This window comes from Lissotriton helveticus, chromosome 2_1, assembly GCF_964261635.1.
Source record: "Lissotriton helveticus chromosome 2_1, aLisHel1.1, whole genome shotgun sequence".
NCBI classification, from domain to species: domain Eukaryota; kingdom Metazoa; phylum Chordata; class Amphibia; order Caudata; family Salamandridae; genus Lissotriton; species Lissotriton helveticus.
Window position 1 is genome coordinate 1,738,836,107 of NC_136059.1, and position 144,179 is coordinate 1,738,980,285.

Below are 144,179 nucleotides of genomic sequence, written 5' to 3' on the forward strand. Positions count from 1 at the left end.
GTGTGCCCTGTTTTTAAAGTATAGCACTGTTGTACGTTTGTGACACATAATAACAAGCTAGTTAAACAATATATTAGTAACATTACTAATATTTCACATGAGGCAAAGCTCTTGAAGAAATTGGTGGTCAGGCAACTGTTGGTTCATGGTTCAGTGTGATTGGAAGTGGAATGACAATGGTTGGTGAATGTTTTTGGTGATGTGGGTGGAGGAATGATGTGCAAAATACTAACTCTTACCATCAATATTGTATTGCGTATAATTGGTCTAATACGTTTATTTAAATACTTAGCAGTAATATGTTTTAGAAATGGGGTAAATTGTGGGTGCAAGAAAGAGGAGAGGACAGCACACAGCGAAAAGGAAAAAGGATGAGATTGAAATAGAAAAAAATAAAGCCACGTTCTTTGATGAAATGAGGGCATTGGAGATTACAGGGTGAAAGCAACAGATACTGAAACAAACAGTATGTTAAGTAGTGTAGTGTGTGATAATTTATTTCATCATAGGGTGGAACTGTAGAAGATAATTTAGAATAAATGCATAATGTGTTCGTAGTTCAATGACTGGGTCATAAATGATGTAATTGAGCTGTATTTAACAAAACCTTTTAAGTTGACATGGCCAGCACTAAAATCCACTTGCATTGGTTATATGTTGCACTTTTTAAAATGAACGTGATATCTTGTTTCCCTGTCTGTGCAGCTCAAGTTAAAATGTGTCTTTCAGCATTTTGTAAAATATTCTAAATTCAAGTCGTGTTGTGGCCATGTGTTTATTGGATGTTTAAAATGTATTCTTCGTCGTGTTTCTAATATCCTGGAGGAAGGGGCAGGGCCTGAGTAAATCTTTCAAAGGCCACATCCTCTGGTTAGCAGAGGCTGTTTGTGTATTTTTAAACATGCCTTTGTTTTCTCTAGCTTCGTACAGTACAGGAGTATTGTAGGCATTAAAGCAAAAGCCATCTTTCATGTGATGTGTTTTTGGGTTCATCATTGGATATTACAATGCATCATTTATTTCGCACCTTGCTGACAGTGGGATTTCTCTGCATGAAAACGTATATACCATGCTATTTTTCTAATGTTTCCCAATTTTTTTCCCTTTACTTAGAGTGTTGACTCCATTTTCAGTTGTTATTTGCCTCAATGCCTAGAGATTTGACAGACTTTTCTGAAACGTCTATCGAGCATATCCCCAAGACGAACTGCTCTTGGACTCTATACTTAGAATACAGTTGAATTTATTTGCATTTTAAGGTTTATAGACATGTTGATGTGCACTGGTTATTTTCACCTTCTGTACTGAAATGCTAATGGCTTGTATTGTTTAATTCGTTATGGTTTAAGTTTGATTTGACCTGGTTTATCTTTATCTGTATTTCGGGGTCATCATCCTTTGGGACCTACCTACACAAGGCCACCAATCCTGAAAATGAGTGTTTAGAATAGTAATTTAGTGTCTTTGGGAGAACAAAATTCAGCCAACAGTGGAGGCTTCAGCTTCTGAGAAAGCCGGATAATTCTCCGGTTTCAATGCCTCACTTTACGTCCTTGCAATGCTGGCACTTTCCCCAATTCACAGTGGGCAGCTTTCATTCTTTCTGCATGAGATCCTTGCAGTTCACCTCTTCTAAGCAGCGTTATCTTCAGGCAAACGCACCTTCATTGTCCTTCCACAGCTGTCAGTCAGCTCCTTACTTCAAGGCAGGCTAAAGGAAGCTCCTCTTGGCAGATTATAGAACTTCCCAAGTTTCTAGCCCTGAACCTGGGGAAGGGGAGTTGGCAGTCAATACCTCAACTCTGAAGCATAAAAAAGTTGTTGGGTCAGTTTTGCTCGGGTGCATTGGAATCTGATAGAGAAATCTTAGCACACTGACTACTAATGTCTCTTCCATATTTATGTCATTTTTCAGACACAGCTTATGGATTCCACAACTGCAGTTCTGGGATCGGTGTCAGGCAGGTCCTGCCTTTTAGGTATTGCTCTCAGTCTAGTCCACCTATGGTCTTTGTCTTGTAGTGTCAGCAGGAATGTGAACTGTATTTGCAAACCTCTTATCAGAGGAAATCCAAAATAAAAGCACAAAATAGGAAGAGCCTTCTCCACTTAACCATCACGTAACCTGGTGTAGATAACATTTCTGAAAAAGTATGAAGCAGTATTTAGACAACACTTTTCTCTGCACTATAACATTCCCCCTATCCGCCATACTTTCAAGTCTGGAGCATTTCAAAGGGTCTTAGAAGTGTTGGAGAAAAGCCCTGCAATTCCTATTGCTATTTGGGTCTCTCTCCAACCCTCCATCTAAAATTCTGATGTAGTGCAGGAAATCAGAATGGATTCTTGTGTGGCCACAGCCATAGGCAACATACAAACTTCACAAACAGCCTTCTGTGCCCACACGGTACACACAAACACACACACACAAATGTCATTCATGCCCACACATGGATGGAGCAAAGGACGCAGATGCAGGGGCTGGCACGTCAAACTAAAAACATGGAAGAGGCCGGTAGGGCACTGTAATACATTGCTGCCACCACTGGTAGACCTCTACAGAGCAGTGAGCTGATGGTAGTCATTCTTCTTAAAGGAGAGCATACACAGTGTGCCCCTCCAGACTTCATTGCCTATAAAACACATATTTTTAAGCAATATAATTGCCAAAAAGGAGGACTTGGTTTAAATTATTTATAGTTATTTATTGTCGGAGTCTCTAAGTTATGTAAGATCCTCCATGTCTTCATACAAATTCCCACCCCTATTTTAGAGGAATAAAGAGTAGACTGTTAGAGTTTCAAAGAGGTCTGTTTTGACCAGCTTTGCAAGGTAGGCTGGTTTTTCTGTGTAGAGAGTTTTGCGGGTTATGCAAGCAGTTTTGAGTATAGCTCTTGCCTCGATTGGTAGCCAGTTGAGTTTCTTGATAGTGGGAGTAATGTAGTTGAAGCGATTCTCCCCCAACAGTAGTCTAGCTGCTGTGTGGAATGTGGCTTTGAAAGGGGCAAGGTGTGTTTTTGGAGTACCAGTAATCGTTGTGTTACCATAGGCTAGCTTGGGGAGAAATAAGGATTCCACCACAGTCTTTAGGTCTTCCATAGGGATGAAAGGTTTAACTTTTTTTAGGTGTTTTAGCATGTAGAAGGGACTTTTAGCCGAGGCATTGTATGCTATTTCCTGCTCAGGTGTCTGTCAAGTGTAATCCCCAGGGATTTAACAGAGTTGGTGATGGATAGTTTGCAGTTTAATGCAGTGAGGTTGTTGGGCCAAATATCTACAGTAAAGGATTTTTCTTTGGGTTGGATAAAAATAAGTTCAGTTTTGTTGGGGTTGAGCTTAAGATGGTTGCTGGACAGCCAGGAATGAACAGTGGAGAGAGTACTAGTTAAGTGCTGGATGTTTTTGACTGACGAAGTTATCATGTACAGTTGGGTGTCATCTGCGTAGAGATGACAGGCAATTCTGGCTTGTTTCAGGATCATTGCAAGGGGTTCTAAATAGAGGTTAAATATGGCAGGAAACAGGATTGACCCTTGAGGGACTTCTTGTTAGACTGACATTGCTTTAGAGGTTCAGTTCTTTAGTTTGATTACCTGTGAGCATTGGGTCAGGAAAGAAGCAAACTATTGAACGACCGTTCCATTGATGCCTGCATGCTGCAATAGGGTGTTTAGGTGGATGTCATGGTTGACAGCATCAAAGGCAGCCAAGAGGTCCGGGAGCACTGGGAGCCAGGCCTGGCCATCATCCAGAGATATGTGTATGTCATTTATGATGTTCTGTTCTGCAGTCTCTGTACTGCAGTCTTTCCTGAACCCAGATTGAAAGGTGTTGTGCAAGTTGTATTTTTCTTTGTGGTTCTTGAGTTATGTTAGCACACATTTTTTGATGGTTTTAGCAAGTAGAGAGAAGTTGGTTATAGGTCTGTAGTTCTTAAGGTCATTCTGGTCGGCGTCTGTTTTTTTGGTGAGGGGATGACAGGCCAAGTTTGAGGGGGCTGGCATGGAGATGCTCAAAAATGAGGAGTTGATGATTTTGGTCCATAAAGGAAATATGATAAGACTGAAATTTTAAACATGCGTCACAGGGAGGGGGTCGGAGATGTGTGATGTTGGCTTCTTGCTAGTGAGTAATTTGAGGACTTCTTCTTCAGGAATGTAGTTGAATTCAGTCCAGGTTGCAATTGGTTGAGTTTGGTGAGCTGTGTTGCTGAAAGGGGAGACAGCCAGCATTTGAAGGTAGGGCTTTGGGTGGACCCTTTTCGCAAGGGGGAGCATCCTTGGTGCAGCGTTGGGAGGTGGGTGGCTCAAGTGAGAGTTTGATGTTAGATATTTTTTCAGAGAAAAAGGTTGTAAATTCATCGTAGCACTTAGTAAAGTCATGAATTGAGTGTTTGGTGAAAGAGGAGGTTTGCTGTTTGATGATGTTGAAGAGGTCTTTGGATCTGTCCTATACCATTCAATTTAGGCTTGAAAAAAGGAGGCTTTGTCTCTGGAAATGTGTTTTTTGTATTTTCGGCGTTTAGCCCGGAGGATCAAGAGATTGGTTAACAAGGGCTCTTGTCTACAATTTCTTTCAGACAGTTGGAGTTATCGCCTCTCATTGTTAAGGTCTTTATTGAACCAGGATCCCGGAGGGGATGCTTCTTGATTTCTTGAGTTTCAAAGGGGTGACTGCTTCAACGAGTTCTGCCATTTTTGTGTTGTAGTGGCCAGTGAGGTCATCAGCAGAGGAGAGGTCGGGTGGAGGTAGCATTTGGGAACTGACTAATGCTTCTAACTCTGCCTGGGGCATTTGATGTATGTACCTCACCCAGTGCCTGGGAAGGAGAGATTGGGGGTGGGCCTTTGATTGGATGGTATTGAGATAGAAAAAAACTAGATGGTGATCAGTCCAGTTGGATGGTGCAATAGAGTAGAGGGGTAGGGTGTTATGTTTAGAGATGATTGTGTTAAGAGCCCAGCCTTTATTGTGAGTTTGCTTATTGCAATGTTGGGTAAGGTTGTTCACTTCCAGGAGGGTAGCAAACATAGGATCAGCAGGGGATAGCCATAGGAATAGGGCCACACCCAGGCCAGATTGATGAGTTGCTACGTGCCCATAGCTAAGATGGCCAATGCCATTGCAGAGATGTGGTCCTTTGTCACTTTTAAAGAAGCTTCTCATGAAGCTCTCTGGTAATCTGTGCACCGGCCTGAGGCCCCCCTCCCCCAAGGTGCAGAAGTAGCGACGACATCCTGGAGTGGTGTTGCTCCCGCTGTCCCCTGATACTACCAAAAAGCTGCAGTGGGACAGAGGCAACTTGAGCATTTCAAGGCCTCACAGGCAGCATCCACAGGACCCACCAGAGTCCAGGACTACTGACAGAGCAGCCACCTGTACCAGACTGCGGAGGGGAGATATGATCCTCTACCCTCTTTGCAGCGCTGCAGTCTTGCGGGGGAGCAGATCAGAGGGCTAAGCATGAATGATGGAACTCTGTGTCGCCCCTGTATCAGTGGTGCAGGGATCTCGCCTGTGTGCAGAGCGGTGACATGGGGAGTGGGAGCTCCCTTGACTGTAGGTCGACCCTGTGCCCGGGCTGTAGATTGAGTCACGGGAGGAGATGAACTAAGATATTTTAGGTAGGGTGACACTCCTCCGCTCCAATGAGAAGCCGCCCCTGACACACGGCACTGAGATCTAATAGCATGCTTCACTGTAAACAATTAAATTAATAAACCCAAATAATATACAAGGCAACTTCGTGTGGTATCTAAAACCACTCTACACCAGGTAAACATACACTGCCACTACTCTCTGAGTCCCTTGCCTTCAAGGTTGGGGAAATCCCATTATGGCCCAGTCTGTCTATTTCTCTTTTGGGCATGGGGCCTGGGCATTTACAGTAGCAGTCACAAATGAAGTCCCACCATGGCTTTTGCCTACCCTTCTAATGTTTACTCATATAGGTTACATGGAACACAAGGCGGCACACAGCACCAACAAGAGGCCTTTGCGGTCCCTTCATTTACTGCACAAATCGCATTGCTCAATTACCAAAATCGGTTCACGTGTTGAGACATTAACAGATGAACAGAAGTGTCAGCATTCTGCCTACTCAATCAGCGAAAGTGTCTCCTCAGTAGGAAGGGGTACACTGGTCTAGCTCCTACAGTTTCATCTGTATAACAAGCACCTTGAGTCATAGGAACAGTGCCCTGCAAGATGGCTACTGAGCTGGAGCTCCCCAAGGAAGCTCCTGGGCTTGGGATCACTATTTTGTAAATATTCCTGGTTATGTACTCCGTACATCCGGCTGCATGACATCAGCTTACCGAGTAACCTTCCTGGAAAGTAACGATATGCAGTAAAGCCCTGTAGCTAAGAACATGAAAATATCCTACCTGAAGTGCTGTCCTCCGCAACGATGACGCTGCTTGAGACTGCCCCGGACTGGAGTGAGGAGCGGAACCTCCCAAATCTTGTTGGAAGCTAATGTCCTCTTTCCTGCTGAAGTCGCTCTCCTGCTGGAGTCTTATTCCTGCTTCACACTGAATCTGCACTGCATATTGTTGTGGTGAGGATCTTTTTGTCTTTGTAAGGAGCTCACATCCCCCTCCCTATCCCAGCGGTCGAGATCCTGGAGGTGACGTTACTCCGATCCCGCTTCGTCCCATATCCCTGCTTGAACTAAGCCCGTGCCCTGTGTGAACTCACCAAGTGCAGCTGCGCTCCAAGGGCTGAGGGGATTTCCTCAGGGCAAAATAAGGAACCCATCACACCGCCCCCTTCTCCGCGACAACAGAGATCCTGTAGACGCCGTGTACCCGAGGGGCTACAGTCCCTGAGCCGATCCACCCTGCTGCCTGGGGTGAAAATGCCGGCTGTCGCACCAGGAGTTGTGGACTGTTAATCATACGCTGACTCCTGAGGTGCTCCCGGTGATGCTGTATGCCCATGGGCCTAATCTCCTCATGCACTCGATCCGCCCTGCTGCCGTGGTTGTAATGCCGGCCTCCGCACCAGGATCTTTGGCCTGTGACGCTTGTGCTATCTCAGGGGGTGCTCCTGGAAAGATCACTACGGAGGTAGAAAGTCCGACGTATGCCTCCTGATGCTCCTGGGCCCTGTTACACCAGTGATTCTGCCTCACTGCGGATGTCGGGCGCCAGTGGGTCTGCTGATGAGACATGGTGGAGCCGCCGAGGGTAGTGCAGGATGGTTCAAATGAGTTGATTGAACAGCAGGTTGGTTGGTATCGACAACCACCGTATTGTGCACTGCGCTTCTGAGTGGTGCTATATGGTCCGAGCAGCTAGTTGGTTCTAAGTACTAAGTTGTGTTCCCAGAGTGTCTCGTGAATCAGACTGTGGCGCTGGATGAAGGTTGAGCGTAATGCGTTCATGGGATTGATCTACGGTCCAGTTTGACCCCCCCCCCCTGCCTGTCCCTTTGTTTTGCAAGTAACAAGTAAGGGATCACTGGCATTTGGTTTAATGACTCTCACATTTTGGGGACGTGTTATAACATGTGAGCCAGAATGGGTCTATTGTTTCCTGTTGGGCTGTCCTGGCTCCCTCGTTGACCCATGAGATGAGTGATTCACATAATGGGTGCCCATTTTGTTCTCCTCTAATAGTGCTCTTGGTTGAGCTTTGGTGTCCATTTTAACCTCCTCCCTGGGGAGCTGAAGAATGTCTGTACCTATCACTGTGATCCTCTAGGTGACTCCCATTTCCATGCTGATTTCCATACTTGGAGGTCCTAATCCCTAGTGGTAGGGGTTGCCCCGTTATGATCCCACACCCTCTCCGCCACTGGAGGAAAGCTAGCCTTCTATCCCACTGGTATGATATTTTATAAGGGAGTTAGACTAGAGTACCTGGCCCTGCATTTCTAGTCGCCTCCTGACCACAACCTTATTAGATTATCCTCACTCGACTTCCGGAATATGCACCCTCCTCTTATTATTATTCTTCTTTGCACTATCACTACCCTAGTGGCCCCTCTTCTCCCTATCATGGCTTCCACTCGAATTAAGTCAGGAGTTAACTGCTTCAAAGTCATGTATCCCCCTAATCTGTCCAAAGCAGCAGCAAAAAGGTTCAAGCACAACACCATTGAACAATTCCCTGATTCCCTCTTTGTTGATCAATTCCATAATGAGCACCTAGGGAAGCTAAAGAATGACTTCTTTTTTTTCACTCGCGATATCCCTTCCTGGTCCACCAGTTTCTTCAATTCCTTCAACGTCTCCTCTTCCTCATCTATCCCGCATGGACAGCGGCTAAAAATGTCCCCCTCAGCTAGCTTTAATGGCTCTTACACCATTACACTCTACAATAATTGCACTGTCATGATTCAAGCTACAGACTCCTGTCTCTCTCTCTTCGACCATCTCTTCCACTCCCTTCGTCCAACACATACAACTATGATCTCCCTCAACTCTTCTTTGAGCTCCTCTCCTTTCTCCCTTTCTCCCCCCTTGACCCTCCAATACTGCAGCAGGCCCCTCTTCCTGGAGACACAGGCCTACCCTTTGTTCACCCCTGCCTTTGCTCTCTCCTCTTCCACTCTTCCCCTTCCCAAAATGTTCCTCCCCCTATCTTGTCTACCTTGCCTCCAGCCTACACCTTCCCTCCCCACCCAGCATCTGTCCGATTCTCCAATGTTTACGCCTCCCCCCAATCCCCCTAATCCAACCCACCTCCCCCCTTCTTATTCCACCTTTCTTACAACCTGGTCTACTGATCAACTTTCCTTAACTTCCCTCTCCCTCCCCCTCCCCCTTTAACCGCATCCCTTTCCGCTCTTCCCCGTACCCTAAATTATTCTCCTCCACCTCCCATCTCTCTTCAAACCCACCTTCCTCATCCCTTGCTTCCTAACCATGTGTCACTCCTCGACAATTCATTCCTCGTTTCTCCCTCTGACCTTGCAGTACCTTACTCCTCCCTCAGTTTCCATCTAGCCCAATCCCCCCACTCCACCTGTTTCCTGTCCCCCTACATTCACCTTTCATAGCCTACAGTTCAGGGCCAGTCCTGGGATTTGTGGGGCTCCGGGCAGGATAGAAACAAGCGAGCCCCCTCTAATTTGCCTAAGATGTAATGTCACAGTAAGTGACTTCATGGGACGTGCCAACTGACCATTCATTTTCTGGCACTGTTAAAGCAGCTTTGCAAGAAGCCCTAATACAATAAGTGAGAACATTTTAAAGCTCTAATCTGTGGAAATACAACATGTCAAACTGGGCTGAAAAGCTAGGCCTATATCTTTCCAAAACTGACGTTTCCAGATTAGTGCATGAATAAAATTGTAAAATAGATTGCCTCATAGATATTCAGTGGGTCTTCAGGTGACTCCCCTGTACTCCAGTTGCACCAGCGAAGTTCATGGTTAAGGCATTTGGTTTTAACAGGCATGGGCATCAACACAAAGCTTTACATGCTACCTTCACTGCTCATCTCTCCCCAGCCTCATAACTTTTTTCACTGGTTCTGCCCCATTTACATCTTCTCTCCATTTTCATCCTTCTGAAGACTAATCTTTTCACACTGATTTTGTGCCTCTTACACCACCTATTTCCATTCATACTCTACTCTTATTCTCGTCGCTTCTTCAAACCATATTTTGTGGATTTCGCCCCTCTTGAATAAATCTCTCCGCAATCCCCAGCTTTGTCGCTTCTCTTTCTCGTTATGTCCCTCTTATATCCACCTTTTTCCTCCATGCTGTATGCCTCATCTCTTCCAAACTCAGGATAAGCTGACTGTATATCAGACGGACGGACTGCCAGGAGAGAAAGGAGCAGGGAGGCCGATTCTAAGGCTCTGGAGCATGAAAACGGACCGAATTTAAAACGGACCCTTGCACTGAACCTGAATCCGTACTCAAACACCCAAATCATAAAGGGAAAGAGACAGCAACCAGTAATCTGAAAACGGTGGCTCCTCCTGGTAGTCAAAGATACGGCAAACTTAATAACGAAACCAGAAATATACGTGCTGAGTGGAAGAATGGAGGGGAAAACCAACTACTTCATGGAATTTTGAGTAAATCTCCCCTACTATAGAGGAACAGTATAATCTTACCTGGTGCAACACGGTCTATGATCCCGAAACCCACAATTGTTACATGGGAAGGCAATATGACCATTGATTGAAGGAATAACATCTTCAATGAATAAGAATCAGTCCTGAGGAAGGTCTACCATCAAAAATTACCGAAACGCCGCGTCGACTGTTTTGATTCTTTGTTTTTATAAAAAGATGAATTTTTTAAATGTGTGATCATGTGATTTTAACATTGTAAAATTGTAAAATAAATGTGATGTAATAAAGTGCAAATATATATTTTTACAAGACATAGTGTGGAAAATACATCTCTCTCTTCTTTGAATTTATGCATGTGTTTTTTTTGATATACAAAGTTTTTCCTCTAGTCTTTTAGAAATTGAACTCTATTAGTTTGAAGTTCACTTTTAAATGTGTATTAGACTATTACAAGCAATGTGAGTGTGTTCCTAGGGATCTGTAAAAACGTTGAATCTCCCACAAGATGTTGAAGATACAACATTGTAACTTTACCTTTTCCGCCCAATTGATGGCATGCTGTGTTAAAAACAAAAATTACTAGATTCCACTTGGGTGATGACTCTTGTCACTGGACGTTGATCATCGGTCCATTCTTTGTGGGGACACCTTTATGTCCTTTTAAACGTTGTTTTCCCCCCCAGTCCCCTACAAGTCTGAGCGGGGTCCTCCTTTACTTTATGACGTCATCTCTCCCCATGCCTCTTACTTTTCTCATTGATTCTGGCATTCTACATCCACCTCTCACCATCACCTCCCTCTTCTCTATGTAAGTTGTCTTGATTGTTCCGTCTTTCTTACATTTACCTGCCCCATCCATGTACTGCCCTTCACCTCTCATTTCTTCCTCCACCCTCCTAATGCTTTTTTGCTGGTCTGTCCCCTTAACACCCACCTCTCCGCTTTCAACCCCCTGCCTTTTATATTGTCTCACTGTTTCTTCCTCTCTTACATCCGCATCTTCCATCCATACTCTACACTTCACCTTATCTCTGGTACAGTCTCTTACCTTTCTCACTAACTCTGCCTCTATTACGGCCACCTCTTATCTACCTGTGGAACCCTTCATCTATTCACAGCCTCTGACCTTCTCTCACTGGTTCTACCTCTCTATAATATACCTCTCCCCTGCCTCTTTCCCACAGCCTCTTACTTGCTCTTTGTTGTCCTACCGTCTTACATCCATCACTCACCATTCCCTCTCCATGACACTTAAGTTCTCCTGATGGTCTTCTTCTCTTATATCTACCTCTCCTATCCAAGCACTGCCTTTTCACCGTTCATCTTTCACTCCATCCTCAACTATGCTCACTGGTTCTGTCCCGTTTATGTCCGACTCTCCCCTCCATGCTCTACTCTTCATGTTTTATCTCTCTCTCACCTCTACCCTCAATTCTCTGTTTCTGCCCCTGTAGCTTCCACTTCCCCCCCTACATGCGCAGCTATTCACCTGCTGCTTACCTTGCTTCACCTCTTGTGCTAGGACACAGTACAGGCCCCTGCAGCACAGATGGGCCCACAACACTTCAGGGGGCCCCCAACCCATCAGGGGGCTCCCATTCAGCCCAGGGCCAAATGAATATTTGTGAAATGTGGGAGTCTCAGGGTCCCATTATCACATTCTGCAGAGCAGGGCCCCATCGTTTTGTGATACACCTCTGCTCATATTACTTTACATCATTCTCCCCCCTCCCATCCTCCCACTCTCCCACTCTCCCAAAGCATCTTACCTTTAATTTTTGCATGCTATTCCTTGTACCTAACCAAGACTCTTCCCTTCTTCCATGGATTCTGCCATTGCATACACATCACTCCTTTCCCATCTCCCTTTCCTTAAGCGTCTTGTTCTTTAAAGCTGTTTTGCCCCTTATGTTCAGCTCTCCCCTCTCTGCTGTAGTCTATCATCTCCTCCACCTCTTCCCTTCTTTTATTTATCTTACTTCTTGTAGATATGCCTCTCCTTCGATACTTCTATTAAAAGTAAAAGAGAACACCAGAACTACAGATGCACCCAGGAACATGGGAATTAAGGATTTCAGATGCGAACAAACATGATGCCAGGGAGTAATGTAACCTTTTTCAGAAGTATAAAACAAGGCATGGTGTGTGGGTGGCTTGAGGGGTTACATAACTTGGGTGTATGTTGTTGGGTTCATTCACTCCAGGTGGTAAGGATTGATGTGGGGTCACCCCTCTGTCCTTTCCCCATCTGAATGTTATCATCTCTATTCTTTTACACACCCAATTGTTCATTCTTCCTTTGTTTCATGTGAAGTACATGAAAGTAAAAATCAACAAGCGCTTATACTCAACTGGAGTTACTACTTATGTTTAACTCTTTTTATATATTTCTTTTGAATGTACATGCTTGTTTGGAGACAAAAAAACAATAAAACGAAACTGTTAAAAAAAGAAAAATTATAACCTTTTTCTCCGTGCTCTGCTCTTCTCCATTTCCCTTTATTGGAAGTGAGCAGCGCCCATCGTGACCTAAGGTCACTTTGTTTTTGTGTTGTGAGCCCTGCAGGATTCTCTCTACTTTACATTCATGCAGGAGCAGGGCACACTTCACACCTCAAGCCAAAAGCATCCGCCGTTATCATGCAGATGTAGCGATTAGGATTAGAGAAAGAGGTACCAGCAAAGGACGGCCAGATACCAAGCCCTGTCCAGTCTGCGGCAGCAGAAAGGGTGCAGGAGTCACATTACCATTTCAGCCCAGGACAGCAGGGCACAGGTGAGGGGGGCTCACCTTGGGACTTGCACGCTGTACGATGGCTGCAAACGCCAATGGAGTGGGCTGTTCGTCTGGAATTCGTACAATGGCACATTTTTAAAAGGATGATGGACTCGTGGGGGGCCCATCACAGTTAGAAGGTCACGGGGCCCTGTGCAGCTGCCCATACTGCCCATGCCTAGCGGCGGCCCTGCTACAGTTCCTGTCCAGCTCCATCCTCTCTTTTCTCCCCATACCTCTGGACTTCCTTGGACCCCCCGCTCTACCCGGTACAGCCCCTTCTCCTCTCTTCGCCACATACCTTTGGTCTTCATTTGACCCTCTGCCCTCCCCTCCCTGTTCAGCCTCTTCTCCTCTCGTCTCCCTTTACCTCTGGCCTTCATTTGATCCCCCTCCTACTCCTCAACTTTCTCCTCCTATTTATGATCTCTACTCTTCCCCTCTGTTCAACTCTAGTAAATATATTTCTCTTCCCACCACTGTTTCACCACCCACTCCTATCGTCCACCATCTTTCCCCACCTTCTACCCTTGCTCCCCAACTCCCCACCCATTCCCACACCCCTCCCCTCCCTCCCACACCCTCTGCACTCCCTCCCTTATCCTGTTCCCCCACCCCACCCCGTCCTCACTCACTTTCTGCACTCCCTCCTGTATCCCGCTCATCCATCACTCACCGTCCTCCCTCACCCTCTGCACCGCCTCCCTTAACCCGTTCCCCCACCCCTCCCCTTCCTCCTTTATCTGTTGAGCCACCCAACACTCCGTACTCAGCTCTCCTCTCCCTGGAAAATAAACTTGATTCTCTCATCTCTTCCATTTCCCAGCTTGCAGTGCCCATTTCACTTTTAAGCGCCAGGATGTCCCTCTTCCCTAACAACCTCCTGAGGAGTTCCTTGCTCCCGTGCCCCAATAAAGCCAACCACAGACTGTCCTCTGCAGACATCACCAACTTACTGGCCAGCTACAATTCCACCAACGTCACTTCCCCTCCACCTTCCTCTCCTAATAATTCTACGCAGTTCACTTTTCAGACCATCTCCTCTGTCAGAACTTATCATCCTCCCTCTTACAGGGCACCCTCTTTCAAGAATCTTATCTCTATCTCCATTAACAACCCTAACACCCCCATCATCAAAACATCTGTGTCAGAGCTGCACTGCTTGCTCCACAACTGCAGATCTGCAATCAAACAGAAATTGGAAATCTCTGACACTATCATCCACCAGAATCTTGGCATGTTCTTCCTCACTGAGACCTGGTTTAACGACTCCTGTAATACTTTGTTTGATCTTCTGGTACCCACTGACTACTCTATCCTCAGAAATGACAGAACAGACAAAATTGGGGGCGATGTCGCTATTATCTTCAGGAACTCCCTTCAAATGAAAGCCTTCTCTACCACCCTTTTCCGTACATTCGAATGCCTATCCCTAGAACTTCAAATACATCACGGCTCACCCTTTAGATTCCATGCCATCTACCACCCGCCCGGTAACTGCTCTTCCTTTGTGGAGGAACTCACTGACTTAATCAGTGACCAATTTTCTCAAAGTGACAGACAGATCTTCCTGGGTGACTTTAATCTCCACTGGGGCTCTTTGGAAGACTCTGCTGCCAACAAGCTTGCCACCTTTCTCTCAGCCAAGGATCTCCTCCAACATTGCTCGGAAACCACACATTCCAAGGGCTCAATTCTGGAACTTGTGATATTCAAAGCAGACCTGCTGACTACTGCTCCCCCATCCATGTTGACTGGTCTGACCACTTCCTCATTCCCTTCTGTTTCCACATATCGCACGTTATAACTCTCGGCCAACCTAAAAGAGCTACTACCTGGTTCTGTAACACTAAAAACATTGATCTTGACACTTTTTGTGATTCTGCCATGCGGGCACTTCCTAGACTAGATCCTAATGTGGATGTCAACATTCTCACTTCTCAGTGCCTCTCAGTACTAGCAGTTGAAATCGACAATGTCGCTCCACTCCAAAGCAAAATGAAAAGACCCACCCCCTCAGCACCTTGGTTCAATAAAGCTCTCTACGATGAAAGGAAAAACCTTAGAATCCTGGAGAAACATTGGAGAAAATCTCCTTCCACCTCCAATCTCTCTCTTTTACGTTCAGCAAGATCCAAATACCACAACCACATCTTCCTTGAAAAAGCAACACATTTCAGATTCCTACTTGACTCAGCCAAACACAGACCCAAAAAACTCTTTTACCTCATCAAAAACCCAAACTGTTCTCTCCTGGCCATTAAACCTGAGGATTCCACAAAGAAAGCAGTAGATTTCGCTATATTCTTTGATGAAAAGGTCAAAGCACTGGTGGATCAGGTCACCCACCCCCATTGAGGAGCAGAAATCCTTAGTTATCTGGCAGAACTTTGACGTCATCTCGGAAGATGACCTCCTCAAATGCATCCTCAAAACTAAACCCTTCACCCATTCTTCTGAACCCATCCCTAGCGTAATCGCCATAGATTTCTACACCTATACTCTCTCTTACTGGACCAGGCTAGTCAATCTCTTCCTCGGTCAAGGCTCCCTCCCTGTTGCCCTCAAATCAGGACAGGTTACCCCTCTTCTAAAAAAAGCCTCCGCCGATGCAAACTACTTCAACAACTTCCGCCCTATCACCAACCTCCCTTTTCCTTCGAAAATCACCGAAAAATGTCTTGCGAAACAACTTTCCTTACATATTACAGACAATAATCTCCTCGGTGTTTTCCAGTATGGCTTCATCCAAAATTGCAGCACTAAAACAGCCTTGCTGCAAGTGATTGATGATGCGCTGCATATACTGGACTCTGGGGAATCGTGTCTTCTGATTCTTCTAGACCTCTCTGCAGCCTTTGACACTGTCAATCATAGCACTCTCCTCAACACTCTTCAACAGAGAATGGGATTGGATGGCAGAGTGCTTAAATGGTTTGCCTCTTTCCTCTCGGACAGATCCCAAGTGATCAAGATAGCGAACAGTCTTTCATCTCCATTGGCTATAGGTCAAGGAGTCCCTCAAGGTTCTATCCTGGCACCCACTTTGTTTAATCTCTACCTGGAACCATTAGGGAACCTCCTAAGAAAATCTGGGATCCATTACCATCTTTATGCGGATGACACTCAAATCTACCTCAAAGTGTCTTCCGCACATGATCTCTCACTTCTCAACTCTACTCTCAACTCTATTCACAACTGGATGTTCGCTCTCAAACTCAGTCTAAATCCCACCAAAACTGAATTCCTCCTCCTTTCTACTTCTCTCTCACCTCCTCCTGTTCAATCTTGGATGGATCAGCTGAACCTACTCAAAACAAACCTATCATTGTCGGCTGCGCTAAATCCCTATTTGTGATTCTTGACAATAAAACTCAACCTAATCTCCCACATCAACTCTATTGCTAAGAACGCACGTTATCAGTTGCGCCTTATATGGGGGATCCATCGGTTCTTCCCGGTGAAAGGCTTAAAAACCATGGTACAATCTCTGGTTCTCTCAAGACTGGATTATTGCAATTCTCTTCTGACGGGCCTACCCAAATCCCACCTCTCCCCACTCAAATCCATCCTCCAATCAGCAGCTCGCTTCATTTCAGGGTCTAAACGAAGCGACCACGTCGCTCCTATCCTGTCCTCTCTTCGATGGCTTACGATCGAGGCAAGATCTATTTACAAAACTGCCTGCATCACACATAAAGCCTTACACTCGCCCTCCCCTTGTTACCTGGCTAATAAATTGAAATTGTCCGGTGGCTCTCGACCTTCTCGCAATGCGGAAAAGCTTCTGCTTGAGCCCCCCCCCGTCTTCAAAAGGGAAAGATCGATGGTGCAATCCTTCTCAGGCAATGCGGTGAGAATCTGGAACTTGCTTCCCTCATTGCTCCGTGCCACCTCCTCTACCCGGATCTTCAAAACTGACCTCAAATCTCTTCTCTTCCAAAGACACTTTCAGAACTAATACTTTCATTCTCAGGTCCCTCTAGGAAGTTCGCTCTTCATTGTAAATTTGTACTTTTTCCTGTACATTCCTCACCCGTGCGTGCTGTGTTGGATTTTGTGTTTCTGTACCCTTCATTTTAAGTCTCCTGTTTATCTTTGTAATGTTCTGTTATGTAGCACTTTTCTCTTGTAACGTAACTGGCTCTATTGTACAGCGCTCTGACACCTTCGGGTAATGTCCCCGCTTTATAAAAATGCAGCAAATAAATAACTAATAGTGGCAGCTGCACATCTTACAGAATTGTATGATTCTTGGCAGATCACTTTAACATGCTGAACAGTATTTCTGCTAGCTGTTAAAATTGGAAGTTAATAAAGGCTATGAAAACGGCTATTCACCTGTAGTAAAGGAGTGCCAGTGTAGTTTAAAATCCGACATAAGCCCACTTGACATAATGTCTGTCTGCCCTTTACGGTCTTCAGCGTTCTTCTTTCCAGGAAACAGATGGAAATGAGCAACTTTCTGGCCGACGGAGGTATTTTTCTGCGGTTCATGTATTTCCAGCTTGGCAGAAAATGAAAGGACCGTGTTTCTCTTGTCCAAGGAAACTTAGCATCTCTGCACAGCAGGTCTGGGTGTCGGAGGTCACGGGGTCGGCACCTCAGGTCAGTGAAAACTGAATCTAAACAAACAGGCCCGACGATAACACAGAGCAGGGCTCCCTTCTGCACGTCCAATTAGAGGCATTCGAAGGAATGTGTGACGCACTGACAGTCTTTGTTTTGTTTCGTTTGAGATGGACGACAGGTTAAGAATGTGTTGTAAACATCAAATTCAGTCATGACTAACCAACCGGAGCAGAAGAGACATTTGCGAACTTTCCGCCCACTCCTCCAAGTTCACCTTAAATGTTCGAAAACAGAAAAAAAAATATCTGTTGCGAAAATATGTTTATTCCTTCTGGTTGGCTGAGGATCAGCTCTGTGGCTAACCATGCTAATGTTTCAGCCTTGTTTCGTGTCATATGCCTTTGATGTAATGTGTTTATATATATTTTTTTGTCTTTGGCTTAAAAGATGCTGTGATGTCTGAAGCAACAGGAGCTCTTGGTATGCGCTGTTAGTACTTCATAACTATAAATCACAGAACCAAAACGACGTTTGATACTCTTGGCTACTGTGCGAGAGCTAGTGAGATTTGCCAAGAAATCTAGCACACTTTGCGGGCATCATTAACCCCATTTTTAGGTCGAAGGCCTAAAAGGCTGCGCTTGCGCAGTCTTAGGCCGGAGATTTAATGACTCTCAGTAGCGCAGAAGGTCCCGCCTCCCTGCCCTGTCTCTCCTTCATTGGCTGGCTTCCTAAACGGAGGCCAGCCATTGGAGGAGAGAGACATCCCTCCAAAGAAGCCCCGTCTTTTTCGGATTTGGGGGCGTGATTTTTTGCATTCTTTAGCCCTGTGACGTTGTCCGTCACTCAGGACAGCAAAACCACGCCCCCAAATCCTCAAAATCCGGAAGCTTGTGTCCGCCATTTTCTATCCTTCGCAGTGAAGGTAAGATCGTGTCTGTTTCCCTCCGGGCCTTCTTCCCCCTGTCTGTTTCCCGCCCCCCTTCCGCTCTCCGTGTATTTTTGCTGTTCGTTTGTGCCTTCTTTCCCCTGTCTGTTTCGGTGGGCGTCTCTGCGTCTCCCCTTGTCTGTTTCCCGCCCCCCTCCCGCCCCCCTAAATGCGGCATATCTATAATTATGCGAACGTCGCGCAAGCACATAAAGCCAGTGGCCCTGACTATTATATGTTGGACAATCACAGCAAGATATTAGCCACAGTTTCACACAGTTTTCATCAAAAATAATGATTGGTTCTTCCAAGTGAATGCCGTGGCGCCGCTTCTAATGCGTCCGATGGATGATTAAAGCTCTCACTAGTGGTTACCCGTCCTGCGTGTGCCTTGGTTGATTATTCGTCCCTTCTTTCTGTTTCTGGTGGGTGCTGTGGCGCAGGATTGTTTAGTAATTTTTAATGGGGGAAACTGCTGTGAAGGGGCAGGTCAGCAACAAAACTAGGAATACCGCATACCCCTGCTAGTCTTTCTTCTATTCTGTTTAGGGCATCAGTTCTCACTTCCAAAACTTTCCGGATCCCGCCTTCCTTACATTGCGCTGATTGCTCACATTCTCTTTGAGGAAGTGCCAGCCTGCCCAACGATTGGCTGGCTGTTTCCGTATATGGGAGCATTGCGCGGGTTTTTTTGAAAGTGGGCATTTGTGCAAGTTGGAAAGGAGAAAAATCTGCTCCCTGAGTCCATCGCTGCGCCTGTAGCTTGCAATCAAAGGAGCGCGCTTAGCCGAGTCCGCCACTTCAAGAGAGCTGATCAGATTCCGGCCAATCTGAGAAAAGCGCACTGAGAGGTTTAGGATGAACTGCCTTAACATGCCCGAGGTGACCCCCGGCTCCCCCAGCAAGGTCAGAGGACAGATCCAGGTACTGGTAGAGCGGGAGCTGGCATACGTCCCAGAAAAGGGATGAGTTTAGAAGAGGAAAGGGCATTGATCAGAAAAATGGAGCTGGGATGGAGTGGTCGCCCGTGAGGGATAGTAGTCTGGCTGCTTGTAAAATACTTGGTTGAGGGTGGTCCGTTACCTTTAGCTCACTTTGCCACACTGGGTGATCTAAAATTCTTGCTGCCACTGGATTATGTTTTGAAATCTGCAATAAATCGAAATCAAAGCGAAGGTTTTAATTCATTTCTCACACTGTTTGTTGTTGTAATTTAATGCAAAACTCCCTTGATTAACGCTATTGTTTTTTTGTAATGGAGTAGTACTGATATAATTGCCGATCAGAAGGAATTGCGATGTTGGTGTGAAAATCTTTCATTTTCAATAATCTCTGTATTCAGGCTACACTATGGTACCAAGGAAATTCTGACTAGCAGGTGTAGTCTGTGCAAGGGCTGTGTTAGGGCGGGAAGGACGATTAAGTAGATGCTAGACGCTCTGCTGGTGCGGTCCTGCTTAGCATTGCCATTTACAAAAATCGAAAAGGCGCACAGACTGTAAATGGTGGATTTGCATATAATTCAGAGGGTGGTTGGGCTTAGTTTGCACCGGCACTTCTGATAACACGAATGTTAACCAAAATGATTGTCCTTCTTTTACAGGTGATTTTTGGACCCATGTTCTCTGGCAAGAGGTGAGTGGCTTGCTTCCAGTTCAGCCTCCTTGCATGGTTTCTGTTGAAAATACCCGCCATTTGTATAAGGTCATTGAGAAGCCATGCATTATGTGGCTGTGCCTCATTTGTATTACTTGGGAACTATAAAACCGTTTTTTCTTGCCTATGGTCGATGGGATGGGCCAGTTACCCCATCTGGGGAGGGTGAACATCTTGCATGCACTTCCTGTTTATGGTAGCCCCCTCTGAGCGATAGAAACCATCGTTGTGTTTATCTTCCGCCGGATGGACAGACGATGTTGAGTTTTATTTTCTAACTCCACCTACTCGAGCCGTGTATGCCATGACTGTCTTATTGCTGGCCCTATGGTTGCTGCTGGGGATAGAAATACCCCTATCTCTCCCGATTGGCACTTTTGGTCGTGCCACCTAGACAGCACTTCGGAAGGCTACCACCATTGCACAAGTGGGATGTAGCATGGCATATGTTATGGCAAGGCATACCGTCTGAGAAACTTGATAAATAGAACGCTTATTTTGCTGCCGAAGCCATGAACATCTTTTTAACGTGATTTCACTACCTCACCTGTTTCAGTACAGAGCTGATGCGCAGAGTCCGCCGCTTTCAGATTGCACAGTACAAGTGCCTGGTCGTGAAGTATGACAAGGATGTTCGCTATTCTGCGAATGGATTAGCTACGCATGACAGGTGAGTGTCATTTGTTCATGATTAAAGACCAGATTGTTTTGTGCTGTATAATGAATACCAGCAGTTTTACCCAACGGAACATGCGTCACAACATACTCTCCCCCCCCCCTTTTATGTGTATCCAACGATAAGGGTACTTCCACCAGTACACAATTTCTCATTTGTTTGCGTATGTGCTCTTCCTTGGTACTGTATGGGTACATTTAACCGTAACATTATTGATATGCCTGCATTTTGTTCAGACTTCTGTCCTGTCAAAGTTGAGAGATGGGAAATTGATCAAATCATCTACACTGGATGGATCGATAAACACTACTTACACTGCAGCTTTTTTTGGATCAGGTGCCTGTAACAACATGTCATCTTAAAATGGGTGTTTAAGAAACAATGGGGCTAGGGAGGAACCAGGTTTTACTGGTAGATCCAAGGTGAAGATTGAGGTCCCCATATGCGTTTACTTAGGGCTGACGTTCCTTTGCTGGAGTTGTCGTTTAATGGACCTTGATGCACAGTGCTCACTAATTTGTCAACACGGTGGTTGAAATTTCTACTTGTAAAAGCTTTTTGGGGCAGAAAAGAATGCATGTGCAATGAGAATTGTTCCTGTTTGCAGTAAGGGTCTAATAAATCGTATGTACGCTATTAAGAACACGGTTCAGCCCTTGTGAGAGCACTCTAGCGTCTGCCAGGGCTCAGACTAAAGTGACTAGAAATCTCACATCTAGTGGTTCAGGCATACCAGCTGTGTGGGCTGTGAGAGCTGTGTGGGCTGTGAGAGCTGTGTGGGCTGTGAGAGCTGTGTGGGCTGTGAGAGCTGTGTGGGCTGTGAGGGCTGTGAGAGCTGTGTGGGCTGTGAGAGCTGTGTGGGCTGTGAGAGCTGTGTGGGCTGTGAGAGCTGTGTGGGCTGTTAGAGCTGTGTGGGCTGTGAGAGCTGTGTGGGCTGTGAGAGCTGTGTGGGCTGTGAAAGCTGTTTGGGCTGTGAAAGCTGTGTGGGCTGTGAAAGCTGTGTGGGCTGTGAAAGCTGTGTGGGCTGTGAAAGCTGTGTGTGCATGGGTGGCTCTGTGTGTGCGTGGGTGGCTCTGTGTGTGCGTGGGTGGCTCTGTGTGTGCGTGGGTGGCTCTGTGTGGGTGGCTCTGTGTGTGTGTGCACATTTATTGTTTAGCTGTTTTTTTAATTGATTCCTCAGGACAAAAGTGTTTAGGAGATAGTAATGTTTTGCATTTAATATGACTGTGTGTGCACATTTTACATTTCAATTCCATGTAGCGATATCTTTAGTTGACTCTAGACTTCATCGTCTGTGCTGCGAACTACAGGTCAGGGTAAATTGTTTTATATTTCAAGTTCTTTAGACGGGTATGTATGTTGTTGTTTTCGTTCAGAGGTAAGCCATTTTGGGTTTTTTTCTAATCTTATGTTTATTCTCTCTTTTCTAGGTTCAACATGGCCCGTGGTGATTCCCTTTAGCCATGTGCACCGCTGTGCACGGAGTTGTTCAGACAGGTATGTATGTTGATTTTAGTTTATGTTAGAGGTAAGGCATATTTTTATTTTTACACTGCACTGTCCTTTTACTGCTGCACTCTCTCCTCAGCCTCTCCCTGCGCCATCGCTTCACTGCTCCACTCTCTGCTCAGCGCCCCCCCCCATCCAGACTGCAGCCCTCACTCCTCCACTGCACCATCACTCACTGCTGCACTCTCTCCTCAGCCTCTCACGGTACCATCGCTTCACTGATGCACTCTCCTCAGCCTCTTACTGCACCTTCCCTTCACTCTCTCCTCAGCTCCACTATACCGTCTCTTCACTGTTGCACTCTCCTTAGTCTCTCACTGCACCATCCTTTCACTGCTGCACTCTCTCCTCAGCCTCTCCCTGCACCGTCCCTTCACTGATGCACTCTCTGCTCAGCCCCCCATTGCATCGTCCCTTCACTGCTGCACTCTCCTCAGCCTCTCCCTGCACCGTCCCTTCACTGATGCACTCTCTGTTCAGCCCCCCATTGCATCGTCCCTTCACTGCTGCACTTTCCTCAGCCTCTCACTGCACCATCCCTTCACTGATGCACTCTCCTCAACCTATCACTGCACCATCCCTTCACTGCAGCACTCTCTCCTCAGCCTCTCCCTGCACCATCCCTTCACTGACGCACTCTCTGCTCAGCCCCCCATTGCATCGTCCCTTCATTGCTGCACTCTCTGCTCAGCCCCCCCCCATCCAGGCTGCATCCCTCACTCCTCCACTGCACCATCACTCACTGCTGCACTCTCTCCTCAGCCTCTTACCGTACCGTCCCTTCACTGTTGCACTCTGCACCCTCCCTTCACTGCTGCACTCTCTGCTCAGCCTCTCCCTGCACCGTCCATTCACTGATGCACTCTCTGCTCAGCCTCCCATTGCATCGTCCCTTCACTGCTGCACTCTCCTCAGCCTCTCCCTGCACTGTCCCTTCACTCATGCACTCTCTGCTCAGCCCCCCATTGCATCGTCCCTTCACTGCTGCACTCTCCTCAGCCTCTCCCTGCACCGTCCCTTCACTAGTGCACTCTCCTCAGTCTCTCACTACACCATCCCTTCACTGCTGCACTCTCTCCTCAGCCTCTCCCTGCACCATCCCTTCACTGATGCACTCTCTCCTCAGCCTCTCCCTGCACCGGCCCTTCACTGATGCACTCTCTCCTCAGCCTCTCCCTGCACCGTCCCTTTATTGCTGCACTCTCTCCTTAGCCTCTCCTTGCACCGTCCCTTCACTGCTGCACTCTCCTCAGCCTCTCACTGCACCGTCACTTCGCTGCTGCACTCACTCCTCATCCCCACTGCACCGTCCCTTCACTGCTGCACTCTCCTCAGCCTCTCACTGCACCATCCCTTCACTCTCTCCTCAGCTCCACTATACCGTCCCTTCGAACTCTCTCTCTCACTACCTCACTCTCTCTCACTACCTCACTCTCTCTTTCACTAACTCAGTATCTCTCTCACTACCTCACTATCTCTCACACTACTACACTATCTCTCATTCACTCTCTCTCTACCTCAATCTCTACCTCACTACTCAACTCTCTTTCTCACAGCATCACAATATCTCTACCACAGTAACTATCTCTCTAACACACTACTTCACAACTTCACTCTCTCTACATCACTACCTCACTCTATCTATTACTATCTCACTATCTCACTCTCACTGCCTCACTATATCACGACACATTCTCTCAAAAATTCACTACAACACTCTCACTACCTCACAACTTCACTCTCTCTAACTCACTGCTTCACTCTCTCTCTATCTCACTACCTCACACTCTCTCTATATACTACCTCACTCTATTTCTATCTCACTATCTCTCTCTCACTATATCACGACACACTCTCTCTAAAATTCACTACATCACTCTCTCACTACCACACAACTTCACTCTCTCTCTAACTCACTACTTCACTCTCTCTCTATCTCACTACCGCACTCTCTCTCTCTCAAATACACTAACTTTCACTCTCTCATACACTACCTCACTCTCTCTCTAGCTCACTACTTCACAACATCGCTCTGTTTCTATCTCAATACAGCACAACAACTCTCACCCTCACTACCTCATTCTTTCACTACCTCACTCTCTCTATCTCTCACTACCTCACTCTATATCTACTTCACTCTCCCACAAAACAAAAATAACTACATCACTACTCAAATTATATCTATAACACTATCTCACTCTCTCTCACTAACTCTCTCCATAACATCACTCTATTTCGATATCACTCTCACTACCTAACTATAACACAAGTCACTCACTCAAAAAATAACTACAACGCTCTCTCGCTGACTCACTCTCTATCTCACTAGCTCACAAGTTCACTCTCTCTCTCCAACTCACTACGTCACTCTCTATCTCACTAACTCTCTCTTTCTATCTCACTAACTCACTTTCACTCTCTCTTACACTACCTCAATCCTTCTCTATCTCACTACGTCACAACATCACTCATTGTTTCTATCTCACTACCACCAAAAATCACTTTCCATCACTAACGCACTCTTTCACTACCTCACTCTGTCTCACTACCTCACTCTATCTACCTCACTCTCTCTCTCACTAACTCACTCTCTCTTTCTATCTCACTAAGTCACTTTCACTCTTTCACTACCTCACTCTCTCTATCTCACTACCTCACAAACTCACTCACTGTTTGTATCTCACTACCTCAGAACATCCCTCTACCTCATTCTTTCACTACCTCACTTTCTCTGTCTCTCACTACCTCACTCTCTATCTACCTATCTCTCACTACATAACTCTCTACCTCACTACTCCACTCTATCTCACTACCTCACTATCTCACAATTTCTCTCTCTCAAAACATCACTACCTCACTCTCTCACTACCTCACTCTCTAGCTCACAACCTCACAACTTCACTCTTTTTCTCTAACTCACTACCTCACTCTTTCTGTCTCACTAACTCACTTTCACTCTCTTTCACGACCTCTTTCTCTATCTCACTACATCACAACATCACTCTATGCTTATATCTCAATAAATACATCACAACATCCCTCTCCCTCACTACCTCACTCTTTACTACCTCACTCTCTATCTCACTACCTCACTCTCTATCTACCTCACTCTCTCCACTACCTCACTCTCTCTCTATTTCAATACCTCACTCGCTCTCTCTATCTCACTACCTCACTCTCTCTGCTAATGCAATAGTTATCACATATGCAAAAAAGAAAGCTAATGCCAATACAAATGACAATGCCATTTATTTAGGGATACAAAAAAGATACAAAAATAATGAGCAATACCAATAGCTCTACCTATAATATTGCCGAGACCATTGCATTGTAAATGCTTGTTTACGTCGAGCCTGGGCAGCGTATGCGCTGCTCTGCAAGCCATGTTGTATTGGAGTACGTACTTGAAGCACTGCCCACTCGCCGCCCATATTTGTCATTGGCTTGTGTTAATGCTACCTTCTGATTCGCTATTAGGCTTGTCTTCTTTTGTAACATCCCATGAGAACTGGCCCTTTTACTTCAGTTGTTACACAATAGTCTTCTTTAGTCTGTAGGCACTATTGTCTTTAATGAGTTTCTATTACTGCAGGAGGGCAGGAGGGTCTCCCGTGCGCAGTTGTGACCACCGGCTTGTTTATTTAACTCGTAGCAGACGGGGAGCTCCTCAGGGGCCATGGGAGGCAGAAGGGGGCAACTCGGCGATGCCCTCAAGCATTTGGAATGCAATAGGTTTCGCATTTATGAGAGTTTAAACTATTGATATTGTAAATGACAATGCCTTTTATTTATGTTTTAAAAACCAAAACATAAATAAAAGGCATTGTCATTTTCAATGCCAATTGCTCAAAATCGCGTAAATTTGAGACCTATTGCATTGCAGATGCTTATTGTTTGTTTGCCATTTTATATGGCGCAAACTGAAACCGAAGGTATTGGAGTACTTTAAAATGGGCACCAATTACATTACACAAGGGCTCAGTCATTTTTGTAGGCACAGGAGATTAAGGGCCGGATTTCTGAAGCATTTCTGAGGTCGCAGAAGAACCGTTTCACAGAATCGTGCTATTTCCCAGCGCAAAAATTTTTTTTTTTTATTTCCAAACACCAAACTGCAATTCTACAGAATTGCAATTTGGGTTTTTGAAATGTGATATTTGGAAGGGGGAATACCGAATTGTAGTGGTATGTGTGGAGGTCGTGAGACGGAAATGCGGTCGCAAAACATTCATATTTTAACAACACCCTAAATAAGGTGGCAACCCTTTCACAAAGGGGACAGGGTCTATTAGGGGACCCTTTCTCCTTTGTGAATCTTGCTAAAACATTTTTTAAGAGTAGTCAGTGGTCCTATGGTTTTCATTTTTTAAAACTCTTCCTGTTTTCCTTTAAGGAATACTTGTTGCATTTAAAAAAAGAAAAAAAACCAATTGCTTTATATGAAAGCAATCACAGACATGGTGGTCGGCTGGCCTCGACAGGCCACACCATCCCTGTGGTGACTGTGATTCCGAATGGGTCTCAAATTACAACGTACCTCATTAATATTGATGAGATAGGTCGATTTGCGACCCAGTAGGAATCGGTAATTAAAAAGTAACAGTTTCATATATTAAGGATAGCGATTACCAAATAGCTATTTGGAAAAAAAGACTATTTGGAAATCGCATTGTTATTGCTCGTATGTCTAGCCTTTAGTGATTTTCCCAGAACAACAGGATGTTGGGTCAATGCTGAGACTCAGTCTTAGTTTCTTATTCCAAAGTCAGCAGCTCTGATCATAACCCCAAATCCTCTCCCCAAATGGGTCAATATTTTAGTATTTGGAACACTATATTTATTTCAGATGACATTCTATGATATTCAAGTACCACATTTTACCCAACTCATCTAGTATGGATATATTCTGTATCGGGCAGGAGACAGGAGCTCACATTTCCCAGACCTCTGGTCCAGCTTATCCTCTTTAGTTCCTCCTTTTCTGCGAGCACTACCTCTATGACAGAATACTAAATCGAGATAGCAGTGGTGTGTGTTCAGTCCTGAGTCCCAAGGAACAGAGGATTACCTTACTATGTAAATCATTGAGGGCTGGGAGTGTGGGACCTTCAATAGAGTGAGAGGTATGACAAGGGATGATGTCAAATTCTGGGTCTAGGTACAATAAAGAAATACAGATAGAGGACCCTTCTGCAACCATGTCAGGAAGAAATCCTTCTTGGCTATTTTCAGCAAAAAGTTGAGTTTAAGGGGGAGAGGACACATATATATTTCTTCTATGGATAGTGATATTTGTTTTATTTCTCTTTGCATACAACTATCACACACATACTGGTGATTCAGTGGGCTCTTAGACCACAGTGATTGAAATGTGGAAAGTGATTCATTTAAACTGTTAAGTTTGTGTGCTTAGAGTAAAATGTGGGTCCTTAGGAGTTTTCTGAACTTTCCAAAGTCATTCTCTGAAGAGGCAAAGCATGCTAATCCAAATGGATGAGCCCTATCTTTACAATGATCTAACCTAAACCACGTGTATCTCTTTGTGAGAAGAGATGTTGCTTTGACAGGCTGGGTTTGGGCTTCTTGCTGAGTGGTGGTTTATTGACTAGCCAGCAGCACTGGCCCCACGTATAGGCATATAGTTTTTAGTTCTACTCTCACTTTTGCTTGCGCCCAGAGGAATGACGCTAAGGGAGAGAAGTGTAATTTGGAATTTCCAGTCCAAGAATAAATATGGCATCATTGTTGTGGACATTTTTCATCCTTTTGATTGGGCGACGTCCTTAGACACTATTGCATGATGTGTATTGATTACTACAGTGATGACCGGGCTTAAAAGTGCTTGAAGGACACTGGTGTAGGTAAAAGCATGGTACCACCATGTTGTCTCTGGCACAAAGTAACACAATACCACCCTTTAAACAAATCACTGAAAGATGGATGAGGCTAGAGAAGATTTGATCAGGGGACAGCCAGCCCTGGGTAGCTCTCATACTAGGAACCCCGAGGACTCAAATTGGTCCTTCTCGCATCACATGCGAGGATCCTGGCCTGTCCCTGTTGGGGAACAACTACCCACATATCTAGGTGCACACATTTCCAGAAGGTATAATTGTACCTTTCTTTTTCACCACGCATTAGGACCACTGTTGGATCCTGACTTGAGGGGACGTGACTCTTTACTCCCTTTGACTACAGCACTTGCCGCCCCCTCAGAGTAGATGAGGATAAATAGGTCCTGAAGAAATGCCTAGTTCCTTAAGGAGTGAATAAGGCGTGAGACATGTCGACCCCTTGCACATCTCACTTAAACCTTAGAACTGAGACCGGTTTAATCCTCCCTCCTCAGTCCACGGCTCCTTAGTCTGTTTTTATTTATGGCCCAAATTAGGACAATCACACAGAAGGGGGCCCCTGAACTGATACTTAGGCAGGGAAACAGGGGAAAACTACAAATGTCAAAAGAAACAAACCCTACTGCCTGCAAGTGATATGAGAATAGGCTATTCATCAAGGATACAAAACGAGGGGACTACATACTCCTGTCCCCAGTGTACATAGAAACAGTGTGCATAGGGGAAGACAGTAGGACACTAAACAGCTAATGAAAATAAGACCATAATGATAGGGCATATATTTCAAATTTATTTAAACCGTATTTTTCCTGTGTATCAAAATATCACCACTACCATAAATAAGTTTGAATTTACGAAGGACCTGTTCTCAATCTTCCGTAGAATTAGATTGAAATTTTTTTGCATGATGAGAGAAAACATCACTGAGCATAATTCCTCAGGACTCAAACCTCCATCTGATTTTGCCCCCAGTCTAGATCAATTAGGACCGGAAGTTAAGATCTTTGAGAAATCAGTTATGTCAAAGGTCCAACAGGTCACCGGCTTTGTCCCTAGACCCCCCCTTTCAATATGTCAAAAGAGGAGAACACAGCATTAAAAGAATTTAAAGATAACAACAAAGTTGCTATCATGCCTTGTGACAAAGGGGGTGGTATTGTGATTTTTTGACACAGAACAATATAATAGCAAAATGAAGGAGATGCTGGGGTCTCAGAGGAACTATAAAAGGATTAAAAAGAATCCCCAATCCATTCTCAAAAGAAGGATTGCTAATCTTGTGGAACAAGCGGCCACAAGTGGCACCATTTGTGAAAAAAGGTGGAATTTCTCACCCCCATACATACACGCATTCTTATTTTTAAATGTTTTTTTATTACATTTCATACAATAACATTAACAATCTCCATCAATGTTTGGCTTGCACATGTCATACATCACGGTAAACACATCAATTGCATTATATCTTAACAGAATACAGTACATCATTGCCAGCACCTATCTACATCGTCTTTCAACCATACCCTGTCAGTGTTCACGGGCTGGTTTCAGGGGTTGAGTCATTTTGCGGAGGTTCGCATATATTCCCCCTGATTTCGTTGCACTTTCCCCAGATTCTAGACCATTTCTTAGGGCATCCTCTATGGGTGTATACCGCCTTTTCAGCCACCATACCGACATTCATGTCTCCTGCCCATTGCTGGTATGTGGGGAGCACTCCAGAGCCCGAGTTCCTGACTATGTTTCTTTTTGCAATTGTCATCCCAAGCGTGCCCCAGTTCTGTAGTGCCAAGTTTTAATCTGTAGGCTCCCAAGCGTTCAGGAGGCATCTCTTGGGATCCAGCGGAACCCCCCCATACCTCCGAGATCACATTCATCACAGGTTCCCAGTAGGATTGTATATGTGGACAGTCCCATATTATGTGGTAAAATGTTCCCGTGCGTCCACAGTCTCTCAGACATAATGAGTCAGGCGCGTTCCCAAGGTTATGGAGTGTAGTGCGTTAATAATATATGCGGTGAAGCACCTTGAGTTGAATTAGTTTGAGCCTAGATGGGATCGCTGCTTCTCGGGCCGACGCTAGCGCGTCCTGCTAGTCTGAATCTTCCATGTCTCCCAAGTCTGCCTGCCACCGCTCCCTCAATGTTATCGTGGGGTCTAGTTGGTTGTTTACTAACTTACCATACGTCTGGGAAATGGCCTTTTTTTCCATATAATCAGTGAGAAATCTGTACTCCAAGGGCGAGGCCTCTGCCAGTTGGGTGTCTGGGGGGATAGCACTTTTGAGCGTGTGTCTGATTTGTATATAGCGGCAGAGTTCTGTCTCTGCCATTCCGTACGTGTCTCGCAATTTTGCGAAGGGCAGGACCTCCCCTTTTACCCATAGATCTCCTATTTTGGAAATACCAATGAGGTCCTATTGCCTGAATCCCTTGATGTTGGTCAAGGTGCCCAAACGTCGGGTCTCCCAGAGGGTGGTGTCCTGTGTCAGCACTCCCTCCCAACCCAACACCCTTTGCGCTGTGTGCCATATTTTAATTGTGTGAGCAGTCGGTCCTGTGAGTGTGCTCCGTCTTTTATTGGTGTATACATGCATTCTTATCATTTATGGCATCCCCAAAACTCATATGGATGAGTTGAACCCCCCCCCATTGAGGCCAATTGTTTATACCATCAGGGAGTCAACTGAACCCCTATCCAAATACGTTGACATATTCCTCAAACCCTTCAGAGATAGATTACCATCGTACATTAAAGATACTGGACATTTCATCTCCAAAATTGGGGATCTACCCTTCAATGATCAGTATAAATTCGTGGTCACTATGGATCTTGAGGCCCTCTATACTAACATCCGGCAGAATGAAGTGATGAGGGCCTTACAGGAGATCCTGCAAAGGGAAGAAAATTGTAACAACTGTAATTTTATTCTTGACTGCTTAGAGATTGTTCTCAATGAAAACTTTTTTTTAATTCAATGGGGACCTCTACCAACAGATCCAGGAGGTCAGCATGGGGGCAGCATGTGTCCTGAGCGTCGCATGCCTGTATAAGGGGAATTTTGAGTCCCATCACATCTACAATGAAGTAGCACCTTTTTTTTTTTAAACGTCTCCACTGGGCACGTTTTATTGATGATATTTTCCTTCATCTGGAGGGGCAATGAGGAAACCCTTGCAGAATTCCATGGTTGCAAGTCTTTTATTCAATTCCTTTGGAACTGGCATCAGTTCAGGTAGTTTATACTTCCCTCACCACTCTTTGGGTATGAATGTGCTTGGGCATTGCAGGTGTATCTATTTCTATTTTTTATTTACTCTCTTGTTTTACACATTTTCTATGATAAATTTTGTCACAGATTCTGGTATCTAAGGCCTATCTGTTCTCTCCGATGCACGACCCTGGTTTATTTATGTCCTCTGGAATTCTCTCTTCCTGCCCCCTAGGGCTCCAGTGTACAGTCTCCTTACTAGTGGGGGAGACATTTTAAATTAGATTATTTTGTTGTATTGTAGGTTTCCCAGGCGCCTACAGCCTCCTGTTCACCCTGTTCACCCACCCCAGGGTCATTCACCGAAACGCGCATCTGCGCTTTGGCTCCACTGACCACTACGTCTCCTTTTGATATTATCATGTATTTGTGCCAGTTCTCCCTGAGGCTCCATAGAAGATTCACAAGAATATGTAACAATGAGGCATCTGACACACATGTTATAAATGTAGATATCCGAGTAGGAGGAATAACCATAATGCAATTGATGTTTAATCCATGTAAAAAACCTTTACGATCGTTCTAGAAGATCACTGCATCTGATGCACTGGACTGCCATTGAACAATGTGTTGTGTGAGTGAGTTAGTATGATTCTGTTGCGAGTATGTATAGGGTAATTGCTTGATTTTTACGCCTGGGCACCACTGATATATATTATCTGTGAATATGGTACTATATTCATTGTCGTATTTATTAAATGTTTCTTAATTATATTGTTGATAATTTGATACACAGGAAAAATAAGGGTTAAATACATTTTAAATATATGCCATATCATTATGGTCTTATTAGCAGTTTAGTGTCCTACTTTCTACCCCCTATGCACACTGTTTCTAAGTACCCTGGGGACTGGAGTATGTAGTTTCCTTGTTTTGTACCCTTGACTAATAACGTATTCTTATATCCCTTGCAGGCAGTGGGTTTTGTTTCTTTTGACATTTATTCATGGCCCAGGTACTCCTTGAATAAACTGTATCTGGAGAATCCAGGAGCCATTTTTAAACCACACGCACACAATCCCTTTTCTACTCACTACACATAGGTACCCTCTAATTACATCATTTAGCTTCACGAAGGCAAACCGAGAAAACCTCTGGTAAAGAGCCACCCTGTGGGGCCCATTGGGCATTGCAGTGCCGGCCCAGCGAGGAGCTGCCCTATGATGAAGCATGACACCCCTCTGGGTGTGTGAGGGCCCTTGCTCCTTATTGGAGCTTTCCCCAGACACACTATCTTGTCCTATCTAGTGCCTGTCTGCAACTGACATTTTTGATGTGACCTGCCTCACTTCTCATCCCGCCCCCCCTGTCCCCCGAGCCCCTCCAAGAACAGCATACACTTTTCTATGTATTAGTATCCATGGGGCCTGTATGCTGGACCTACCAAGCCCATCAAACCTTCCTATGAGACTCTAGCTAGAGCAGATTTGACATTACAACACAAAAGCCCTTGGTGCCATTCACACCAATATTTCTCATAGAAGAGCATTTAAATTACAACACCCCAGCAATTATCATATATAGGGCACAGTCATGCTGCAGTAAAACTCAGAGGCAGACCTTTTCCTTTTGTTATGCCAGTTTGATGTCCCTTATTAGTAAATAGTCAGATGTAGAATAAGAACCGGGAGCCGACTACTAACCATTTATCTTCATAGCTCTTAGTTCTAATTTTAGAAACAAAGTGCATGATTCACAAAGGTAACTTAAAGGTTTGAGTAATTTACACTTTTGAGTAAGTTTTGTAATTTTTAGCTATTCCCAAAATCTGAGTGTATTTTAGTCCAAAAGTGTAACATATGTCTCAACCAAATAAAAGGGACGGGGGGCGGTACACTTTTGAGTAATTTAAACTTTTGAGTATGTTTACTTTTTTGGATATTCACAAAATCCAAGTGTATGTTACGCTTTCGGAGTAAATTTACACTCAGATTTTGTGACTAACCAAAAACTAGTAGACACATTCAAAAGTGGGCATTATTTAAAAGTGCATAGCCCCCAATCATTTCAAATTGGTGGAAACATGATTTACACTTTTGGAATACATTTACACACGTATTTTGAGACTGGTCTAAAAGTAGTAAAAACAAAGACTGCCATAAGTAATTGACACATTATCAGAAAGGGAAAGAGAAGACTCCACTTGTATAGGCCAGCAGATCATTCAAAATAAGAAAAGCTCAGGTATGTTGCTGCCACAATTTTGAATTTGATTTACTAGGTAAACATGAGCAGCTTCTGGCCAAATTGTTCTATCAGTCCTGACTAACTCTGCGGTCCGTGCCAAGGGTCTCCGGATTAGCTGGCTCTAATGTTCTGTTTTCCATCATTAACATAGCCGTGTCTTTGTTGATTCGGGTGAATTCAGGTCAGTGGACTTTAAAACTACAGGAAAACATATGGCCACAACCACGCAGGCAAGATTTATTCCAGTGACACTGAACTGGCACAGTCGTTTTGTTTAAAAAAAAAACACGATCCCAAAGTGTCTGCTTGTCTGCTTTCTTCTTTGCTTCTTTCATTTAGATGCGCATACCCAGGACTTATGTTTGTGCTTTGATACTGTGGCAAAATCCTGCGATGAAGGCAGGACTGATGTTTGTGCTTTGATACCGTGGCAAAATCCTGCGATGAAGGCCAAAAGGCTGTAGAACAGACTCACACATATATGTGTATGAGTACATTTTTCATACACAATAGCCTAGTTGACTGAAAAAACAATTTTCGAAAATCCCAAAATGTAGTCTTGCAATCGTAAAAAGAGTTACTCACACAAAAATGTTCATGTAAGTAGATGTACTCCCAGAGACGTAAAGGAAGGGTTCCAGCTGGAATGCCATGTAAGTTTGCACCCTCTCTTTGCTGATCTCTTCTTATAATGGAAAATGTCGGGAATGAACTCCTAAAATCATTTTTCAAAATAGGAAGGGGAACACTTCTAAAATTGTTGGGGATGTGGGGGAATCAGTTCCTCCATTGTCTTTGGAGGAAAAAAAACCTGAAAAAAGTGTAATTGACCAAAGGTGATGGCACTTCGCCATGCATATTTTACAGCATATACAAATGTTTCTGCATTGTCAGAAATAGGGATCAATAGCTTTGAATCTTTACCCACACAAGGCGGTAGAAGTAGCTAACAACTTACTTTTGCAGTCGGTCCCTCTATGTCTTCAGATTCATGTACTGTTTTCCCTCTGTTCTGCATTCATTTTACACACTTTTTCACACCAACTGCTAACTCTTTCCGACTACTGTGATCATGTATTCCCATCTCTCTTCACTGCTACTCACATTGGCTGCTAAGTTTCTCAACTTTGTTTTCTTCTTTGCCTTCTTCTCATGGGCTTGACTATCTCTCTAACCCCTTTAAATTCTATCATCGTAGACTACTTGCCACCACCTTTATGTGTAATTCAGAATTGAGTTGCGAAATACAATGACTATTTATTTATTTGTAGTCAGTGGTGTGAAAACTGCTATGGATGTGACACCAGGAGCCTGACTGCAAAACATTTTTGACTGGTGCTGTTTTTATGTCCTTGGTGGTAAGTGAAGGCAGTGCTTCCTGCAACCACCATTTAAAACTGTATTATGAAAACAAGTCATTTTGTTCTGGTGGTGATGGGTTTTGTAGGTTCTTGCTCTTCTGTATTTTGTGCTGCATTATTGTAATGTGATGTTATGTTGCACTGTGGCTGTTGTGTTGTGTTCTATTTTGACTCCTGTTCTGTTGTGCCCTTTTATGTTGTAGTTGTGTTGTTATGTTGCTTTGTGTATGTAATGTTGTTATGCTTTGTTGTTCGTTATCATAATCTGCTACATGTCCAGCCAAAATGAGCATCTCCCTTTGAAGTTCCCATTGAAAAAAGAACCACGCACCAATGTCTAAGGGGTATATTATCAAGAACGGCGTTAAAAATGATCGCAGGTTTAGCGGCAGAAAACTGACGCTAAAGCGGCAATAATGGGCTTGATAATATGTCTTGTGAATTCCCATAGAAGTCCATGTTCTGATGTGAACATGGGCTTCTATTGGAATTCTCCAGGGCATATTATCAAGCCCATTATCGCCGCTTTGGCTGCAGTTGTCTGCCGCTAAATCAGCAGTAATTTTAACGCCGTTCTTGATAATATGCCCCTTTGTTCACAAAATAGCAGTGCTCCAGCTCTTCAAATGCTCAGGGCACAAGCGAGCCCAAAACAGTGAAAAAGACTCCCCCTGGGGAAGATTTAAATTATGCCAGCACTATTTACCTAATTTTGGGGAATTTTGTGTTATGCTTGTTATGCACAATTCTTTAAATTATGCCATTTCACCACTTTGCGTATTTATGTGTCATTTGCAGTAAAGATTTATCATACATGGCACTATTTGCTGTAAAAAATGTCTGCAAACCCTCATGAATAATAGAGCGCAAGCAGCTATTGTTCACTTAACTTTTGTTTAAATGCATCTTTCCGCCAAAAATTGATGGGAGGATGCATTTCACATTACAATATGCCACAAAATGATGAATTGTCATTTTTCATAACTTTGCTGAAACTTTGCTTCATTACACATAAGTTTCTGTTGTCATGTTATGTGATATGGTCCCTGCTATCTTATTTGGAAACGAATTTGGGCATAAGAATATCTGTGAATAGAACACTTAATTGTTTTGCTATTTGTACGGGAATAGAAAGCTAGGAGTTTAATTAATTCTCTAATGAGCATGTAGGGGAGTAGGTGTAAGATTGTTCAAGAGCTTACATACATGCCCTAAGGGCATGTATGTCTGCAACATGGCAGCGTTTGAAAAGCAAAAAAAATGCTTTTTCAAGGCTTTTCATTATTGTTGGTGGTAAATAACGAATTCTTAAAGCCCTGTAGCACTGATTACAGTGCTACCTACATCTCATAATACAGATTCGGTAATATTACAGAATCGGTAATTTTACCGAATCTGTAAATTTACCGAATCTGTATTTTAGGTGGCCCTACATCTCATTTTCCAAATACCGGTCGGTAACGGCCGAAATTACCGAATTTCGGCCGTTTCCGATCGGTATTTGCCTACCTACATCGGGCCCATAGTATCTAATAATAGTCCCGAAAGGCAGAGTTTAATTTGTTTTGTGAGGTAACTGTGATCCCGTCTATTGCAGTGATTTTGTGAATGGGGGATGGATTCAGGGCATTTAGTATTATATGTGCCAGATTTGTCAGCTTCAGTGTGAATTTTCTGTGTGTAGGAATGATAATCTATTGTGCAAAGGCGCTCAAGTAATTCATCAAAGGTTATGCATGCTTCTTTTAATTTTGTTGCATTATTGGGATCATTTAATGCTGCCTGTTCTAATGTTCCCAGCTCGGTTTCTACTTCTTTCAGGTCCTTATGCTCAGTTTGATGTGTTCCTACTGTTGAGCTAATAGATATACCCTGTACAGCTATCTTGAATGCTTCCCGCTCTGTTAGACATGGGGGGGGGGTGGTCTCGACATTTTCAGTAAAATTGTTTTTTAATAGTGTTAGGTATAGTGTTTCGGAACACTACATCCTCCAGGATCTGGGGACGTAGTCTCCAAGTGGGAACAAGTGTAAGGATCCTTCCCCACGACAAAGTGAGTTCTAGGGGTTTATGATCTGTTAGTGTCTTTCCTAGATAGGTAGTAGGTGTGACTTAGGTTATGAGGTTAGTGGAGCAAAACTCCTGATCGAGTCTAGAATGTAACATATGTGATGGTGAGTAAAATGAGCATTCACGGAGGCCTTTGTTTTTAATACGCCAAGCGTCAGATAAGATCCAACCTTGCGCTCAAGCTCAAAGTGCTTTAGCTTTAGGTTCTCGGCCAACCTCAAGCAAATGAAACTTGAGGTACGTCAATGGGAACGTATCTGGAGACGGGATTATTCCTTGTCTTCCAGACAGCTGTTTGTTACTGCTCGGAGGGAATATAAATTGGCTATCTTATCAGCCAAATCGGAGCATATTTCCAACAGAATCCTCACTGCTACCAACAAATCTCATGAGGTGTTCAGGATTATGAACGAACTGACCACGGACGATAGGACTCTTCCAGTTCAAACCCCTTCTAAAGAGACCTGTGATGCTCTTAACCTCTTTTTTTCTGAAAAAATCATTAAAATAAAAAATTCTATCATCTTTACTCCTCGGCCGTCACTATTTCTGGACACCCCCCCCGGGCAATTTATCTTCTTGCACTTCAATTCCCATTCTGGACCCCCTCTCCCTGGCGAAGCTAGCCAATCGTGTAAAATCGGGCTCGCCGGAGGATCATTGTCCGCCCGCGGTACTGCGTGAGGTTTGCTTAAAATTGCCGGAGTGTGTACTTCCCTTTCTGAATGCCTCGCTCACTTCTGGCACAGTCCCTGGAACCTTCAAGGAGGCTATTCTCTTGCCTCTCCTGAAGAAGCCAGGGGCTGATGCGACCGAACTTTCCAACTATCGCCCAATATCGTTGCTGCCCTACCTGTCAAAACTCCTTGAGGCCCATGTCACCGAGTGTCTCTCTATTTTCATCGAGAGCTCGGGCTTCCTTGAGCCCAACCAGGCCGGCTTTAGGCCGGCCCATTCCACGGAAGCAGTCATCCTGGCAGTCATGGATACCTTGAGAGAGAACGCAGATGCCAAGAGACCGCAGGCTCTGGTTCTCTTGGACTTGTCTGCCGCGTTCGACACGGTGGATCATGACATCCTTCTCCACCGTGTCCAACAAGCTGGCATCCGGGGCATGGCTCTCAAGTGGGTGGAGTCATTCCTGACTGGAAGATCACAAGCCGTGCGCCTTGGTCCCTTCACCGCAACCAAATCCCCCATCACTTGCGGTGTTCCCCAGGGTTCCTCACTCTCCCCGTTATTATTTAATCTTTATTTGCGTCCTTTAATTTCTTCCCTTCACAACTGGGACGTCAGCGTCTTTAATTATGCTGACGATTTGCAGCTCGTCTTTCCACTTGACTCTCTTCAGGCGACTAACAACTTCCACGCCGCTATGATCCATATCCATCAATGGATGAATGAGAATCAATTGAAACTCAATCCTGGAAAGACTGAGCTACTCCTTCCTGGTGCCAGTGCCGCCTTTTGGGGCCCGCAGTTTTGGCCTCCTGACTTGGGCTCCCCCCCGACACCCCTCAAATCCGTCAGGAGTCTGGGGGTGACAATCGATGCCGAACTGTCACTTAAGGCCCAAGTGGGTGCCACGATTTCTTCGTGCATGTTCCAACTCCGAAAAATCCGGAAGATCAGGCACCTACTTCCACACGCGGCCTTGTGTCAGGTCATCTTGTCCCTTGTCATATCGCGCCTGGATTTTTCTAATTCCCTTTATCATGCACTCCCACGTTTTCTTTTACACCGTCTTCAGGTGGTCCAAAACCAGGCAGCCCGCCTCATATTCAAGATCCCTAAGTGGCAATCGGCAAGGCCCCTGCTTCGCAGGCTCCATTGGTTGCCAGTGAAGGAGAGAGCGGCCTTCAAGATGGGCTGCCTGGCATTTAAATCCCTTCACTGTCCTTGTCCTGCTTTTCTGAAATCTCGGATCACCCTGTATCAACCTGTCCGTTTCCTTCGTTCAGCTTCCCATCACTTGGTTGTCATCCCCAAATTTAAACTTCTTAAATTTGGAGGCCGTCGTTTTGCTTTTCTTGCCCCCAGTTTTTGGAACTCCCTTCCTCTGACTATTAAATCCAGCAACTCCCTTTTTCAGTTCAGGAAACTCCTTAAGACTTTTCTGTTCACCCTTCCTGAATAAATTCTTTTCTGCTCATTCACCTGTCTCTCCAGTCAGCGCCAAGAAACCTTCGGGTGTTAGTGCGCTCAATAAGCCCCAATTAACATAACATAACTTAGCTTGCTGGGTTGCTGCTGCACCTTGTAGCAGTGGATGTGAACGGTCTGCATCAATGTCCAGCACTGCATTGTAGTCACCCCCCAGCACCAAAGGGTATCCCCCCCATTATGCTAGTGTAGTGTTTAGGTTTTCTAAAAACTTGTCTTGGGCGTAATTTGGAGCATATATGCTACCTAGGACCACATGTATCCCGTCTAATGTGCCATGTAAAATCACATATCTGCCATTGGTGTCTATGCAATTTTCTAATGTTATGAAAGGGAGACCATTTTTGATCCATATTGTGGCCCTGCATGCAAGTGCTCAGTATGATGTGTTGAAGATTTGGCCTCTCCATTTTCTCTGTAATTTGGCTACTTCGGAGTTGGTAAGATGTGTTTCTTGGAGAAAGACTATCTGTGCTTTACTCCTATTCAGTTGGGCACTTACTCTATGTCACTTGTGTACTGAACCCAGCCCCTGGACATTCCAAGTAATTATATTATAGTTCCCTAAAGTATCCATGTGTTGTATATTTATTGCTAGATTCTCAGACACGTCTCGCGGATGTGAAATCAAGGGGGGACAACAGTCCTCCATGCTGACTGGTAGCCTGAGTGGTGAGCCAAGCACACAAATTATCCCATTATTCCCCAATACTGGGTCCAACAATTTAACTATGGTGGACCAAAACAGAAACCATACAACTAACCGCTCCAATTGTGACCATTGTGCATACGCAATGGAGGACATGGTTTGCAGTGCCTTATAGCCATATATGACCTCAGGTTTCTAGCGGTGTGATAACACCAGGCGGGACCCAGGCCATTTCATTAATTAATTATGGAATGGAATGCGAGGTGGGGACAATACTAGTACATATCTACTATGTTAGTGAGACCTAGGGTCTTCTTATCTATATTGTTTAAATGGCGTAATTGCATACTTTACCAACAGCTATTGTAAGTCCGGAGTCCAGTATCTTTGTGAAATGCTAGCTGTGGATTCAGACTCATTAGGGGGTGCTGACATCATGAAAGGTATTCGAGAAGACCCCTGGTTGGTATCTAGGGTAAATGCCAAGTTGCACTCTTATCCCAAGCGATCGTTCACTAGTTGTGATGTAATAGAGGGGAATAGAGCTAAGCTATTTTCAGAGTCTGAGTAGAAGTGGTGTCTTCTGAGGACTGAAGAGGGGAGATCGTTTTCTTTAAACGTTACTGCTATTTGTAATGCTGACTTTCGGCTTTCCAGTACCTGTTCAGGTGATGGGCCTATGCCTGGCTTTTTCTGGCTTGATTTTTTGCGGCACGTTTTCTCTGTTGGTGTTAGCTGTGAATTTTGAGGGGTGCCCTGTGTTGATCTTTCGGGATTACAGGACGGAAATGTCTCTTGTATCCAGGTGCAAACTGCTCCAGGGCCATCAAAAAAGTATGTCTTTTGCTCCTGTATGATTTTGAGGCGAGCTAGTTAAAACAAGGTGTATTTAAAATTCAAGGTTCTGAGCATTGATTTTACTGCTTGGTAGGAAGCCCCCTGGCGCTGAACCATTATTGTGAAGTCTGGGTAAAGTGAAATCGCTTGTTTTGGTATGGGATAGGGGATTTTTATCTGGCGTTGCGGAGCAGTGTATTCCAATCTTTGTAATTGAGTATCCGGGCTACTACCAGTCAAGGATTGGTTTTCTCGTAGGCACTCTGTGTGCTCTTTCCATGCAAAAAAGGTCTGTCAATCCTTCTGGGGCCACCACTTCTCGCAGCAAATTTTCCACAAATTGTGTTGCATTGAGTCCATCACAGTGTTCTGGCAAACCCACAATGCGGACATTGTTCCATCTTGAGTGTCCTTTTGCATCTTCTACTCTGTCTTGCAGTATGGACCCTTGACGCTGTCGTTGAGTTATTTGGTCTGTTTGTTCTTCGTGTCGCGGACGATTTCTGTTATTAGTATTTTATTATTTTTCACTGTGTCTGCTAATTTATTGTGGTCAGCTTTCAGTAGCGTAATGTCTGTAGTCAGTGCCCCTATTTGTTGCTCAATTGCTCGCCTCAAATCTTGTATTTCCTGTAGCATGAAGTTCAGCTTATCGGGTGTTGTGGTCATGTTTGTAGGTGGTGTGCATTTTACTGTAGGTGTTAAATTGGAGCTTTCGGTTTCACCTTGTAGCGTGGTGCCGATATCTGTTGGTTCTGTTGCTCTCCCTCTTGTACAGCCCTATTCTTGATTTGTAGTGTTATGGATCTATCTTTTCGAGCCCAGAGCGGTTTCCGGGGCACAGGAGGGGGTAAGGGGGTCGGTATTTTGGTGTTTGCCTCCAGGCAGGTGATTGGGTGATCGACTCACGATGGGGTGGTGCCGGTTCTGGCGTGTCTCTTTCAGTACAGGTCCTGGTAGCAGATTGCTCTGTCTAGCTGCTCATTTTTCTGTGGTAGTAGCGTGTTGCTGCGTGCCTTTCCATGGGTTTGGTTGTTGGACTCCGTCTCTGCTTGGCTCACCTTATGGTGCGTACCAAGGACAGGCCCCTGTCACTTCTCTTCACATCCTTGTTTAGAGGGGAGAGTAGGCAATATGCATTTGTAGTGTGTGTCTTGGATTTGGCCTCAAAGCAGTTTACAGGGCCTTTGCAGGTCGGGTGTGTGCCCGGAGCTCAGGATACATGTGGCGCACCCTCAAGGCTCGTGGTTTGACACAAAGCCAATAAATAAATATCGGGGGGTTAGGAGAGGTCATTGGCACCACTCAAGGTTTGTGTGGGCCTGCTGCGGGGAGGATTCCTCAAGCAGTGGGACCCCCTCCTCTCTGCTTTCATGCGTTATTGTTTCGTGGGCACAAAGTATGCCCTAATCCAGGCTCTTTCCTGCTCGGCGTGGTGAAGGTTGATAAAGCTGCCTGGCGTGGTGTTTTATTGCTTGTGTCCTAGTATCCACTTTGCAATGCAGTAGGGATTCCCCCTGCTCCTTTCGGCTCCCTCTGATCGCCGCCCTCAGCACCTGTCATAGTTGGGGCCTCTCCACTAGTCGCGCAGAAAATGTCAGCGATTCTCTTACCGCTGACTGGGAAGATTGCATCCGGACTCCTCAGTCCGTGATCTCCGCTGGCCGGTTTTATCACGGCTTTTATCTTCATTCGTGGTCGGGGGCCGCTCCCAGGGATGCTGCAAAAACAACAGTTGATGTACAGAATGCAGAACAATGTCATACATTCACCCCAGTACAGAGATCTGGGCCTAAATCCATCGTTTTTTTTGCTCACCATTCCATTCCAGTTTGAACCCAGCCATATGCAAATCAGTCTTGACCCTGTGCCCCATGGGAACAGTCCAACACGAATTGCCAAGCCAGGTCCTCCCTGGACTGGAAACAAGCATACTAGGACCGGTTTCAGGCTTTCAGCCCTCATCAGCCAGGATAGCTTGATTCCAGTGGCATGGAGAGCATGAGACTCACGTCTGAGCATACCCGTCCCACTCGGGGTGACAAATGCGAAAACAACAGTTGATGGACAGAATGCAGAACAATGTCATACATTCACCCCAGTACAAGCATGGTTGTGAGGGTGCCGGTCGGACTGCACTGCCGATGCTTGAAGCCCTATCCTTCTTGTCTGTTCAGCTGACTCGCACCTTCACAGCTTTTTGGTTTGGCGCTTAGAAAGCTGTGATATCAGTAATTGCTAATCCTAGTATATATCTTGCAGTGGTTGTGGGCCAGAGATGTCCCTACCTCTCAGGAGAAATTACAGGATTCAACAGCACGGTCCGGGACCTCTGCTATGGCACGTCCACCATGATCAGCAGTTAGCTACACCCCAAGAGTGGGGGGCCCCATTAATGCGTAGTGGGTGGGAAATGCCAGAGACAGCTCAACTCTCAGTGGTATGTTGATTTTCTCAGTGGTATAGGGAAGACTTGATAGTATGGAATGCTGGGCAGCTGAGCAATGTTGGGCCATAGTGTGAGAGAAATCTCTTGGATAGGAGAATTTTCACTTAACTTTTAAAAGGGGATGTGGATGGGTTGCATCTAGGAAATCGTTCTTTAGGGTCCCAAAGAATATAGGACATGCCAATGTCAGATTGGAATTTGGTTTGAAAAGACAAACTTTAATAAGACAATCTGCATTTTTAAAATCTCTATACTCTTTTCTTTATTCTGACCCAGGCACACTTGCGATCCTTTGCTAGCAGGATATTAAGAGGCATGAGTATGCAAGTGGGTGGAGATCTTATTTAACGGAGAGCCTAAATAATTTTAAGTCTTAGCCCTTTGAAAATGTAGCTAGAAACAAGACGTGTTTAGACAGACATTAAATTAATCAGCTAACTTCCTATGGATTCTATTGGATAAGGAGGAGTTTACAAAAAAAAGGCATGCTTGGTCAGTTGCTAACTGATTTATCAAATTGGAGCCACAACCTTATCCTATTTCCCTTTAAAACTGATTATAAGAGATACCTTCTTGTTGTTACGGTTTGGGAGATATCCCACAAAGGATGGAATACCTTTATGGGTACAAAACTGGCGATCAAACAGTTGCAGATTATGCAGTTTTTGTAGTGAATCATTTTTGCATATTGTATCCATTTGTCCTCGATTGTTATAAGAGAGGAATGCCCTATTAAAATCCATCCTTAAAGAAAATGAGGTGAGACCAAGTCACCAAGCAATTATAACTTGTCTTTCAGGGAAATCAGCTAGTTTGATTACACAGTTTGTAAAGTTTATTCTTATTGTAGTAAAAAAGATAATTTCTGAGTATTTCACCTGATATTAAGGGTAGTTTGTGACAACTAATAATTTGTTTTTTATATTTCAATGATACTGTCAAACCTTAACATGCTAATTGTCAATTGTAACTCCATAATTTGATCTTGAAGATGTACTTACGGCTCAGAACCTGAAATTTCACAAGGTTCTTTTTGGCTGTAGTAATTAGTTATAATCCTAATAATCAACTACTTGTTTGTTCGGTGCAGGTTCATCTTTGAGAAACATTTTATACTTTTAAAAATAATAATATAGAATGTTGTTTGGTGCAAGAAAGGCACTTTCTGAAGGAATTGTATAATGGAACTTTACCTATGGCACTTTAATCTTGGCGTTTTAATCTATGAATTTAAAAAAGGGTAATGTAGTGTTGGCAGTTTTAAGAAGATTGTTTAATAATTATATATAAAGTAGCATTTTCTTTTGTTGATTCGTGTGAAACACTCAATTTAAAAAAGAAATAGAATGTTAATTCTATTAAGGTTGGAACTTTTGTAATAATAATGTATAATGGCACTTTTTCTATGGCACTTTAGCGTAGGATTTTAAAAAGTAAATAGTATTGATAGTTATATTGAAGATTCCATTAATGCACAAAAAAGTTGTTATAATAAGGAGTGACAAATGAATTGAAAAAGAAGAGGAGAGGATGTAGCCTTACGGCTAGAGCGGTCGACATCGAAGCTGGGGAACCAGGTTTGAGTCTCGGCAACGACGCTCAACAAACAACCTGCGATTCAGGGCAAATCACTTAATCTCCCCGTGCCTAACAAAAAAAATTAATGTGTCCTTCTGTCACGAAACTGGTGCTTTGTAAAGCGCTCTGATACCCGATGTGTCGGGTCTAGTTCGCGCTATATCAAACTCTATAAAAAAATATATAGAATGTATCTCCAAAACCATTTTAAAATGTGCAATGTATTGTTGTGCTTTTCTCATTGGAATAAAACACAATTGTTCGACTGAATTTATATAATTCTGTTTTTATGCACAAATTATTGTATTTTATACACCTTGTTTGTTAAGATTTTTATTAATCAACAATAAAGATTCTTCTTCTTCTCGCTTCGAGTTACCGGAGGGAGAGAGTTCCAGATTTTTGAGGCCATACTGGAGAAAGATGTTGTGTAGGTTTTCTGTTTGTAAAATTTTTGCCACTTAAGTAGTAATGAGCTGGTGCTTTGACAGGATCTTGTTCCAGAAGATAGGGTCAGTTTCTGTGTCAAGGGTGATGTGGTGTAGCACTTGATGGGTTATAGAGGCACTTTTAAGCTGTATCCTAGCCTTGTACTGTTGTGTGGCATTTTAGGCTCCGAATGAATTTTCCCGATTCATTGCCCTAATATGGGCATAGAAATCAAATCCTTATTTAGGCATAGCCCATGCTACCCAAATACAGGCATGGCTACTTCCACCCGTACCAAACGTCACAACGATTTCTTGGAAAATCGGCTTAAGCAGTCAGGTACTTCCCCTTGCTTGAATATTGATTTCTCCAAGAACTCAGTTCGTTTTGCAATGAACAACGATTCCCAAGGGGTTCATTATGATGGTTTTATGCCCAACTTTACGTCAAACTATGGCATTCCTAAACACCTTCAAGGTATAAATATACCTTCATTTGCTATAGCAGACTACGGTGGTTCGGAGCAGTTCGACTATCTACTTGCCCGACACAGCTCGCTACAGCAAGTGCCGAAGGAAGCCGACTCCCCAGCTGATGCACTGATCAGGAAGCTGTCCCTTCTCCTGCCGAGAATCCAGCTCCAGTGTTTCGGGCTCCCCTTGCGAGATGTTGGGTAATCGAGTTCCGAGACAGAGATACCAGACCTCCTCCATTCTAAACCAAGGTATGGAGCTGATTAGAACCTAGAGAAACCTTTGGTAGATTCTTGGCAAAGAAAACTAAAACCTATGCTACACATACTTACTTCTTCCCGCGTCTTCCCGCGTACTATACTTAGGTTAGGTACATTCGGGTAGGCGTATTTTAGAAGCAACCGTTGAGTATTTTAGTCTATGTTATTTATGTATGTATTTTTATATGGCTTAGAAACCATACAATGTTCTTACAGTATTTTTTCATATTACTGTTTACGCTGTACGCATTATACTTTGCAGTCTGCATAACAATTGTAGCAGTGCACTTCTCTTGCATGAGAAAGAAGACTGTTCAATAAACCCTTTTTATTGAAAATGTCTGTCTCTCTATTTCTCTGCAACTCTGTACAAACGAAGCATGCACGATTGACTGAGTGAAATACTTATCTATTGTTTCCGTGACTCTGAGAGATATATTCTTATGCTTGGGAAACAAAGTTGTCATGTTTATGCGGTTGTCAGAAACTAATCCCTTCTTGTGTATTCGAGAAAGTTTCTAGTGACCTCTGAGTTAGCTGGCACACACACAATTAAGTTTAGTATATTCGACAGAGACCTAGTTGACCTCAGTCCTATGTCTAATCTATAGGATATATTATTCCAATGTGCAGAGCCTATTGGGAATATAGGAACTACACTAGTAGCCATTTCAAAGAACGAAGGTCAGATGTGATATGGTCCTTTTTTTTTACCCATGATCAGCCTTGCTGCAGTATTCAAGGTAGCCTGTAATGGAGCGAGATTGATTTTTGGAAGGCTCAGGAGGTAGCACTGCCATAGTCTAATTTCGATATCACAAGTGTTTCAACTGCTGTTTTTAGATCAGCTGAGGGAAGGAATGGTTTAAGTTTCCTAAGTGCATGTAGTTGGTGAGTAGCTCCTCTGGTGGTGGAGCTGATGTGATTTTTTTTTATGGAGAGTGTATTGTCCAAGGTTATTCCAAAGGATTATGCTGAGTCAATCATGTGTGGAGTACAATTCAGGGAAGTAAGATGTGGATATCCAATCTTTGATACAGGGAGCGATATTGGGCGACAAGATCAGTAAAAATTCAGTTTTTGTGGCATTGAGTTTGAGATGGTTACGTGCCAGCCATTGTAGCGTTTTTGTCAAGGTATTATTAAGAGTGCTGATGTCATTGGGAGACATAATTTGCATATATAGTTGAGTAACATCCACATACATGTGGTAGGAGTGTGGGAGAGTTTGAGTATTTCAGTTAGAGGCTCCATGTAAAGGTTAAACTGCATGCGGAAGAAAGTAGAGCCTTGGGAGACCCTGAGCATCACTGGTGATTGATCAGGGAGAGTGTGGTTTATTAAAGCATGCTGAGATCTGTTTTGAGGAATGAGGAAAACTATTTCAGCATGGCACCAGAAACACCCATTCTGTGTTCTAAAAGGTTCTGCGGGGTTTCGTGACTGACCGTGTTGAAACATGACCATGTGACATTGTTTTTGAGTGTGTGGGAAGGGTGTCTCATGCATACGTCCATGTCAGATGGGGTGGGGTCTAGATGCTTTTGTCTGAGCTCTCTTCTCAATACATGAAAAAGCCTTGGCAAAGACAATAACATGCCATAAAAACAGCAAACGCATTGTCCATGTCAGTGCTTGTCTTAAAATGAAAGTGAAATTACACACTTAGGTCCACAATTACTAACAGATAGCATAAGTCCAATGGCAGCCCAAAGACACACAACATTTAGCATCAATTTATCGGGCCCAATAGGAAAACTGCATCAAAATTCAAAATATGTGTTTCTCCAAATGAGCTTGAATTGCATTGGTCAAATTCCTTATTATATGCAAAGTGGGAAATACCTGAGTCTGGACAATGCAAGGCCCTATCAACATCACTGGAACATCGCTGGAAACCAATATTACCCACTGTCTGCAAAATAATAATACCCGGCACCGGGCAAATAGATCCAAAATCTTCCACTAAATGAACACTGAAGCAAACAGTTTGGAACAATGCCAATTAAAGTAATCTACAAAAACACAACACCCTCTTTTCCAGAATAGTGACAGTCATGTTGAAATACTGCAACACACATAGCAACTCTTGAAACTGGCCAGGAACGACCAATGGAAAAGGCTGTATTTCCCAGTATGCCTCTTAGCAGATTTGGGTCATGATTATTTTTCCTCCTTTCTCCTGATGAAGTAATCTTAGCAGAATGCATTGAGATACCAAGTTGGAAACAAACGTGGCAACGGTGGAATGGTGATGATGGAATTTTACAAATTGGGCACAAGATTGTGTTCTTTGACATAATTGTGAAAAAGACTGTTTATAGTTTTGTGTTATGAAGTTGAACAGAGGTTTCTGAGGTACAAATATGTTTGAATCTTTTTTAAAGTACCATGGATACTACATAACAAATATTAAACATATGAGTTGTCTGGATTCATTTTGTGAAAAGCGTCTTTTAAAAAACAGTTTTTCGTTCGAGAATTTGGGTTAAGGAATAATCACTAGGTTTATTTATGTGATTTAATGCTGCCTTTAGTAAATGGAAGGTAAATGAGCCTTCCATTGATTTAAGTGACCGGAGAAACTCTCCTCTCAGCCCTCCAGACAACCGAAAGCTGGTAGAGGTTAGGTAGCAACAGAACGTAGGGCAGTACCTCCAAGTTCTGTTTTATAGGACTTTGACAAATGATAAGAGCCTGAAAGGAGGCACCTGTGTTTTTCCTAGCATTTGTGCCTGTGATCAAAATACTGAACCCTCAAGTTAGAGGGTATGAGATGTGTACCTGCATGTACAGCTTCATCAAATTCAGGGCCAGATATACCTAGCACTGGTCAGAAAATATTTATTAATTTATTTTTGCATTTTTATGTAGCGTGGACAATACCCAAAGGTGCTAGAGCTCTTTACAGTAAACAAGGATTGCATGGGGCGCTAGAGGGTGCACTAGCAGCATGGCCGCCATTTGGTGAGGCTCCTGCTGCCTGGCTTCATTATCCGACATTTATCCTTTCCAACTGGGCTATATTGCTATATGAAGGTGTTGGCTTGTGTATGGGGCTGACCTCCACCCTCGTTGAAAATCCTGGGCAGATCGACTGCTGCATTCCGGAGATATGAGCAACTGAAGTGCTGCCCGTGAGCATCTCTGGAGCGAAGTGTGCATAGGGGTCGGCGCTGGGCAGCAGGAAAGACCGAGGCTGACCACGAGAAGGACAGGCCACACCACGGGAATCCTCACCGGCAGGCAATACCAACGGCATGCCCCCACGGTGAGAGGCCGTAACACCAGTACAGTGGACACGCCGACCTGCCTGTATGAGCGCACTTTATGAACTATTAAGCAAATTCCGTCACCCCTGCAGAGCCTGAGCCGGCTAGGCCCCTACGGAGCTGTGTATGCTGCGCCCTAAGACAGACTCGTAGAATCGGCTTGCGGAGCTGAGCTGCCCCTGCATGATTGGGACAACACTAGGCTGAGGAGACCTACTGCATGCCCTGGGGGCACTGTGGACATATTTGCGGCAATTGATAGATCGGCATATGCGGTGGACCGGGTGGCGTCTGCATCTGCAGCGGGCGCTGCTTGACTGTGACGGCGGCGTTGGGGAGGCCGCTCATGGCCAGTAGCTGTCTCCATTGAACGCCCCCCTTGCCGGTAAAGTTTGCAAGGGCTATGGCCAGGAGTCGAGACTTGGCACGTCATGAGCCCATGGTAACACTGTGAACAGCCGCGCATTTTTGCAGGGAGGGCTTTGGAAAAACAGCGCGATCCTGCTGCGTGGCCTGGGTGCGGAGCTACACTCAGCGATCACATTGCTACTGCAGGTAGGTGGAATCGGCTAGCGGAGCTGTGCTGCCTCTCCCGCCCCTGCATGAGTGGGACAGCGCTGGGCTGCAGAAACCTACTGTATACCATGGGGGCACTGTAGATGACCTTGCGGCGAGGGATTTACCGGCATATGCGGAAGACCAGGTACCATCGGCTGCGGGCGCTAATTAATTACCTGTGATATCAGCGTGTGGGCGGCCGCTCGCAACCCTGTAACTGTCTCCATTGAGGGCCCCCTCACCGGTGGAGAGAATGCGAGGGATATGGCCAGGAGTGGCGAAGTGACACACATTAGCCCATGGTGATCCTGTGAACGGTCGAGCATTTTGGCAGGGAGGGCTTTGAAAAAACAGCGTGATCCTACTGCTGGGACTAGGTGCGGTGCTGCACTCGAAGATCCCATTGTTGCTACCGGTGAGTGGAGCAGCAGTCTGCACGCTGCCAAGAGGAAGGCAGGGTGCCGCGTTGGATGTGCGGCCCGGGGTGCGCTTTCACCCTCAGAGTCCTGTATGGTGGGGTGGACTGTGGCAACCACTTCATACCCGGACCAGTCATTATTACATTCATGTGTGCTGAGAATTAAGACATCGCCGTCCCATAAGGCCTAGACTTCCGGCACTAGTGCACGGAGCCTAAGGAGCTGGGGATTCTTTACCTGCCCTGACCAGCCACTCTTCAGGAAAAGACTTGAGTCTCCCCCAGCCCCTGCCTCGCAGACTGTGATATCGCAGCATCAATAAACACAGGAACCAGCGGGGGTACTAGCAGATAAGTGTACACTGACACTGGCCCTATACTTATCCTGAGGGACCGCTGCACCTGGACAGCCCGACTGGGCCTTCGACATCATGGGGAAGCCAGATACGCGCCAGCCCAAGCTCAACTTCGACTCTGTGGCAAAAAAGGGGCCCAAGCAGGTTTCCAATGAACATAAATTAGAGACTGCCACCAGCTCAAGCAATGGCGAGGCTTCCGCGGAACTAGATATGAGACAGATCCTACAGGAAATGCGACAAGGATATGCGACGGTAGTAGATAAGGTGGACCGCATGTCCTCCAGAATGGACGCTATTGTGCACAAAGTTGATCAGCATGAGGAGCGGTTGAAGGAGACTGAACAGCGAATATCTGCTCATGACGACGTCGCGGCTACTCACACGGCGCAAATAGCGAGGATGGATAAGTTGCTGCGCGTGATTGCCGCTAAGAATGAGGATTTGGAGGCCCGTAGCAGACGCAACAACATCCGCGTGACGGGCATTCCAGAATCCACAGATACTGGATGCATGGAGGACTATATTGAAGACCTACTTAAGGACTCCATAGGGATTGAGGCGTTTTCCACACAGCTCATCGTTGAAAGAGCGCACCACTCCCTTGGGCCGCTGCCGAAACCTGGAGCCCCCCCGAGACCCATCATTGCATGCCTCCTGAACTACCAGGATTGATATATGGCCCTCCGAGTGGCACGTGCGAAGCAGCAGTTGTTCTACAAGGGAGTGTCGTTCTCAATCTTCCCGGACTTCACTCCTATGGTAAAGGAGGAACGCCGCAAGTTTGTTGATGTTAAAAAAAAACTGCGGGCGGCGCAGATAGACTATGCACTGCTCTACCCGGCGAGATTACGTGTGACACACCAGGGTAAACAGCGTTTCTTTAAGAATCCGCAACATGTAGAGGATTACCTGCGATCGGTGAAAAGGGCACAGCGGGGTGGACCACACCAAGAGGCCGAGCAGCGGGGAGTATCGAGGGGCCGAGATGGCGAACACTAGAGGTGGTCCCTTATGATTCCTCTGGTACATTGGATTTTGCTGTGGCTGTGGCTGGAGCTACGAGGGGATTGGAACGGACTACCTTCTGCACGACCAGAAGAAATTGCAACATGTCCGGTGGTAATGTATTCCAGGCCCCACTGCCCTCCCTCAGATGGAGCCTGGAGGTTGGTACAGGTTCGGAGGCTCGAGGTGAGGGTGGTGATGATGTGGCCCTCTAGCATACCCCCCTATGGGTATTCCCCACCAGTACTTTCTATTACATGGGGACTGATTGTTCTGATGTTTGGTTGTAGGGGAGGGGGGAGGGCAGAGTATGCTGGCAAGTTGGGGGTGCTTCAGTGGGAGGGGGGAGGGTTTGTGAGACATAGGACGCTTAACAGGTATCTGACAAGGCATTTTGTTGGTAGACGGGAAGGGATGTTTAGTGATTGTTTGGGGAGGGGGACGGGGGTGAGAATGTTCACATGGTGCATTTGGAGCTTACTTTTTTGAGCAGTTACAAAGTTGAGTGGATGGGAGTGCGGTTACACATCTCTATGCAGATGCTGGAAGCGACTATGTGCTATGTCTTAGGCGATTATTTTACTTTGATATGTTCACCAACAATAATGAATGACGAAGTTGCAGGGAGGGTATCGGTGATGTCCTGGAATGTGCGGGGCTTGAATGACGCTAGAAAATGTAGAAATGTGTTGGCATATTTGGACAGGCATGGTGTGCACATAGCCATGCTACAGGAGACGCATCTACACCCACGCTCCAGTCACACTTTCGCAGCTAGATGGGCCTCGATTAGGAGGTTTTCTTCATACTCTTCATATGCCAGAGGTGGTGTTAATTAAGAACTCAGTCTATTTTCAGGTCCTTGGGGATATGTTAGATCCTGAGGGTCGGTATGTGGTGTTGTGGGGCAGACTTGGCACCGACACGATTACTATTGTTAATTGCTATGCTCCAAATGTAGATACACCTGATTTTTTCACTGCACTGTGGGGGAGGGTTGTCAGCATTGGATCGATGCATGTCCTCTGGGGGGGTGATTTTAATGTGGCGTTGAAGCCGGGCATGGACAGATCGGATAGCAATGCGCAATATAACAGGAAAGCCAGTGAGGCGTTGACTGGAATTGTAGACGAGGGTGGACTGATAGATGGCTGGCGGTTTGCGCACCCCACGCGCAAAGAAGGCACACATTTTACGACATATGCCAATACATGGGCTCGTCTTGATTACTGTCTATTGTCTCGAGGATTGGTTGTAGATTTGGGTAAAGTTGCACATCTGGCTAGAACTTATTCGGATCACTGTCCGGTTTTGCTATAGGTTGCTGTGCCTGGATATAGCAGAACACGACCCCAATGGCGGCTTATACCTACGGCACTGCTGGATCAGGTTTTTAAGACTGAGCTCGGTAAGGAGATTGAGGCATTCTTTCCCAGAAACAAGGGCTCCGTTGATAGTGTAGAAGTGATTTGGGAGGCATTTAAGGTCGTGGTGAGGGGGTACTGTATATCTAAGAGTTTTGGAGTACTGAGAGACATACAGAATACTATCAGGAAGCTGGGGATGGACCTGAGGGGGCTTGAACTACAGATGGCGCACAGCGCTGATGCAGGGTTACATAAAATGTTTAGAGATAAATTGTCACGGTATGAAGAGGAGGCTGCCAGGGAAGCAAAGTTTAGGGGTAAAAACTGGACTGCGAGAAAGTATTGTGAGGGGGGCAGGCCGGGTAAGGTATTAGCGACACTCACGAGGCACCCACGATGTGATACACACATTTTGGAGATACACACTGAAGATGGTGGGAGGTGTCAGGATACTAAAGGGATACAGGATCTTTTTCTGGCTCACTATGGCCACTTGTACACCACTCAACAAATAGGAGAGGAGAGCTACGGGGATTTCTTAGATGACATAGCATTGTGCTGGCTGAGTGATCACCACAGATCATTCCTCAGTGCCCCACTAGAAGTGGATGAGATAAGGGACGCGATCATGTCCTTAAGTAATAGTAAAGCAACCGGACTCGACGGTCTTCCTGTCGAGTTCTATAAATGCTACATTGACATCATGGCACCTGTATTGAAGGAAGTATTTGAGGAATCATTAGAGATGGGTGTGTTGCCTCGCTCAATGCGGGAGGTGGTGATAACTTCGCTTTTGAAACCTGGCAAGGACCCAGCGGAATGCGATTCCTATCGTCCGCTCTCGCTTATTAATTGTGATGCCAAAATACTGGCAAAAGTCCTTGCGACGCGCTTAACCCTTATAATGCAGAAAATTGTTTTGCCGGATCAAGACGGTTTTATCCCTGGTAGGTCCACCAACCATAACTTACGCACTCTCTTTTCCTTAGTCCACACTATAGCTCCAGAATTGCCGGTAGCTGCAATATTCCTCGACGCTACTAAAGCGTTTGACTCGGTCGAATGGAACTACCTCTTCGCCATATTACATAGGATGAGATTCCCTAAGATGTTTATAGCGTGGATAAAATTGCTTTATACTGTACCTGTGGTGTGGTTCTGAAAATTCTGGATTCATGAAATCGTTCTGGACTCGAGAATTAAAACTTCGTCGAAACATGACGAATTTGGTATCAAAAGACCGAGAATGACAAGCACATCATGTACATATATTTTCAGCATATTCGAGTGACGATTTCACCTCGAAATCGTCATTTGCGTTCTAAACCCTTGGCTTCCATTTATGTGTTGCCCTTTACATAGGCCTTAATCCAGCTGAATTCAATTCCACAAGGACACATACTCCTTAATCGACTTTTCTATGACCTGTGCAAGTTGGAACCATTGCCCCAGGCCGAACTCGATAGGTCAGTTCCCCTCCCAGTGGCCGAACAAGATAGCATCAAGGCTCAACAGGCCATAAAACCTTTCAGCGCGCACACCTGCCGTATCTTGCTCCCATCTGTCTCTACTCTTTTTGCTTCACTTACTTTATGGTGGGGAGGTGCCTGTTTTATTGGGAGTCCACCGATATCTGATGAAATGTTGGGCCCTGCCGGGTGATTTGTTGTGGGCAGCACGACGTGAAATATGTACATGTCATCATGACTCTGCTTTTCCTTTGTAAACCAAAACCTGTAAATGATATATTTCAAATTCGAAGAATGTTTGCCTGAAGCCGAATATTCTGTATAAAGAGAGAAGCCTGGCTTTGTGAATTCGAGCAGTCTCCTGAGAATATACTTCCCCGTGTGTTGTACTTCTAGGACACTTGTTACCTTGGTTGCAGCCAATAAATCGATCTTTGACTTCACCTAGAAGACTCTGAGTTTCTGTGGTCTGGATCAGGAAGAACCCGAGGTCTCTGGGTGTACCCTGACACCGCTGGGTTACCGGTTCTGTGCCGGTTCTTAAAAACCCAGTACCTCAGCTGGCGCCCAGCGTTTGGGGCGATTCCAGTGGTACCAGTCAGCCAGAGGTTTGTGAGGAGCTTCGTGTGAAAATTCCGGAGGACGGCCAACCACCTCATCGACCCCTGCATGTCGACGTGGTCCGAAGGTCTTTGCTGCGAGGTTCCCCGCTTCCCGACGGCTACAAAGGACTGCTGCCCTGGCTATCGCCATGATTTGGACCCTTGAAGTTTGGTAGAGCGAAACACTAAGACGAGTCTTCTGGTGACATCATCGATATCTCAGTTAAGTATAAGTGGAGCGTCTCCGAGTCCTTAGTTGGTCTTAATCTTGGGTATCCTTTGGGATAATTATTGGTACTTGCAAGCACCAAAACCGAAGGACTCGTGTTTTCATGAGAAAAATCGTAATCGATAATCCTTTGAAGTTTGGAACTAGACTAGAGAGCAAAGATGCCTAGTCTTAGACTTGGAAATTTGTTTTGCCTTGGTTGTAATAATAGGGACTCCCGATTGGAGGACTCATGTCCGGTTCCTCCGGTTGGAACTCCAACCTATGAGTTATATGTCAAACACTGAGTAGGCCCCATCACATACAATGAAGTGTGGATCAAATACACAAGGAAAGATGGTGTTTTAAAATGGCCCCAATATGGTAGTTTTGATACCGAAATCTTAGATAACCTTGAAGTTAAACTTTTCAAGAAGAAAGCCCGGCCGGCGATGTTTGACTCTTTCCGCCTATGGCGTAAGGAGGCCAAACAAAAGGAAATCAAATTAGCTAAGAGAAGTAAGAGAGAAGGAGGACTTTCAGTAATGCAAGCTGCTATGCAGTTTAAAGACGATGAGGAAGAGCAGATGAGTGAGCAGTTGCACAGGCAACGTAAAATGGCAATAGATAAATGTTATCCAGTTTTGCCGTCTCTTCAGCAAGAGGCAGCAAAAGAGCATGAAAAGGATCCGTTAATGTCACATTTATTAAGTTCGCCACCCCCCTATGCGCAGAATGCCACCGCACCCCCGCAACCTTTAGTTGTGCAACCTGCGCCTCCTATTCCTCCTATTCAGCACTCACCAGCTGTTCTCCAGCTGGCTCCTGTCCCTATGGTGCAGCCTCCTCAAGGCCCACCGATCACACCTGTTTCACCTGTGCTTTCTACGATTTTGCCTAGTGTACTTTCTACTTCTCATAATGCTCCCTCTACGATTTTGCCTAGTGCCCCTTCTATTTCTCCTGATGCCCCCTCTGCTGGTATCTCTGCCTCTGCCTTATCTCACCCCGTTCTTCCTTCAGTTTCACCTTCCATTCGGCAGAAAATGGCCAGCACTGTCACTAACCTTCTTTCACCTCTTTTTGGGTCGCCTACTACGACCCCTAAAATAGAACGAAGACAGTTGCGAAGTCGACTGCCTGACTATCAAGAGAGAGACTCACTGAATCGTTTAGCACGAAAATGGGTTATGGACACCGTAAAGTATGATGTAGAGTCTGTCATGGAAGTCTTCCATCAATGGGGAGCACCGACGCAGAGATATGTTTTTGAACAGATGTGTGTTTTCCTTTGTGAGGATTTGGAAGACAATGATTTAGAATGCATCCCGCAGGAATTGTGTCTTGTACGGTTCAGGTTTGGAGAGGGCATGATTGTAGGTCCCGATGTAGAGCAAGCGGTTGAAATATTGTTATCACATCGGAGTAAGGGGAGTAGTTCTGGATCACAATCTGAGCCTAGTGCGTCTAGTAGGAAAAAGGCGCGACAATACCCCATGAGAGAAGTCCCCCCGCAATGGAGAGAGGGCGACACGACTGTTAACCCGCCCATTCTGCCACACTTTCAGCGTGTATGGGTACATGTCCCATGGAAGCGAGCTGAAGTTTTAGCGCTCAAACAGACATTACCTGATCCGCGTAAAAATCCTGCAGGGTATTACAAAGAGTTATCACAAACTACTGGGTCATGTATAATGAATTTAGCCGATATCGATATGTTTTTTGGGAATGTTGTTCCACAGCCTTTATGGGGTAAAATTCGTCATACAGATCATGATCAGGAATTAGGTGACTCATGGGCTAATATTGCCGCGGCAGATGCCCGACAAGTTGGTGGTGCTAAGCCTGAGCCTTTGATAGCAGAACTCCCTGGTAGAATAGTTGATTACATGAAAACGATAATGCCTGCAATACGTGTAAATTGGGATAAGTTGTCTGCATGCAAGCAGAAGAAAGAAGAAACAGTCTCAGATTTCTTCACCAGGTTTGAAGAGACATTTGTCGACCACAGCGGTCAAGATATGACCACAGAAGGTGGTCAGAGATTGTTTGTCGATAAATTCGTGCACAATCTGCTTCCAGAATTGTGTAAAAAGTTAAAGGATTCGGAAAGTTCTTGGGCTGTGTCATCTTCAGCCCAGATATTGGCTACTGCACAATATTACGAAAATAGAGACAAGGACGAAAAAGATAGAGTAGAAAAGAAAACTAAAGAATTAAAAACGAAGGTTTTGCTACAGCAAGCATATCCGCCACGTGGTGGTGGTAATCAAAATAATAATGGTCAGAATAACTATCAGAATAATTTTCAGCACCCTCAACAGTATCAGAGGAACTCGCAAAGAGTCGAGTACACTCAGCCACGTGTCCCTGTAGGCCCCAACCAGTGTTCGTATTGCAAGGAAGATGTCATTTCAAGTATTGTTGTCCTATTTTGTTACAACATGCAAATGGTGTTTGTGGTGTAAGAGGTCGTGGTGTTCAGCAAGCGCCTAGAGGTAGAGGACGCGGAAACGTCCCCCAGAACGCACGCCCCCTTCCACCACAAAATTCTATGAATAGGTTCGATCAGCAGAACAACGCATCTGACAGGACAGCTCAATACTATGTTGATGATTACTACACAGAAAATGAATATTTGGAGGGTAATGATTGCTAGGACAGCCAAAGACAAAGAGAGGGAGTTGTTTCAGTTCCAGTAGATCAGAGTGGACCTTACGTTGAGGTGATTACATCAGGTGTGTCAGAGCCTTTTCTGTTGGATACTGGTGCTACAAAGAGTTCTATTATGCACTCCAAACTCCCTGGCGCATCTTTGTCTGGCGAAATGAACGTTTCTGTAGGTTTTTCTGGCGCCCCAGTTAGGAATCCGATTTCTGACCCTTTGTCTCTTTCTGTTGGTCCTTGCGAATTCGAAGCACCCCTCATTCTGACAGCAGGTTGTGGTGAAAACTTGCTAGGATTGGATTTGTTAAAAAGATTGTATGCGACTTTGTACTGTTCTCCTTCAGGTGTGCAACTTACTTTAGGTAAGAAAGTGGTTTCTCCCATGTATTTGTCGAGGGATAAACTTCCAGCAGAATTGTCGTTTCTTCCAGATATTCTTTGGGCTACTGGTCCTAATGATGTAGGCCTTTTAGAAATTCCACCATATGTTGTAACATTGAAAGCCAACGTTAAAATGCCACGAATTCCCCAATACAAAATCTCGAGTGAAGGTGAAAAAGCTTTGCTAGCGATCGTTTACGAATTGATTGGAAAGGATGTGATTGAAGAAACACGAGGCAACGTTTGCAATAGTCCTGTTCTGCCTGTTTTAAAACGGACTGACCCTTCTCAGCCACCTGTGTACAGATTCGTGATTGATCGTAGAGAGGTGAATAAAATAGTTGTGCCACAATTCCCAGTTGTACCCGACATTACCACATTATTGACTAGGATTCCAGCTTCTGCCTCTTGGTTTTCGGTTATTGACCTGAAGAATGCCTTCTTCAGCATCCCGATTGCTGAGGAAAGCAGGGATATTTTTTCCTTCAGTTTAGGAGGTCGCAGCTTCCGCTTTAAACGCGCTCCCCAGGGCTACTGTGAAAGTCCATCAATATACAGTCAAGCTCTAAAAACACAGCTTGATACTATTGTTTTACCTGAAAGTGCTACTCTTGTACAGTATGTGGATGATTTGCTCATTGCTGCAGACACTGAGGAAATTTGTAAAAAGGCAACGCTGTCATTATTGCGTCATCTGTGTGAACTTCATCACAAAGTGTCACTTTCCAAACTGCAATATTGCCGACAAGAAGGAACCTACCTAGGTCACCTCTTATCGAAGGAGGGAAGGAAACTGACCCCAGAAAGAATTCAGGCAATAGCGAAATTGAATGTGTCACGAACACAGAGAGAAGTGCGTGCCTTCTTGGGCATTACATCGTACTGTAGACAGTGGATTCCAAATTTTTCGTTATTGGCCAAACCTTTGGTGGCATTAACGTGCAAAATTACACCCAATCCCATTCCTTGGTCTGAAGAGTGTCAGAAAAGTTTTCTCGAATTGCGCACAGCATTGTGTTCGGCTCCTGTGTTAGGTACCCCCGACTACAGTAAGCCTTTCACAATATATGTCCACGAGAAAGAGGGCTGTGCATTGTCTGTGTTGACTCAGTTGTTTGGAGGTAGGCAGCGTCCATGTGCCTATTTTACGTCGACTTTGGATCTGGTAGCTAAAGCATTGCCAAGTTGTTTAAGAGCCACAGCAGCAGCAGCTGTTTCTATTCGACAGTCTGCTGGTCTAGCAATGAATAATACACTAGTCGTGATGGTCCCACATGCAGTAGACACGTTGTTAAATAGAACGAAGACACAGCACTTAACTAGTGCTCGACTGTCCAGTTACGAATTGACATTACTAGCGAGTCATGTGCACATAAAAAGGTGCAGCACCTTAAACTTAGCTACAGAGGAATCAGATGTTTCAGAACAGCACGATTGTTTTCTCAGAACAGAGAAAGAGACGAAAGGGATAGTAGATTTATCCGATACTCCTCTTGCTGAATGTGATGGTACATTATGGGTGGATGGTTCATGCTTTAAGCTTCCGAGTGGTGACACAACTGCAGCATATGCTGTCACGACTTTGCGCACAGTCGTTGAAGCTGCACGTATCCCACATAATTCGGCTCAAGCAGCAGAATTAATTGCACTCACGAGAGCATGTGTATTGTCCAAGGGAATGAAAGTGACTATCTACACTGATAGTCAGTATGCATTTGGAGTGGCTCACAGTTTTGGGTGATTGTGGAGAGAACGTGGATTCCTGACTTCACATGGAGCTAAGATTCCGCATGGTCAGTTGGTGAATGAGCTTCTTGAATCACTGACCTTGCCCCTGCAAATGGCGATTGTGAAATGTAGTGCTCACAAGAAGGTGACTGATGATGTTGGTCGTGGAAATGCATTTGCTGATGAGATCGCGAAAGAAACTGCAAAGAATGTAATGAGCCGAATGTATGTCGCAGGCCCTGCAAGATGGACTGGTGATGTTGGAATGTGTGAAGACACAATAGAGAGTGTGAAGTCCATTTAAGCTGAGGCCACAGAGAAAGAATTGAGCACGTGGAGAGAAAGTACGGGTAGAATGGATGCAAATGGTTGCTGGATTGAATTATCAGAGCATCAGAGATGGTTGTTACCCGATGCATATGTGCTTGCAGTGGTTACAATGGCTCATGGAATGGCTCATATCAGCGTGAAAGGGATTTGCGAGTTGTTGGCCCCCGTATGGAAGAATTCAGGGATTCCCAAATGTGCAGAGAATGTTGTCAAGAATTGCATGGTATGCCTGAAACACAATCCTGGTAGGGGAACCCCAACTCCAGCTGGTCATTTTGCACCTCCTACGTATCCGTTCGAGGTTTTGCAGCTAGATTTCATCCACATGGAGAGGTGCAACAACCTAAAATACATGCTCGTTGTTGTTTGTGCCTTCTCAAGATGGGTAGAAGCCTATCCCCTATAAGACAATACTGCCTTGTCCACAGCGAAAGCCCTTGTGAAAGAGTACTTCCCCAGGTTCGGAATGCCTAGAATGGTCTGGTCTGATAATGGAAGTGAATTTGTGGGTCGTGTGATGAAGAGAGTGTGCGAAGGGCTAGGTATCCGGCAGAAGTTCCACGCTGCAAATCACCCCCAATCAGCTGGATTAGTAGAATGTTACAATGGCACTTTAAAACTTAAACTGGCCAAAATCCAAGCGAGCACATGTCTTAAATGGCCTGACGCTCTACCCTTAGCACTCCTGTCCACTAGAATGACTGTGCATTCACGAGTGAAACTTAGTCCATATGAAATAGTTTTTGGCCGGCCAGCCAACATATGGGGAGTGCCTAGACCCACTAAGTTCAGCGAGCTTGAACACCCTATTTTGCTTAATTATCTGTATGAATTGACGGCTAAATTGCGTGTTTTGCATCAACAGGTCCACAACACCCTGCCTCCGGTTTCTGAGACTCTGGGTCACGTCATTGACCCTGGTTCCTGGGTACTTGTCAGGAACTTCCAAAGAACGAAGAACGACCAGCCCAGGTGGACCGGGCCTCATCTCGTCCTTCTGTCTACAAGGTCAGCCGTTCGGGTGGAGGGGAAGGCCAACTGGGTCCACGGGATCCATTGTAAGAAAATACCTTTCCCTCTGCCCTATGACCAGTGGGTCCAGAAGGGTGTCGCTGACCCAGAACCTGATACTGTGTCACATGCCGTCCCTTTTCATGACTTACCTGTAAAAAGAACTGACTCTGAACAAGAAAATGAGAACATTTCGCACAAGGCTGTGCCACCATCCAAGCTATTAAACACTACAGAGCCTGACCTTTTGTTCCAGGATCAGACAATACCGGGGAAACAACGATACAATTTGAGACCGAGAAAAACAAACTAATAAAACAATTTCCTTTGCAATTTGAGACTAAGATCCATGGACTAATAAAACAGATATACCCTTTTCCCCCAAGTACTATTTTTGAAAGTGCAGCTCTCCCATCTAGGAAACTTGCTTATTTTTGTTTTTCGAACCGCCATCCGGGTTCCGCTGCTAGGGCCGCGGTTGATTAAAGTCTTTGGGGTGCAGCTGACGACGTTAGGTCGGTAGTTCTGGTTGGTCCAAATGAGTTGCCCTAGACTGACAGAAGCATCCCTTAGCAGAGGCAACCTCCCACCGCGGGCAGCACTTTAGAGAGGATGGAGTTTCCCGATGTGGAGAGACCTGCCAAACGGATGAAGTTTAAGCACAAACTATGCAACGTGATGACGAGGAAAAGTTTTATAATATTGTGTATTTTTACGCTATTCAGTGTAATGATATTTTTGATCAGCTATGTTTTACTTTCTTTTCGTGTAACATTTGCACCCACTGCATCACCCATACCTCCTCCTACTGTTTCCTCTCATTCTTTCCACCCTCTGCCTGACCACGAATCCAACAGGAGATTGGAGTTCATTAATAACTCCTTTGTTCAGCTCTTGCACCAACACCAACTTGTAATGAACACAACTAACTGTTGGGTGTGCGGTCTTATGCCTCACACAACGGATAAAGGTATCCCTTATCTGGTCCTACCATTTAGTCACAATGGTTCTGTATGGGCATATAGGACAATGTTCATATATGCGCACGAAATCTACCCCCTACGTTCTGTAACAGACAATCCCACAAAAAGTGCTCTAGTCAAGGGTATAGTGGACATGATTAAGGAAGGTATTTCTTATGAGACTATCCCTCGAGATGAGACACGAGTCTACATGGGATGGAACATGACTGGATATGGAGCTACTCTGAGTGAGAAACAGCAAGCTAAGAGATCTTCCCCGATCTGGATTGTACCCCATCAGGGTCATCTGTGCCTGCAAGGTAATGGTACGAATCCCAGGTCTCAGTTAGGGAAGAGTGTCTGTACTAAAACGTATGTTTTTGGATCTCAGACCTCCCCTGCGTTTTTAGCAGCTAAGGGTACCTATTTCATCTGCCACGATAGAGCCTATACATGGTTGCCCCCTGACTTTTCGGGCTCGTGTTTTGTTTCCTTCCTGTTGCCTCCCACCTACACAGCAGCAGCAGACTACCATCGGACAAGGATAGTTAGAGGTGTTTTGAGTGAAGAAGACACTGCAGGTCAAGAATTTGGGGACTTTGCAAAGGGTTTTCTGCCGTTCTGGGGATCCATGGCTAACAGCAGGAACATTAGGCAATTGACAAGAGTAGTTGAGTCCACCGTGATTGAAACTGCTGCTGCCCTTAGTAACTTGACTGCTGAGCTCCAGTCGGATCGACTTATGACCCTTCAGAACCGGGTCGCTTTAGATGTCATGCTTGCAGACCGAGGTGGGGTATGCAGACTGATCCAATCTAGTTGCTGCATTTTTATCCCAGATAACGCTCCTACAGTGTACCAGGCCATCTCCAAACTACATCAAAAGACCGAGAATGACGAGCACATCATGTACATATATTTTCAGCATATTCGAGTGACGATTTCACCTCGAAATCGTCATTTGCGTTCTAAACCCTTGGCTTCCATTTATGTGTTGCCCTTTACATAGGCCTTAATCCAGCTGAATTCAATTCCACAGGGACACATACTCCTTAATCGACTTTTCTATGACCTGTGCAAGTTGGAACCATTGCCCCAGGCCGAACTCGATAGGTCAGATCCCCTCCCAGTGGCCGAACAAGATAGCATCAAGGCTCAACAGGCCATAAAACCATTTCAGCGCGCACACCTGCCGTATCTTGCTCCCATCTGTCTCTACTCTTTTTGCTTCACTTACTTTATGGTGGGGAGGTGCCTCTTTTATTGGGAGTCCACCGATATCTGATGAAATGTTGGGCCCTGCCGGGTGATTTGTTGTGGGCAGCACGACGTGAAATATGTACATGTCATCATGACTCTGCTTTTCCTTTGTAAACCAAAACCTGTAAATGATATATTTCAATTTCGAAGAATGTTTGCCTGAAGCCGAATATTCTGTATAAAGAGAGAAGCCTGACTTTGTGAATTCGAGCAGTCTCCTGAGAATATACTTCCCCGTGTGTTGTACTTCTAGGACACTTGTTACCTTGGTTGCAGCCAATAAATCGATCTTTGACTTCACCTAGAAGACTCTGAGTTTCTGTGGTCTGGATCAGGAAGAACCCGAGGTCTCTGGGTGTACCCTGACACCGCTGGGTTACCGGTTCTGTGCCGGTTCTTAAAAACCCAGTACCTCAGTGGCGAGGGTGGTTATTAATGGAGATTTATCTACGCAAATGCCCATCACAAAGGGCACTAGGCAGGGGTGCCCTCTATCCCCCTTGCTCTTTGCGATAGCGATTGAGCCTTTGGCGTGTCGCATTCGGCAATTACATAAGGAGAGTGCCTTTAGATGTTTTCAACGACAAATAGGAGTGTCACTATATGCGGATGATGTGACCCTGTATGTCGTGAACCCACAAACAAACCTTAACCCTATCTTGCGGGAATTTTTGGTGTTTGGGCGCCTTTCAGGTATACATATCAATTGGAAAAAATCGTTGTTCTTTCCACTCACGCCAGCGGTTACACGATTTCCGCTGGATTACCCGATTGAGTGGTGTGACTCAGACCTGCGCTACCTGGGTATTATAGTGGCTTTGGACCCGGAGGAGACTCTTCGATTGAACTATGGCACTGCTATTACCAACTTGGCAGATAATATTACACGTTGGATGACAATGCCATTGTCTATGGCGGGTAGAGCATCCCTCATCAAGATGGTCATATTGCCACGTTTTTTATATTTATTTCAAAACATTCCTTATTTCCCAGGTGCATATTTTTTTAAAAGATTGCGATCGGAACTCCTTCGCTTGTTCTGGGGTGGCAAACAGCCGTGTTTGAAATGGTCCGTCATTACGCAGCCTTATAGCAAAGGAGGGTTTGATGTCCCAGATTTTGAGATATATTATTTGAGTGCACAAACACAGTACGCTTATCACTGGATCAACCCGACGCCGTTCATGCCGCAATTAGCGGTTGAGGACTAGATAGCAAAGCCTCTTCCGCTCCATGGCCTGATTCATGGCTCTATGGATGTACTGGAGACTCCGTATACTACGGTGACTTGCACTATTGATGCCTGGAGGAGGGTGGCCAGGGTATTAAACGTTGACCTGTTGTATTCGCCACACATGCCGCTCGCCTATCACCCCCGGATAGCACTTTTGCAGGAAACAGGCTTCCGCTTATTATGCAGACGCCTCAAAATTACCACGTGGGGAGACCTGTTTTTAAATGGGCAATTTCGTACACAACAGCAGTTGTTTAAGGAGGTGCACCCTACGCCTTTAGAGGTTTTTTATTATATACGATTAAGGCAAGCACTGAAAGAGATATTGCCGCACTATCCGGATGAGCCGGAAATAGTGATGCCACTTCATACTATGTTAACGCCGACGGGCGGTAGTCATTTAGTTTCTAGACTATACAATGCTATCAGACTGGAACGAAATAGTATCGAGAACAATGTTTGCCAGTTATGGAGCGCCGATTTGGGTAGTGAAATCTCTGACGAACAGTGGACCTACTGTTGTGGCATTACTGCCAACATCTCATCTAGTTGTGGACTTAAGATAATTCATTATAAGTTCTTGCAGAGGTTTTATTACACGCCTGCCAGGAAACTACGATTCCGACTTTCAGATAATGACAGATGTGAAAGATGCCACGCAGAGGGGGCAGGTTTCTTTCACTTGGCTTGGGAGTGTCCAGGGGTATATGAATATTGGACCCAGGTACACGCTGCACTGCAAATCATGCTGGAGGGGCACTTGGATAAGGACCCCCTCATCATGCTCCTGGGTTACACTCTGCATACTCCCCGGCCCACTCGAAAATTTCTTGATATTGTTTTACTGCCTGCGAAACAAAAGATTGCATGCCGATGGGGAGGGGGAGGGCTCCGAAATTTAAGGACTGGCTGAAAGACGTTATATACTGTCAGGATCAGAATGCTGTCTATGCTGAGCTACAACCTGCTCTTAGTAGGCCCAAGGATATTTGGGGCCCGTTACAGGTTTATCTGTAGGAATGTGCCAAAGAACAAGAAAATGCTGAACTTATTAACGATTAAGAGGGGATGCATATATGGTTCCACTTGAATTGGGTCCGTCACCCAGAGGTTTTTGCATACTGTTTTCGTCTTCTTAATTGCTGTGTTTTATGTCGGGTATGGAAGGGTTACCTCGTGGGTGTATACTAGGGATTGGCCCCATTTGCTTCATGATGCTCTATGTATGATGCCTTCGAATTGTTTATTACTTTTATGATGTACAATGAATGACCACCTCCGGACTCATGTGTTGCCTCCCTGAAGTACTGTACTACATATATTATTGCAGACTTGATCATGTCGTTTCCTTCCAGGTGGATGTAATTTCTGAGACTGTACCATACATCTGTAATTGAATGATGAGAGAATGTAATGTTCATGTTTCTTATGCCATAAAAGCAATAAAGAAATAAAAAATAAAAAAACTATGATTGCTACAAAGATGCAAGATTATAAAAACATAAAATGATCCCAGGCAGTATGTACCTAAAATTACAAGTCATGTCTAAATGGTCGGAATCAAATATTCGTGAGCGGTATGTACATTAAGGAGGTAGCAGCTTAACTACTGATGCCCAAATCGAGATGAGGGAGAAATGTAATCAGTCCTATATGGTCATTGTTAAGACTATGCAAAATGCCATAGAAGGAAGAGGGCATCCAGCTACAATTCGAAGACAGCCATCAAAGTGGTGGTACGTAGGTTCAGAGGTAAGGAGTACCATACCCTGGTTGCACTTCTTGAGATGGATTGTGCCATGAGTTATTCCTTTTTAAAAGTTGGGGGTTCAAGTACAGTATGAAGATAAATGGATATATAACAACCCATACCTTGAGAAAATTCATTTCTTGAAAAGTTACATAGATGATGTACTGCTGAACTGAAGAGAAACATCAGCCTTTCGTGGTGGTCTTGTGCTCCTGGGAACCTAAGTTTGTCCACCAGGTAGTGAGGAGTGGATTAGTGTAGGGCCTTGTGTGTGACACAAGTAGTCTTGTATATGGCCTTGGTTTCAATGGGTAGCCAGCGCAGAGTAAGCAGCATTGGTTAGATCTGATCATTTCTTTTGGCCCCATAGACAAACTGTGCTTCTAAATGTAGCATAGATTTAAAAGCAGTGAGATAGGTCTTTGGAACACCAGTAAAGATAGAGTTACTATAGGCGATTCTTGGGAGCCCTAAGGAATAAACAAGAATTTTAAAATCTTGCTTTGGTAGAAAGTAGCGGATTTCCCAAAGAAAGTGTAGGTGATATTGCACTTTTTTGTTCATGGTGTTGATTTGCAATTGAAGGTTTAGGGCCAGATGTACGACCATTGGCATTAGCGACTCGCAAATTGCAAAAAATCAGTTTCAATTTGCAAGTCGCTAATGCCAATGTACAACAGTGTCAGAGACACTGTTTGCAAGTCCCAATGGGGTCGCAAATTGCATGCCTCATCAATATTCATGATGCACTCACAATTTGGGACCCCATTGGGAATGGCTGGCTAGTCTCTGCAGACCTCCATGTCTGGGACTGCTTTTAAATCAAACATTTTTTTAAATGCAGCCGTTTTCCTTAAAGGAAAACAGGATGCATTGAAAAAAAGAAAAATTAAACGTTTTCGTTCACTTTTATACGGGTAGGTAGTGGTCCCTGGGACCACTGCCAGCCTCATAAAAATATTTTCCCCTTCATTCACAAAGGGGAAGGGGTCCCCGGGGGACCCCTTCTGTTTTGCAAGTACTTTACCACTCCCTTGAAGAGCGCGCTAAACTGTGAGTGTTTTGCGACTGCAATTTGGGTCGCAAAACATTTTTACATAGGTTAGCGAGTCGCTATTAGGAAGGGACGCCCTTGGAACGCCCCTTCCTAATAGTGAGTCGCAAATCCTATTTTGCGAGTCGCAAATAAATTGTGACTCACAAAATAGGGCTTGTACATGGCCCATTGGTATTTGTGCATGCGCAAACGGGTCGCAAACCTGTTTGTGCATGCAAAAATGAGTAGTACATCTGGCCCTTAGTCTTTATTCAGGATTACTCCTAGAGATTTTGCGCTGTCAACAATGGTGGGTTTACTATTTAGGATATTGAGTGTGTCCATCCAGGATTGTACTGGAGGTGGTTGTTGTGATGAAAAACCATTTTTGTTACCAGTGCTGTATTTTGGAAACGACCTACATATTAATAGGTCAGTTTGCAGAATACCGAATCGTAGTGGGTCACAATTTGACCAATCTCATGAATATTAATGGGATATGTCGGAAATTGCAACAACTATGATTTGCTGCCATCACGGGAATGTTGACCTGCTAGGAAAGCAGATCACCATTTCTGTGATTGATTTTAAATAAAGCAGTATTTTTTTAAAAGCAACTAATTTCCCTTAAAGGAATACGGTACAAAAGGGGGTGGTGATGGACGGAGCATCAGAACCAATCAAACACTCAAACCCAGTCAAAAGATCTGAGTTTGATCCATCACCGTTCTTTAGCCCACTCTGCCACCCCAGTTCAGACATGGCTATATGCAAATCAGTCTTACCCTGTGCCTCATGGGAACAGTCCAGCCCGAACTGTCAAGCCGTGCCTTCCCTGGACCGGAAACAAGCTTCCGAGGACCGGTTTCTTTCATGCGCCATTCTCACTCTCAGATGCACATTCGATTCTAAATTTCTCTTCTGATTTCTTTTTTCTCTAATTTCACTCAATCTTTCCAATTTCTTAGACTATTGACTCTGCTCCCATTATTTTCCCTAACCAAATGACACTTCTCTTTGCTCAAGCTACAAACATACTTATTTTGTTTGGTTGTGAAATCTTTAAATATTTAGAATAAGGCACACAATTCTCAGAGTCTGTAGATATAGGAAGTTTTTCCAGCAAAGTATTAATAAATGTGCTTGCTAATGGAAAACACTAGTCACAACATTACATAATAAACTATATGAGAGAGGCAACTGGAAATACGTTGCACCTACTTTAGCTGAGGATGGAACCTATGTACACACATAATAATCTCTAACATTCATTATTTTAACGTACTCTCCTATTAGATTAGAGTATGTGTTATCTTGGGGATGCGCCATTTCTTTGCATCTTGCCGTGAGGGAAACGGTTTCTTACTCACCCTCCTGCACACCCATCACTGCCGTGAGGGAAACAGCCATCGAACCCTCGAGAAAACCTGGCGCCGCGAACAGACGACAGAAAACCTGACAGCCCTTAAGATCGCCACCCGCAAACACCACCAGCTGATCCGCACCACCAAAAAGACATTGTTCAAAGAGCGGCTAGACAACAACATACATAACAGCAAGGAACTCTTCAGCATCCTAAAAGAGCTATCCAACCCCAGCGCCAGCAGCAACGACATCACACCGTCGCAAGACCTTTGCAACTCCCTCGCTACGTTCTTTCACCGCAAGATCTCCAGCATACACGACAGCTTCGGCACCCAGACTCTGCCCCCAGCCACTGAACCAACCACCCTTAGCACTTGGACTCCCATCAGCACTGAAGACACCACCCACGTTATGAACACCATCCACTCCGGCTCTCCATTCCGACCCATGCCCTCACCACATCTTCAACAAAGTCAACACCATCATCGCACCCCACCTCCGGAACGTCATAAACAACTCCCTCACGTCCGCCACCTTCCCAGAGAGCTGGAAGCACGCAGAGATCAGCGCCCTACTGAAGAAACCCACAGCGGACCCTAAAGACCTCAAGAACTTCCGCCCCATCTCTCTTCTACCCTTCCCTGCAAAAGTAATCGAGAAGACCGTCAATAAACAGCTGACCGTATTCCTTGAGGCCAATGGCTCCCTCGACCCATCTCAGTCCGGATTTTGAGCCAACCACAGCACCGAGACCGCCCTCATCGCAGCCACCGACGACATCAGGACCCTGCTTGACAACGGGGAAACAACCGCCCTCATCCTCCTAAACCTCTAAGCCGCCTTTGACACAGTCTGCCATTGCACCCTAATAACCCGCCTCCACAACGCCGGGATCCAAGGTAATACCCTGGACTGGAGCACCTCGTTCCTCTCCGACAGAACCCAGAGAGTCCGCCTCCCTCCCTTCCGTGGCCACCGAGATCATCTGCGGCGTACCCCAAGGCTCGTCTCTCAGCCCAACCCTCTTCAATATCTACATGAGCCCCCTCGCCGCAATCGCACGCAAACACAACCTCAACATCATCTTGTATGCCGACGACACCCAGCTGATACTCTCCCTCACCAAAGACCCAGCCACTGCCAAATTCAACCTTCAGGACGGAATGAAAAACGTCGCGGAATGGATGAAACTTAGCTGTCTGAAACTGAACTCAGACAAGACGGAGTTCCTCATCCTCGGACCTTCCCCATCCGCCTGGGACGACTCCTGGTGGCCCACAGCACTGGGCACCACTCCGACACCCACGGACCACGCACGCAATCTGGGATTCATCGAGGACTCCTCTCTCACGATGACCAAGCAAGTCAACACCATCTCATCCTCATGCTTCAACACCCTGCGCATGCTCCGAAAGATCTTCCAGTGGATCCCTACCGAACTAGAAAATCGGTCACCCAGGCCCTCGTCACCAGCCGACTAGACTACGGGAAGGCCCTATACGCAGGAACCACAGTCAAACTTCAGAAAAGACTCCAGCGCATACAGAACGCATCCGCACGACTCATCCTCGACATCCCCCGCCACAGCCACATATCTGACCACCTGAGAGACCTGCACTGACTCCCCGTCAGCAAAAGGATCGCATTCAGGCTCCTCACCCACGCACACAAAGCGCTCCACAACATAGACCCCGAATACCTCAACAACCGCCTCACGTTCCACACTCCAACCCGCAAGCTTCACTCCGCCAGCCTCGTCCTCGCCACCGTTCCACGGATTCGCAGAACCTCCACCGGAGGAAGATCATTCTCCTACCTGGCTGCCAAGACGTGGAACTCCCTCCCCGCTCACCTACGAATGACCCAGGACCATCTCACCTTCATGAAACACCTCAAGACCTGGCTCTTCGAGCAGTAGCAGCACCCCCTCTCCCTCAGTGCCTTGAGCCCCTTACGGGTGAGTAGCGCTCTCTATAAATGTTTTGATTGATTGATTGATTGATCTCGCCGTGAGGGAAACGGCTTCTTACTCACCCTCCTGCACACCCATCGCCGCCGTGAGGGCAACAGCCATCGGAGCCTTGCTGCTGGTCTCGCTCCAACATCGCGAAGGACACGGCTGGGGCAAAGGACCACAACTCCCAGAAGGCCCCCGCCCGGCGCAGGTGAATCACGTCACCCGAGGGCGCCGGAGGCCCACATAACCAGCAAGGCTTCCCCGCAGTGCGGGATGAGCGCGGGCGTGCCCGGGCGCTGCCAGGGCCAAGGGCGGGCCCGTCCTTGCCCATCACTGACCGGAGGTGGCCAGGCTGGGCCATCCCTCTTGGCTTGGATTCCCGGGACAAAGGTGATTATATATGATGTCTACAGCAAATGTCCCCACTCGCATCCAGGGGAAACGTGCATGTGCGACAAAAAGGCCTTGTTTACAGACAAATAGTCCCTCACCAACTTTGCCCACAGCTATTGACTTAATGCTTCAGAAGGCGATTGGGGTAGTCACCTCAGAAATCAAACTTACTGAAAGACGATTATCTATTACCCCTGACTTTTCTCCCCTGGTATCACCTACCCCAGCAAATGATGTAAATTCCTGTGAACTTATTGTACTTGAAAGTGCCCCGTTACACGACTCTGTGCAAACTCCCGCACTTAGTATAAAAACCAGCAGAGAGGGTACTGCTGCCGTGACTAGGAAAGGTAGGAAAAGAAAGCAGGGGAATAGTAGGGGCCTCAAGGGAAAAAAGGCTGAGGGTGAGAACGCAATAGGCTTACTAAATAAACCCAGCCTAGAAATACCCTTGGGTGATAAGCATGCTTCCTTGGTAGCCCAACCTTATCCATCTTGGGCCCAAACATTGCTATCTGATCTTCTTACCCAATGTAGAATCATTGTGAAGGAAGAGGTTGCTCCTATTCTTGATTATATCCATAAGATAGCAGCTAGTGTGGGTAAAGCACAGGTAATTCCCCAACAGAATGTCATCCCTAGTATATCATCTGGTTGTCAAAATACTGTGGTAATTTAGCAATAATTAGGTTAAGCATTAGCAGAAGACATCTTGTATTTAGAGACTATCTTGTCCGTTTACAGAATCCATTTTGTATTTCTGTCGGCCATTTTGTATGCCATGTGCTCTGTCCTACCTTCCTGTCAACTGCTCTTGAAATCTGCCTAGAAAAAAGATATGTTTAGTCTCCTCTGCTTTGCACATGCTCAGTTGAGCATACAGCTGTCTCCAACTTGTAACTGTCAAGGTGTGCCCACCCGAATTAGCTGATTGTCAGCCCTTCCCACTTGTTGCTAGCACACTTTCTGTATGACCTTATATGTGTCTGAAACCAGTACTCTGTACCTTGTACCGCCTTCATTTCAGCCCCTGTGTGGGTATAAAAGGACCAAGCTCCTTCTAGTCAGTGTGCTACCTCATACTCTACCGAAGGGTGTTGTGTGAATGTAGTTCCACCTCATGAGGTTTAATAAACTCTGTTTTTTCTATTCCAGTTTCTGTGCCAACTTCTTGCTATTGGTCTAAGGAGTCTGTCTAGAGAAGGGCAAATCCCTTGCACTAGTAGGCCTGGCTGAGGCTTGCTACCACAATACGAGGCCTCAGATTCACCAGAATTCACCTGAGACCCGGCTAATCCAATCAAATACAGAAACCATCCTGCCTTTAGACCAAGCTAATTGTAATAAGGCAGTATGCAATACCATAGCTGTAGAAAAGAGGTGTCCTTATCAGTAGGGCAAGTTCAACTAGGACACCAGGATCTGATAGAATCTAACCCTTATTTAGGGAGAGTGGCCCAAATGACAAACCAGCACACAGGGGCAAACTTAATCAGTAATGATGTAATGGGCAATATACCCACTGAAGGAAGGGGAGGTGGTGGCCTCTTAACAAGAGAAACTCGAATACTGTCCCGCCCAACTATAAACTTACCCCCAGCTGCGGCCCCATATGTAATTACTTTGGCTGGAATCCCCGAACTTAAGGACGGACAGAAGGAATCACAGCTAGATCTTAGATATAAGATCTTGTTCTGAATGGCAACACATAAACAATTTTCTTACAATAGGGCTGGTGAAAATCTGATGGTTCGGAGGGTGGCCTGGGTGGGTCCTACAAAAAAAACAATACAAGGGGACTGTGTGATTGTTAATTTTAAGTACCCAGAAGTTGTACGTAGGTTAGTAACCCAACCTTTTTGCCCCCTGGAACAACAAAGGCCATCAGAGTGTTTCCCCTGGATTTCTTTTATTCCTCCTCCCATAGTGTGGGTGAAGCCCATACCGCCCTGGATTTCGGCAGATGGTGAATGGAATCTTATAAAACCCCTATAACTCATTCACACTACTCTTCCTCCTTTAATACTCCGGTCTCAAATCGATTTGGGCTTTTGCAGGATGTAGATTGACTGGGAGGGCCTGAAGTCTCTAAACATGATAAACTTGGATCATGGGCCCCTGATGTATCACCTCATTCTAGTCAGGTCTATCAACATTCCATAGTGAATAGTGGAGCGAGATTGGACCCACAAAACTGGGATATTCCTCTTTGTAAGAAGTCCAATGGATCATTTAAAATTGGTGGACTCCCCTAACGTTTTTTTACAAATCTACAGGATTACACGATGAGAATAAATTTACCAGTGTTAACGGAGGTAATAGTACTACTTTTCCCGTTGGCCAAGCCCTGTGCATTTTGTTCCACTGGGGGGGGAGTCTTTCCCGGAGAATAATCTTAAAGTTGTCACCTGGAATGTGGCAGGATTAATTAACAAATTAGCTTGCCCCGACTGGGGGCTTTTTATAGACCAGTACGATGTCTGCCTACTCCAGGAAGTGGTACAAAAGGGGGTGGTGATGGACGGAGCATCTGAACCAATCAAACACTCACACCCAGTCAACAGATCTGGGTTTAATCCATCACCGTTCTTTAGCCCACTCTGCCACCCCAGTTCAGACATGGCCATATGCAAATCAGTCTGACCCTGTGCCTCATGGGAACAGTCCAGCCCGAACTGCCAAGCCATGCCTTCCCTGTACCGGAAACAAGCCTCCGAGGACCGGTTTCTGGCATTTCAGCCGTCTTCAGCCCGGCTTGCATGAATCCAGTGGCAAAGTGAGCAAGGGACTCACGTCTGAGCATACCCTGCCAAATTATGGCAAACAAAGTGGTACAAAAGGGGGTGGTGATGGACAGAGCATCTGAACCAATCAAACACTCACACCCAGTCAACAGATCTGGGTTTAATCCATCACCGTTCTTTAGCCCACTCTGCCACCCCAGTTCAGACATGGCCATATGCAAATCAGTCTGACCCTGTGCCTCATGGGAACAGTCCAGCCCGAACTGCCAAGCCATGCCTTCCCTGGACTGGAAACAAGCCTCCGAGGACTGGTGTCTGGCATTTCAGCCGTCTTCAGCCCGGCTTGCTTGAATCCAGTGGCAAAGTGAGCAAGGGACTCACGTCTGAGCATACCCTGCCAACTTATGGCGAACAAAGTGGTACGAAAGGGGGTGGTGATGGACGGAGCATCTTTGCTTTTCACAAACTTGCCTTTCTTCTTATTGCTCACAGGTTTTCAATGTGCCTTCTTCATTTTCAGCTTGGTGACTTTCAATCAAGTGACTTCCACCTTCATTACCTTCACCAGAATCTTCTGCTCCACCCTCTAGATCCACACACTCAACCTTGACTCAGTGAATCAGTGGTTGTTATCACCACTTCTTCATCTGCAGTGTTCACTCTCTTTGTGTCAGGTGCAGGGATCCACTATAGTACACCAGCACATGTCAGAAGTGTTAGTCACAAGTATAACTTGATGTGGCCCCCTTCCACTGTGGTGTTAAGCAGTTTTTGTGGACATGTTTCTTTACAAGGACTCAAACTCCTGGTTTCAGTGTGTGGCACTGAGCATATTTTGTTGATGGTGTTGCCAAATCAACCTGATGAGAGACAGATTTCACCACATCAGCCAGACCTTTACAGTAATCCAATATAATATTGTCACTTCTTGATACAAATGCTGCTGAAGAATACACAGGATCCACATAGCCCTGCCCATAAAGATTTTTTGTGGAGAGACCAGTCTTTTTCTTTGGAGTACTTCTAATGATCCTCAGAACAAGAGGAAGAGTATCTGGCATCCCAAGGTCATTGGGGCACACACTTTTGCAAGCTTAGACTTAATGGTGCAAGTCATATTTTCATTTACGACTGACACAGCTGGTCTGATTGTAACTGCAGTGGAACATTTGCTCACCATGTAAGGCTGTACACAGTAATTTTAGGACCTCATTTTAATTTTTTAATTTTTTTAGGCGTTTATCTGCTTTTATTAAACAATCATTTCCAAATTACTGTGCAAAGAAATTAGGAGTTTGCATCGGGTCCCTTCTTCATGCTGAAGGTAGGAACACTGTTGACAAAGTGTTGGTTGTACTTCATGTGTCTCTTTACTCAGCCACATTATTAAAGTGAGTTCCTCAGTCTGTCTTAATGGAAGTAGGTATATTGAATCTCAGTACTAACTTCCTTAACATGAGTTTGGCTACAGTCATACTGTCACTTGTCTTGGTTGGATAGACCTCCACCCATTTAGAAAACTAGCAAACTGTCACAAGAATATATCTGAGCCCATTGTGAACAGGCATCTCTATGAAGTCTGCCTGAAATCTAGTAAATGCAACTTCATAGGTCTTACAGGACTCAAAGTCACCAGTGTTTGTTTTCCCTGATTAATGCTCCAACAAGTAATTCATCTTTGACATAAAACTTCTTCTCCAAGTTTGAATTGTGCATTGTACCAGTATTTAGGTCCTGACCATATTGTCTCTCCCTATGGGTGTGTGTCCACAATGAAATCTGGCCATGCCCTCCAGCATTGAATCTGGAAGAGCATACTGAGGAGCGGATCAGGATCTACCCAAAGATCATTATAATCCCTCATACAACCAGCTGTTTCCCACCTTTTTTTCATCCTCTGGGACCTCCCTTTGTTACTTTCTGAGTTCACTTAATGTTGCCCGTATTGTTTTGAATAAAAATAATTCACATTATCTGCATCATGAATTTTTATATCAGCTTCATATTGTTATGATTAATGTTCTTGCTGATTCAATTTAATAGTTACAGCGCTGTATTTTGCAACCTCATTGGCACAGTGATTATCCATTAACCTATATCATCACCAAACCTATGGGCAATGCACTTTACAACTGATATCTCCCTAGGTGTTGTATGGCTTCTAACAGATTATGTGTGTTCTGTTGCGTATTGGAGTACCAGAGAATGCCACAAAGTCCCTTTGTGATCATAACTGCCCAAAGTCATGTACCCCTTAATATCCATATTGGATGTCTGTGTAAATTGTCGCACTTAGTTCATTGGCTAGACAGCATGCTCTGGTCATGGCAATCAGTTCTGGTACTTGTGCTGAAATTATATCAGACTAGCATAATGCTTCAATAATTTCAGAAATGTAACAGGCTGCATAAATTACTCTCAGTATTCTTTATTGGTATCTCAAACACAAACCATCCACAAAGCTGGATTAGGCATTTTAAGAGGAGCATCTTTAATATCTGGTCTTTGTTTGGTACACAACTCTATTTCATTAATGCAATCATGATTGGTATCTTCATCTTTCTCGTTGTTTGGAATTGGTTGAAGCGTTGCAGGATTTAAGGTAGTACACATTCAGATTAAAATATTTTCAGCTGCCGGTATTGTTTGTTCATACTTTGTAAGGTGCCTGTTTTGTCAAACGCTGAGTCTCTGTAAGAGTCAGCAAAATCTCAATTGAATGAGGGATAAACACAATAAGTGTCTGACCCATTGGAAATACTTCAATCTGCTTAATTGCCAGGCAAACATATACTACAGACTTCAAACAACCAGGAAGGTGCTCAGATATTGGATCTAATGTAGCAGAGAAGTATGCGACAAGATGCTTTACTTCACCATGCTTTTGAATAAGAACAAACAAAGCACACCCATCTTTTTCGTGGCAATAAAGAAAAATTCTTTATGGTAATTAGACATTCCTAGAGTTGATAAGCTGCAGAGATTCAGTGAGTTCTAGAAAAGACTTTCATGCATTTGACATCAAATGTCACTGGATCCTTTACATCACTGCGAGTAAACCTGAGTAAAGACTTAGCTATCAAGAGGAAATTTGGAGACATTTGGAATCCACATATGGGTGTAGCCAACCATTCACAAGAACATCCTTACTTCCCTCTGAGTAGTTGGAGGATTCATTTTCTAGAATTGCAGAAATGCATTCTTTGGACACTTCTCTTGCCCTCTTTTCAATATGGTGGCCAAGATAAATCATGTATTTCTTACAATATTGCATCTTTGTAGGTGGAAACTTTTGGCGATTTTTTTTTCTTCATTTTTACGAACAATATTTTATTGTGAAGGTCTTTATTTTCACAATGTGCAAGGTTATCTTATCTTGCGGTCCTCTTGTAATTTTTTAAGTGGACCTCTTTTTGAGTTCCATATCTTTTTTTTGGGGGGGGGGGAATCTGGTTTTACTAACAAAAATAAAAAACAATCCAAGCATACATGAGCAGTGCATTTGTTCAAACTATTGTGGTACATAGTTGCTTGTTACATTGAATTTCTGGCGAACATTTTGACATTATACATACTTTTCACAGGTTCAACATCAATTTCAATTAAATTTGCAATTCCAGTTTGCATCTCTCAATGCCATTTACAATTGATAAACTACTGCATAGATTATCAGATTAATGCAACCTTACTGCGGCTATCAAGCCATATGTTGCTCATCTGCGTTTCGATTACATATTGCTCTGTGCATCTTTTAACTGTGGAGGCAGGTTAGAACGGAAAGGTGACAAATTAACACCAAGGGGCCGATTCCGATCTGGGTCAGAAGGACACCAAATGCGATCCGGCTGGAAAAACAATGAGCGGTACGCTTGTTTTCCGCCCGACTCGTACAGCTGTACGAGCGAGCAAGTACAATGTGATCTACATGAAATTCACCGACCGAGTCGTTTCTGGGTCCGAACCGCTCCGTACGTCTCGGCCGTAAGCTAACCGTGGCGTGCAATGGATGCGATTTACGACCGAGCCAGTACTATGCACGCGTCAGACAGTCAGTGCGAGACGGAGTGTCCGGCTTGCAAAACATCCGGGAAGTTGCATTTGGGGGTTCGCGTTGGACCCCCTGTCACCCACAGCCCTACGACTCGGACACAAGGGGAGACCCAAGGGTCTCCCCAACACAGGCATGTACGGTGCAAATGGCACCGATGCGTACCCACTGTAGGGGGCGCCCTTGTTCGAGACATACCCATTCAGTCATTGGGAGGCCATGTACGCGTCATGCGTCCGGCTCCCACTGTCTTCTATGGGAGTCCGACCGAAACGAGTCAGACAGCATACGGTCGCATCGTACTCGCTCGGTCGGACTGCAGGACTCCGGCTCGGTCGGAAAACACTCCGAATCCGGCTCGGTCGGAGAGCTTTCCGATCCAGATCGGAATCGACCCCTTAATAGGGAATGGATCTGAACGTAAGACTAGCTCTTTGTTACCCCGGTCATAACTTTCTTGGGATAGATGCAGCTGACTGGCATTTAGGCAGTGATTTTTGGCCCACTTTGGAGCGTGCAAGTGAGCTTGTTTTTGCTCTCTATCTCCCTGGCGTGGCTTTCTCTGTGTCATGCCCTTTTAGCCTTGTGTGTGTTTAAGGCGCTGCCTCTGCTGGGGTCGGGGTGGCATACTGTTGTTATGGATGAGGGTTAGAGGGGCCAAACTTGTGTCCCAATGAGTGGCGGGAGGGACCTGGCAAATCCCTAGAATGTCCTCTCGGTGGAGTGCAACACTTTCCGCTTTGGCCCAGGTAAGCATAGAGAGCCTCCACATTAGTATGCGTTTGGGATCAGGGGCTTTCCACCTTTTGGTGATCAGTCTTTTCACTACTGCCATCCCCAAGTCAACGAACCTGGAAGTGACTCTGTTGTTATGGTTTCTACGGTATAGGTGTAGTATGTATGTGTGCAATTCGGGTGAGAGGGTTTGGTTTGTGCATTTTACCTTATGGTCATTATTAGCAACAGGGTTACGCAATTGTATCAAGGTTATCTATGTACTGCACTATTACTGAGTTTCACAACAGTTGCAGACTTTCCTAATCTTTCTTTAGAATCTCACTAAAGATTGTAGGGTTCTCTGCATACCCCTATGGGTACCCCTGGATGCCATTCTGCATCCGCAGGATTCGGAAACAAAATGACTGTACAATTCTGTACCACTGAAAACATGGGTCTACAATTTAATACATTTTTCTAAGATCTTTCACTACCCTCCACTTTCAACTCAATTGTTAATGCCCATCACAGGTGAGTTTAATGGACTGCCAAACATCTCTCCTAAGATACTCTGCTCGATCATCTTTTCTAAGATGGGCATCATTCCCTCGTATGCTTCTTGTGAAAGCTTGCATTGTTGAGGTTTGAGGGTTAACTGCTTCTGGTTTGATTGTGATTCTAACTAGTTCTGCCCACTCATTAATTTGTGGTTCATTAGGTGATCTAATTGCTGGGTTATTGTTGTTGTTGTCCTATCTGTATGTTAAAGAATTGATATTTGTCAATGTGTTTGTTTTGATGTATTGAGGGCTAAATTGTATATGCATCAAGGAAGCTGTTGGTTTTCTATGTTCATTGTTGGTTTAGGTAATCAGATGAGAGAGAAGCTTTATTTCGAAATATTAATCATTTCATAAAAGCATTACAATGTAAAAACAGATGTAAAAGTGAAAACAGTTGTGCAGTTTGACCATCAAAACAGACAGATCGATAAAAACAGTATAAAATGTACAACAATTGTGGCAATCAGCCATCTAAAATGCATTTATACACACATAATGAATCATCCTTAAGGGGAGAAAAGGGACACATAAATGGATAGCTGGGGCCAGTGGAATCTGGATAGGTGACCTTACTGGAGGATCATTTTCCTCGCAGATCTTATCCTCCAAGCCCATCCCAAGAATTTTGCCAGGCCGCAAGCAAACAAGGGGTGAGGGTCTGATCTTAACATCTGTAAGGCCTCCATGTATGACCGAGTGCCCAGCCTCAAACAGAGCGGTTTCAGCCATCTGCGACGAGGAGCAGCATACGCTGGGCACTCAAACATTAGGTGGGCAATGGATTCGTCCCTATTAATACAGAAAGGGCAGGTTGCTATAGTTTGCCAGGGTGGTTTCCAATTTGCTGTCCATGTGCCAAGAGGCAAAACTCCAACCCTGAATTTAAAATACAATGCCCTATCTGTTGGATTGGAGATCACATCCAGGTAGGGTTCTCTAAAAGGGAGGTCTTTAATAACCAAAAACTCAGCAGCAGATCTACATAGATTAGAGTGGCTCACTCTCTCATTTTCCGCCCACGACCAGAATATTTTCTTTAGCAACTGTTTAGGTGGTGAAGATCTATTGGCCCATGCATCTCCCAGACCCAATTCGCAAAGGAGGCGCTTTACTTCCGAGAGCCAACCGATCTTACACCAACCCGGGGTTGAGAGGAGTTCACGTAGTGCGTCTGCGTAGCTTGAGAGTTCAGGGACATTCCATATACGGGCCCATAAAAGAAGGGGGCGTAGCTTGGCCTGCTCGGCTATGAGTCGTGTGCCTGTGTCGAGTAGGAGAGGAAGAGTGGGAGAGCTATGAGGGAGCCTCATTAGATCTTTGTGAAATTTGTTCTCAAGATGGGACAGAGTGTCAAATTTCTGGGTACCCCACAACTCTGCCCCGTACAGCGCCGCACTCACAGCTTTTGCCCTATAAATATCTAGTATCACCCCGATAGGTTTAAGGGGAGAGGCACGATGTTCTTTTAATAAAGCGCCCGTGACCCTCCTATGAGTCAGGATAATTTTTTGGTAATGCGCCTTCCAACTCATAGAGTCACAGAGTCGGATGCCTAAAGAATCGAATTCCCTTACCCTTTCTAATGGAACTGAGTCAAGGGTTGGGGGGTGAACTGTCTTCCTAGGGGGATTCAGCACCAGGAACTTGGTTTTACTGATGTTAATAGCCAAGCCCCTGGAGTCACAAAAGCCCTGGAACCTTGATAACAGCGTTTGAAGGCCCATCGGGGATTTCGAAATCAACAGGGTATCATCTGCAAACAGGAGAGTTGGTATCTTCCTGCCCGCCAGGGAAGGTGCGTCTGCTGGTAGTTGGAGAAGATGCTCCACCACTCCGTTTAGATATAATGAAAACAGAGTGGGGGCTAGCACACACCCCTGGCGGACACCCCTGTCTACAGAGATACGAGATGTTTTTTGGCCCTGCGCGCCCCATCTGACTTGGGCAAAATTGCTTTCATGGAATTTAGTGATCAGTGCCAACAGATACGGGGGCATGCCCAATCCCTCTAGGACAGCCCACAATTGGTTGCGTGGGACTAGGTCAAAGGCAGTCCGCAAATCTATAAAAGCGAGGTACAGACTGCCTTTGCCCAGTTTGACCACTTTCCAATAGTGCATTAGGAAACTAAATGTCTGCTCAATCATGCCAGTTCCTGCTCTGAAACCGGCCTGAAAGTCAGACAAGACCTGCATTTCCTCAGCCCACTGCAAAATCCTCCCTAAAACTACCTTCCCTGCTACCTTCTGGGTGGAGTCAAGCAGACTTATAGGTCGGTAGTTAGCAGGGTCGTCCCTACACCCTTTTTTAAAGACAGGGACGACTTCCGCACCCCTCCATGAATCTGGGAAGCCTCCGCCCTTCATGGCCTCATTCAGAAGTTTGGCAATGAGTAAGCTCCACACCTCCATATTTATCCGGAGCAAGTCACCAGGGACGCCATCTGGGCCTGCCGCCTTATTGGGCACAATGCACCTGATCGCTACCTCAACCTCCTTGGGTGTGAAAATGGGGTCTAGATGTGGGCTAATGTCCGATACTCTGTAACTGGGACCCCTAGTCTGGCCCAAAGCCCCTAGTGGGTTAGAATAGAGTTTGGAAAAATGAGCCAACCAGGCCTCCCCTGTGATGTTACATGTCAGCAGTGAGTCGACCGGCCTGTCCCTACCTCTAAGCAAGGCCCAGAAACCCCTTGAGTCCTTGCTGGAGCAAGCATCCATTAGGTCTCTCCAGAAGTTTGTTTCATGGGTGTCCTTTGCCACTGCTTGGGCTTTTTTATAGTTTTTCCTAGCGAGAGAAATCAGAGCGGGGTCTTTCTTGCCAACCGCCCGGATAAGTTGGCTTTTAGCTATGCGACAGGCGGGGGAGTACCATTGGTCTCTACCCCTGATCACAGCTCTCCGCTTAGCCCTGGCCCTACCCTGAGGAACTAAGAACAGATTACTAAGTGATGCGATGGTCTCCGTAAATGTCGTGAGAATGGCATTATCGGAATCCAACGCACCCAAGAGACGCTTAGCTTCCGTCATTATGGTCCCAGCTTGAGCCATTCGTGTTTCGTCCGAGGCGACTTTAGCCCATTTTAAACGCCTCCCACAATTGGATGGAACAACTTCGTGGGACGATCTCCAATTAGACCAGGGCGATACTGAATCCCCTGTCTCCCACGGGAGGGCAAGTGATAGGACCAGCGGATTATGGTCGCTATCTAATGTTTGTTGGACCTCCATGTCTTGAAAGTACTCCCAAAGGTTATGGTTTAACAGTATGTAATCTATTCTCGAGGTGTAGCCCACCCTATTAAAGGTGTGCGCACCCCTGGTATCTGATTTAGATCGGCCATTTGTGGCTCTGAGGGCGTATTCTAAACAGAGAGAATTAATATCAATAGCATTCTGTGACCATTTTTTGATGGGGTCAAGAACGAGCAAAGGGATGCCTCTCTTAGCATCGTCCTCCCAGGTGTCCAAAATGTCTTCACTGGCCAGCGGTTCAAAACAGCAATTAAAATCCCCAGCCAGGACAATGAGGGAGTCAATATTGCAACCACTAAGTTCCTCTTCGACTCCGGTTGAAGATAGGGAGGAGGAGTTCCCCCCCCCTGGCCCCCCTAAGATACAGATTGAACACTTCTAAGATCCTGCCCCCCGGACACTGTATAGTAAGTCTCATAAGATCTGGGGATTGGGTATTTATGTGTCTTATGGTGAGCCCCAGTGAGATACTGACCCAGATGAGAAGGCCACCAGAAGGGCGGCCTTTGCTGCCCTTAGATCTAAAAGCTGGTACAAAGTACGTCGTGAAACCCACCCTGTGCAAGGGCTCCAAGCACCAGGTTTCTTGGAGGAGGCAAATCCCGAAAGGCTCCACAAAGGAGTTCCAGTCTGGCTTATCGAAATTTCGAGCAAGCCCTGCCACATTCCAGCTTAGGATCTTGAGCTGGGAGTTGCCTGCAGATCTTTTGCAGGTCTGGGGGGCAGGAGCTGGGGGAGCAGCGTAAAGGCCGCCAAGCCAGGAGGACTGGGGGAGAGCTATAGGTGTCGACGGATTAAGGGCTATCTTACTCACAACAGCGGAAGTACTGGTGATACAGTCAGAGTTGGGAGGGTGTAACAGGCCCTGTACAGTGGAAACCTGTGTCATGGATTGGATCGAGGGGGTAGTACTAGTCACAACCAAGGTAGTCAACAGGGGGCAGGTCTCAGTTTCCAACGGAGAGACATTGGGTTGGATTGATGGTACCGGAGCTAGACACATTGGGAGTCAGTCAACATCCTCAAGACTGCCAAACCTGTTTGAAGTTGTAATACCGAGCCAGCCTCTAGTTGGATTATGCTCCCTGGAGGAGTACCCCCAGCTGGGCTGTTGGGGAACCATGGACCAATTGCCCCCCTGTGGATATGCAACACGTGGTGGGTAAAAGAATGACAAAGGTCTCGGGGCAATGGAAGAGCCCCCATCTTGACTCACCCAGGAGCAGATATGATTAGCCGTGAAAAGATCGTCAAACGTCACGACTATGCAGTCGCCGGGGATGAGTTTCCTTGTTGTTCCCACCCACGGTACTCTGCGTACCATTGTGACTCTACTCCTCCTACCATTAGGAATCGGTCTGTAGGTGTTGAGCCAGTGCATGACCTTGTTGTGTAAGGAGTGCTGATGTTCGTAATGGCCATTCTCTATTTCCGGGACACCCGTCAAAACCACCACGTAATCATTGGCTTCGGGAGGCAGATCAATATATCCCCCTCGGAAATTGCTCTTGGTATGAGGACCCCCAGAGGAGCGAGTAGAGATATTATTCTGGGAGACTTGGATGGGACGGAGGCTTGAGCTAATGTGATTCTGTGACCTCGGGGCAGCCAACTTAGTGCGAATGTGTGGTTGTAAGGTGGGAACGCTTGGGGTGTTAACCCTGGGCTGGGGTGCCGGGTTTGTGGTGGCGACTCTCTTAGTGCGTGGTTTAGGGATGGGCTGAGTGGGACAAGACGCAATAGGGTTAAGAGTCGGGCCAGGCAAAGCTATGGAGGGAGGGGTAGAAACCTGGGGAGCCATATTATTCTCTATCAAACCCTGGTGTTCAAGACCTCTCAGGCCAAGGGTGGCCAACGCAATGATGCTTTTCTCCATCTCTAGGAGGTTGTTCTCAATTCGAGAGAGCCTTAAATCCAGGGGGCATAAGAGACTTTTCAGGGTGTCCCAAACCACTCCTATAAATTCCCTTTCCCTCCCCTCCTGGTCATTTGGAGCAAGGTCTGCTCTTTCAGTTAATAGAATACTTTCGGATGCCACTGGAGCTAGCCCCACATTATTGTTGCACCAAGGACGCTGCAGGGAAGTGTAAAGCGTTCCGGGACTACCATCAGCTGTTGTGTTACCAGCAGTAAGCAAGTTAACCCCCTGGTTTTTGGTCTTTTTCTGTGGAGAAGTTGTACTGGGGGAGCGTTTTCTCTTGTTCGGATTGGCCGGGATGCTATCTAGTCCACCGTAGGAAGTGGATGCTACAGAAATATCTGAGGGATATGAAGTAGAAATGAGGGGATGGGGAGGGCTGTCCACAAAGATGGGCGGACCCTCAGGCAAAACTAGTGAACACAGAGGTGGTGAGGGGATAAGCAAAACTGGAGTGTCGTGGACATCAACCAACGTTGATACTCCCTGTGAATTATGTGCGCGATTTGGGGTGATAGCAGATGCTATGTGCCCTAGGGAGGATTTCTTGGAAGTAGCAAATTCGAGTGACAGCTTCCTGGCAGCTTCCAGGTCAAGGGACACTCTAGTTTGGAGTTTAGTAATTTCATGGTCTATGGCGATATTCGTGCGTGTGATGAAATCATCCATAGGCCCATTGTGGACCAGCCCCCCCTTGGCCGCCCTATTGCGAGTTACACGAGAACACATACGGGCAAACAGAAACAACCAACCAGAACAACAATGATAAGCAGTCACAGATACTAAAGAGCGAGGGAAGGGCGCAAGAGAGAGGGCCCAGACCAGACCGCTCAGACCTCGAACGGCCTCAAACGGCCCGCTCTTAGCCCGGTCTTTGCCCCAGGCTGCGTCCCGCGCTGCGGGAGATTGGGGATGTTATATGGGCGTTGCAAAAGGCGGGGGGCGGGCCGGCAGGGAGAGCGGACCGGATGCTCTTCCCCGGTCTCGCAGGGACTCCTGGATATCCGAGTCCCCGCACGCTCGCAGCCCCGCCGAGCCACTCACCCTAAACCGCCTTGAAGCCCTCGGTGACAGCTGGCGCTTGGAACAGCGCGACGCGGCACCCGCGGAGCGGGTGCGGCGAGAGGTAGGTGGTGAGGTCTGCTGGGTCCGCTGTCCAGACGCCACAAGATTCCAAAGTGCCTTCGTGCGTTAGTGCCAGTAAAGTCAAGTGTCCCAGGAAGGAAGGGTTGACGGAGCCTTAAATGACTGCAAAAGGCGGGGGGCGGGCCGGCAGGGAGAGCGGACCGGATGCTCTTCCCCGGTCTCGCAGGGACTCCTGGATATCCGAGTCCCCGCACGCTCGCAGCCCCGCCGAGCCACTCACCCTAAACCGCCTTGAAGCCCTCGGTGACAGCTGGCGCTTGGAACAGCGTGACGCGGCACCCGCGGAGCGGGTGCGGCGAGAGGTAGGTGGTGAGGTCTGCTGGGTCCGCTGTCCAGACGCCACAAGATTCCAAAGTGCCTTCGTGCGTTAGTGCCAGTAAAGTCAAGTGTCCCAGGAAGGAAGGGTTGACGGAGCCTTAAATGACTGCAAAAGGCGGGGGGCGGGCCGGCAGGGAGAGCGGACCGGATGCTCTTCCCCGGTCTCGCAGGGACTCCTGGATATCCGAGTCCCCGCACGCTCGCAGCCCCGCCGAGCCACTCACCCTAAACCGCCTTGAAGCCCTCGGTGACAGCTGGCGCTTGGAACAGCGCGACGCGGCACCCGCGGAGCGGGTGCGGCGAGAGGTAGGTGGTGAGGTCTGCTGGGTCCGCTGTCCAGACGCCACAAGATTCCAAAGTGCCTTCGTGCGTTAGTGCCAGTAAAGTCAAGTGTCCCAGGAAGGAAGGGTTGACGGAGCCTTAAATGACTGCAAAAGGCGGGGGGCGGGCCGGCAGGGAGAGTGGACCGGATGCTCTTCCCCGGTCTCGCAGGGACTCCTGCATATCCGAGTCCCCGCACGCTCGCAGCCCCGCCGAGCCACTCACCCTAAACCGCCTTGAAGCCCTCGGTGACAGCTGGCACTTGGAACAGCGCGACGCGGCACCCGCGGAGCGGGTGCGGCGAGAGGTAGGTGGTGAGGTCTGCTGGGTCCGCTGTCCAGACGCCACAAGATTCCAAAGTGCCTTCGTGCGTTAGTGCCAGTAAAGTCAAGTGTCCCAGGAAGGAAGGGTTGACGGAGCCTTAAATGACTGCAAAAGGCGGGGGGCGGGCCGGCAGGGAGAGCGGACCGGATGCTCTTCCCCGGTCTCGCAGGGACTCCTGGATATCCGAGTCCCCGCACGCTCGCAGCCCCGCCGAGCCACTCACCCTAAACCGCCTTGAAGCCCTCGGTGACAGCTGGCGCTTGGAACAGCGTGACGCGGCACCCGCGGAGCGGGTGCGGCGAAAGGTAGGTGGTGAGGTCTGCTGGGTCCGCTGTCCAGACGCCACAACATTCCAAAGTGCCTTCGTGCGTTAGTGCCAGTAAAGTCAAGTGTCTCAGGAAGGAAGGGTTGACGGAGCCTTAAATGACTGCAAAAGGCGGGGGGCGGGCCGGCAGGGAGAGCGGACCGGATGCTCTTCCCCGGTCTCGCAGGGACTCCTGGATATCCGAGTCCCCGCACGCTCGCAGCCCCGCCGAGCCACTCACCCTAAACCGCCTTGAAGCCCTCGGTGACAGCTGGCGCTTGGAACAGCGCGACGCGGCACCCGCTGAGCGGGTGCGGCGAGAGGTAGGTGGTGAGGTCTGCTGGGTCCGCTGTCCAGACGCCACAAGATTCCAAAGTGCCTTCGTGCGTTAGTGCCAGTAAAGTCAAGTGTCCCTCAGATGAGTCAGAGACCAAGATCTTGACATTTAGGGGTCGATTCCGATCCCGTAAAAAGCGCTCTGAATCGTCGTACGGAGCATTTTTATCCGTATGAATCGTACCCGTAACCGTCCCCGTACGAACAACGTAGTACGATCCACACCCAATGCAGCTATCCGTACGAATCGTACCAGGGACCGTACGAATAGAATTCCCGTACCAATCGCCCTCGGAACCCGCTGTACACGACGTTTGTACGGTTCGCGGCTGCTTTTTACGACCCGGCAAGTACGATCCGTGTCGGGTATGCTCCGTACGACCCTTTTTCTACGGGAGCTGGAAACTGTTGTAAAATCAGAGTTCGCCCCGAAACAGGTACGGAACGGCCCCCCCGGGTACGGCGCGTACACCCCATGATCGCAGGGGTACGCGCCGTACCCCTGCGATCATGGGGGGTACGTGCCGTACACCCAGCGTACATGGGGTACGGCACGTACCCCATGTACGCTGGGTGTACGCCACGTACCCCATGTACGCTGGGTGTACGGCACGTACCCCCCATGATCGCAGGGGTACGGCGCGTACCCCTGCGATCATGGGGTGTATGCGCCGTACGGTGTGTATGTGATTGTGCGCTTTTCCGTCCGAATCGCCCTTACCTGACGTGGACCGTACGACTCGTGTCTGGGTACCCCGGTCGGGATCGTAATCGTCGGGTCGTACGGCGTCCGTACGAGTCGTACGGAAACGGCTCCGGATGCGAGTCGTACGGACGGTGATTTTTAACGGATCGGAATCGACCCCTTATTGTTGAACTTGTCTGCAAGGTAGTGTGTTTTGTGAGGCGCTGCGTACACACATAGCATTTTCTATTTTGATTTCAGTATTATTAAGAATCCTGAAACTTTTAGAATGAATGTTCTTAACTTCAATTGGTGTTTATCTATTCATTGGTGCACATGAGTAAACACGATAATCAGGGTTGGACTAGCGCTAGATGGGAATCTGCCCCAGTGTGAATTTGTCATTGATAAGTGTTGTGATGGTACTGGCTCTGTTTCTATTGAATGCAATATTGTTTTTCATTTAATTTCTTGTTCTCTTCTCTTATTTAACTTGACCATATAATTCAACCTACAATTCTAAGAGTATTATTTTAATCTCGGCGGATGGGTTGCTCCGTCACAAATGTGAAAGATAACCCATTTGCCGAAATATGAATCCCATTATGTCCTACGGGATTTATATTTCGTCTATGGGATTTCTGTCACAGTTGTGATGGAGGAACCCATCCACCAAGATGTAAATCAGGTCCTAAGTCAGAAAACACACTAAAGCACATAATAATGATAAGTTTCAAAATAAAAAAGTGAGTACGTAGAGAGAATGAGTTTCCTCCAGTGAAAGTACTGAAATGTGCCATTCATTCAGTGGCAAACAGCTTAGAAAGTCTTGAAAGAGAGAGGTGTAGCCAAGACGCAGAGTAGCTGGACACACTCTGCTGCAGCTTCCTCCCAGCCAGGCTTTTTTATAGCTGAATCTGTGTTCCTTCCATTCTCCCTGGCAGTCACTTGATCTCCGACAGACTGGAAGAGATCTGGCAGAGGCGATGAGACCAGTCTGAGCCCCCTGTGTATAGTGATCAACACTGTGCAGCCTGCCGAGGAGGATCAGGGAACCGTGACTAGACCGGTAGCGTCTATTATGTTGTCAGGCCCTGATGGAGCACAGAAGGTGAGGTGGTTGCAGCGCCCCTGGCGGGCAGAACCTGTGCAGATCAGGGACATCTGCAGTTCTACTCAACTTATTTTGAGCAAAAGCCAGAAAACACACTAAAGCACATCATAATGATTTTATTTCAAAGTACAAAAGTAAGTACACAGAGAGAGTATGCTTCCTACAGTGAAAGTGCTGAAATGTGCCATTCATTTAGTCGTGGCCTGCTGAGATGGTGTGGGGCCCGAGACAAGACCCAAGGCTCCAGTGCTGTCAGAGGGGCCCTGATGGGGTACAGCGGGTGAGATGGTTGTGGCTCCCCCAGGAGGCACCACCTGAGGAGAGCAGGGACATCCATCGTTCGGGGTCCTCCACACAGCTGGTATTTAGGTGAGTGGGCATTGGCTTGGCCTAGCCTGCCAAGGGACATGAGACAGAAAGCATTGCTGGGCTAGATGCAGGTGAGCGATGTGCTGATCCTGTGGCTGCTGAACAGCTGGGCAGTAATGGATGGTGGGGACTCGGCCCAACGAACAACTGTGAGCGTGCCTCTGATGAGAGGCAGTGCTGCGGGGGAGCATTGTGTATCCCGAAGTTGAAGTTGAAGGGAAGATCAGAGGGCATGGTCCTGGAAGTCCTGCATCTGCAGACATTAGCGTATTTAGAGTCTGCATTCCCCCAATGTGCTAGCTACCTAGGGCGACTGTGGCCGATAACGGTGAGACTCTCTGAATATCTGGAGGAGCGGTTGATTGACCTCTAACTCCCACCCACATGTGAAAAAGACCTGGGCACAAGCATAGATTTAGCGGGACGACTAGATCACCATGGTGCACATGGACATTGAGAGGCATTAACAACCTTCGGTGCAACAGGGACTCACTCTTGTCCACTTTAGTACCCAGGGCTTCGTGAAAAATTGCTGCTACGCGCTATACTTGGATACAGAGGTGAGAGCGCTCCCTTAGGGACTGCTGCCATTACCAACTCTGTAGCCTAGGAAAGTCGGGGGGCTTCTCATATGGGCCCTAAAATGAAGTCTTGATGCGATGGTCTTCTGGCCTACTTAGACAAGCCTCAGCTTCGTGCAATAAGCAATTGTGACCTAGAGATAGTACATCCCTTCGAGACCCTTCTGCCACTTCCGTAACAAAATCTGACAGATAGTCTTTGTGCATTTAAGTCTGAGCTCCATGACGAGATCTGCAAAAACATTGACGTTACCGTATGCTGAATTTGAAGCAATTACCAAAAAACTTTGTGACAATTGTGTTAGCTACACACAAGCATACACATTCATTCTCTCCTTTGAATTGGGCAGAGAGCGACATAAAGTCACCGATGCTTCGCTAGCAGCCCACTTGCTGGGTACACCTCCTCCAGACAACATAGCAAACCCCCAAATGAGAATATGGCAGAGGCTTATGTGGTATCTGAGTAGCTATGTAATGATAGAATGCTATGTATGTCATGAGCCATGTCATACAGGGGGTTCCATTGAGGGTGAAGAGAGCGATAGTAGCTCAGAGAAAGCTTGGAGATGGATGGATGACATCTTCCTTATGAATAAAGAAACCTTTTGAAATTAACACCTTCATCTTATGGTGGATTATTTGAAGAGTGCTACAGGTCACCATCGCATAAAACAGATTTGACTGGTTGAAGCCACCCAAACCATTGGAGGACACTAACGGCTACAGCCCTGTACTCTCTAAAATTTTTGCCCATGTCCGAATTGCATGTGGTTGAACACTGCTATGGTATCACCTGGTGGTTCCGCAGCCTACATACAATGATGCTTCTGGGCTAAGTTGGACGCTCTGGGGACAAGATGGGATGCAGTAATTTCATTTCTGGTTTGATTTCCTGGCTGAGCGGGAGGGACAGGGTGATTACCCTTGACACTCTGGCACGCATTCGCCGGAGGTGGCGGGGGAGGGTGTTCCTGCCCCCCTTCCCCCCAAGTCAGAGATGACGGGTATAACACTCCATCCCTGTAATACTGATCGAAGGGGTGTCTCCATCTCTACACTTATTCTATATACTATAGCTGAATGATAACAGGAGAGCACTTGATAAAATTTCTGGATTTTGTTCAAAGTCAAACTTGGAAAATATATAACTAGTATGTCCATACAGAATTTCCAAGAGGAAATACTTCTTTCTAGGGTAATGTGAGATACAGATGCTGGCGCTCGTCCTCTCTGGTGGAGCAGCTGCCCAGTAAAAGGGCATGACCTTAAAGATGTGGCCAGTGCTCCTCCCATGCTGGTGGTGAGGCAAAATTGGAAGAGGGAGCAGCAACTGATGAGGCAGATTTTTAAAACAGGTGAGATCTGCCAGTGGGCCCTTGGGTTTGGAGCTTGGCATGATGTTTGAACATACAATGAGGCCGGCCAGTGTAGACGCATAGGAATACATTAGGAGTAGTCCTGGTGTGCAGGAAAAGGGTTGATTGATGAACGCCTTTGAGTGAGTGATTCATCCATTTGCACTGGGTCTTGATGAAGCAGATGTAACTGTGGGCTGACCTCATCACACCCCTTCCCAGAGGCTCATTCCAGGATCACTGCCAAATATAATAATGATAACATTACTGAAATAGAAAGATAAAATAAAGCAACAGGGATTATTGAAAAATGCAAAACAGATTGCTTTTTCTCCATGCTGCAGTGTTAAAATCAAGCTAAGGCAGTCATTCAATTACTTAAAAAAATTACACTAGAGCAACTTAAAATGGACACTGTGTCAAGAAGCAATTTGTAACTGATGCAGAGACAAAAATCTATTATGTTGAACTACTGCTATAATCATATCTGTTTAAGAACCAGATGTAGTAGCACAAAGGGTGTGTACTAAAAGCTCTCATTTAAGTTAACTCTCAGCCACAGTGTTGGCTGACAGATGGGGTAAATAGTGAAAGAACAGAGGCAGTGGTATCTTACCACCTTAGACAGTGCTAAATGGTTGTTTGTCACTGGAAACATAATCCCTTAACTGCTGGCCTCCCATCCCCTCATACCCCCCCAGTGTTGAGCCCTTTTTGCCTTTTTGGGTAGTTTGTACTTCGGCCTCCATAACTTTTTGCCCACATAAGGTTTCCACGCCAAATGTGCATCTTTTTTTAGGTCGAGCCTGGGCAGCGCATGCGCTGCTCTGCGAGGCATGCTGTATTGAGGTAGGGACTTGAAGTTTCACCCACTCTCCGCCCATATTTTTCATTGGCTTGTGTCATTGTTCACTGTAAACAGTGGCTGTTCATCGGTCAAAAGGCTCAGTAGTCCCGCCTTAGTACCGCCTTGTCTCAGTTTGTAACCTCCCATGGCAATACCCCCTGTGTTGTGGCTCAGTAGGCTTTAATTACAGCCTCCCAGCACTATTTTCTCAAATAGGTTTTTCCTGCCTACTGGCAGGGCATGCTCTCTCCTAATGCTTTTGCACACATTTGAAATCCAATAGGTCTCGCATTTGTAAGAGTTTAAGCTATTGGCATTGTAAATGACAATGCCATTTATTTATCTGTTTTAAAGCAACACATAAATAAAAGGCATTGTCATTTACAATTCGAATAGCTCAAACTCCCATAAATGCGAGACCTATTGCATTGCAAATGCTTGTTTCAACATCCTGGGGATTCTAAAGGTACACAGATATTGTGGATTCTCCTGGAGGGGACAGATAAAATACGCAAAAAATAGCTATATTTTGAGTTGCTGGGGAAAAATAGATAAAAAGTGAAGTGGATACGTGTCAGTTTTCTTTTCATAAAACTGGCATCAATAGACAATTTGCTGGGCAAAAGTTCCCATCTTCCCAACTTTCAGGGACATGCAGGGCTGAATCAAAAAGCCTACTTTTTTACCACAGTTTTGTCATTATTCAATGAGGTAGCCCATTTTCCTATTTTTTGCGCTTTCAACCTATTTTCAGTTTGTGGTGGAAACCAGTGTGAAACCCGTGGGTGATCCAGGAGAGCTATATATTCCTGAAAAGTAGACAAAATTCCAAATTCAGCAAAGGGTCATATGTGTAGATCTCCCAAGGTTTTCTTAAAGAAATGAACTGTTGAAATAAAGAAATATTGAAAACTATTAGGGAAAAACAGCTATTTGTTACAATACTTTCATCTGTAACGTTTTGTCACGATGGCCGATTTACAAAAGCAATGTACCATTACAATTGCTAGACCTTTTTTGGTTATGGGGATATACAGGGTTTGTAGGTTCTTTATGAACCCAAGGTGCCTAAAAGCCAACAACTGAGCAGCACCGTACAATGGTTTTTCATTGTGTACTGAGTATAGACCAATTCATATGATAAAATATGTAGAGTGACCGATAGGTATCAAGGTAACCAATGTAATTCTGAAATAGGCATAAGACATGGAATTTAGGAGCAGTGGTTATTTGTACATCTCTAAATTTGTGGGTACCTGTACGAGCATATGATCTTGAGGGTATTTTTCAAAAGGTCGTCTTTTTTACACTCTAACTTACATTTGGATGGCACAAATGCAGTGAAATTCTACTATTCTGTGCTCCCACATGTCTTCAAAAACAAATGGTACCTCACTTGTGTGGATAGGACTAGTTAGTTCCTGTGACAGGAGCTGGCCTAAAACGCTACATGGATACATCACATTTTTCCACTCCAAAATGACCCATTTTTTTGCACAGTGGCTTTTGGGCCCTAACTCAGCCGGCAACGTGGGGAAACCTCACACACATGCACATTTTGAAAACTAGACACCCAGAAGAAACCAGGATGGGATGATTTCCATGGCTCTCACCAGGGTGTTTTAACCAGAATCCTTGGCAAACCTCAAACTTTGACAAAAAAACCACATTTTCCTCACATTTCTGTGATGGAAAGTTCAGGATTCCGCAGGGAGTTACAAACATCCTTCCACCCATCATTCCCATAATTCTTCTGATAATAATGTTGCCTCACTTGAGTGGGTAGGTCTAGTGTTCGAGACAGGAAATGGCCCGATCATCCTTATTTGCCCCTTCAGGGGTGGCAGAGAGACTACTGATGCTTTATTCAGGGGTGAGCGCATGACCATGCTCATCGTGGGCAACCCCCACTCCTACCTTCGAATATTTTTTTGTATCACTGAGTACTTTCTGTCCCACCGGGTGGGGGGGAAGACTGGGGATAATCACTTCCAATCTGCCTCCCCGGGGGAAAGAACGGCTGAAGGTTTTACTGTGGGAGAGCACAAGCCCTTGCATAAGGGGCTGCTCCCCCATATCTCTGGAGCCACCCCTGCTTGAGGATCACTCTACTTTGGCGATTCCCAAGCAGAGATCCTCTGGGTAGAGGTTCCACTGGAGAGAGGAGAGTATCTTCTTTACAACCATACCTTTCTCATAACAACCAGTGCTCAGGGGGCTGAGATATGCCCCAGAGCACTGATGCAATGAAAGTAAAACAAGACCATCAGCTTGTTTTACTTAATTTTTCTGTTTTGACGTCAGCATGCAGGGCGTACTGATGGTCATCACACAAAAAACACTCAGGCTGCTTGGGGATCTTACCGCAAAACACACAAGATGATGGACGGAATGTTGCACAATGGCAAAACATTCACCCCCAGTCACATATCTGGGGTTAATCCATCGTTATTTTGCTCACCAAGCCACCCCAGTTCAGACATGGCCATATGCAAATCAGTCTTGGCCCTGTGCCTCATGGGAACAGTCCAGACCAAACTGCCAAATCATGTCTTCCCTGGACCGGAATCAAGCATCGTAGGACCGGTTTCTGGCTATCAGCCGTCTTCAGCCAGGATAGCTTGACTCCAGTGACGTAGTGAGCAAGGGACCCACGTCTGGGCATACCCTTCCCACATAGGGTGAACAGCAAAACACACAAGATGATGGACGGAATGTTGCACAATGGCAAAACATTCACCCCAGTCACAGATCTGGGTTTAATCCATTGTTATTTTGCTCACCAAGCCACCCCAGTTCAGACATGGCCATATGCAAATCAGTCTTGACCCTGTGCCTCATGGGAACAGTCCAGACCGAACTGCCAAATCATGTCTTCCCTGGTCCGGAATCAAGCACCCTAGGACCGGTTTCTGGCTATCAGCCGTCTTCAGCCAGGATAGCTTGACTCCAGTGGCGTAGTGAGCAAGGGACCCACGTCTGGGCATACCCTTCCCACATAGTGTGAACAGCAAAACACACAAGATGATCGACGGAAAGTTGCACAATGGCAAAAGATTCACCCCCAGTCACAGATCTGGGTTTAATCCATCGTTATTTTTCTCACCAAACCACCCCAATTCAGACATGGCCATATGCAAATTAGTCTCGACCCTGTGCCTCATGGGAACAGTCCAGACCGAACTGCCAAACCATGTCTTCCCTGGACCGGAATCGAGCATCCTAGGACCGGTTTCTGGCTATCAGCCGTCTTCAGCCAGGATAGCTTGACTCCAGTGGCGTAGTGAGCAAGGGACCCACGTCTGGGCATACCCTTCCCACATAGGGTGAACAGCAAAACACACAAGATGATGGACGGAATGTTGCACAATGGCAAAACATTCACCCCCAGTCACAGATCTGGGTTTAATCCATCGTTATTTTGCTCACCAAGCCACCCCAGTTCAGCCATGGGAATCTTACCGAGCAGCCCTAGGTTAAAACAAAATAAGGACTCCTTCTGGTACAGAGCACCAGATGGACCTTTATTTACCTCCCTTGTGTCGGCCAATGGGCAGTGTGCTGGGAAACCTTAAAAAATCAATAAAAAGACAAAGAACTATCAACTGATAACGTTCTTGGACTATTTTTATGCTCTGCATACTATCTGTCTCATTGGATTGTCCTCTTGTGTTTAGGAATATAGTTTAATCTAGACTGTGTTCAGTATTTGTCCAACACTGTTTTTGGATTGGTAAACATATTAATAGGTGTGCTGTAACAGCTTTTTTCTTGTGTATTGATATGCATGTTATTTTGTAACGTGCTGATGGCACCTCTAGGTAGTTGGTGTCTTAAGCCACTCTAGCACCCCGCTATAACTATAGCGACAAAACTATTCACGCTCATTAATGTTAGTCATAGACACGTTCTCCTTATTGACGTGGGGTTCTTTCCCTCATAGGGAACACTACCACCTATCAGTCCATTCTTACCATCTGTGTCCACTTTGTCTACTATTTTAACACAAGATTACCTTGAAAACATGTCCATAATCACAATTATGTATTTGTTTAAATTTTCAGTGGGCCCCTTGATGTCTACAGCTATGCATTCCATTGCTGTGTTAGGGCATTCATACTGGACCATAGGTGGTCCTCACGCTTTGTGAATTGTATCTGCTGTCATGCACTCTTCAAATTCCCGTACCACCCTCTTCATGTATTTGTCAAATCTGGGCCAATAATAGACATTCCTTACAGTCTCTTTTGTTTTAACAATTCTCAAATATCCGTCTTGACACATTTCAATGATTTTTTTTCTTAATGACATTGGGAGAACTAATACACCCCCTGTCAATAATGAGAATCCATTGCGTGATATCTCACTGTGAACTTCCCAGTAAGGTTTTACAAGGGTCTTTAAGTTTACTCTTATTATGCCATTCTTCTTTCAGGTACTGTGAAATTCTCTGTAATTATGCCATCCTACTTTTAAGTATTGTGAAATTCTCTGTATTTCCAAATCTTTTTTAAATTCTCACAATCATATTTCTTTGTGAAAAGCATGTACGCCACAATTCCTTACCACCTCTACATACTATCTTTCTGTAGCACATCTTGATTCTCAATTAATGTTGTTGGGTTTCTAGACAAAAGGTTTGCAATATTCTTTCCTGGAATATAAATTTCTTTGTAAACAAAATACAACATTTGCATTGAAATATTAGCAAAATGTGGTGATGCCTTGGCCATTCATTCTGAAGCCAAAATTTTGATTAAGGGTTTGTAGTCACACCTTAGAATCACATCTTTATCCCACACAAATTAGCAGAAATGTGCCAAGGCCCAAGTCACATGCCAACAATTCCCTTTTGATGATTAAACATTTTTCTTCAGCTGGATATGAGGACCTGGAAGTGAATGATACGATTACTTTATCCCCTTTGTCGTTCTACTATGAAAGAACTGCCCCTAACCAATGTTACTTAAATCTGTAGTTATATAGCTAGTACATTGGGGCCACAACCCTGCAAGGCAGGTGCAGAAGCAATCCTTTCTCATAATCTTCTAACCATACAAACGTAACTTTTCATTTTAAAAGCTTCTTAATGGCAAGTGTATTCATAGAAAAGTTATTTACAAACTTTGCATAGAATTCTACAAGTCCAAGTATCTACCGGAGATCCTCTTTATCCTGCCAGTGGTACTTCTTTAATAGCACCCAACAATGTACTTCTGGTTTAATTCCATCAGCACTGATCTAATGTCCTAAGTATGTGACCTGATCCTGAGACAATTTGCATTTTGCATATTTCTACTGTTAGCCAATGCTTGTCTAAAACGTTGAGCTCTTTCTCTAGTTCCTGATCATGATCAATTTTGTCTTTCCACATAGCCAAAATGTTATATAGAAAGAATAGCACTTTTTTCTATTTGCCAAAATTGATTGACGATGAGCCTCTAAAAGAGAACTGCTGTTGATGCTAGCCTAAACAAAAGGAATGCCCTCAAATTGAAAACAACTTTCTCGGGTAATAAAAGCTGAGTATTTATTGTGTGTTTTGGTGCAGAGGCACCTGACAACAAGTGGCAGATAAGTTGATTGTGGGGAATCATTTCATTAAAATGTTATTATTTAAGTTGCATAGGTTGACCCAGAATCTGCTTTTTTGATTGTCTTCTCGTGGTACAACCAGAGGAGCTAACCACTCAGATGGTTCAATTGGTTCTATCACATCAGCATTTACGAATCAAGATAACTCTTTGGATACTTCCTCCCTGGGTAATATGGAAGCATTTGGGAATAGCACGTCCCATAAATATAACTTTATATTTAAAATCATTTAATAGCACAACTTTTCCACTGAAAACATTTGTAAATTTACTTAACACGCACTTCTCTGTCATTACACTGTCATCTAAAATCAAAACTCGTTCTTAACTATTTTGGTTCAAAACTATATGTATTGTAAATGTTATTGGTTTAACTAAGTTAACACTGGTTGTCCCTTACTCGCAACATATAATTTATCAAGAGACTTCTCTTCTGAAAACCAAGGACCTAATTTATATGTTTGTGAATAGAGTGCTCTATTGCAACAGAGTACCCTTTCCCCCAACATAATGGTTCGCCCACCAGATTTAAATGAGGGTGGAACTTTGGTATAACATTGGCTGGGACTACTCCATCTCCACTGTGGTTAAACCCCCTCCTACGGCCTGATGCAGGAAAGGCCATCGGAGGTTGACCTGTACGTCCACCCACTTAATTTAGATGGGCAGACGTAGAGGTCAGTTTTTACTGCCCGTCACCGCAACTCCCATGCGAGGAGGGCATTTTGTTTTTTCCCAAAAACACAATCCGGCTCGGGGGTTTTGTTTTTGAAAATAATTTCTTTTTTAACTTTGCCGGATAGCTCTGTAATCTTTGATGGAGCTGTACGGCAAATTTACAATACATTGACAGGAACCGCCTTGATGGCAGGTCCTGTCAGTAGGCCTTATTGAATATATTTTGTCTGGCCGTCCTCTGCCAGGGCAATGGAGTAAATTACTCTGTCACCTTTCTGGAGGTCCCAACAACCAAAGTTCGAAATTTTAGTCAGAAGACAGACATTTCAAGCATTGACAGGAATGTAATTTTGCCGTACAGTTCCTTCAAACATGTACGCTTTAACCACGCATACCTGCTTCCTTGTGCTTTCTTTTATATTCCCCCAGATTTCACAACTGACTTCCTCCTGTCTGTAGCTTTATTCCCCTGCCTCTTTTAGTAAACTTTCCCTCACTTCTCCTTCACATGCCTAGTCTTGTGTTAACAGAAGATTGTTGGTAACATGAAGAGAAATACAGACCCAAGTATACACACCATGTAGGTTAACAGAAGGCTTTATTGAGCAAACAGTCAATAGTACAGGTACAGAGCTGGTTATCATGGACCGCAACAGGATGTCATGTTATACAAGGTTCCATGATGTCATGACAGTGCAGCATGGCAGAATACCACAAGACTTCATTTCCATTCCCTTTCACTGTTCATTTTTCCGATCCTTTCAGAGCCATTTACCTACATTATGGAAAGAAAAGAAAATATAGCTTTGAATGGTTGATTACTTACTTGGTCCATTTAACAGAAAGTTATGCTTTGAATAGTAGAAATGATAACCCAGCATTAGTGATGCATTGCTTTTGTAACGTGTGCCAAATAATGTGATGATTACAGCTGTATCTAAATATGTGCATTATGTTTTTATCTAGGACTGGAAGAATCACAGGCTCCTGCGGAGGAGGGAAGAGACCACCATCTAGGGGAAGAGGAAAGAGTGGCTGATTGCTAGCATAAGTGGTAAGCCACTTTCCTTTCTCAATGGAAGCTACTACATTTGGTAATGTATTTCTTCCTTTCTTCCAACCCACACTTAGCAGTCCATTTTATACATTTTGCTACCTCATATATTTCTGTCTCATCCTGCCTACCACTCAGTTGTAGGAAGAAAAGCTGTGGTGCCCAGGGCCCACTCGCCTATAACTTACCCCATTCCTCCTTCACTCAGCCCATTAACTGTAACCCATCTCAGCATGTGCTACATTTCTCCAACTAATTTCTGCCTAAGTGACTATTTTCATAGCTTCATTATTGTTCCATGTTCTACCTCTCACCAATTACGCGACTAAGTCTACTAGTATATAACACTCAACCAGTCAATAGCCAAAGATAACATAGCCAAACATATCTAACCTTACCATGCACTGTCACTTACTTGCACCACGGCCAATGGAAAAAATATTTGTAGAGCATTATCTTGGGTAGAGGCTGTAGTGTCAAACTCAGTCTGGAATCATACTCAGGGGGGGACTCAGAAGTGAGTCAGAAGAATAATAGCAGGGCATTGGAATTTATGATGACATGCCATTAGCTGTCCCAAAAAAACACATGCTGCCACTCTGGGATTCCTCCATTAATGTTGCACATTATAGTCACCTAAATTGTCCAACATTAATTAAACGTCAATATATATTTATATTTGCCAGCTCATTAATTAATTAACACACATGATTGTGTTGCAGGTGTCCCCACATTAAATCATTTTAACTTCTCATCCTTTTTAGTAAAAAATATCTATTTTTGATTATGATGGCGATCATGGATTAATGCACACCACGTACTGCTACTACATTTTGGGAAGCATGTATGTGAAAATGTTGCCCTCTGACTAAGAATCACATCAAAAAAATTCCAATGGCCCTAGGGGAACAGCAGTGTTGTGGCTATTGTACAATGGGTTGAGTGATAGAAATCATGATCTTTCCTTTTTTCTTTGGATCTTCGGCTCCTCTTGCTGGAGGACCAGCCCAGGAGTCCCACTCCCAGCGGAACACAGCCACTCAGCTGTGTCTCCTAAAAATAGAGGTAATTACAGTGGAGTACTGGTGGTGCTCTAGGAGGTGGCGGCAGATGCTGCTGCGTTGTGCCACCAACCAGAGGGACAGCAGCAATTACATCGCCCCCACTGCAGGCACCCGAGGTCCCCAGCCACCCAAACCACCTCCACAACCACCACTACCATCATGGGCTCTGCCCTCCTCCAGTAAATCGTGCAGGACCGGGAAGAGATAAAGCACAGCCAGCAGGATGTTTTGCATGGGGTAGAGGCTGTTGACGCTTATTTTTATGAGAGGTGAGATTTGTTGTGGAGGGTGACGGTGGGAAGATCAGGAATGTTGGGTTTATGTGAGTGGGTGTGCCTGTTGTGTTAGCAGAGGGTGGGAAGGACAGTGAAAGCAGGGTGTTTTTGTGATAGGTTGTTATTATGTTGTGTTAGGGTAAGACAATGGAGCTGCTATGGAAGGAGCGGGTCTGATTTTTTTTAATTTTTGCTAAATTCAATCAATGGGTTTTTGTCCATCATCATGGTTATCGTCCTTTGCTTTACCGGTTAGAATAGCATCACACACAGTGAAAGAGGAAGTGCTACCAACGCAGTAACACAATCTAGCTCACAATCTAGTTATTACATTTAATTGCTCACTTTCCTTTCATTCTGAATTTGTATTTGTATCTGTACCTGCTTTTCCTTGATCAGATCAGTAAAGAATTGTTTTGAATACGTTCCTCTGACAGCCAGGAATAGTAGTCCTAGCGCTTATTACTTCAAGATTGGACTACTGCAACAGCACGTATTTAAAAATTGCTAAAAACCTATTAGATAAACTTCAAGTAGTTCAAAATGCTGCCGTTAAATTAGTTCTGAAACTTCAACGTAATGGTTTAGTCTCTCAAGGGCTTAGGAAGCTACAATGGTGTCCGGTCCATAAAGGGATTCTTTGTAAGGCTCTGACCTTGGTCTTCAGAGCCTTACACCATTTGGCCCTTATAATCTCTCCGGGAATTTTAAACATTGAAGTTGTCAAGAACCTTAAGATCTTCTAACTTGAATTAGTTAGCCATTTCTGTTTGATGGCGGCATTCTTGTAAACCGTGTGAGAAGACCCTAGAGAGAACCTGGATTCCCCGCCCAAGATAAAGAAGAGTGACACGAGAAATATTCCAAACTACAAGCGACTATTTGAATATCGAAGGAATCACGAAGGGGGCTCAAAAGGGCTGTTTGTTCCCTGAGGTACCCTTGGATTGAGTACCCTGATGTTCCTGTCCCTGCATAACGAGGGACCTGTGAGTGCTACTGCACCAGTGTTTAAGTGTATTCATGCCCTTGTCCTGAGGAATCCCATAGAAATGAGTGGCTGAAACGCGACCGCAACTGCGTCGACATTCTAAGAAGGAGTCCGTTTTAAACTTTAAGTTGGTTCATTCTCCAATATAAGCGCCTTTATAAGTAATCAGTTAGGGGTGATATACCTCTGGCGCTGTTTAGGACTTCCTAGAAGTGTAGCACTTTGATGTAAGAGTGCACACGGTGATATTGTCTTATATTTGTTTTAGGGTATATATGTTTTGTATATGTTTTGTAGATATTGTATATGTGATGGATATATTTTGTATACTGTATTGTATATAGAGATGAATGCAAACTAGGGTATTTCATTGTTGTAGAGTCTTTTGTTGATATTCTTTTTGTGCCCCACCTTGTCCTTTGATACGTATATATGTTATTGTGATTTGTGAATACATTTTTTCTAAAAAGTCATTTTGAAACATCAGGGTTATTAGTTTATCCCTGTATGAAAATAAATATTGAATCGATCCCTCTGTACTTTTTTCTTATTTATACACATCTTCTGATGTATTTTGCTCATGTATAGGAGGGTAATTTAGGCATAACCTCTATTTTTTCCTAGCATTCCTGTTTTTAGGCGCAAAACATAGGACGGCAAATCTTTCTCGACACTGGGCTTCAAAATGTTGAATCAGCTCCCTGTTCCACTTAAATTCGTAGACAGTGAAATGGAATTTAGTAAACATCTTAAAACCTGGCTTTTTTCTTTATCCTATGATTCCTGCAGACATCCACCGACTCATTACAATGTTCATCTCCCTCCTCTTTGGACCTAAATGTTATATCCTTCTTTGTAGGTGTAGGTCAACTACTTTTGTTTCTGAGTTAGTGCCAGTATGCTCAGTTCGGGGTGGCAGTGCACTTTATAAATACTTTCTATCATATCATGTCACGAAAGAGAATGTTTTTCTTCGCACCTGTCCCATTGCAATCAATTGTCCCACTGTGTCTATCACTTCCCATTTTCAATGATTTTATATTTCTCTACCCCATCACCCTTTCCATGTGTTGTTAACTACCCTACTTACCCTACAACATCCAATCCCAGAACTCTCCTGAAAGAGTGTCATAAAAACAGAATGTGAGTAACCATACACAAACCCTCCCACCCTTGCATGATGAGACTGAGAAACACCCATTCTCACATTGTCAGTAATATTTGTATACTACTTAATGCCTTTGCCCTGCCCTCTGTAACTAGCAACCGCTAATAAGGTCAGTCAACATACAGCAAAAACAACAATCCCTCCTTCCTGATAGTTGCTTTTCTTAGCTGACTAGATATAGCAATGTCTGCTGCCTATCCTATAATCAGCCCATACCTTATACAGGGTTTTGCAAAGGGCTTCTTAATGCCAGTGGTTGCAGATCAACTGTACTAACAGGGGTACCATTGCAGGGATAACAAGAGGACACTGTAAATAGATCTGGTGAGGTGAACTAGTGCATCACAGCCACCAACTAAACTAAAAGAAAACAGAATGAGTGGAAAATCCAAGACCGAGACTACATAGATAAAACAACAATCAGCAGCATAATGTAAAGTTACTTATTAAAGTAAGCATAATGAACTCCTCTTGTTTCTGGAGGAGTCAGGAGAACTCAGTGGGAGGTTACTTAAGTAGAACACATGGGGCATAGATTTTGGGAACAAAGTGCACAGTTTGGGCACTATGATGTCCTTTTATGTATGCTTTGGTAGGAGGGGCGATGTTGGTAAATCTCAATTTTGGTACTAACCACCACCTGTAATAGTTGGTGTCACTTTAACCATATCTGCCCCAAATGTGAGAGATGTTGGTGGTAGAAATTAATACACAACTCAACTGATCACCCAATCTGGGGGAAGCAGGTTACTGGTTTTAGGAATGGATGGGTAGGGGGGATTAGGGGAAGGTGAGCGATAGACAAACACAACATTTATCAAGTCGCCAAACTCATCACATCTGTTGTGGAAAGGAGTTGATAGTTCAGTTACCAAAAGCAACCAGTCCTTCGGCCGCCGGACTCACAAGATATCTAAACAATTTCTTACCTATGGCTTGAAAAATGCAATATAGGGAAGACCCACACACATTAAAAAATTGTTATAGTTATGAAAAGAAAAATTATACTGTATTCAAATGGGTGGTGCATTTGCATTCTTCTGGCATTGTCTGTCTTGGTTGCAGCGCTGAAATGCAGAGCTGGAGTGCTATGGAGTTTTCTTCTTACAAGCAAGATGGCCTGTGGAAAACAAAAAAAAGCCACTATTCAGGAGTCAAGGTAAGCATCATAGTGCCTCAGGAGAAGAAGGGGTGGCTAAGTCAGCAAAGGTAGCAGACGTGTTCGAGTAGATCTCTGTCCAGGCCTCCTCCTCCCAGCATAATTTCTCCATCAGTAAAGTGCTGCTGCAGCTGAGGCTTGCCCTAGCTGCACCTGCTAGGGCTCTGAAGCCCCGACATCAATCTGGAGGAGAACGAGCTACTCGCTCACCACCGGCACATTTACTGCTGCGGGCCACTGAACCAGCTTCCACGGGACCGGCGAGCTCCACATCTTTAGCTCAAGGATTGGACCCACCCACGAGGCCGCAGAAGATGGCCACGTGCGTACAACACTACTTGGAATGTCACGGACCAGTCGGGGACTGGTGATAATAGACCTATATCACCGAGTGGCTGAAAGTTTGAGGCTAGGTCTGCACAGGACCAACCTGCTAGCTTTCCTGCGAGGAGGTCTCGGGACGGTGGCGGTACCCCGACAGAGGGAGGTGCTGGAGTGTTGCTCGATTTGGCCACCGAACCACAGAGTCTAAGCACCGGATCGCTCCCTACATGCAAAGTTGGGGAAACTCCGGGTGCGATTACCGAGACGCCCCAGCTGCGCTGCTGATTGGGAGGCAAATTCAGAAGCAGGCTGAGCTCTGTGGGCAGAAAGGTGCGTGCAGGGGTGCTCTGACATTGGCTCCCTAGTAGAGCAGGACCACCTGTGCCTCGCCTTGGCCTTTACCCTGTGGTGGGTTTGCCTGCACTTTACCGGGTCAGCAGCTCCCCACGCTTAAACTGGTGACAACCCCTTATAAGCACCCCTTTTTTTAAAAAAGGGGAAAAAACGGAGGACATACAATATAGTGCATCGGGTGCTGGCCCTAGCTTGGGCGCCTCTGGTTCTGACACTGAAACTGGGCCCTACTTTTGGCGACACCCAGAGCTAATCCCCCACAAACCCACGCAAGGAGGCTGCCCAGCGTGGTAGAGGAACATCAATCAGAAGAAGACCCTGCACTGGAACTGTAGCGCCATTGTGCGCCTGGCCTAGAACAGCTCTTTCTATGCCAAGGAAGTCTTGGCGAAATAACTGCAGACCTGGCAAGTCAATCCGCATTTGGGTGCCAAAACAGATATATTAAAAACCTGGGGAGTGCCAGGTGGAGGGTCTGAGGTGGGGAGAAGCACAACAAGAAGGATCTGCCTGCCACATACAGTGGTGCAAAGGGCATGTTGCACCTGCAGCCTGAACAGTCCAGGCACAAGCCTGCCTGCTGACATAGTCATACTTATGAAGCCTGTTTTGAACGCCGAGGTTAGAACACACGTACCTCAACGTCGCACAGCACTCGAGCAAAGACTGGGCCGAGTGGCATGGCAGTGCAACCCCCCTCACCCAAAGCTAACCAGGCCAAGATGACAGAACAAAACCTGCTGGATCCTACCTCCACCAAACTGGACACCGTGCTTGCAGCAGTAGAGAAATTAGGGGAGGCACTTAACCAAATGCGGGCCTCACTGGAAATTAAAATAGATAAAGTAGCGATCGATCTCACATATTTCCGGGCAGACCACCGTAAGCTGGCGGACAGCACTACCACAGTTGAGAATACTGTTGCAGATATTGTGCCGAAAGTAACAGCCACAGACAAACATGGGCAAAATCTACTGAACAGGGTGGAGTTTCTGGAAGATTGAGGTGAGGACGCCGAAGGTCGTGCTCGGCGCAATAACGTGTGCGTGGTGGGTTTGCCGGAGAGGAAAAGAAGGAAGGCACCCAACGGAGTATGCAGTGTCCTGGCTCCGAACCTTGTTGCCAGAGGGAGCCCTTTCGCCCCACTTTGTTATTGAACATGCTCATAGGGTGCCTGCACGACCCCCACCAGTGGGCTCTAACCCCAAACCGTTCCACATAAACCTGCTCAACTATAGAGATCGTGATGCGATATTGCAGGAAACTAGAAATATGCAGGATATTCAAATAAACAATAACAAGATAATGTTCTTTCCTGACTATACCCTGCAAGTACAGAAACAAAGGCACTCATTCATGGCAGTGAAGTAGCGCTTACGACAACACGACCTCAAATACTCACTGCTGTTCCCAGTGTGTTTAAGGGTAGCTGTAAACGGGAAGGTGCATTTCTACAGCACTTCTGAGAAAGCAGAAGAATGGATGGACACATACGCCCCACCGAGACCTGAGAATGCAGCTTCTGGCATGAGCAAATCAATACCTAATGCCCCATCACGCCGCCGCCGGACAGACCGTAGATGGAAGCAAACGCAGCTTTCCTAATCCATCGGACCGGATCCAGACCAGGCAATTAATGAACAGCGAGCAACCCTCCAGGCCGCAGCAGACATCAGGAGACGTCAGATTGATGACACTGCTTCTACCGCCAGCCGGCAGGACCAGGCTAGCAATGACAACTTATCAGATGACCTTCAGAACTCACAGGATTCTTACAAACCGCCTAGAGTCATCCCACAAACGCTGTACGATATAGCTTCAATGGACAAAATGCAGATATGCTGGAGAGATGTGGCAGCAGACTCACCGAGAGGCACGCAAGTATAACCTGTTGGTACTGGAACTTTTTGGAAGGTCAGCTAATATACAGAACTGACCAAGATGTAGTATTTGTAATATCTGGGGATGGACTGGGGGCGGCCCGTGTGTTGGGGTATACTCAGCAACTTCTCAGTACGCCCGCACAAAAGGGGGGAAGATCTGGGAACCTCCGCTATTGCTGGCTACGCCCGCTTTCTCTTCTCACTCTTTACCTCCAGACGATACCGCCTCACATTGAGGGCAGGAGCAGCTCTGGTCAACATAGCACTAGCTGGTAACATGGGGGACTCCATGACATCGTTCAGAAATCTGATACACGCATAGCGCTGTGCGCAGCATACCCTCCTTGGTCTTCATTTAGATGTGGTCTCTAGGCATGGTTTGGACGACTGCTAGTTGCATGCTCGACCTTTTGGTATTATGTATTATTTTGTTTTTGCTAGTATTGTTATTTATTGTGTGTTGGAACATGTCATTTGAGAAGGCAGCTCAAGTGACATTGCAATCGCTAATATGGGTGCATCATCACTGCTCATTCTGTATTCATCATCAACTTGCTAGCTGCATATTTGCTTTCGCTGACCAAATATCATGGCTTTGATTAAGATTGGTAACTGGAACGTGAGAGGAATACACACCACATTATGCAGATATCTCATTTACTCTTATCTTAAGCGGCACCGAATACAAATAGCTCTACTGCAGGAGACTTATCTCCCTAAAGCAGAGATAGCGCTCCTACAATATCGCTGGAGGGGACAAATCTATGCCACAGGCTACTCGGCGTTTGCCTGAGGGGTCCTACCATGGGTCAGGCCAGGAGTCCATTTTAAGGTAACAGATTCATTAATAGATGTGGAGGGTAGATATGTCATAGTTAATGGCATATTGGATGGTAGACGGATAGTTATTGCCTCGCTCTACGTGCCCAAGTCAGAACAGGGGGCTTTCTTTGATAATCTTTCAAGTGTATTAGCGCCATGGCATGATGTTCCAATGATACTGGGAGGTGACTACAATAGTGTTCTAGATGTCTCACTGGATCGCTCGTACCCCCCTCTTGCAGGGACAAGCACACATGTTGACATGAAGGCTCTGTCCAATTGGACGGCACAATGGCACTTAACTGATGTATGGTGCCACAGAAATCCCTTTGATAAACAATATTCCTATTATTCAGGAGCGCACAATTTGAATGTGCGTCTTGCCCGGTTTCTACTTACTGGTGACCTGTTCCCCAGCATACCCACGGCTTATTATCTGGGGCGGATGCACTCAGACCACAACCCTCATGTGTTGGAGCTAGCATGGAAGCATGTAAGGCCACCAATCCCCCAATGGCAGCTGCAACCAGACATCCTACTTGACACATCATTCTGTAATTTACTAGCCACTACCATTACGCAGTACTTCGATGAAAATGTAGACACAGCTTCTACACCGCAGTTAGAATGGGATGCTTTTAAGGTGGTCATAAGGGGACAATGTATAGGTGCACAAGCTGGGATGCGTACACAATTAGAGACAGAGCTCATTGCCGTACAAAAGGAGCTGGCGCTGGGTGAGCGTGAAGCCGTGGAAGGTCAAACGGAGCTCCTAATACAAAAGTGAGAGGAACATGCTAGATTAAAAGAACAGCTACGATGCTAAAATTATGCAGCACACTCGGTGCAAACATATCAAACAGGGGATAAGGCTGGTAGATTGCTATCCTGGTTGATCTCACAAGACATAGTGACTTCGCGGATAACATCCATATGTACTTCTCGGGGCAATACAGTTTACACGCAGAGGGAGATACATGATTCATTTACAGCACACTACGCCCAGCTATTTAAATCTCATCCCCAAACTACATCTGACGATATTCAGTTCTACCTCACTGATCTGACGTTACCACAGCTAACACCAGAGCAAACGGCAGAACTTAATGACCCTATATCACCAGAGGAAGTCAGGGACAGCATTTTCTCTCTATCTAACAGAAAATCGCCAGGCCCAGATGGCATACCGGCCGAATTTTATAAGGCCAATTCACAGGCATTGATAACACAATTAATAAAAACATATGAAGCGGCCATTGAAGACAGCCTTAGCAGACACACAAATTGAGGCAATATTGGTATCACTCCTCAAACCCGGTAGAGACCCAGATTCCCTTGGCTCGTAGCATTCATTAGCTTTACTAAACACTGATTATAAAGTATTTGCATCCCTCCTGGCTAAGCGCCTGGCCCCTTTGGTGAGAACAATGATACATCCTGACCAGAATGGCTTTATTCCCACTAGGAACACATCCCTCAATATCCGTCGGCTTTTCAGAATTCAGAAATACACCTTAGACAGGTGACCTTGCTCTAGTTGTTTGGTGCTTGCTTTAGAGAAGGCCTTTGACTCCCTAGAGTGGCCCTACCTCGCAGCGGTCTTATGCAAATACGACTTGGGAGATCAATATATGTGGATCATCCAGCTGCTTTACCAGCACCCCACAGTTCGAGTCTGCACAGGGAAGCTTATCTCCAATACAATATGTGTCAGACGCGGGACAAGGCAGGGGTGCCCTCTGTCACCGCTGCTCTTTTCCCTTGCAATGGAACCCCTAGCTGTGTTACTCCGAGAAAGTGGCATGGATTGGGGAATACCATTAGGAGATGGGCTACACACAGTTTCTTTATATGCAGATGACCTGTTATTGTATGTGCAAGATTTATATAATGTTCCCCCCGCCATAGAAGCCATCTTCCAGCAATTTGAGAATATGTCCGGGCTCCGAGTGAACTGGACTAAGTCTATGCATTCAGCGAAACTTTGACTATGACTACCATAACTATGAATGCGACTGATCTGCCCTGGTACACAACCATGTTTAGATACCAAGGCATATACATATACAGATCCCCAGCCGATATACTAGAGGGAAATCTTATAAGAGCCATCTCTGCAGTCAGTCAGTCATTTAGCTTTATTCGAAATGTAAAAACAATTCATAAAAGCATATACAATACAATCGCAAAAACATAAAAGGTAAATTTCAATCTAAAAATTATAGTAAATCATAAAGCTACAGCAGTACGTAAATAAAAACAAATACATCAATACATTTCATTTTGTAAAAATGGCGTATGTTAAAAGAGGATTAAATCAATAAGATAAATCAACTGATCATTGGGGGCGGGGGAGTAAGATAAGTTAATTAAGCGTGGAGATAAAGCGACCACTCGATACAAGTCCAGTTCTGCCCATCCAGTGGTTGTTAAGTTCTTTTTGGCGAGACGACAGAGCGTGAGATGTTCTGGGATAGAAATCCGTTAGACTCCAAGTGGATATAGGCCCATCTCCTATCTGTGGCTATCGAGATTGAAGGTATGGGACAACATGTTCATTCCTAAATTTAACAAGTACCAGGTCACCCATAGTATGTTTTGGGAGGGGTCCTAACCAGCCCACCCTTCTGACGCTTAGTATGGTACCGTCAATGTTGGGTGGGAGAGGTCTATTTTTAGATAGCCAAAACACTACCTTATTTCTTAAATCCTGGTGGCGTTCGTGTTTCCCCAATGGGAGTTCTGGTACACCCGAGAGGACGCACACAATGGGAGCGGCCTCTGGTGGCAAATCTAGATGATGTGTTTTTTGTGGCATATTATCACAATTGACCGCAGTTACATTATGAAGTGACATTTCTTTGTTTGGCCCTTTTCTTGGCTGGGAACTCCGTAAGGTTGTGACTGTCTTCGGGGGGTTAATATTTGTACTATGCGAGGTTAGTGATTGGTTGTGGGTATTCTTGCTTTGTAAGTTGGTATTGGGCAATTCTGTGGGGGCTGGACACAATGAAGGAAAGGGTCCTGCCTTGGTTCTTAGAACTAGAGAATTTGCCTTAATTGCTTCCTCAACCCCCGAAAGCATATCCCCTAAGCTGGTCATTTTGACAAGTAACGGAGAAATTATTGACTGTATCATGATTTCAAGCGAGGCCAGTAAGGAGGCATTGGTAGATACTTTTGATGTTACACTGCTAGGGGTATCAGGGAATGCGGAAATTGTAGTTGGTACTTGTTGTTTGGCCTGGATCCCCGTTAGTTTGAGCCCAGCTCTCCTCCTTTTAATAGAGGAGACCTGGGTAGCAACAACGGAGTGTGAGTTTGCTGTTGGGCGTGTTACAAGGGGAGTACCCTGTGAGATTTGGGTGGGTTGAGGGGAGCAGCTGGTCCTAAGGCTAGTCATTGCCATGGGGGAGATAGGAGCTCTAGATTGACGGTCTCCTGATTCCACGGGAGCATATGTGGATCTACACATGTTATTTAATTCCTCCAGTAATGATATAGGTTGGGTTGCTTTGATAGACTGCAGGGACAAACACACACTCGGGGAACTATCCATAGCTGGCGAGCGCTCTATTCTCTCTAGTTCGCATGCAATAGAGAGAACAGAGCTCTTAATGTAATAATCCAATGTCCCCCTAAGCGAATTACTCTGGCTGAAAGATTTTCTGATGCCGCCCTCACAATTCATGGTACAGTAGCTTATAATAGAGGACACTGATGCAATATTACCTCCCCAATAAATAGTTCTCCTGAACCGCTATGATGACGCTTGGGAGGGCCCTGTGTAAAAGTAGGGTTAGTCAAAGGATGTCTATACCTTAGGTCCTTCCCCTTCTTTTCTTAACGCAGAACCAAGAGGGGTGCCCCGGCCCGGCCTCCTCTGGCCTACGATGGCCTTAGATGGTCCCGCCCTTGTCCCGGGCTTCTCCCGCGCGTGACTCGCGGGGCTCGGCGCTCCGGTGTTTTCAAGCACCTCCGGGCGCGTCTGCGTCCCCCTGTTGCGCCGGGGCAGCTGGGAGCTGTAGTTCTCCCTCAGCTGCGGTGGGTCCGACGTGTGCTACAGAGTCCCTCTCTCCATCCGTGCCCTTGCCCTCGCGGCGGATTCTGGACAGCTGGATGGCCGTTGCCCTCACGGCATAGAAGCGTGCAGGTACGCTTGGACTGTGTCCCCCACACTGGGCTCGGCGCTCCGGTGTTTTCAAGCGCCTCCGGGCGCGTCTGCGTCCCCCTGTTGCGCCGGGGCAGCTGGGAGCTGTAGTTCCCCCTCAGCTGCGGTGGGTCCGGCGTGTGCTACAGAGTCCCTCTCTCCACCCGTGCCGTTGCACTCACAGCGGATTCTGGACAGCTGGATGGCCGTTGCCCTCACGGCATAGAAGCGTGCAGGTACGCTTGGACTGTGTCACCCCATCTCTGCAGTCAAAGCACAGATGCAATTTTGGAAGACTTTGCCGTTAAGTGTAATGGGTTGCGTTGCATTAACAAAAATGATAATCCTGCCGAGATTGCTATATTATTTCTCAAACCTTCCACTATATGTCCCAGTGAAGGTACTTCGGAACCTAGAAAGCCAGATGCGGGATTTGATTTGGAACAAAGGGAGGTCTAGGGTGGCGCTTCGGAAGCTATAAGCCCCTACCAGCAGAGGCAGACTGGCAGGTCCAAATATGATGTTATATTATCTAGAATCTCAATTGCAGTGGGTGACAAAATGGCTAAGCGGTAATAACCTAGAAGATACTGCAACAACACTTCCTCCATGATCTCAGTCCTGGGTCTGCCATTTGTTTCATCCTGCAGCATCACTCCCCTGCCCTCCCCAAATGTACACTGAACTCGCACATAGATGTTATCGCAGAAGTTTATACCTTACCCGAGATACAACTCCTTATGCTCCATCATTACCACTGATTCGGCCTTACTATGTTGGTGAGAGGAGGGGCTGGAAACACTGGGGGACCTATATGCAGAGGGCACACTACTCAGATTCGAAACTCTAAGGCATGACAATGGTGTCCCTGTGGGGCAATTTATTCTATATAATGCAATAGTCAGATCTTTAACGGCTGTGTGGGGAAACATTACAGCGGAATTACCCATACATCTTCTCATACAATACCTCCATGTTAGGGAGATGCCTCCCATACAGTGCATTGGTTAGCAGAAGCCCTCCTCACACATACACTGAAGCCAACAACGACGCTCCGTGTGCGATAGGCAGAGGGTAGGGGGCAGCCGTGGCCAGACAAGGAATGGGACAGAATCATGGTTGGCTCCACTCACATACCTCGAAGCTCTAAATTTAAATTAATTCAAACATACATAATACACAGAGCATACCATTCCCCAGACAAAATAAATCAGTACTTTAATATTACTACCCCCGCCTGCCCAAGATGCCAGCTTGCAGGCGCCGATTTTTAACACATGCTATGATCCTGCACCCAGCTCCAAACATACTGGTATGCGGTCGTGGAGACGCTTGAGAGATGCACTGAGTCCTCACTTGCATGTACATGGGACGTCTGTCACTAGGACTTTACCCACAAACGAAACAAAATAAGGTTGTCACTAGATTTATAGGTTTGGGCCTAATAGCAGCAAAGCGCCTCATCACCAAAAGATGGAAGCATAGAGATCCTCCAGCAATAACTAGCTGGGAGAAATCCCTAGCGGTGTGGGCACAAGCTGAAAGCACCACATTGCATAGAGAAGGAACTGAAGGCCTACGTAAGTATCCTATTGCACAGTCCTGGGATGCAATTCTATGTACCCTTGTACACCCAGATGGTGAAGGGGAAGCCATATTCCCACAAGTGGCCAGAGGTGATGAAGCAGCTGCCACCTGATGGCAGACCAAGTGTGGCATCTGTCAACCTAGCCCAACATACTTGCTCTAGCACGTCTCCTCTGCTGGTCGTTCGCACAGCGTTTAGGTACAGCTATTGTGATCATTTTGCATGCACCTCCTTGGCAGGACACTTAGCAAACCATTTAGCTGAGTGCACTCACAGTCATATGCACACCACAACCCAATCACAGTGTCTGTTAGATGGCAGTTTCCCCACGTTCTTTTCATTAATAAACTGTTTTCTTTTTGTTATTTTCTAAGACATTTATTATTCTTTTGTTGTTGTTATCAGTTCATGATTTTTATAAGGATGTATCACTATTGGATTGAGAATCATCAATAGGCCGCTGTCACGCAAACAGTCCTACAGAATCGATTTATAATACTTGTAGAGTCGCATTATCCTCTAGTCAAATATAAGAGATAAGCGGTATTGCAACTGTTAGTCGCATGAATAAAATGTGAAAACAATGTCAGTGACTAGGGGCAACACGAAGTAAACGCAGGTAAATGATATAGATTTGTTGTTTTACTTTAATAACGCATATGATATAATTGTATCTGCCACACTGTCTCCTAATGTGTCGTACAACTGTCTCTGCAAGTTTACAAAATGAAAGTGTTTTTTCTTTCTGCAAATGAGACCAATGTATTGTTTCATGTTTCTGTCAATAAAATTCAATAAAGATATATTTTTTTTAATGGTGCCTTGGGAGAAAGAGGGCATAGGCTGGTGCAGTGGTGTGCCATTAACTAAGAAGTGAAAAGGACCAATCTTGTACCCCCAATGGCAGACAACTAATTTCATGTACAGGGCTGATCACTCTAACAATAACAACATTTTACTGTGTGCAGTAAAGCAGACCACAAGTTGATCACTAAGTTAGTTTCTGCCTTTTGAGGCTCTACTCTGCATTTTCCCAATCAATGTACCTCTTGAGTTCACAGGAGTAGGCCCGTTTGGGTCCTCTTGTTTCCAATTGAAGCAGATACTAGGCAGTGGTCATTAAGATTTCTTATTTTTCCAAAAGAGATAGACCTGTGGTGTTGATAAGAAAATGGAAATAATTTGGGGATTAGTAATTTTAGCTTAGTCTTGGTAAATAAATTGACGGATCATAGAAGAAACTAGAGCTGATGGATTTCAGTTAATGAAAAGAAAATGGTTATGAAAGTATATATCCCATTTTGTGAAAAGCAAGCATTGATGCAGAATGATCTTCCCAAGCAATCCATTATCAAGAGTAGCTTACTAGACCCTCCCTTCCGTTACAACATGGTGAACCATTTATTTGGTACTACTCATTAGAGCAAGTAACGTACTTCTTCCTATTCTATGGTGTCCCTATGTATTTGCCTTCTCCATGGAAGTGATACATAATATAGGGCATTGTCATTTTTTAAAATATTTATTGGCAGCCCATCAAGGGAATGAAAGTAAGTATAGGAGTGGGAGACATCTTGTTCTTTAACTTCTTTTCAGAAGACTGTCACCATTTGCTCATTTCAAAGTTAACAGTTGAACCAAAGGTTGAACTAGACGTTCTCAGCTCTCTCTGCTCAGCCAGCCCAGGCCAAATTATTGTGGTTTCCTCCTTGATTGATAATCCATGCTGTGCACACTGGACCACTCTATTTCAGTTTATTATTTACAATAGGCGGTGTAAGTAAGCGGCACACCAAATATAGTTTGTATATAAAAAAAAATTGGGGGGGGTGTTTATTTTAGCAATCTTCCTATATGTAACTTCTATTTTATTAGCCTGGAAAGTAAAATTCATCCTTAAACTCAGGGAGCTCATCCAGAGGATAATCACTGACCAAACTTGAGATGTCAGACCAATTGCCCACGTATTCCTCAGTTGTTACTTTCAGGGGCACTATTATAATTTGGAATTAATTGTTTGGTCATTTTAATCTTCACCAGCCTCTCTGTATTTTGAGGTGAGAGACTGGTCCTTCTGACTGTGATAACAGTGCCATTATTAAAAATGGGGTTACCCAGTAAAGTCAAAGGACCTGGGTATTGGTCGGTACAGAAAAACAATGGTCCTAGACTAACGTAGCACAAATTTAAAGTTGCAGCATTGAAGGGCTGAAAAGATATATATCCGATAAGGCACATACAGAGTTATAGGCAATATAAAAAAAATGAGTAATCCTCAAGGCCACTAAGATAATGATTGAGAACACAGCGAGGCCGACGGATGCGGTGCGCTGTTTGAAGCTCCTTAGATTTTCACTTACCAATTTATGAAACTAATGACTCCTACCACACAACGCCCCCACGCCATCTCTCCACACAGCGGATACCCCTGCCCCTGCCCTAAGGAAGACCCGCCGCTGAGGACTACATTAACCCTTATGCAATAGGGTCGAAACGTCGACACCCCGAGTAGCCCTACACCCTACACCTGACCCCCTACACTTGAAACACAGATGAGGTTCACTGTGAAGACAACAGTCTAACAAATGTACTATATCTAACTGTGCATTTAGGGGTAGGCCTGAATTTTGGAAGAGAGACCATTTTTTACTTGTACTGGATCTCATATGCTGGAAATTATTTGAATCCCTTAATGCAAACAATAATTGCTTTTCCTTTTCTCACATGAGCACTGATCTTTCACACATCCCCTCCTTTCTGATGATAACCGTGTGGATATAACATTGTATATCATTGTTTGAGTAATTGTGTGTCTTTTGAAAAATTCCGAGTATGATTGCATAAAAACTGTGTTATCAATCATTATCTTAGTGACCTTGAGGATTACTAATTTTTTTATTGCCTATAACACTGTATGTGCCTTATTGGATATATATATCTTTTAAGCCATTCACTGCTGCGACTTTAAATTCGTGCTACGTTAGTCGTGTGATAACAGTGCCAGCTGAACTTAAAACACACACTGAAGAAACCCTGATCCAGGAACACCTATGTTCGGTCATCTAGATAGTTTTTGACCATCTTCTAAATTATCATTGGTGCAGCCACTTGCTGTGCCTTTGCACTTGATTTATGTCCTGCTCAATGAAACCATTGCAGTGGTTGGCTCTGAACCTGAAGTAACTGATGCTGTGGGTTTTGGAATAGCTGGCGATGGTGCTGGCTGCTGCTGCTATAGAGACTGCGACCCAGCAGCACCACCCTGTGTGGAGGTTGAAGACTGCACTTCAGAACCTTAACCCCAACCTTACATTTGCGGCTGTTCTTCTTCTACATCAGTTGCTTTAATAATCCAAGTCTTGTAAACTAAGACATCATTTCAGTAAAAGGAATGAATGTGTCCGGCACGTTTTTAAGTCTCGCGTGGCTTCCTGCGCACATGCGCAGTCGAGCTGGCGAGATTTTATGTTTCAGAGTGAACTTCACTAGCGAGGGTTAAGCCCCGCCCCTCTTCTCCATTGACTGGCCTCCTAAACGGTGGCCAGTCATTGGAGAAGAGGTCCTAGTGACATTCTTCTTTCTCTTTAAGCCCCGTCCTTTTCAGATTGGATTGCTTGTCTTACTGCTGAAGTAAAAGGTTTCTTATCTTCTTTATGGGTCCAGATGGCCCCATAAAGAAGATAAGGAACCTTTTACCCCAGCAGGAAGTCGGGCGCCCAGTCTGAAAAGGACGGGGCTTAGAGACAAAAGGCTGTGTCATGGCAAGCGCTTGCTTTACCAGCCATCAACTACAGCTGAAATGCTATAGCGTTCTCACAATTCTATGACAACTGATGCAAACAGGCTGTCGGCGCGAGCCTGCGCTACTAAAACACACACTACATGAGACGCCTGACAGGGTCGCCGGCCGCCATTTACATAAAAAGACTGACCAAACATGAGCCTTTGGCTCGAAAACAGTTTATTAACGTTTAATTGAATGCTGGTTGCGCCCTGTTCAGCCCCAAAGTGCGCGACATTAAATATGCGTGAAGTAAGGTAATTCCTCAGCAGGCCGGGGTCTAATCACGGGTTGGATCAGAGTGTGCCAGTTGCAGGAGCTCTGGCACACCCGTTTGCACAGCCAGGCTCAAAGCCCCGGTAGGCTTCAAAGCGCGCCCCTTCCAGAGCCCTCCGCTTTCTAGTAAAGCTGCGGCCGCGGAGTTCACTCTCCTAATGCCAGCGTCCGAGAATCAAAACACCTTCAAACAAATTGATGTATTCTTTAATATAGTCATCACATCATCACAGGCCTGTGCACCCTGACACGGCGGTTACCGGGGGGATACGAGCCACCCCGCCCTTTGCCGCTGGCTTCAATGAGGCCTGGAGGGGAGGGGGGAGAGAGCACAACTGAGATATTGGCACGTCTGATTCACAAGGGCTAATCAGCTTACCTCCGCACTAATAAAGATGATGGTTGTGGAGTTGGCGGGGGCCGGCCATTGAGCGAACTTTCAGGGAGCCGCAGCCTCGAGGGCCAGACACCAAAGATGCTCGATGCGCCTCTAAACTGGTTTAAGGCAACCATTAATGGGTTATTTTCATTCAAATCATTCTCGTCACACGCCGGCCTGCGGTCCCTCAGCTGTGTCTGCGGAGCCACGCAGCACCGGCAGCCGACAACATGGAAGGGTCCAAGCAGAAACCCTGTCCGACCTCTGACAGTTGCTCTTCCGGTTCCTATCCAAGAGGCGGGCTTTGTGTCTTAGTCAATTGCTGTGCATTTATATACATATATTTGCCACATAGTTGGGGCAGCAACGCTGGACAGTCGTTACATAAAAACGTGTAGAGCGATTGGGAACGAAATTGAGTATGCAAAAGGATGCTACACTGAGGAGTTACACAAAGGTTATTATGTCAGCTGCAGAGCAAGTGAACAGGCAAGTGGAAAGGAAATGTGGGATTTTTTTTTAAGCACATGTACCAATAACGCAAACATCGCAGCTCCATAGTCCATGTTCTTCAAGGAGCAATAAAAGGCCTTTAATGATGACCAAGTACATTACAAATAAATTGTAGTAACTAGGCTAATCGAGCAACATGATGATTAACAACCCTCTTACAGAGGAGGAGCTTCGCGCGCACCCAAGATGGTCGCGTGAGCACAGGGCTCCCGGACCCTCGCCACCTCCATCGACTATCCTGTACTTTATCCTGGTTCGGACGACGGGTGTTTATTGGCACAGTTCTACTGCTCATTTATTTGTTTCAGCGAACTTTTTGGGACTTCGGGGTCCAGAGCTACAGACTGTCGCAGTTTTCTGGCCTGCTCCATGGTGACGCCCCGCGCTATCTTGTCTCGCTTGCCGTCCAGTAAGTGAACAACAACGGACTGCCAGACTTGCGTGGGCTGGCGATCGCTTTCGGTTTCGATTCCTGTCCGGAGCTCAACCTGACTTTGTCGGCTCCGTGGACGGCCGGACGCTCCTACACCCTTGGTCTCTCCGCTCCTACTGCCGATCTGTAGCGGCTTCCAGATCTGAGACTGGCACCACCTTCGCCCTTTTGGTCCTACATTTGCCACCGCAGTCACCATTTTTACCCGTCAACAGGCGACCCGTACGGGTCCAGGATCCAAGATGGCCACCAAGCCTGAGGGTGGGAAGCGCGGGCCTAAACCGGGCGTTCGAGGGAGTGCTAGGCAAACGAACATTATGGACCGGTACACTCTAGCTAAGGGATCGCCGGGAGCAGCAGCTAAACCCTCGACGACAATGCCGGAGGACTCATCGATTGAGGACGAGCCCTCGCTGCGAGATCTCATGGGCGCCATCACCGGTATGAAGGCCTCATTGGGGCAACAATATGAGGCCTTGACTCTCAAACTGGATACGGTTTCGATTGATGTCAATCTGATCAGGGCGGACTTGGCGAAGACAAACGAAAAGGTCAAATCCCTGGATCTTAAGACCTCTAGCCTGGTCACCGACGTCTCTGACTTACAGGCTGAAGTCGGGAATCTGAGGAAAGCCAATGATTATTACTCTGGGCACCTAGAGGACTATGAAAGCCGTGCCAGGCGCAATAACATCCGCCTGATTGGGGTCCCGGAATCATCGACTGCTGCCTCGACGGACTTATTGGTGGAAGACCTGGTGCTGAATCACTTGGCGCCAAGGGGTCTCAGGAAATTTTTCGCTGTCGAACGTGCACATAGGATCCCCGGCGGCACACCTAAATCGGGTGCTAACCCTCGACCCATCATTGCGAGGATCTTTCATTTCCGGGACAGAGACGCTATCCTGCAGGCTTCGCGGCAGTCTGGTCCCATTGCCTTTGAGAACTCTACTGTCAGCTTCTATCCGGACTTTACACAACAGGTCCAGAAACAGAGGCTGGGGTTTCAAGGGGTCAAGAAGAGACTCCGGGAAAGGTCTATGAAGTATGCCATGCTCTTTCCGGCCCGTTTGCGGGTGGTACATAGGGATCGTACTTTTTTCTTCGACCATCCTGGGGTCGTGAGTGACTGGCTTGACACGCTGCCTACGGATCATGAACCTTTTGAGGACTCTGGCAAGTCGGATCGGGCGGAAGGTGGCCCGACGGAGCAGGAGTAGCTGTTGACTTTGACCCCGTACCCTTCCCGTTGGCTTTGAACTGTGCTATGCTGTGTTCTTAATGTTTGCAAGTAATAGTCCTTTTTGGGGGTGGGTGGGGGGTGAACGGGTCCTTTCTCCTCCTGGGTTTTCTTTTCGTACATTAGTTGGGTGGTTGGGCGACAGGCACACTGCAAGTTTATGGGGCTCTTTGGTCTTCAGCAGGGGTGCGGGGTGGGGGGTATAGTTGTTTTGACATTGTTGGGGGAACTGGGTTGTTTGTTTGAATTTTATTGTTACTTGCAAGGCGAAGGAAAGGCACACTCCTGTTTTTTGCAGTTGCTCTGGGTGTGGGGCGGGGGAGGGGCTGAACACGGGGATGGGGGTAGGGGACTTCGGTTATTGTGTTGGAACGTGAACGGGTTGGGGGATGGGATTAAGAGGAGGGTGGTGTTGCAATTGCTGAAACGTTTGACTCCAGATGTTGTCTTACTGCAGGAGACTCATTTGCTCGGCAACAAGTGCTACGCTTTGAATAGGCGTGGTTATCGCCTTGTGGCGCACTCGGGTTTCACTTCGGGCTCTAGGGGGGCGGGCATTCTGGTTCGGACCTCCCTCCCCTTGGCCATTGATGATGTCATACTGGATGATAAGGGACGATACGCCGCCATTGTGGGGCGCTGGGAGGGGAAGGTTCTTATTCTGATTTCTGTGTACGTGCCCCCGGGCCTCCAGGCCACCACATTTGCTGATCTGAGTGGACTTATCCTGGGTCTCCCCGAGGGTCTGCTTTTGGTTGGGGGTGACTTTAATGCGGTGGTCTCGGGGATGCGTGATCGTCACCCTCCCAGGGAACTGCCGAAGGCCCAGACTTGGTTGAGTGACTTCCTGGAGACGCTGGGGCTCACTGATTGCTGGCGGTTGCTTCACCCTGGACAGTTGCAATATACCTATCACTCTGGTGCTCATGGTAGTCTCTCAAGGTTAGATCACGTATTACTGCCCTCGGCCCATGCATCCCTCATACGGGAAGTTAAACATCTGGCACGGGGTATCTCGGACCATTCTCCGCTTTGGCTGGTGGTTGATGCACGGCAGGGTTCGGCGGGCCGAGTGGCTCCGATCAACCCCTGGTATTTGAAGGACCCCAGGGTCAGGGATGAGCTGGTTAAAGCACACGATTGTTATTTTGAGGAAAATGTGGGCTCTGTTTCCTCCCCTAGTTTACTTTGGGAAGCTTACAAGACTGTCATTCGTGGCCAGGCCCTCTCATTGATTGGTAGCGTGAAGTTGGCCAACCGTGCTGAGATGGTTCGACTTGAGGGGGAGGTCACGGCCCTGGAGGAGTGCTTGGAATCTGGGGTTACCGCTGAGGGGTTACATCTACTGGAGTTGAAACAACATGAATACAGAGCTCTGGTCACTGAAGCTGCAAAGGAAATGGGAAGGGAACAGCAGGGACGCCTGTATGATGTGGGTGATAAGGCTGGGAAACTGCTTGCTTGGTTGGATAAGAGGGAGAATGCAAGTCGTGTCGTCCCTGTGATTGTTGCGGAGAATGGAGAGTGTTGTACAGACCCTGTTGATATTGTTGCATGTTTTGCCGATTATTTCCGCGAGGTGTACTCCCAGGTGTCTGATCGATCAGAGCAGGACTCCCACCTGCTATTGCGTGATATTGCACTTCCCCGATTGTCTGACATTGATAGAGATTCTCTGGATGCTCCGCCTACTGTGGATGAGATTGCCGCTGCTGTCCGTTCGGTCCGATCCGGCAAGGCCTCGGGCCCTAATGGGCTCCCCATTGAGCTATATAAACTGCGCCCGGATTCGCTAGCTCCTCATCTGCGCTCTATGTTTCTTGAGTCTTTGGAGGTGGGTTCTCTCCCGCCAGACCAGAGACTGGCCACTATTGTTGTCATCCACAAGGATGGTAAACCTCGGGATCGCTGTGCCTCTTTTAGACCCATTTCGTTGATTAATGCGGAACCTAAAATCTTGGCCAGGCTGCTGGCGACACGTTTGGCGACCGTCATTGGGGACCTGGTTCACCCTGATCAATCCGGCTTTATACCGCATCGTAACACGGCACTTAACCTCCGACGGTTGCATGGCGTCCTGGCGCAGGCCGAGACGCTGCGTGAGCCCGCCATCTTGGCGTCCTTGGACGCTACGATGGCGTTTGATACAATAGAATGGCCGTATTTGTGGGCGGTTCTTGCCAAGTTTGGTTTCGGTCCGGAGTTCGTTCGGTGGGTCAAATTGCTTTACGCCGGTCCCATGGCTCAGGTGGTGGTCAATGGTCGGGTCTCTTTGCCCTTTGCACTGAGCAGAGGGACGCGACAGGGCTGTCCCCTGTCCCCCTTGTTGTTTGCTCTCGCCTTGGAACCGCTGGCGGCCTGGTTGAGGTGGGAACCGTCCCTGAAGGGCATTAGATGGAATTCGGAGTTTGAGGACCGTGTATCTCTCTACGCGGATGATATTCTGCTGTATCTTACATCACCCCGTAAATCCCTCATTGTGCTGTTTGATGTCTTAACGTCCTTCCGCAAAAACTCGGGTCTTGTCATCAACTGGTCGAAGTCCTGTGTATACGTCCTGTCGGGTGCCGCCCCCCTTCTGCCAAGTGGTTGTCCCATCGCGATTGTGAAAGATAGTTTTAAATACCTAGGCATTTTTATCACGCTGAGCCCTGCACTGCGGTTTGACCGTAATTTATTGCCCCCTCTTCAGCGCCTTCGGGCAGATGTGGTCGCCTGGGGGAAACTTCCTCTCTCTCCCCTGGGTAGAGCGGCATTGTTTAAGATGATGTCACTGCCCCGCTTCCTCTACGCATTGCAAAACACACTTGACGTTGTCCCGGCTACATACTTCCGTGAGGTTGAGAGTTTACAGAGACAACTGGTGTGGGGGGGTAGGCCCCGGATCGCCATTGCTAAATTGTCGCTCCCGTGGTACGACGGTGGAATTGCTTTGCCTGATATCCGTCGCTATTATTGGGCGTCTCAACTGGGGGCAATCAATCATTGCATGTATGGCCCTTTGCCGAATCCGGCCTTCGAGATGGACAAATGGTTGTTACCGGGGGGCGACTACAATAGAGCCCTCTACTCGAAACTCACCCCTCGCAACGTGACGGGCCCCACTAGGACGGCCGTCCAGGTGTGGCGACATGCTTCCATGGCGCTTGGGTGGACTGATAAATTGACTCGTGCCACCCCCCTGTACGCGTCTGATAGACTTGGCTCGCTTTGGCAGTCCCGGGGGTTTGATAGGTGGGACTTGATTGGTATCAGCAGGATTGATGATGTTTGGACTAAGGGGAGAATGAAGACGTTTGAGGAATTGAAAACCGAGTACGCTTTGAACGATCGCAAATTTTTTCGCTATGCGCAGGTCCGCCACGCGGTGCTCTCGGTCTTCCCTTCGGGTGTGGAGATTCCGGAGTCGTCTCCGCTTGAGGACAGGGTACTGGACGGACATGTTCCTGATAGTACGATTTCGCTTATCTATAAAAAATTAATCAACTCCAGGTCTGATCTCCTGTTTCGCCTTAGAGAGGTCTTGACTGGTGATGGGCTGGAGCTGAACGATGAGGACTGGCAAGCGGCGATCTCTTCCCCTAAAGAGGTGGCCATCCAGGCGCGCCTTAGATTTGTGCAACTTAAAATCCTGCATAGAGTGTATGTCACTGGTCCCCGTTTGGTACACATGGGCTTTTCTGTGGATGGTTTGTGTCGGCGTGGCTGCGGTCTCCTGGGCACCTTTTTACATATCATCTGGGAGTGCCCTGAGATAGTGCGATTCTAGACCCGTGTGCACGAGGTGATGAGTGAGGTTACGGGGGTGCAATCGATGCCGGAGGCTAGGAGATGCCTGCTGAACGTATGGGAACCGAATGATTACTCCGTGTCGCAGCTTCGGTGGGTGACCTTGGGCAATATGATTGCCAAAAGAGACATTGCGCAACTGTGGGGCGATCAGGGACCGCCCGGGATTCGGAAATGGAAACAAAACATGGACTGGTGCATGTTCAGAGAAAAAACTGTATATATCTCTCGAGGTACCCCCCGAAAATGGGGGAAGATATGGACTCAGTGGAACACTTACCGTGGCGATATATGTGCCCCTCCTCTTCCTGACCCAGATGTTGCACCTACGTCCCCGTAACCCGAGGGTTCCTCCACATACTATTGTATACTGGTTGCAATTTGTTTCTTCTGCCCCCCCCCCCTGTGAGACTCTTTCTCGATAGAACAAACGCTCATTGGATTGTCCTTCCCGCTCCAACACCATGTACTGCAACGTTGTGTATACTGATGTCTCTTTTTCTTCACTCCTTGCAAGTTGTTTGTGTTTGTGTTATAAAATCAATAAAAAGTTTTCAAAAAAAAAAAACAACCCTCTTACAACCTAACTACATCTGATTTCCTCACATTGTAATCATTGTATATTAATGATTAGTAACACGTGCTACCTGAGGACTGAAAAATGGCGTAAGTATGGAAAACAAGGCTCCTCAAGAAAAACAAGCTATTATATTGTTCTTTATCACGTCCTTGTTAATATCTTCTACCGTGGGAGCGCAGTAACTTGTCATCCGGTGTCTAGCAGACTGCCGTCATTCTCCTGCTTTGGGTCTCGCTGGTTGTGCGGTTGTGCCTTTCATGCAGCGTTTGGTGCTGCAGGGACAGAGTCTTGTGCAGTGGAGCGGGGGATTGCTCTACAATAAGACCAGCAGGGAAGGTGCTATGTTTAGGGGTACGGGATCACTATTGGGGCGACTGGAATGTTTGTGATGCCCCCATACTTCATTTGAACGCCATCGTCACGCAGGGGCACCCGACGCCTGTAGGATGCTCCCTGTGCCCCCAGCTCTCACTTCTGGTCATTTTTATTAACTTCTACCATGGGAGCGCAGTAGCTGTGTGTGTGTGGGGCTCTGTGTGTGTGTGTGGGGCTCTATGTGTGTGGGGCTCTATGTGTGTGTGTGTGTGTGTGTGTGTGGGTCTGTGTGTTTGTGTGTGGCATTAGCGAGAGATTAAGCTATTGGCATTGTAAATGACAATGCCATTTATTTATCTGTTTTCAAAACCAACACATAAATAAAAATGTTGTCATTTACAATGCCAATAGCTCTAACTTTTGCAAAGGCGAGACTGTTGCATTGTTCTATCATGGGTCCAGTAATGTGGCAGAGATGTAGTCTCTATAGGACATAATCTGCTTTTGCAACCTTTGATTAATGTTCTCTAAAGCATACAAAAAGTGATGGATAGAATGCCTGAATTTATCTTGGACACTGGTAAATACTGGCTGTGAAAGAATCCATCTTTATTATGTACATTACCTCAGTTTGGACCCAGCCATATGTAGATCCATTTTTACCCTATTCCAATGAGAAAAGTCCAGACCCAACATCCAAGCCAGGTCCTCCTTGAATCAGAACACAAGCAACCCGGGGCCGGTTTCACCCTAGTTAGGGCTCATCAGCCAGGTAGCTTGGTTCCAGTGACACAGTGTACAGGGGACCCACATCTGGGAATATCCGTCCCAATTAGGACAACACACTGAAGCATACAAAAAGTGATGGATGAAATACTTGAATTAATCTCAGCCACTGGTAATTACTCAGGCCACATCCCAATTGATTGTTATTATGTACACCAAGCCACCTCAGTTTGGACCCAGCCATAAGCAAATCAGTGTTGATCCTGCTCCAGTGGAACTTTCCAAGCCAAACTGCCAGACCAGACCCTACCTGAAATGAAACACAAACAACCCAGGACCAGTTTTGGCCTACTTAAAGGTCATCAGACAGGCAGTGGAGTAGGAAGGGTGGTGCTGTGGGTGCCGTGGGCCGCCCAAAGTGTCATCACTGAGAGGGGTGACAAAATGGCAAAAATATGTGTTTCAAACACATATTTTTGCCATTTTGTCAAGCCGGGTTGACAAGAAATGTTCTGCACCGGATACCACCTGACCTTGCTACACTACTGCAGACAGGTATAGCTTGGCTGGTGATCTGCATATCGCTAGGGCAAAACAGAGGTGGCATGGGGTGCAAAATAACGATGGACTGGGCGCAGCGAGCCACTAAAACCAACCAAGTTTGCCACCACTGAGGCCGAGAGGCCTAAGGAAAGTGCCCCAGGAGCAAAATAAGCCCAAGATGAAGCAAAACTGCTCAACGGGACTAGAGATATTGCAAGACAAAGGATTTGACCTTTGATCCCCCCTAGAAAGGCCTTGGAGTGTGTGGAGCTCCACAGAACGAGGATTTCAAACCACCTGTGTGGGCCAGTGTCCTGGGGTCACGGCATTAAGCATTTTCTATTTTTAATCCTAGGACTGGAGGTGGGTGCAGCACCCTAACCAGAGCTCAAAGGGCCCGAGGATCCCAATACCCAGGCCAGGTATTATCCACAGGGGCTGGACCCCTAACTCAGGCCCCCACCATGGCGGGAAAATCGGTGCGCAACGTTGTCCTCCTCCTAGGATCAAGCAAAGGGCCCAGTAGCCCCAACTCCAGGCAATTACAGAGACGAGGAAGAAGAGTGCCACCAAACTCCCCCATCAGTGGTAGGCCTGGCCCGCTACCCGTGCATGTATCCGGGGGAGCAGGCACTCACCCCCAAAAGCAGCGCCTTGCCTGCAGAAGCGGGCAGGGAAGGAGAATTGTCGGCTTCAGCTGCAGCACAGGGAAGTGCTGCCCCCGTGGAGATCTGACGTGGCAGCTGTTGTTGGGCTCCCTAGCTGCCCCTAATGTTAAAAGGCATGTGACATGCCTGGGTGGGATCGAGCACCCTCAAAACAAAAACAAAAAGGAAAAGGAAAAATGTAAGCTGCACGGTGCAAGCACACAAGGCACTTCCTTAACAAGTGGCTGGACCTGCTCATCAGTTATCTATGCTCCTGAAGGAGCTCCCCATAATGCCCTGCAGGGATGGACATTGCCAATAAAGTTTGCTACTTGTGGTAGCCATAGGACAGTGGAGCCACCACCAACAATGAAAAGGGAGTGCGGCAGAACTGCACAAGGAGGTCCAAGGAATGTTCTAGCAAAGATAACCCCTGGCTAAGAGGGTGAAATAGAGGATGACCACTCTGAGCTTTGCCTGAGATTTTTAAGCACTTACCAGGCTGGAGCTTTAGCTCTACACGTGGGAGTGCAGTGCAGCACCTATGGCTGCAGGTTATGTGGTCTAAAGAATGTTAAAAGAGAAACAGATACATGGTGGATCTTTAAATAATGCTTTATTTATTTTTAGGTGTTAAGCTAAATGGATTGAACAATGTTTTATTAAAAAGTGTTAGTTTTAATGATTTGACAATGCTTTATTTAAAAGTGTTATTCATGATGATTCTAAGTAATGCTTCAGCCAAAGCTTTTATTTACAATGCTTTATTTAAAGGGTTGATAATGTTGATAGTAATTCACATTCCTGAAAGCTGCAATGCTTTATTAATGATAATGGAAGCACTGATTGCAATGCTTTATTAATCATAATAAGGGAAGAGGAGGACGTCATGTTTTATTAATGATAATGTGACCATATGATTGCAATGCTGTACAGACTGGACAATGATTTTTGAGTGTTATAATTGAGTGCCAGCAAATGGTGATGATTAGCCCCCACCACCTCACTTGAATAGGCCTTGGACTGCTCAGCTTTGCTACCCTGAGAGAGTCAAGTGCTATAATGGGGTGTTTGGTTCCCAGTGGAGGGTGAATGTGGACACATTACAAGTACAGGCAACACAAGTTATGGCCCGTGTCCTTACAATACTGTAATATTCTTAGATCTATGAGGCCCACTAATCTATTTAAACAATATCACCACATATGCTGATAATTATGTGATCATATCATTAATCTCTATTCCCCTAAATTCAGTTACATTTCTAAGTATAGATACATAAACATAATCAAATTGGACTATTAATAAATATATTTTAATCTGAAGATGCATACAATGTTCTTATCATGTTCATGAATGCATGGCCATAAGGTAAAAAATATATTACATAAACGAGGTCCTGAATGCAAAGATATCCAAATGACTTCCCTGCTTCAACTCTAGAAATATAAGTACAAGTTATTTTTCAAAAATAGTTTTATTTGGATTTTTTGTTTTTGTGGAGTTTCATATAGTGTGGACTAGACTCAAAGGTATCAGAGCACTTTACATGAGCATCAGTTACGTTACAGACGGACACATTAATTTTTGCTACGCACAAAGAGATTAAGTGATTTGCCCAGATTCACAGAATGTTGTGTCCCTGCAGGGACTCGAACCTGGTTCCCCAGCTCTAACGTCGACCGCACTAGCCGTTATGCCACATTCTGAGAACTGAGAATAAGTTTGATAACGTCAGAAGAATACATTTGCAAACTATAATTATGAAATACATATATATATTTAAACATATTGTGTGTTTCAGGGTTAGGAAAAAAAGACAATTCCATCTATGAAGGGCTTTAAACATTAATACTGATACAAACATTGGTGAGATGACAATAAGGACTCTTGCTGCTTCTGAAATATTTGAAAAATTCCATAGGCAAACCAACCCACCCAGTAGTTTTACCACATTTCTATGTTGTAGTGACATAAGGGGCCAGATGTACGACCCTCAGTGTTTGCGACTCGCAATTTGCATTTTTTGTGGCTCGCAAATTAATATTCATGAGGCAGGTCACATTTTGCAACCCAATGGGGATGGCCAACACTCACAGGGACAGTGCCCTGCTAGGGTCAGTCCATTTTGCTTAAAGGAAAATGAGCTGCATTTAAAAAAATCTAAATTAAACGTTTCAGTTTCATTTTTTAAGAGCAGGCAGTGGTCCATTGTGTACTCTATAGTATATTTGCATTTTGAGCTCTGGACAAAGCCATTAAAAGTAGTAATCTTGAGAAATGACTATGGGAGTCCAGGAAATATTTTGGAACACCAAATATTGTGAAAGTATTGCTCAGCGTCACAAAGGAAATGTTTAGCAGAAAACTGAGGGGCCGATTAGGATGGAGGATTTTCCGCCTCCTCCGGGCCGGCGGAAGCCACCTCCGGCCCGGAGGAGGCGGAAAATCCTCTGCGGAGGTTCCAAAGACCCACCGCCAAATTAGGATGGCTGGTGGGTCTGGAATTCCGTCCGCCGCTTTTCCGCCGCGGTCGGCTTCCGACCGCGGCGGAAAAGCTATTACATGGCAGGCGGTGTCTATGAGACACCGTCCGCCATATTATGATGGTTGTGTTAAACTGCTTTTCCACGGCGGCTTTTCCGCCATGGAAAAGCATACGGACATTCACTTTGGGGGCCCGTTGCGGGCCCCCTGGGTGAATGGGGGGTGGGGGGTGCACATGGGGGGTACCTATGGTACCCCCCTGCATTTGCGTGCACAAAGCAGCAGGCACCGTGCGGTGCCTGCCGCTTTGTGCATGTAAATGTAACACATGCTTTTTTAACATTGCGGCGGGTGCAGCTTGTAGCTGCACCCGCCGCAATGTTAAATATAGAGGATGTGACCGCCACCCTGGCGGTCACATCCTAATCAGCACGGAGGGAACGCCGCAGCCCCTGCGGACGTTCCCTCCTCCTCAAGGGTGGCGGACGGACGCAAGTCCGTCCGCCATCCTAATCGGCCCCTAAGTATGGATCTCCCAACAGCCTTCAGTTTGGCACAAGGTGCAAACATGGAGAGATTGTCCCCTTCTTTAACTCACACTTTAGACAATTTATCTTCAGTTCATTGTCAAACTTGGAGAGGTTTTCCTGTAGACTCTGTTTATTGTGAAAAGAAGTGTTTCTCTTAAGTGCAGACGGATTTTCTGACACAAATTATGATTACATGAATGCATTGTGGTAGTCAGGACAGGGGTTGTTGTAAGATAGGGGTTGTTGTGTGGCATCTAAAAAGTGAGCGGTGAATAAAGGTAGTTATAACTTTTTGAGCATTTATAAAATCAGATGCTGGGATGATTGAAGAAAGCTCAGTTTTCTCGAGGGAACGTGATTCAGATGTGTTTCTCTCGGAAGGAAATTGAGCACTCAGTATGAGCGTATGACGAAGCACTTTGCAAGCATAGTCAGTTGCCTAACAACGTACGATTGAAGCGACAGACGGTGACAGTTTATTTCTGCTGATGCAGAGGAGTTTAAGTAAATACATTTGAAGGAGGAATATTTTTTTTTTCAAAAGACAAATGAGTGAAAGTGGTAATATGGAAAAGGAAAGCCAAGAGAAGGTAATTAGAAGAATATTAGAGAAAGAATTAGGAGGCAGGTTTGATGAAACAATAGAAAAACTAATGAAGAAAAAGAAAAGAGGATTAGAACAGGTAGAGGAAGAAGAATACTGGACATTAGCTGAAGAAGGGGAGGTTCAGATTAGGGGACCAGGAGGAAAATATTTTAAGAAAACAAAACATAGTGAGAAAATTGCTGTGAGAGGCAAAGAAATTAAAAATACAGCAGGAGCTTCAGGTTCAGGCGTCCTGAGCTGCACAAAAGAGAGGCAGGTAAACCCTGCAAGAGAAAAGGGTGGTTTGCCAACCTGGTCGGATCAAGCACAGAGTGATGTAGATGACTATGTTTTGGATTTGTGTTATGATGAGGATGAAGTTGAATATTCAGATTTGAATATTTCAAGTAATTCATAATTTAAGGACATTAAGGACCGTGTTTGTGAAAAATGGTTTAATCCTACGCTAATATGTCATCCAAGAAGCTCTGAATGGTGGCCTATGGGTAATGTCGCTGAGTATATCAAACATTGGATTAGACCCCTATCAGAGAGAGCTGAGAGGAATCTCATGTGGGCAGAGTGTTCATGGCCGGTAATTGACGTGAAAGAAATTATGACCCCAAACTTGGATCCTGACCTCATTACTTACCTCTTTAAGTTGGGGCGTGATCCAAAAAAAGGATTAGAGAGATCATGAAAACAATGTGAAGTTAAGTTGTTAGACATATTGGGGCCTGTGGCCAGAATTTTTGATATGGTTGAAGAATCATATTTGAATGGGACAGAAATTGATATGAACTTGTTGAGAGGATGGAGCCAACGGGCAATTTGATTAATTGGAAACACGAATGCGGGTTTAATCGCAGAAAGGAGGAAGGCAGTACTTTTTAGAATTAGCCCAAAATTGGAAGATTTTGCGAAGAAAGAAACTAGTGAAGAGTCAAAAGGACTATTGTTTGGGAAAGTATTAGTGAAGTGTTTCGAGACTGGAATTTATATGGCAGGGCCGGAAGACAAGGCCAATCTTTTGGCCAACCTTACATTAGGGGCCATTGTTATCAGGGAGGATATTCCCAAGGAAGAGGAGTATTTAAAGGAAATGGAACAGCATACTCAGGAAACGTCTACCCACAATGGGGTAGAGCTGGAAGGAGCAGAAGTGGACGAGGAAGAATTAGGTCGCATTCAGGGACTCAAGCAGGACAGCTGTGGAAAATTAGTACGGTTTGGTAAACATTATTTGCGCCATCTTGCCTTTTCCCCTGATGCCACACTTTTTGTCGTGCGCACCCGCCATTTTAGGTGCCTCGATCAGAACCACCCTCTGCACGCCACTGGCCCCCAGCACAGCCCTTTGCCCTCACAAACCCCCCACGCACTGGCCACCCCCCCGCTCTCACATGCCTTGGGTCATAAACCCCTCTTCAGCGCAGCTCTGCCTCAGAACCCCATCCTGTTCCCAGCGCGACACCTCCCTTCGTTCCTTTCATGGTCCCAGGCCCCTTGATACAAACCCCCTTTCCTGTGTGCCCGTTTGTCTTCCTCGTTCCCAGGCCGCCACCTAGCTCTGCGGATACTGTTTATTGCCCCCCCCCCCGTACAGTAGGAAGCTTCCCCCATTACAGGACCCTCGAGTTGATCAAAGCCCCCACCCTATGAGATCCGATCAACCCCCCACATTCCGTGAATCGGCGGAATGTCCAGCTGCGCGATAATCATCACCTGTTGTGACCGGGGTGGGGACTTCAACTGTAAATGTGTGTGGGAACGGGCCTGAATGGGAGATTCCGAGGATGTCCTTTCATACTTCAAAGCATTGCAAGAATGTGTTACCTGCAATAAAATTCGTAAACTGTGTATAAGAGGCCAGGCCTCAGAGATGCGGTTAGAGCACCTCGTGACGATACTGGCTGTCCGAACTGATGTGTTCTCCTCCGGAGAGAATAAACCTTGTTTCCTGCCTTCCAGTGTCCAGCGCCTGCCTCTTCATTGATTAATATTTTGTGGGTTAAAGAGGCGATACCGCCGGGCAAATATTGATTGTCCCTGACCTGTTTTTACAATTGGCGTCCCAAGCGTGGGGCCCATCAGCGACACGTGGATCCAGTGGGAGAGGTCCTGACGACAGAGTGAACGACTGCAACGATCGGGAGAGCTCTTGCCCAATAGACCCTCGTCTGGCAGCCGATCATCCGAACTTCACTGGTTCCGAACAGACCTCTCTCGAGTGATCTACGGTCCTGACTGGGAACCATCAGGAGTGCCGCGAGGAATACGAGGAAAAGAGGATGATCGGGCGCTGGATTCGGAAGATAAGAAACTGTCCATACGGTCCGGGTAAGGTCGTGTAAACACGACGAATTGCGAAATGATTGTTTAATTGTTCGGAAAATACTAGTATTACTCTTTGTTGACTTGTTTGGAGATTCACTGTCTGCAAACGGAGAAACAACAGGCTCTTTCTCTTTGCAAACAGTGAAGGATAGGTAACGCAGCCAGCATGCCCATCTTTCTCCCCCACTGATTGATTGATTGTTCACGGATTGTTTTCGGGAGATTTCCCTCTCCCACACTGATTAATTGTTTTTGACCCCGAACTACTGTTCGCGGATTGTTTTCTGGAGATTCTCTGTCTGCAAACAAGAAAGAACAGGTTCCTCTTTGCAGATAGTGAAAGGGTAGAGGACGCAGACCTTTTGCGGGCCTACTTATTCTCCCCACTGATTGTTTATTGACTATTTGATATTGGTTCATGAGGTATTCACTGCCTGCAAACAACGTAGAATAGAAATATTCTGTCTAGTCTTTGCACGCAGTGATAAGATAGGCAGTGCTGACTTTTGTCCTCGTTGTGAGCCGTCATGTCTGTCTTCTCCCCACTGATTGGTAGTTGGTTCAGCCCGGACCGTTTATTAGAGGTGGACCATCTAGCTCCGCTGGAAGGCACCCCTAATAAAGACATGTTCACAAAGTATGGATTAGTTACCATAGCCTATAGTAAGCTGTGGCACAAGTATACCAAAGAAAATCAAGAGAAACAGTGGCCACTGATAGGATCCTTCGATCTTGATAAAATAGAAATGTTAGAAATAGCCCTTTGTAGTAATAAGACAACGCCTATTATGCTCGACAGTCTCGGTATGTGGCGCAAAGAAGCAATGCAACAACAGAAAAGAGACGAAGTCAGAGTAGGTAAAGAAACGCGACAGACAACCTTCCAAGCATCTGGTAGGCAAAAGGAAGGGATAGCGGCAACACGGTTCCAAGGAATAAACGCAGGAAGGGAACGGTGTCAAGGGATATATCGACAGGACAACCCTAAGACACAACGACCCGAAAGTAATCCCCCGACACTACGCACAGGACGACCAGACTTAGGGCAAAACCAATGTGCTTTTTGTAAATATTCCGGGCACTGGAAAGCCCAATGCCCGACTCTACTGAACGAGGGTAAGAGCAGAGGGCCGACAGAAATAACAGGCCGGCAGAAAGGGAAAAGGCGTGAGACAAAGATGAATCAGACTGACACGGACAGGCCAGATAGAACCACCACGTTTGATTATGCCCGATGGCACAGATTTCGCCAGACCGATTTCAGCGACACGTTTGAGTCCTCATAGATCGAACAACGCTAAGACGGGAAACCCAGTCTAGCTCTAAGTTACCCGGTGACGAACCCCGTACTACCGCTACTGTTCCCTAACACAAAAAAAAAGCCACCCTTTTCAGATAACCTACAGAAACAATACACAGAGTAGTCTCGGACAGATTAGTATACATTCCATTAATGAACCCAAACTTCGAGTGCAATGGGACTGATTACTCTCTGCTGCCCCCCCACTCTGTAAAAAAAAGGAGCAATTACAGGCCTGCATAGACAACCCCCCCATTACCCAGACATGCCTGTCCAAACAAAATACCTACCCCCACTCCGGAAGTTCCCGAAATGCCACAGGTCACCGGTCACTCCCATCCGGAAGGTGAAACACACAGCACGTGTGGGGCGGGGCCTGCTGACAGCCATCGATCGAATCGCCAGTGGGAGGTCCAGGAGGCACCACGGGCCCAGCATGAAATGGCCGTCCCATCCTCTTCTTCGTGGGGTGGCGTCCCCCGGGCCACGAGTAGGGAGGGGGCGGATGCAGATGACCCCCTCCCTCGTATCTCCTGGTCCGGCCATCACAAATACCTCCGCTGAAATTTGTACAGGCTTCCGGGCTGGGAGGGAGAGGCGACGCGAACGAGCCTCACCCACCTCCTCGGATAGGAGGTTTCCCAGCCCCGGTCCGGCCATCACAAATACCTCTGCTGAAATTGGTACAGGGTGGGCTGGGAGGGAGAGGCGACGCGAACGAGCCTCTCCCACCTCCCCGGATAGGAGGTTTCCCAGCGCCGAAATCCTCCAGCCAGGCGGCGCCCATACTTGCGCAGCACAGAACATGCAACGGCGGCGCCCATACTTGCGCAGCACAGGACATGCACCGCGGCGGCCATACTTCCGCAGCACAGGACATGCACCGCAGGCGGCCATACTTCCGCAGCACTGGACATGGGATGGCGCCGGCCATACTTGCGCAGCATAAGACATACGATGGCCCTCAAGTGTACTTGTGGAGCACGGGATGTGGAGTGGCCATCATGTATGCCCGTGAGAAGGGGCGGCGTGGGGTGCACTGGAAGAGGGAGGCGGCGCGAACGAGTCTCCCTCGCCCCCCCAGGTGGGGGCGCCACAGCTGCACCCTAGCCGAATGTCCTGCTCCTACGGCACGGTGTTCCATTTTTTCACCCCAAAAGGTCTCTTCCACTCTTGCAGACTCGACGAAGGGCGGCTGCTGCAGGGCCTCAAAATGGCGTCTGGGCCCCCTGGAAGGCGGGTCTAGGGCGCTAGAGTAACTTTGACCAGCAATGTAACTCGGACGCTTGCCCACCGGGGCACGAGCCCCCACCTCCGACAGCATCCCCACAGCCTTGAAGATTCTACAAAAGTCCCCAGAGCCCTCGGCCCCTGCAGGCTTCCGGTGAGGAACAACTGCCTTGGTCGCTAACGAAATAACCACGACATAGCCACCCCTTCTGTTAGCACGAGTTTTTGAACTGCCGAAAAGGACTCTGGTCCAACCGCCGGTTGTGGGAAACATTTTGTCCCTGATGCTACTTCCGGACTAACCCGGCCCCGCCCAAAATGGCGCCGGTGTCAATGAGAACTCACGAACACCTCGTGGTGTTTTTGCTAATAAGACTTGATGTTCTGAGATACGTATATGATCCTTTGTACACTTGACGAAAAAGAGGGAGGGTTCACTCGACGAACATGTAAAAGGACCCCGTTAAAAATGTTGGTTTCAATGTACGATTTATTATGATATTATTGTAACCGATACATAACCTCGCTTGTGACACACGCCCACGGTATGCATTTAGGAAATTTGATTGCAACTAGTCTGACTGTGCTTCCAATTAAGAAATGAATGCCCCTTGATCCCTCACCTATTGATAGACCTTTTTAGTTTCCTGCAAATGACTAAATAAACCCTTTTAAATGTTTTTAATGCTGCAAAATAGCCCCCCTTACTGTACGTAATTCAGCCATCGCCGTGTCCGGCCAAATACGATTGCACCCTCATATCTACATGCTGAACGATTGTGCAAATAAAGGTTTTCCAAACTATGAACAGGTATTGCATGCTTTTTTTAAAAATCTGGGATCAGCGGGAGAGTTTTTCTGTGCACCCTGCTTTGTTCTCTTTTTAAGGTTATTAGAAGATGGTTGCTCAGCCCCGGATGGAGGATCGAATCTAAGACACGATACTCTGCCTCCAAGTATGCGACTGGCTCGGGAACTAACGCATGGAGAAGGACCTCGACTTCTGAGGACGGGTAAAGTGAAGCGGTGTAAATGATAGAATGTTATAAAGGTACGGCACTCAAAGGTACTAGGGAACAGAGTTGGCCGAAGAGCCGATATGCCTTAGAACATCACAGCGTTGGAAAAGATTTAAGGACCCCGATAGCTAGATACATCTACCAACTAGATACCTCGCACTAAGTGCCTCTGATTTTTAACGTTTCCCTACACACGGCCTAAAAAGACACACTGCCCCCCCCCCCGGCTTCAGAAACCAAGACCCCAGGGATTCTATCCCGAGGAGATAAGACGAGTATGAGGTAAGTAAAGGACTTTCGTGCCCATGCATTTGATATGCTCGAATGTTGTCCCCCTCCCTCCCCCTCTTTTCCTCCCTCTACAGGTTACATTGGAATCACGACTGAGGTATGGTGAAGATCTGAAGCCTCGCCATGTCTGATACATGAAGCGGACTAACGCTGCAAGGTGGCACCTAAGCACACCCACAAACTGCTCTTGTAACGAAAGAGCCAATAAGTTGTATGATATGATGAAACACGATCACCCCTAATCCGTGTTGCGTGAATGGGCACATGTCACGTATGTCTGAAACTATGAGAAAATGTTTTTATGCGACTGAAGCGTTGACTTAACTAGTCAAAGGACCGAGAGTGCGAGAAGTGCGACACAATGGTGCCTTTTACTCAATGCATGTCCCCTGTACCCGGCCTAATGCTCGTCCGTCCCAAACTGCATGCTTTCGAAATTCTAACACAGACCCGTAATGTCTTATGTTGTGTAATGCGCTGAATAGCCTATCTTAATACACTGCCACCCCCAATGTCGCACGTGTACTATTTAGCCTATTGTTGCACATCTCTCTCTCTCTCTCTCTCTCTCTCTCTCTCTCTCTCTCTCTCTCTCTCTCTCTCTCTCTCTCTCTCTCTCTCTCTCCTCCACACTCTCACTCTTCCGAACGACTAGCACCTAATTGGCAAACCGCCACCCCTGGTGCATCCCCCAATTGGCTCCAAATACCGCAAGTATTTGCACAAAATTTGTCTTAAATAAAATCACCCTGATGCCGTGTCACTACCTCTCCTTTCTGCTAAAAATTGATGAAACCTAGAATTGGCCAAAAGGGAAAGGACAGGTAAGACGACTGAGGTTCCCTAATCTGACCCGTAATAAGGGAACTACATGTCAGTGGCTTCTATGATAAAAAAATGCCTCAGATAGCGCGACCTTCCCCGTCCCGAATTGTCTCAATACCCAAACAGTAAAAGTGATCAAAACATCCCCATCTTCCCAGAACACCCCCAGTTTTGTATCAGCTGCCCCGGACGAGAGTTTAAAAAATGTCCCTCACCCCCGGTTGTAAGAGATGGGTCGACTTACAACTAACACAGGCCAGCCGTTGTTCCTAGAAATGATTTGTTGACAAGCAAGCTACAGAGTTTAGAATTCGAGAAATGTCACTGAACGCTTACCAACTGAACTGTGGCCTTCTGCTAGATAACGCCCTCATGACACAAAGCAAGACGATAGTCCCTCACCACAGTTTGCTATGTTCCTAGTTGTTTTCCATAAGACCCCGGTTTTTTAATGAAGTAGTCAGGTTGTAAGAGACTATGTAGGAATTAGAATGATGTTTGCCAAGTCAAGATTAGACCAAAATGAAGAAATTGTTGCAATAAACCCTGTTAAAAGTAAAATGTTTAGCTGAAAGGTAAGATCCATTGATAGAATGGAAAAATGTTCAGCCTATGTTCGTCCCTCAGAAAGATACCTATCAGACCATGGTGATAGCACGTTGCACTTTTTCGTAAAATATAAAGCCCTGGAGAACGGTATAGCTTCGTAAGGCTCGTACTAGGAAAGTGGGTCTCTGCCAGAAGAACTGACGTAACTGTAATAAACAAAATGCAATGAATAGGTACCAGATCTCGTACCACGACAATGAATGTAACACCAACAAACACCAAAGAAATAGTTACGAAGGAAAGTTATAGGAAATCCAACAAGCCCATCATCAATTATTTATATGTTTGTTGTTTATCCCATTGTAACGGATGTTTCTCATTTGCTTGGAGCCGGGAGAGAAATAGACTTATGTGATTACCTTGCTCTGCCAATTCTCTAAAGACTGTCTTTTCAAACTCATTTAAGGGTACCACTGTCGGAGGAGAGAGAGACCGGATGTGGGAGCACGCGGCCTGACTACAGATCGTGGAACATCTGCGACATTGGCCAAGGCGAGACCGCAACAGTAAGGAGTCGCAGGACGAGGCACTGTTTCCGACAAAATGAGAGGAAAGGGCTGACCTGATGCCCCTGCTCGATGATCAACGTGTGCCGAAAAGTCCCCGCTCTCTGAACTCGGTCATGGGCCCGCCTACCTAAAATTTTCCGTCCCCCTGGTCTGTTCCCGATCTGGCCCTGCTCCATCCCCTTTTCCTCCGACCTACCCTAAGGACTACTCACACACACCCTTCTTCCACCTGAACTCTTTGACAATCGACTCAAAAGGACACAGGGCGAAAAGGACCTTTTTGACCAGGAAAGCGAGGAAAAGGTCATGCCCTGCAACGCGGGACCTAGAATAGAGCTGGACACATAGCTCCACCGCCGGTGCTCCACAGTGCCAACAGAAGACGACAAAGAATGCTGAGAACTCACTAATAATGGTCCATGACAATAGGACTTCCCCTTCGAACAATGACACCCTTGATTATCGTTTTTACTACGTCTCATTTCTCTCCCAGCCACCATTGTATTGATTGTGCTCCAACCGAATGCGAAAAGAACTTACATATGTAATAACCTATCAGTTCATATTCCGAATGACTATAAGCATCCATGAAATGTACTCAACGCTCTCACTACAGAATCGTTTTTGTCCGATATTGCATTACTATGACCTTCCTGCAAACGAGTTTATTGATAGACCCGCCTCCTAAGACGAAAGATTTTAAATGTAATGTTTATAGCTCCTTCACCTGGGTTCCTACTTCTTTACTTATGACCGCCACAGTAGACATGGATAGGAAATAGGCCAGCAAGATGTCTTGGATATGTTAAAGGGAGGACTGTGGAAAATTAGTACGGTTTGGTAAACATTATCTGCGCCATCTTGCCTTTTCCCCTGATGCCACACTTTTTGTTGTGCGCACCCGCCATTTTAGGTGCCTCGATCAGAACCACCCTCTGCACGCCACTGGCCCCCAGCACAGCCCTTCGCCCTCACAAACCCCCCACGCACTGGCCACCCCCCACTCTCACATGCCTTGGGTCATAAACCCCTCTTCAGCGCAGCTCTGCCTCAGAACCCCATCCTGTTCCCAGCGCGACACCTCCCTTCGTTCCTTTCATGGTCCCAGGCCCTTTGATACAAACCCCCTTTCCTGTGTGCCCGTTTGTCTTCCTCGTTCCCAGGCCGCCACCTAGCTCTGCGGATACTGTTTATTGCCCCCCCCGTACAGTAGGAAGCTTCCCCCATTAAAGGACCCTCGAGTTGATCAAAGCCCCCACCCTATGAGATCCGATCAACCCCCCACATTCCGTGAATCGGCGGAATGTCCAGCTGCGCGATAATCATCACCTGTTGTGACCGGGGTGGGGACTTCAACTGTAAATGTGTGTGGGAACGGGCCTGAAGGGGAGATTCCGAGGATGTCCTTTCATACTTCAAAGCATTGCAAGAATGTGTTACCTGCAATAAAATTCGTAAACTGTGTATAAGAGGCCAGGCCTCAGAGATGCGGTTAGAGCACCTCGTGACGATACTGGCTGTCCGAACTGATGTGTTCTCCTCCGGAGAGAATAAACCTTGTTTCCTGCCTTCCAGTGTCCAGCGCCTGCCTCTTCATTGATTAATATTTTGTGGGTTAAAGAGGCGATACCGCCGGGCAAATATTGATTGTCCCTGACCTGTTTTTACACAGCAAGGTGAGTATAAAGAATGAACCTGGTTCTATACAGAAAAATACAGGAGGAAGACTAAGGTTCTTTGTAAAAGAGTGGGAGAGTTTAACAAAGGATATGTGGGTGATATAAACGATCAAAGGATATGTGATAGAATTTGGTATGGAACCGGTTCAGAGAAAAGAACCAAGGGAGATAATATTCAAGGAGGAAACGAAAAAGGTTGTAGAACAAGAAATAGAGGAGATGTTACAGAAAGAGGCTATAATAAAGGTTTCAGAAGATCAGAAAGGGTTTGTAAGTACCATGTTTGTAGTAGAAAAGAAAGACAAAGGTTGGAGGCCAGTTATAAACTTAAGGGAGGTGAATTATTTTGTGATTTACAGATATTTCAAGATGGAAGAAATCCATCTTTTAAGATATATTTTGGTGGAAGGAGGTTGGTTGGGAAAGATAGATTTGAAAGATGCTTATTTTTCAATACCTAAGGGAAAGGAGGGGTATGTTCTCTGTTCATCTTTGATTTTGTAAAATGATTTATTTTCTTTAGGTGACATTTAGGGCTCAATTAGCCGAATCATACAGGCAAAAGCCCCAGGGCCAGATGGCATTCCGGGAGATTTATTTTTATCTGATAGTTCCATTTGGGATCATTACATAATATTACTCTCAAATGCCGTAGCCAGCAGTGCTCCAGTCCCAGCCTCCTGGCGCGGGGCACTGGGTGGTTCCAATATTCCAAAAAGTGGACAGAGGACAACCCTGCAACTACAGACCTATTAGCCTGATAGATGCTGTGCAAAAGGTATTTAGTCAAGTCCTTTTACAAAAGATCCAGACATGAGCTGACGAAAATGCAATTTTATCACCATATCAAGCAGGCTCTATAGAAAAGACAGGGACAATAGATCATGTCTTTCGCCTCCTGCTCCTTCACTGGAAAGTTGTAACCATCGGTGCGGGTAGTCTATATTTAGCTTTCATCAATTTAAAGACTGCCTTTGATTTAGTGCCTAGACAGAAGCTATTGCAAGTCCTCAAAGAGTTGCGTATCTTCCCTGTTGTAATTGACCTGGTTGTTCGACTCCACAACAACAACTTTGCCCGAGTGAGGTGGGGAAAGCAGCGCCAACTCACACAGCGTATCCCTGTCAGTAAGGAAGTCTGTCAGGGATACGTTTTGGCACCTACGCTTTTCTCCCTTTAAATGAACGAAGTTATAAGATTTTTATAGCAGGAGCCTGCCAATTCTCCAATTCCCTGTGGGCAAAATACGTTATTGTTTGCAGATGACACCTTGCTGGTGTCTAAAACCCCGGGGAGGGCTACAAATATTGTTAAATAGATTGAAATTCTTCTGCGATATTCGGGGTCTTGAAATAAATATGTCTAAAACTAAATTCATCCCCTTTATTCCCTATAACTCCTATAGAGGCAGGCCAACTTTGGTAGGGGCACCATTGGAAAGAGTAAAAACGTTTGACTACGTAGGCGTAAAACTGCCCCAGAAAATGCACTGGAACCCCCACATATTGAAAATGGCATTGAAACACAAGCAGATAACTGGGGCTCTGGGGAATGAATACTTCTCCTCTTTCAGTAGGCCAGTTGCCGCTGCCCTGCAGGCTTATGACCTAAAAGCAGTTAGTTTCATGCTGTATGGGTCGGAACTGTGGGGCTTTGACAAGATAGAGGAACTCAGCAGGTCAGAGCACAAATTCTTAAGAAGTCTAGTGATGCTGCCCCAGAGTACCCCACTCCACCCTCTAATGTTAGTGTTGGGGCAACGCGCTATTACTGATATAGCTAAACTTCGGCCACTGTTATTTTGGGCCAGAATCCAGAGGACCCCGGAACTGCTGCCATATGCTAAAGCCCTTGCAGCGGTCACTGCCAATAAAATTGGGAGGCTAAACAACATAAGAGACACGTCTCAGATATTGGGCTTAGGACGCATGAACAATTTCGATCTATCTCTGCCTCAAAAAGATACAGTAAAGAGGCACTATTGGTACTTGGTTGCACAAATTAATGTTTGCAGGAGTGACCAGGGGAAACTCACGACAGAATCTGTTTTGCAAACAGGTTAGTTCCCTAGAATCCTATCTTGATTTAATGAAAATACACCTTGACAGGAAACAATACATAAAAATGTAGGTTTGGCACCCTTCCCTTGAAAGATCTAGTGGCCATATGGCATAGCAAAACCCCGACATCAAGCAATTTTCCCAGCTGCAAAGCCTCCTCGGAATCCATGGCGCACGTGATGTTTGCTTGCCCGGCATATGCGCGCCCTAGACTAAAATGGATCAAACTAATCAGCCACCAAATGGGCACTTGGAAATACCGGGTTGCCTTGCGAATTTATAAATCATACACTAGGGGGGGTCATTAGCATGGCGGGCCCCGGGAAATGGGACCGCCCGCAATGCATGCGGCAGTCCCGCACTTACCATTAGGATGCGCCCGACACACTGGCGGGCGCATCCCGCATTTCTAACATTGCGGCAATGCCAGAAATGCAAGATGTGCATTTGAATTGACAACATGACAGGCACTGTGCGGTGCCTGCCACATTGTAAATTCAAATGCAGGGGGTACCATAGGTACCCCCCATGTGCACCCCCCACCCCCCAGAATCCCTGGGGGCCCGCTATGGGCGCCCAATTGTGAGAAGTTGGCCTGGTATATGATGTCCACTATTCTTTGGGCACCTTGCACCAGTCCAAACAACCCTTATTGATGGTAGGTTGTAAAGTCAACCTGATAGAAAGCTATCCATCCTTCAGGGTAAGACTTATAGGCGAGTTAAGTAAGTTGTTTTACCAAGTATAATCTCTTGAATGACCAAATGAAAGCACACCACACAAGGTATATATCAAATATATATGCATTTATTCTAAACACAACCCCTCTGGACTGGACGCGTGCAGTGTCTAAATACAGCCGCGGATCACCCTTGACTTTCTATGGAGAACAAACAAGTTACAGTTTTAAAGATTAAGGGCACCAAGAGGTGAACTACGATGGAACCCTTTTAAACTTAGAGACTTCGAGAGTCAATACCCACGGGAGCACCGGAGTACCCAAGTTGCCTCACTCACGGAAGCCGGGTGCATAGGTGTCTTTTGATGTCGGGTTTCGTCGTCGACTCCAATGGAGAGCGGCGAAGAAATACTGCAGACGACCAGAGAAAAGTGTCCGGGTGGATCCAAGGGTGGATCGGAGATGTGAAGAACCTGAAAGCAGAAGGGACAGAGTCTGGGTCACTAGCCAGTGACCAGGATGGGGAGGAGAAGATGCCAGCCGATGTCGGGTGATTTCAGGTGAAAGATGTGAAGCTTGACTCTTTAGCCACGAGGACCAGGAGGTGTAGACAAAAACCAGGAACTGGATTCTAGCTGTACCACAAAGGATCTCGAGTGATGCAGCGTCGGAATCCGGATTGGACCCAACAAGCCTTGGCAACAGCAATCCACGCAAGATGACAAGATTGGCTTCGGTTCAGACCAACAAGGTCTGAGGGACTCCTCTTTTGGAGAGGAGTAAGAGCACATCTGGAGCAACCAGGAAAGCTCAAGATATCAAAGATGGCCCTTCGTGGGGGCTTGCTAGCCAATGGACTAGGAACTGCAAAGGGACCTCAAGAGGAAATGCACAAAGCGGGCCTCTGAGCTTCGGTGCAAAAGTTGCTCGGGCAGGGGCTTCAAATACCCTAATGTACAATTTCAGGATATCTCGGGAAGTAGGTGCAGTTGCAAAAATGCAGGATGTCCCGGAGTTCCGGTCCCACGTCTCTCGTTTCTGCTACCGGTCTCAGCTTTGCTGGGAGCGCAGGTCAGCATCAGAGATGTCTGGAAGTCTGTGTCTTGTGTCGCAGATTCTTCAGGATTCGGCGGGAGCCACAAAAATGTAGACTGGCAAAGATGCTTTTGTTGCCTGTTTGAACAGGGTGGTCACTCCTTGACCACAAGGGAGATTTCTTCCTTCTTCCAGTCGATGTGGAATGTCGAAGGTCCAAGATATATGTTGCAGAATTTCGTCCAGGGTAATCTAAAATCCCAGGGACTGGGATCCTATTCTTATAGCAAGTTTAGGGGTTGGACAAACTCTAGGGTCCCACCTATGGGAGGACCTGGGGAGGGGGTGATTACACCCCTTCCCCTTTGTCCAGTTTCGTACCACAGCTGGGGCAGAGTGCCCCAGCAACCGGTTTGAACTGGGAAATGCAAGGAGCACCTTGTGTGCTCCAGGCAGTGTCAGAAAAGCATTTACTGAATGCAACCCACCCTGCCCCAATACACCAAAGCCTGTCTGGGGAGGTGCTAGCATCTCCCTGGACAGGAAACCTATTTTCCAGGCCTCCCCTGTCGGAGTTTCAGCAGCAGGAGGGCAGACTGGTGTCTGTGGCAGCAGCATCCATTTTGTGATGCTGGGGCTCTGTTTAACTTTAACCGGGTT